A 144,179-nucleotide genomic window follows, 5' to 3' on the forward strand; every position below is an offset into this window, starting at 1 on the left:
TGCTTCATTTGAAAAGACAGTGATTTCTGTTAGTCCTTATAGGCACTGCTGAAATGCACGTAATAATTAAAAGGCAGGATGGATTGCTTGTGTGAGCCTCACTTTACCTTTCTTCCACAAGCTCAGAGAAAAGCAGTCCAAAATCACTGCAGTATTGTCACTCCTTAGTCCCAGAGAGCTCGTTTCTTATCATACCCCTTCTTGCACATTAGTTTCAGGGATGCAGCCCACATAATTCCCTTCTATTGCACACACTGTTGTCCTAATTTAACAAAGTCTTCTCATCACATGAGGCAATTATGTTTCTCTTCATTCAGAGACTTTGTCTCTTTTCAATATCCCATAAGCTTAGAGAATATGTGACTCTACTTGTAATTAGATATTTTTGTGCTCAGGATGTCTGCTCCACCACAATCTACAATGAGAAAGGAAGATGTAGACAGCTTATGAGACCTGGGTGGTGTTTTTAATCTTAGGGACCAATTCATGCCAATGAGCAGCCTCAACAGCAGGGCGAGTGTTTAGTGAAGAACGTTTTTATGATTGCAAATGGTTATTAGAGTCTGGTCCTGCAATCTGATTTGCTTAGATGCAGGCTGAGACCACAAGAACAGAAAGTTACAGGATTTGTATCATGGTACAAAGAATCTAAAGCTTATTTCCAGGAAAAGATAGTCTGAAAGGGTAGCCAGATTTACTGTTACAACTGTGAGGTCTTCTAGAGAGATACTCTGTCTTCTAAATGTGTACACACTCTTGGCAGGGAAAAAGGAAATGTGGAGAAATTGTGCATTTTCGTTACTTCTTCACTTACAGAGATCCCTGGGGATACTTTTCTGTGCTTGCAGTTGGGTCAAGTCTGATTCTTAGTTTCCCTTAAGAAAGGCAAAACTGTTCCCACATAAAGTATTTCCAGAGAGTTAAATATTAATTCAATTTTTCTATTATGGAAAAATGACTGTAATCATAGAGCATAGAAATAATTGTTTAATTATGAGATAATATGGGACTCTTATTAGGCTGGGCAGTTGGAGAAAGGAGGCAGTCCCTCTTGGAAGAGTTTGCAGTCTAAATGGACAGGGCAAACACAGCAGAACAAAGTTACACAATATCAGTGCCTGTCCACTAATTGAGGGAAGAAACTACTTGGTATGAAACTGTAAACAGCAACAGTTAGAATCATGTTATTTTTACTATAAAAGAGGGTGTAAGGTCTTTGTGTGCAGTAACCTGGACGCTAGTTGGCCACAGGTAGTTTAAACTAGAAATGCACATATGCCTCACTACGCCTACAACAGAACCCAAATAGGTTTTCTGTGTTTCAGCTATTATTTGCTAAGACATAACGCTTTAAGAGTCTTGGTGACAGAGCAGGTTCCCTCCCTGCCAAATGCTTCTCAAAAGTCTAACAAAAACATTCTCTGTAGCAATGGACTTCCATTTGGATGATAGCATGCAAATTAAATGTAACCTCATGCATTATTTCTGTAGTAGCTTGTGATGAGTCCATAAATGAAAAAGTATTTTGAATCCAGCCATACTTTCTGAGTGAGAAATACTGCTTTGAGTCTCCAGAGAAAGAGAATCCACCCACCCAACTGAAAACATCACATGCTTTTGGAGCACACGGTTTGCTAGCAGACAGTAATGTGGGCAATAAAGCGCCTGTCTTGCCACAGTTGTGCTTGTGTCAAACTTAAGTCACTTGGCCAGTTAAATCCAGCCCTGCATTGTGTTCTGTAAGTACATTTTTTTAACCCTCTCAGTTGCTTCAGTTTTGTTTTAAGAAACCATTGTTCTGACAAAATGCAGGTTATGTACATTACCTAAATTGTATAGTAACATTTACATGTGGGTGTCATGTTTTGACACCTGTATACCAGAACTCTCTCTGTCAAAAGGCCACTGCCCTCATTAAAAGAAACCCCTTCTCCTTATACAAATTAGCAAATAGTTCTGAAGTGGTCTGTTTTATTTTTCCATCCTTCATTCTCCCTTCCCATAAATAACCATAGGACTAACTCCATAAGGAACAATTTGCTATTGAAAAAGCCCAAAGATATGCTTCTGAGTGTTCAAAAAGTGTGTGTGAAAGTGATTTTTGCCACAGAAGCCTTGCAATGTGTGTTTCAACGATACATTTCTGATCAATGATGTTAGTGTAGCAAAACCATGTTAAACAGCTGTTGTTTTTCTTCTAGAAACTACTAGCTGAAAATGACACAGCAAATGCATAACTTAAGTCTCCTCCAGACTAAGAAGAACAGTGTGCCATCCTCTCCAAATGCTGCAAAGCGGTTATATCGGAACCTGTCAGAGAAGCTTAAGGGGAGTCATACATCCTTTGATGAAGCATATTTCAGAGCTCGATCTGACCGGCTCAGTCTCCGTAAGACCTCAATGGTAATTACTTGATACTTATCAAATTGCTAATTTACTGTCCTATTAATGTCCTTAATTGGTTTGGTTTTATTCTGTACAACTCTCATCATCTCACTTTGTCTGTTCCCTGACCAATGCTGTACATTCTTCCCAGACTTAGCATTTATGATCCTGTGTCAAAATAAAGTCTGACCTTCTTGAAGGCTAAAGAAAAGCTACCTTACTCAAGTGATGATGCTTTATTTTAGGAGTAAGGTCTTAACTTGCCATTAATGTAACAAAATATGGATTAAATCTATACACAGAAGAGTTTCTCTTACAAGAAATGAAGAAAAAGCATTTTGAGAAAACTGAAAATTACTTTAACAGAAGTTCTCATTCTTTTCTGAACAACAGAGCAAGTGGAACTTGCATACTGTGACAGATAAATGCAAGGTTGTTCAGACTGTGGTGTTGGTCACTAGATAAGGCCATGGAAAAAGGCAATCACACCCTACCCTAGTCGCAGAACACAGCTGAGCGCTTTGGTGCCAGCACAAGAAAGTATATAAGCACTTGCTCGACTTAACACTCACAAATGCTCCTATTTATGCCAGTCCTGGTGAAGTTACACAACCTCCAGCACATACATTTTGAAGAATGGACTGTGTCCCTGAAATAATAGCACAGTGTTAAGGTCAGTGCACAACAGAATCTTTTATATTTGCTGGAGGAAGATGAACCTGCTGTTGATACTGCCAAAACAAAATAAATTCCACTTTTCCTTAAGTAGGAAGAACAGACGCATCCTTCAACTTCTCCTCTGAATTATTTTGAGGAAAAGAGTTCCTTGCCGCTTCTGAAGAGCAATGACTTATGACAGCGTCTGTGAATGCGCCAGCAGGCACCTCTCGGAACCATTAATCTGCTGCACTAAAGTGGATGCTTAGCACAGTGCAGGACTAAACTCTGAATATGGTTGGGCCAGATAATAAACATATTATGTTTTGTCAGGAGAAAAGGCACGCTCTAGACTCCTTTAACACTCACAAATCTTTGGTACGTATGAGACAAATTATATGAATCAATGCATGAATTGAAAATAATTTTAAAGTTAATTCAATGATTCTATCCCCTAGGACCACTTCTTTCTTGAAGTCAGAGGACCCATGAATGCCCCATGGAAGGGCTAAGCTGAAATGCAGCTCTAGTGCACTAGAAAGTCAGAAGACCATTGTCTCTCTCCTGTGAAGAAATACTATGACCTGAAGGAAGCAGCGGAGCGTGGCTCTTTCCTCTGAGCTCTGCCAGAGCCAACAGATTTTGTTTTACAGAAGGAGAAGCCTGAAACTTAAACAGGGCCTGATAGCTGGAGAACAGCCTTTGCATGGTAGCCAGCAGCTGTGCTTTGGAGGCAGCAGGTCTCCAGATGCTTTCAGTTTCCAGGGATCACTTGAATTTGGGCCTCTAAGTAGGAACTGTGGGAAAAGATTCTTTAATTCTTTAGCCACTATCTTTTCTTGCCTTTTTCTTTTCATTTGCAAGCTAGTGTGTGACTGAGTGAAAGAGGAGGATAAACTAGTGCTGGGGACCATGCCAGAGCAGACTGACACGTAGACTGAATGAATGCCAGTCTGTTAGCATATCTTCCGACCAGTGTTTCTCTAAATATACACTTCAAGTTACATATTCCTTCAAATATGGTGTCTTTGGTTTTATTTAACTAATGAGAAGAGAAATGGCAAATGAGCATAGCCCAAAGACTGAGGAGCAGCGTACTGCTTCTGAGGCTCAAGCCCTCTGCTATCCACAGAGATTACAACCTCACCTCTCCCTTTTCAGTCCAGATCTGTTAGGCAGTGGGAATGCCTATTCAATCAGTAATTAGGAGACTTGATTTTACGTTGTGATGTGGTTGGTGATTTAATGGGATATAGACTTACTTGTGCTAACTTGGTTTCCCCCAAGTCACTCCACTGTCATGGGAGTGACACAGCTTTTGTCACCACTGACCTACAATGAGTATAGGTTCCTCTAGGTATTTCCAGTGTGGGGTCTGAGCTGGTGTCCCCAGCAGTCAGTGAATAGACTCCCACTGAACTCATAAGGCTTTGGATCCCATTCTATCCATTCTGCCTGTTGTTTTCACAGTTTTCTTTAGAAATAAATCAAGGAAGCCATCAGTGAAGGGGTGGAAATATTCCAGGACAAGTTGCTAGCTGGTGTATTTGCTAATCATTGAGTTTCTGTGCTACAGTCAATGACTAAAATCATGTCTCCAGACAAGTGAACAACGTTTGTTAGAATTTGTTTTCTTTCAGCTTTGGCTAGTGAAGAGTTTTCTTTCCATTCTCTCTTGCTGTGCAACACTTTCCATTCAGTAAATTGTTGTCTTGCTGCAGACATAGCAATGTCCCAGAATAGCTTTATTCTTGAACTCATGTTTATCAAAACAAGTCTTTGCAGAAACTACTTTAACATTTTTTCCAACTCCAGTAGCACATAGTGGACTTTTTCAGTCAAACCTAGAGCAAATATCTTGAAAGGGGCACTTCATTTTAATTAAGCTACATAAGATTGCATTTCTAAACACTCCAGCACTGAATCACTTACTGGAACATGGTTATTACTTACTGCAAAGCAATACTGTAGTCCTTTTCAGTATATACATTTGTGCATCAGAGTAACACCTAAATAAATTAATCACATAGCACAGCTGTCTAGCTAATGATTAGAGGCTGCAGGACTGAGTCAAGGAAAAAGCAATGTTAAAACTACCCCTAAACTTTGCCTGATCACTTGTAAATGTGATTCAGTTTCTCTTTGAATTCAATGGTTCTGTCTTTTCAGAGCAGAAGAAAGTTATCTAGTAAATGTAAATGAAGGTAGAAATCAGAAGGCTTATGTTAGTATTTGTGACAATACCAGCTGGGCTAAAATTCAGGACACGGGTCTAAAGCTACTACATCTTACCCTTATGTGAACTGCTTACCGTTGGGCTACAGATGTCTGAATCACGCTGCAATACTAGAGAGCCTTTTACATAGAGAATGATCAGCTTTTTGCAGAAAACTGTATAATCTTCAAATATATTTGTTTTCTGTGTGAAAGAAAATAGTTTGAGAAAAGTTGTTCAGGTGTGTAGAATGTTTTTCTGGACTTGGAGAACTGGACTCGATGCAGACTTCCCAATGGGGCGATTCACTGGCAGGGCTGAAAATGTGGTAGATATTTTCTGTCTGAAATAGATATAGCGTTGTTAGATGCCCACTTGTATGTGGATGAGGGATGCATACATGCCCAGTTAGAAAGGCCGTATCATAGTTCCCATGTTTTCACACTCTTTGAAGTTATGAGACTTGCCAACATATTTCAGCCTATTGCTTGTGTCTGAATTGTTCGTTTGGAAAACCTGATATTTGCAGTTTGGTCTCATAAATGTTTGGATTGGATGAAGTAGCTTATAAAAGTCATGCTCTGTTTCTTGTTTAAATCAATGCAGCTTTTTCAATCAGATTTCTAATAAAATGAAGAAATAGAAATTTGCTTTTATTTTTTCCCATTTGGTGAAGCACTCTTGCCAACTGATTATCTGGCAAGAGCGTTTATGAGGAATTAACTTAAGCATGTGCTTAGATTCTGTTCTGCAACTTCAGGTATTTAATTTGGCAAGCAAAAATCTAAAGATGTGTTTTCAAAGGCATCTAGGCAGGTCTAAATCTCAATAACTAAATCAAAAAATAACAATTCAAACCAAAGTTTTAAAAATAATTCTACAATAATCATTCAGGTAGGTAAAATCTGTTTTTAAAGTGTGCGTATATATATCTGAAAAGGGCCAAATGCTTCTGTCAGCCATATAATTGGGTTAATTTCAGCTGTAATAATGAAGATAGCCATCTCTTTTTTTGTTATGTAACAGAGATTTTTTGGTTTTCTGTAACACAAGAAACTCCTGAGATGTAGAACATGATTTATTGAGTTGCACACAAAATTTGAATTAAAGCCAAACAACAGTATTGAACACTTAGGGTAGCGCTCTACAAACGCTAGCTCATTTAACTTTTATGCAGATACATAAAGTCAATTAAAAGAGAATTACTATTCTGATCTTATAAAAGAGGAAAGCTGAGCAGGTACCCAGTGCCACAGAGGTGGAAATATGAACCAAGAAACACCTGGTTTCCTGTCCTAAGTGGGCCTCACAAGCCTCTCATTGAGTAAAACCATCAGCTGTACCTTTTTCTTCTGCTCTCAGACTGTTCGCTGGTGTTTCCTAAAATGAACTTAACTAAAAGAAATGGAAACTAATGCAGTCATTCCATTTACTTCAACCAATTCCCTTTGTAGTAAGCTCTTTATGAATTTGCTGGTAAAGAAACGGATTTTCCCAGCTGTGATCAGTTAAGAGAGTAATACAATTTTGTTTGTTTTCTGATTGGATCAAAACGCAGATGCTTCTGAAGCATAAATACACTTTATGTACATAAGCAACAGGATAGAGGAAGTTCCAAAATCAGTAGAAAAAGAATTTGAAATGGGTGTAAACTGTGATGAAATTAATGCTTTTTAGAGTGTTGATACATATTTTTGGAGAATTGGTGAATATATTTTGCATTTCTAATAATTTATATGAAAAAAACAGTCTATCAGTTCACAGTTCTGCATTCATAATAATGAAGTTTCAAAGAGTGAAGGAGCACAGCATTTTTTTTATCCTCTTTAGGTAGAACATCAATTATCTATTTATGTTAACTTTGAGTATATAGTACAGTGCTATATATATCTGCTAAATGCATATCGTTGGCTTCAGTGGGACTTGATGACACATAGAACATATCAGATTCATACCATTAACTAAAATATTTTGTAATTATAATTAAGAGTAATTAAAATTATTCTGATTTCCAGCCAGAACACTTCATCCCTTCAGGGTAGGGGAAAAATACCAGAATAAGGGTAAGATCTCTGATTTCAGGATGATAAGGTGTTATATAAGCAAGCAGCAGATGTGTGTAGCTACTGGAATGAAAAGAAGTATTGCTGCATTGCAGTAAAAATTTCTGTCATTTTTAAGTTTTACCTTAAAATAGAAATATGTGCTGGCCTTTTTTCTAAAATTTTCTGGAGATGTGTCCTCTTTAATGTCCTTAAAGACGATTTTTTGCCTCGAACAGAGGGGTGGATAAAGAATGATAAATCTAGCTGCTTACAATTCAACTGTTCCTTTTTCTGAGATTTTTCTCTTACACCTAACACTGAAGTATGATCAAAGTATTTGATAATGAAATTAGATCTGAATCTTACAATCTAAAGAAGACTCTGAGAACAAGAATTTGACAGAGACCCATTTTGATGAAGCACTTGTTTAAATAGTATCTTTTATTGTGCATGGAAATCTACAGAAAAAGTATATCTGCAGCATGAGGTATCTTTTGTACTTCGGTGTCTAAAAGGCAGATTCCCAAGTCAGCACTACTCTTCTGGATTTGCTTTATTGCTGCATAGTTCATCTCATCCTTAGATAGTCATCTAACATCAGTATCTCATTTCTCTGTGTTGACAATTTTGGGTAAAGATCATCTTATGTACATCTGTCGTCTTGTTCTGCTGATCCCTAATATTCAGCATAAGTGGGGTCCATATTAAAACTTTAAGATAACATCATCTTTGTAATCTCTTAGTGTGGTACCAATACTTCACATGCAAAACAGTACACCTGTAAAAAACAAAACCAAAACATTGACGAACTAATCAAACTCCAAGGCGTAGCTGTAGACTCTAATTTTCAGAACTGCTTGCAAACCATTAGTGTATGCGTTTTAGGAGAAGACACAAGATCCAGTGCTCTTTCAGAAAGTGCTGTTTCACTGAGAGCAAAACTTGGACAGGGATATGCCAAATAAAACTACACCAATTTCAAAAAGCTAATGTTTTGATGTGCCTGAAATGTTAATTTCTAATCACAGTAGAAGAAATTTTCTATTCGATTTATTTCATATCATAAAGAATACATTATTATATGAGAATTTTCTCTGTGTTTCCTCCATGTGGGTTTCAGGACACAGGAAGCTAGTTTACATCATGTGTCTGGATTGCTTGCTTTCTATGGTTGCATTTCCTGAGGATGCCCATTGGCACAATATATCTACATAGACCTCAGCTCCTTTATGAGACCACATGCTGAGCCCTCCTTGCTTAGCTGGGCTTCTTGCTTCTACTAATTCATTCCTGAGAGGAAAAAAAACTATTGGGTAATTATGGCAATGGGACACTGGGAGAGAACTTGAGGAAACTTGGCAAATAACATGTCATTACTGTAGGCTCCAGAAGGATGTTCTCATAACAGAAACCTGCAGGCCATGCTACTCTCCTGCACCTGCTTCTTCCCAGCTCAATTAAAAAATGATAGGTTTCTTCGTATTATATGTTCTTTTATCTCCTTGACATTGGTAAGGAAAAGGTTCAATGGTTGTCCCTGCTTGAGAGTCGGTGCCATGTATGTTCTTGAGTTTGGCTGCTTGCGTTCTTGGCTGTGCAGACACATCACTTTCTGGACACGCACACTGGAAAGCCAATGCTTTTCAGTCTCATTTCTACTCTTTATTTGAGGACTATACATTTCAAAGCTGCTTCTAGTTACAAGATAAATGCAAAAATATGAGCACTTAGAAATGACTGAAGTGTTTGAATGAACAGTACCTATTGCTAGCCCACACTGGAGCTGTGAGGGTTTTTCTCCAGAACAGCTTGTTTGATTTGCATTTTGATCACCTGGGTTTGTAGATTTTTACTTTAAACTTTGAGTTCAAAAAGCTCAGTAGTCCAAAACTCTGCTAAAATCATAGTCTCTCGTTCAGTTTCCCACTGAAAACATAAAATACTGCTCATATAGTTTGATTACAGGACAGGTTTCTAAGTAAGTACAGGTTTGTTTTGTATGGGGTTTGAATCTCACTTGAATCTTCCCACAGACCTGAAACAAGTTCAGGCACACAAGTCCAGAGGCACAACAAGCTCAGTTTTGCTGCAAACAATTTCCATGCTTCTAGCCAAACCTAAGCTGGGACTGGAGGATCAATATTTCATAGTAATTTCACAAAACACCAATTTTCTCAATTTATTTTTTAAAACACTGACATTTGAAAAGTTTTACTGAATTTCTGTTTTTATTGATACACAGAACTTCCAGTGCAATGAAGCTATGTTTGAGGCTGTAGAACAACAAGATCTGGATGCTGTTCAGATTCTTCTTTATCAATACACACTGGAGGAACTGGACCTGAACACACCAAACAGTGAGGGACTAACTCCTTTGGATATTGCCATTTTGACAAACAACGTCCCTATTGCCCGGACCCTGCTACACGTTGGGGCAAAGGAAAGCCCACACTGTAAGTAAAGAACACAGATTGAATCAGCTAAGGTCTAATTGCCTGTAGGATATTAGGTTTGTTGCTCTTTTGGGAAATTAATTACATTACACAGAAAAATTGACTGGTTTTATCATAAAGACGACCAGGTCATACCAGCAATAGTACCCCAGTGCTGGAGGACACTTTCAGCAATGTCTGCTTGCTGAATGTGTGCATCTTTTTTGTTCTCTATGTCAGGTACACCAACTGATGAATCAGGCTGAGCTTCTAATGTGATTAACACTGGGGCAGCAGCTGAGTTTATATCAATACTGAGAAAAAAATTCTTTAAAAATATGGAAACAGGAATTGAGTGAGTGATTCAAATATCATGGTCTGAAATATGGAGGTTTTCATCAAAAATGAAAGGACGATGGGTTGTCTAGACTTGGGTTTATTTTGATTATCCTTTGATTTTTGGCTATGCTGCCTTCAGGAGACAGGTTGTGTTGAAATCTATCATTTCCATTACCCACAGACTCCTCACTCTTAGTCTTCATATGGCCTAAAATCCCACCTAAATGAGAATTTCAAAATTCTTCAGAACCAGAGAAAATCTAAACACAAAACAGACCGTCTCACTTTACTGGAATACCAATACCGCTTATAACTACATATTGTAGTTTTAAAACTCCATTGTATTCCTTCATGGGCATTTTTATGCACAATTTGTGAGTTGGAGGGTGACTTACCAACCCAATTAATCAACCATATACCATGACACAAACTCTGACGCCTTACTTGTGTCTAAAAATACACCAATGTATGCGAATTTGTTTTAAACTGTCAATGCCTATATTTAGGACATTCCCAGCAAGGCTATAATGAGACTGTGTTTGAGGGGTTCGGCCACTGCAGACTCTGCCATTAATTTGAAGTTAGTTAAATTAACAACATTTAGTGCTGGCATGTCAATCTCAGTGCTCCAGGAAATTGCACCTTGAGGCTACTAACATTGCCAGTTTTTTCACTGGAGAGTGTATGTGCATGTGCGTGTGTGTGTTGAGTTTTTTTGCCAGACCCTCAGTGTTGGTACACCTTTATTGCTTTTCTATGTCCACAGCACTTATATTATCATTTATTCTGGCCTCCTTTAACCTTCCCTGGAGATTTTTGCATAGTGTAGCTGCTCAGTGAAAAGAGTTTTTTAGTTTTATATTTATTTGTTTATTTTTCTGTCATGGTTCATGACTGAGGCTTTAAAAAAAAGTGTGACAGCATTTAGAGTACATGATTGACTGCTGAAGCAACATTCATTAACCATGACAAATCTAGAGGAAAACACAGTCTTGAGTGTTCTAAACAGCAGTAAAAAAGACTAAACTAATTTTTCATTGACCTCATCTGTAAATAAATGCAGTCTGATGGCGAGCAGGGGCAATCATAAATTAGTATTCATTTCCTGTAATTAATGCAAACATGCCTATGAACACAGAGAATATGAATATATAACCACCTCATTTCCATTTCAAAATATACCCACCAAATTTCCACTTCACTTATCTTGATTTTTAGGTTTTCTGATTGAAATAATGGATGAAGCATTCTCAATAAAAAGTGAACGACTGTTTATTTGGGGGTGGTTTTTTGCCTTATGGCTTTACACTTGCTACTTGAGAGCAAAATACAAAAAGTTATTTTCAGCACTCAAAACAAAGGCTCACAGCATCTTTGTATGTGGCTTCATTCTTGTGGCACTGATAGCAGTCACTTCCTATTTTCTCTAGTCTTTCTGCTTTGCTTTCTGTACTTAACTGACCCTGTTAGGATTAAATCCATTTTGGTTTTATGATCTCAGGGCTGCAAGAACAAGATCCAGCACCCTGTGGAAGCATTTTCATTTCTCTATGGTGGGTAGTTGAGCAAGACTTCCCCAGGCTGAGCGGGAGGGGAGGGGATTTCAAGGTAAAATTCTGACTCATCCCAATTTTGGGACAGGACACAAGCATCTCTTAATCTGTTTGGAAATGTATAGGGCAGATGCACAGATCTGTGTGGCTGCAAGGTTGAGGAATTCCCCTTTCCAAATGCACACAGAAAGCTTCCTACACAGAGAAAACTCTCGCTTTTCCACTACATTAGCTGTAGTGATCAAGCTGAAATCTCCTTATAGCCCCTAACCTAATGCTGTACAAAAGAGGATCTGGAGGACAGATAGCTTCCATGTGTATCACCTGGATTTCTGCCTGGAATAGGAACAATAGCAGATAAAGCAATAGAAAGTGAAACTATGATCTTCATTTCCACATGGAGCTCAGACTGTATAAATCTTAACAGGAACCCAACATCTCTTAACCACAAAGTAAGTAAGATCAGAAAGGACAGCATTTAAAATATTAATTTAGTTGGGGAGAAGGCAAAGTCCACTGTGTTATCTTTTCAGTTACTCTTATTCATCATATTGTCATGGTTTGGCTTGTCTTGTTCTTGTGAACCCAAATAAAAATAAGACTAAATTTTTCAGTGGCTGATTGGGCACATTTCCAAGGCCTGATAATTGTGGGTCAGAATCTTGATTAAACAGATAGAGCCAGATCCTTAGTGAGAACTTGAACCAATGCCAGTTCTCAATCACCTGAAGTTCTGGTACATAAAATCTCCTTCCTCGGTCCTGTTGTGCTATCAGATGTGTTGCGTGCTTGTTGTAGGCATGGATCCAGCAAACTGTATCACCTTTGGCCTCCCAGCAAACAGGCAGTTCTGAAGATACCAGCAGATTCCAGCAAGCCTGGCCATATGTCTCTGATGTCCATATGAAGAATGATCAAACTTCAAGGATGGCTTCAAGCCAGCTTTTGAAAGCAAAGTTTTAGAGACAAACATTCTTCAAAAACAACCTTTTGGATGTCAGAGGCGTTGAGTAATTCTTTGCTCTCCTGTGGCTTTGAAGATCCCAGGGCACTTTTCACATTAGTAGGTAGGGTTATTCTTAGACTCTGCTAAACTTTGATTGTGATATTGTTATGAGAGACAGAGGGCAAAAGTTAAAACAAGAGGTTCAGACTGGATAAAGCGAACTCCTTTTTCACCATAAGGACAGCAAAGCAGCGGAACTGGTTGCCTAGAGTTGTTGTAAAGCCTCCATCCTGGGAAGATTTCAAGACCAGGCTGTGTAATGCCCTCAGTAACTTGGTCTGACCTTATAGCTGACCTTGTTTTGAACAAGAAGGTTGGACTAGAGAAGGTCCTTTCCAATTTGATTTGTCCCATAATCCTATGATTCCAGTTTAGGAATAACACATTCCTATGTGCAGACATCTTCGCTCGTGGTGTTTTGATGTCAAAAATCTGTCAGAGTCTTGGTCCTTTATATGGTACAGTTTGATGTTTTCAGAGATGCCTACCAAGGCCTGGCTGTCCTGCACAGCAACTCCCCATCATTGCTAAGAGCAGCTGCTTGTGCCAGGGCAGTGTTTTTGGTAAACAAGGGCTTTTAAAATTAAGACTATTCTGCAAAAATACGAGACACCAGAGAAAAGTTATTTTCTGTGATTTCAGAATTCCTTCTCTTGCACACTATTTCCTGCATATTGAACATCAGATCAGTGGTTGCATTTTTTTTCAGATTAAACACCTTTACAAGTCCTATTTTCTAAACTGCAAATAGTTTGAACAATTTCAGGCTAAGAACATTTCTGAACATAGGGCTTGATTCACTGCATTTCACTGTAAAATCAAGAGGCTGGTTTAGGGTGGTCTTATGGACTTGGGCTAAAATCAAACCTATTTTAGTTTGTAACCTATGCAATCTTCATTTTCACCTTTATTAGCACGCAGTAGTTCCTACAGGCAATCTGAACCACTAAACGTCAAATTAAAATTATTCTGAGCACTGGAGAAAAACAAAACCTTCATGTGTCGAGCTGCTCGCTCTCTGTCCAGTCCGTCAGAGGACTAAGTGGATATTACAGGGGCAAAATTGTGGCATAAAGAAAACCTGGAAAGAGACCCATTCTATACCAGCCATGGACCTTAGGCACAAAACTTTCATTCTTAAGTTTGCCAATTAGCTCTCTCTTTGCTTGTAGAGATTTATATATTGCGTGTGTTTATAACCAGTACAACCTTGGTTTTTTCTATGAAAGTTTATGATATTATGGCAAAGTAGGGGTTGGATAGAAACCAAATGCTTTCTTATTTTAGTTCATTTTTAATGTTCTACCTACTTAAAACATACATGCAATTTCAGTCTAATTAAGACATTTTTAAGCATATAAGAAACATCGGAAGAGAATATTTGCTCCATTTATTCATGTTGTTAACTCCATTTAAGTGGCCAGATCCTTAAGTGGTATAAATTGGCATGCTCTAATCCATTTGATGACAAGATAACTACTGCAAGGCCGAGTGTCTGAGGATTTGATCTTACAGGTGTTATACCAGAATGCGTAAGGCCAGAATTTTGTCGCGTAAGTCCACCAAGCAATTACTTACCTCTCCCTTTTCTTGGTAGTTGTTAACATGGAAAGCAGGTCAGCGCATCTCAGTACACTGGTCCAGGAAGCACAGCAGCGAGTTACTGAATTGTCTGCACAAGTGACGAATGAAGGCCTTGGTACAGACAACCCAGAAAAAGAGAAGCAACTAAAAGCGTGGGAATGTAGATACAGGCTATTCAAGCGCATGAAGGCAGGCTACGAGCATGCTAGTAAGTAGAAGAAAGTACCTGCAAAATTCAAGATGATCTCTAGAAGTGAGGACACTCTGAGCAAAAATGCTCTCGCTCACTGATCCCCACAGCACTGCCGTGAAGCAGACGAATGTTAGGGTGGGAAACCTGAGGCATGTGACTAAAGGGCCTTCACAAGAACGAGAGGAAAATCGATGTTAGAACAATAGAGAACCAAATATCTGAGAGCAACCAGCAAACAGCTCCTTTAGGAGAGGGCCGCATAAAATTCATAATATGAGACCTCCAAACTCTTGGTTCAGGATCTAATCATTCTGTCCTGCTTATTTCTCTTCACATTTACTCCTGGATCTCATTTAATGTGCTCAGGGTTTAAAACAGGATGATTAGAAAAGAATATATGAATAGGGAGGAAGAAGGATGGGGACGTTGGCCTTTTTTAAGTTTTAATTTGATATTTTTAAAAAAGTGTTCTGTTTTAGAAGAATAGATTTGTTCTGAACATTTCAGTAAAAACGGACTTTCAGTTTACGTATAAAAATTGTGAAATTTTAATCTTAATTTTGGCATCCACGTATAACAGAGATAGTCACAGATTGGGTCACTTTAAACAGTCGTACACGTGAGTCTGTACCCAAAGTAAATGTGAATTTGGGCTGTGGGAAGGAGTAAACAGGGCTGAATTGTTTCACGCGTAGATCTTTTAGCTGTATCCTATTCAATGAAGTACAATCATTGCCATTAACATTTTTACAACCATCTTTATATAAATCTACTTACAAATAACTTTCTCAAATTTATTGTATTTCTAAGATTACTTCTTCAAGACAGATGTAGTGCTTCATGTATTAGATAATAAACAGAGGAAATACAGCAGAAGTGTAAGTTAATAAAATGATTTTTTAAATCAATCCCAGCAGTAAGTCATGACATTTTGTGTTTGATTTCTGAATTGAGTCTGATTGATATTCTGTGAATTAAGTGGGTTTTTAAAAAAAAATAAAAGGAAAAAAAATATGCCAGGCCTCAACTGACAACTGTATTTTAAAACTAGTACACTGAAACATTTGTGGAATTTGCAATTTCTGAATCAAAATAATGTAAAAATGTTTTCTGTTATTTGATAAATTTGAGTTTGTTAGTGAAACCATAAAGGTTTAATTAGCTCTTTGTGGTTTTGTCCCTTCCCTCTCCTCCTACCCACCCCAAGAGATTTATAGGGGCTTTTCATTGACATAATTAGCATGAATCTGTTTTATTGGGTTACATATATGCAGGAAGATATTTTTAACCAAAAGGAGCCAAAAACCATGATAGAAACAAATGGTGTCTGCAGGATATTGTTAGCAGGGGCACTAATTAAAATGCTCAAAAGGCAGAGAACACAAACACCTACAACCCAAAGCTCACAATTGCAGGGTGATTTTCAGTGGGTTCTTTGAAGACTCAGAAACATTGTTTGAATAGGATTTGTTGTGCTGAAGAGCTGATGTTTTCTCTTCTCTCCCAGGAGCCCCTGAGGCGCCAACCAATGTCTGTCTCATGGTAACAAGCAGTACATCACTCACTGTCACCTTCCAAGAACCTCTGAGTGTCAACTCAGCTGTGGTGACCAAGTATAAAGGTACTGGATTTAGACATCTTTCATTCACCCTAACAACGTACAAAAATTTGAGGGCTAAGTGACAAAGGTATTTATCTACAGAAGATTATATTACAATGCTAGTAATGTTTGAATTTAATTATTTTCCCAGTTAATAGCTGTAGAAATGGAATTTTCTTAAAATATTCCCCAAAGACAAAATTTTTATTAAAAAAGAAATATAAATTAACCATAAGCTTTCTCCATCAGTGCTTTGAAGAAGTTTGCTTGACTCACTGTGGTTAAGACATCAGCTCAATGACTGGGTTGAGATGAGCAGTTATGAAACACAAGCTAACTTTTGGTGCCTGTGGGCTCCTGAAACCATGTGTATCCTTGTAAATGCCAAACCCACACCACCATTCCTTAAAGGAATGCCTCTGGAAGCTGAAACTTTTGGCAGAGGCCTCATACAGCCCAACTAATTAGCTATTCCAGGGCTGCCACATCATTCTTGGAAGAGCAATACACTTGGGGTGGCACCAGTTAGTTGCAAAGTGGAATGAATAGGAAAACGCTTCCATCTGAATAGTGCTGTTGAATAGAAATGGTTTTGAAACAGAATTTCTGTTCCACAGGAAATTCCAACATTTAAAAAATAAAAAGTTTTGTTGAAGATTAGAACAAAAATGAGAAATTTTAAAATTTCCTGTTTAAGGGAACTTCCAGGTTTTCTAAAATGTTTGAACAGTAAAATCTTCAGTGTTAAGTGCAGCAATCCGCAGCCTCCATCTTCCAGTGGGAGCCTGAGCCCTTCCACAGCTCAAGGCACTGAAAAGCACCGTTCTGAAGGTCTGAGGCTGCCTTTGACCAGCCCAGGGGAGTCAAGGAGAGGGGAGCCTGAAAGTCCTCTTAGTTATTTCCCACTGTGTCTCTCTTAATGTTTCCTGTTGCGTTTGTTTCTTTCTATTAATAATTAAAAACTCATTGGAGAGGTACCTGAACCTTGGATTTCCATAGCAAAAACCATAATGGCTGTGCTGTGGGGCAGTCTATTTCGTGTTTCCGCATGTGGGTGTCCAGGGATTGCTTCAAGAGGAGAGATTCAGAGAGCCCCAGTCCGTCAAGGGCTCGTGGAACTCTTCTGAAGGTGGGACATGCCAGAGCACAGACTCCACTGGCATCAAGGACTGCATGAGTTTATTTTGGAAAAGGCAGATTCTCTCTTTCTTTCCTCCCCCTGCTCCTGGTCAGACATTCCACTCATCACTGGCTACGCGCAGTAAAAATTTTTTTTTTACGGTGTAAGAAAAACCCAACCTCCCAGACATCGCTAAAGCCATCAGAGTGATTCCATTCCCGATAGCCTCGGTAGAAGGGCGAACTACTGTATTACACCTAGTCAGCTGCGCAGTGCTGCAGGAAGTGTGAGTTTCAAAAACATCAAAGCCCTTTAGAAGCCTAAATCTAATTTTCAGCCATGGGTTGGGTTGCCAGGAAACTAAATTTCATTTAAGGGCTTCCTACTGCCTGATTTACTTGTGAAAATGATACGTGGGCTCCTAAAACATTTAAGTTCTCTTGAAAATATTAGCCTGCTCTTTGTAATACACATATTTGAAACAACCCTGAAATATTGTCCACAGTCTAATTATAATGAACGCTGATGTTTTCACAGTAAAGCAAATTCCCAAATAGAACCGATTTTTAAAACAATTTCCTAAAGGTTGCAGTATTTTTCTCTTGTGTATTCATTTGGGTTGCATCTGGTTTGCACCATGTCAATTCTGTCCTCTTTTTGGTAAGCACAACATTCAGAGAAACTTAATCCAACCTGACCTGACTTTCTAATCAGACTAGGTAGCACTGCTGTCGTATTTTGAATTACCCTCACTGGTGATCATTTTATGCTTTATCAAGTTGACAGTTAGTTTTGCCAGAATGTTCTTTTTAAATCCTTTATCCCAGGAGACTTGCATATTTATGGTTAGATAAAAAGAAAGATCATTAATGGCTCCTTTTGGTGACTTTCGGGAATTAATTAAGCACTGGTTGTAGAATTGTTTATTACATTATGGAGTGAGATTCTTTGTGCTAGTTTGAGGGGTCATAAAATGAACCTTTCAAATGATCACTTGCAAGAATGATTAGAACCAGCTAGCAATTACTAGCCCTGAAAGGAGAGCATGATAACACTGTGTGAGGATCTTTTTAGTCAGATATATAAACCTCCTATCGAGAAAACCGTCCAAGCATTTTGCTAATTCAGGGGCAAAAATAAGCTGTTAGGGTTCCCACCCTCCACCCCCCACCCCCCACCCCCCAGTACTTTACCATTTCTTTTTCTAAGCAAATTAAAATTCAGGAGCATTTGCAGCAGTGTTTAGGGAATACCTGCTCATTAACAGAAGCTAATAATATTCTCTTCTCCAGACCTGAATTATAGGGGATAAAAACTGACATCACTTCTGTTCAGTTTAGTTCCCTAAAAACAGTGAGAAACTGCCAATTCTTTTTTTTTTGTGTGTCATCTTTTTTTTTTAACATATTTTTCCAAAGCTTTATTTGCCCAAATGTCATTTAGAAACCAAGCTTGGAACATTATCTAACTGTCTGCTATTTTCCTGTGTGTGATCTTTTCCCTTGTTAGCTGTATAACTTACAAATAATAATACAGGAGAATAATACTTTGCACTCACTCTCTAACCACTAAAACCATCTCACTTCATTAGGAGATTTAATTTTAACCACACACAGTGAATGGGTATTGACTTTGGTGTCCCAGCTGGATGGCAGTTCAGTGACTGCATTCTGTTGAGCCATTGCTTTAAGGAGCCAGAGTATTCCTTACTTCCTCTCCTGGATTGTTGTTTAATGTTGCAGGCACCATCCTAATGGCTCCCTTCAGTTTCCCTCCAGAGAAGGCTACAGCGTGGTGGTGGCTGACGTGAAATGATTCCTATGTATATTGTAACTTAGTAAAGTGTTTTGAGGCTGGAAGCAGACAGGCATGACATAAATCAATAATAATAGTAATAACCTGCTCCATGCTACAGAAAGATTCAAAGCCAGAGACACCTCACCCCAGCCAGTTTTAGGAAGGATGTGAAGCATCACTGTAATATTGAGAAGAAAAACCCCTGCCTTTGGTTAATCATGCCCTAAAGCCAAACTTCACATCCCACAGTGGAAGTACTTAAGACCTGCTTTAGTTTTACATCTTTGAAAACACAATCAAAATGTTCCACGCTAATACACAAAATAACTTGCCACAGTTTGAAGCTAGGGCGAACCTTCTGTTTACACTGTCACATTTTACTGCATGATGTATTTTTATCCTGGAGCTACACTCCTGTGACAATCTTGATGCAAAGAATCCCAGCAGCAACAAAATCCAGATAGGCACCACTTGACTCCTAGGAACAGTCCCACTAGAGCCCAGTGGTAAGTGCTTGAGGGGCTTTTAAGAACGGTTGTCTTTCATTAATTAGCCTTTCTAGGGCTCACATGTTCCACGCAACACATACACATAATGGAAGCAGTTTTATTTAAAGAACAAAATTATAAGTAATGGTAAGTAGTTTTGTTGCACGCACTTATTTTCTGCGCATTTTAAACCCAGTAATTATTTTGCTTTTATGATGAATACGTACAGGTAAACCTCCTCATACTGCATAATTTTTTTCATCCACTTCCCAGCCGCAGTAGCCATAATAATGCTGCGATCCCCAAGTATGGGATAAGGAAGAAAAATGGACATAGTGCTGATTATTACCTACTGGAAAGGATCACTATGCAATGGAAAATCTCTGTTTATATTTTATTTACAATTTTTAAACAAGCATCTATATTCCCTTTTAGAGAAAAAATTAAACAGCCTGTATAACCAAAGTTGAACTAATTTATTTAAGGCCCTGGAACTATTTATGTTTGAAGAAAGAAAAAAATCTGAGCCATGTTTGATGTAGCAAACAGAGCTGATCTCTCTGTTTGGATGTAGCTGTGGACTGGGATGCCAAGTTATTTTCCAGATAGTGATGCTAAGCTGTCTGGGCCACTTTAGCCCTTGTTACCTTTTTGTTTAGCTTTTTATTTTAGCAGAATATGTCACGTTTGTCAGGACTGCCCAGCTGCCTTCTAGGATTTCTGTTGGAGGGAAAGAAGAATTTTTTAATTTTCTGTGTCAATGTAGCTCTTAAAAAAAAAAAAAAAAAGAAAAAAACCAACACATCAGCTTCAGGAAAGAAGGAGTTGTTTTGCTTAAATTTTGACAAAATGTCGTTCCCTGCCTCCCATCATCCAAGGCAATTCATGGTTCATTTCAGAATTTTTTTGCATGAGAATAATTTAAATTGTCTTTAAATCACTGGCTCAGTCCTAGCTAGATATGAGGTCACCACAGTGTGTTGCTATCGCGCAGCTGCATGAAATGGGTTTGAAATACGCACGTACCTTTGTCTAGGAGAGGCTGGTGCAATTTGGTGTTATCATTGGAAGCCTCAACTCAAGGATGAACAGAGCTGCTTTTTCAGGGAGATCAGGGGATGATGAAGCCTGCCAGGTTGGGCCTGTACGATACATGTTCTGTAGCTCAAAAAAAATCTGTATTTGAGATTCTCAGTTGACATCTCACTGTGTCAATTGAAATTTTTATATTTCAGTGTGAAAAACCTCAAAGATTTTACAAAAACTATCTACAAATTTTGCGTGATTCTGCATGTTTTACTCTCGGGGTAATCCTTTCACAACCAAATAATCTTACCATATTGCGTGGGCTTCTGCTTGTCCCTGTGAGCATGTACAAACAGCATATACCATACCTTTTGTAATTTTGTATTTGATCAACAGTTGGCTTGCCGTGGTTGCTCGCATTTGGATTTGTTCCATAACAGTCTTCTTGCAGTGATCCTTCTAGTTCTGTACAGTGGGTTTGACTCCAGACAGATTTGCCTAGTCTAATAGGTAGAGCTTACTCAAAGATCTAAACACATATATATACTCTTCGAGCTTTTTTCCCCACTTTGATGGCACCTGACTGTCCACATAGCCGTGTCAGCGTAGAAAACAGCAAGCCTGTGCTTTCTTTGATTTCTAGAATAACCCTGGTTATTGAAATGAATGCTTGTAGATGTGAATCTTAGGTATGAAAAAGTGGTGCTTTAATATTAATACCTCTGCAACTTTCTGAAGTAGATGCTGTGTCACTGCTTGATCCTGGTCCAGTCTATAGCGGAATTAAGTACCATTCTGCATTCAACTTGATCTTGAAACGCTTTTCACTTATTATCCAAAGTTTCATTGTATATTTTGAAACTCATTCTTTCTTTCCCCAAAACAGTTCTTACTCCATAAAAAGGAAAGAGAATACATTTCTTTGTAAGACATTTGAATTTATCCTGCTGAATAGGTGTGGTCTGATATTTTTTACAGTAGTTCATTTATGGTGTTTTATTAGGTCTCCTGGGCACTTTATTTGCACATTACATTTTGGTAGCTAACAGAGCTGTGCAATTTGACTTCTATTTTTATGCCTAGCAAGTACAGAAATGTATAAATGTTAAAACAAACCTTTCTATTTCTAGCTCCTGTCAATGTCTGTAGTATGTGTTGGACTTAACATAAAATTTAAGAACTTCTATTTTTTAGGTTTGCTGTGTATTTAAAGCCACCTTTGATCACGGATCACATATTAAGTGATGGTGTCATTAACTAATGTAGTTTATCAGACACCAGTTACTCAATTCAATCATTCTTTCCTCCTGTTTTGTGTTTTATAAGGATTTTGAACAGCAGCTCAAGATGAATGGCTATGAGAAAACCCAGACATACAGGCTCTGGTTTTGTCTGCCTTTGGTGTCTAAGAAAAAAGGCTCCTATAATGATGTTGCTGAATTTTAGACATTGCTTTACGTTTTACATTTGCTTTGACTTACCAAAATTAATCAGTATTTTAAAAAATTATTTTCATGTGGCTAAGCGTGATAGCTTCCAGTTCATACGTATTGCATAGAAGAGGTGAATTTCTTGTAGTCAGTGGTAGGACTGGAACTCGAGACCTTCAGGTGCTGTCTTGAAGGAGGTTCCTGATTTAGCAGATCATTTGATTCATGGGTTTGGGAATGCTTCTTCACCGGAGGCTTAGGCAAAACCAGAATCTCTTCAAAGTGATTGTGGTAAAGTTTCCCTGCTCACCGCTTTGTCTGAAGTCTTCTCTGGTCCATCATGGACTTTTCTGGACCACTTACAAGCATAAAGGGTCTAAAACATAGTTAGTTTGCCTCTCCAACCAAAACTTGATTCTGTTCTAGTAATTAGGTCTGACCCACACAACTGATAAATGAATGTAAATTTGGAATCAGGCCTTTCGATCTGCTTCAACCTCATGTGCTGAGCATCAGTTTCAGGGTTTACTGTTTTCATGCATGAGTGCCCAGTTAGTTCACGCATGAACACCCAATCAATTTATGCATGAGCGCCCAATGAGTTCATGCATGAGCACCCATTTAATTTACCAATGAACGTCCAGCTAGTTCACCTATGAGCGCCCTGTTATCTCACGTCTGAGCACCCAATGAGTTCATGCATGAGCACCCACTTAGCTCATGCCTGAGTACTATGTGGGGCATGTATGGCAGATTTCAGTAGCCAGGGGCCACAGGTGTGGGAGGAGGTCAGGAGATGCCAGGCGCTGGTCAGAACTGGCCCACCTAGCTCTAAATGCGATGGAAAACCCCATCGCTGAATGTAACCCCATGGTGGAAACGAGGGAAGTTGAGAGTAGGAAAAGGGGAGGATAGGTGTTTGGCATAAGTTGAGCCGGGGAAAGGCAGTGGAAGGGCGTTCACTTAAACGTTTGTTTAATTGTTTATGTTTTCTTTCTTCTTGCTCTGAATGAGTGATTAGAAGTTTGTGTTAATTGGCAATAAATTCAATTAAGTAAAAATTCCCCAAATCAAGACTGTTTTGTCTGCAACACCTGGCTGCAGTGCTAGGGAAAGGTAAAAGCTCTTTAAGTTACTGTAGGGATTATTTTATAAAGAAATAATAGCTTTCAATATAATTAATTAACATCTATGCAGCTAAGACCCTCTTTAAAAATACATTACGGGAGAACCAGAGGAAAAGCAGTGGAATCCCATTAAACAGATTACTTGAATTAACGTTTGTGTATTTACTTTCTTTGTTAACAGTGCCGTGCAGTGTTCTGGTTTGCCTCGTACATTGTGATAGATTACTTTTTTGTTTGCATTTTCCCAACTGTTCGTTATTAATTAGATTTTAATGTATTATGTTCTGGGAAGAAGCTGAGCCTAACTCATGTGTGCTTCACAGAAACGAGTAGTCCTTATGTTCATAAGCTTCCCCACCAGCTTTGGTTATACAGATTACATGAGTAAAACGTACCCACTGGGAGTGGAAATTCACAGAATCGGAGCCAAGCCCGTTATACCTTTCTAGGATGTGAAGCCCTTGCACAAGAACCCCATTTATTCTCCAATCCCTTTTTACAGTTCTAACACATATTTTGTCCCACTTTCCACAGCCAGAGAGGGATATGTTTGTCATTGCAGGGCTGAGACACAAATCTTGGCTGTTATTATAATCCATTGTAGCTTTTTAACCTCTGGCCCTCACTGGAAGGCAATATGTACCCACATGGCACATTTTGTTAGTATTTATAAAATGTTAGCAAGAAATGTCATTTTCACAAACAGAAAGGAAAAAAGTTCCTTCTTGTACTGGAATAACTGACTCTATTACTAATGGATAAGGAATTGTTAGTATTTAATTTAATTAAATACTTGAGAAAAAACAGTCAATAATTTTTTTTTTATTTTCTCTTGGTGGGAATTTTATTACAATGTAATAAAAATAGTATCATAAATCATTTATATAATGTAGATTTGCTATAAGATGAACTAGCGAGACCATGATCAAGCAAAGATGTGTCTTTGGCACCCAGCCTGCTGTCATAATGCCTCCCATAAACATCAAGACATAGAGTATTCTGGCCTGGGTCAAAGGAACATCCACAAACATGGCCACAAGAGAGGTTATTTAACATCATCCGTCATTACTGGCAGGCCTAAAAGGTAAAGGAGCCCACAGCTGTACTACAAATAAAGTATTTGATTATTTTAAAAATTCTCTGAAACAAGTATAATGAAGATTTACAGCCACAGAAGTTTCAAATGAAGACGTGCTCTCTAGGAATAGTCTAGGAATGCTGCTCTTGGTACTCTTCTCAGTACTGTTCTGATGAGAGGCCCTAAACCCACCCGTGGCTCTTTCACACTAAAACACAGCAGTGTTTTATTTACTTCAGGTGGACACAGTGCTGTTTGTTTGCATCTTTTTCATCCTTCTTCAGCCTTATTGATGTTTCAACGGACCCAGTACAAAAAGCCTTGATTAAGTTCACAGAAATAACTGAAATAATAGATAAGATCCAAAATAATGAACACGGGTATTTAGAGCAGTTAGGAGCTCAGGTTTTAAGTTAAGTAGTACCTAGAAATCCTTGTCCCTGGCAATGTCTACACTGTTCTAACTTCTGTGTTTGCACAGCAATATGACCAAATCCCTTAGGCTTTTTCATAAATCCCAGTTAGAGTCCCTAAACAAGCAAACAAATCAAAAGTTGACCTGTCCCTTTTGTAAATGCTGTGGCTCGTATCAGATTGTCCCTGCCTACCTTCTTATTGAGCAGAATGCAACCAATTCCCGACGTTCTAAGTTAGTGTGTGTTTATGGATGGATTACACCCTTCACAGAAAAACCAAATCCATGGGAACAAATGCAAACTCCTCAGTGCCAAACATTTGTTTTTTCCTAATGGAAGCACTGTCTGGGATCTCTGTAAGTACTCCCTACAGCTGGTATGGCTTGTCTTTCTCCTATCATTCTTTGGAGAATTTCCAAACATGAGAGAGGTATAAACAGAGCCTGAAACCCAAATCTGCAAAAATTGAGTTCCTTTCTAAATTCAGGCTGGAAAAAACTATTCGAGGCAGTTGGGAGGAACGGACCAAATACTGCAGTGTCCTCCATCTGAGCTGGTGATGCTGTCTACACCAATAAACTGATTCCTGCTTTTCACTAGTCTTCAATTCTCTTCACTTGTGTTATAATTCTAAATATTTATTTAGGTACTTTCGTCCTGATTTTGTTCACATGAATGGCAGTGTTCAGCATCCTTACATCAAGGTGCTAAAACATTATGAGTGTAAATTATTAAAATTATTTTGTAAAGATCAGCAGGCAGAAAAGATGATGCGGAGTGGTTTCTGGTGTTAGCCCTCTCAGTTTTATATTTCAAAGGAAGCTGTTGAACAATGCAATTATTTGTTTGGAGGCCCTTGGAAACACAAGCTAACATACAGTGTCCTTCAGCCTCGGCCCTGGACATGGGGAGGAAGGGAAGGAGAGAGAATCTTTGCTGCTTAAGCCTGGCTTAAAAGCCATAGTGGCATTATGCTTTGCCCAGGGTCATACAGCCAGTCAGTAGCAAATGCAAGAATAAAACCCAGAATCTCAGCTCAGTACACTATTCTGTAGACCCCATCAGCTTAGCAACACAACTCATGTCCCTCGGTCTAATTAATCTACTCAGCAATTCAGTGAGTAATTTAAGTGCAAGCAAAAACAAATGCCAAGAGAAGTGACAAATTCTACTGTGGCTCGGGCTATTTACTTGACTCAAGAGAAGGTGCTTTCCCGAATGAATCTACAATAGGGTCAGGAGGTGTTTTGTGCCTTCATTTTGTCTCTTGTCTGTCTGTCAATCTCTCTGATAAGCTGATTAAGGCGTGCTCAGTATAACAGAAAGACAGCGAGTGGAAAAGAAACAGGTGAAAATAAACTTCTCCCTTTAAAGTACATGAATTGAGTATTAAAAAAAAAAAAAAAACTTGGCCACAAGTAAGTTACATAACTTAAGCCAGTCTAAAATTATGTGCCAGCAATTTACATGAGTTTTATGTAACTGTTTATACTGCTGTTTATTTAAAAATTACTACTTATCTTGGCGACCGCAGCAACACATCGTGCATTTGCTAGCTCTGGAATACAGGGCACCTTCATTAAAACACATAGTCACCAATATATTAAGCACACAAAAAAAACCCTGCTCTGACATAACGTGAAGTGTCAGATGGAAAGCCGCAACAGCAAAGACATTCAGCGTTCATGACAAAGCAGCCCTTTGGGGTGTTCAGAACGGGACTGGAACATGCTCCATCCTTAATTCACCCAACAGCTTTCAGGTCCTTTACAGCACAGTTGGTACAGTCTACAAGACCCGCTCTTGTTCCTGGGCTCTTATAAAGGACCCTCTTCATCTTCAGGTTTTTATACTTGAGCATTTTTATATTCAACTTTTAAAGTGCTGAGGTTAGCTAGCCTTTTGTTCTTTCTTAAAGTCCCAAGTACTTTAGAGTTACACAGATGGTTGGTATTTTTTGTTTACTACCAGAGCAGTCTCTCCCAGCATTCTCTTTCAGAAAGTGGCAAAGATTTAGCAAAATCTTCATGCTGGGTTGCTCATGCACAAAGTTACATAATTTTTAGATCCAGGTTAATCACAAAGGTAAGACCAGAGATGTGTAGCTTTGTACTGGTACCGGAATAGCCAGAAGCCAGAAGCGTGAGCAACACTGGCCTAATAAATGCAGCACAGGCCATAGGAGCTTGTCCCTTGTTGTTTGGGGCCTGCTGACTGAACAAGATGCTCTACCTCTCCTTGCCTTCATTTTCCCATCTATAAAATTGGGATTCTGGTATTCACATCCTTCTAAAAGGTTTAAAACCCAATGAATGAGAATAGTAGAATAGTATGTATCATTTTTAGACAATCATTATGGTAGAAAGCTGAAATCTGGTGAAGTACAACAGGAGATATAAACTTAAGTGATAAATGACTTAAGCTGATTTGCATGTCTTTAAAACTATATCATGTCATCCTCTTCTCACTTGAATCAGTAAAATAATGGGGAAAAAATTGCTCAAATCAAAAGTAAGCAAAAAATACCAAAATTTGTTACGAATTTCTTTATGACAGATATAATGAGTCAGAGAATGACATTCTGTCAAAAATAGCAATGCTTCATTGTATCCTGTTGATATGTTTTCAGTAGTACTTTGAAACAAGGGGAAAAAGAAGGCACTATTCCAACACAGCTGTTCAAAAAATATTTATTTTTCAGTTATGGAAATTTTTATTGAAACTGAGAGGCAGGTTTTTTTCCAAATGTGAGGTTTTTAAATAGATGTATTTGAAAATTGAATTCCGAGTAACTTTGTACACACCATCTTGTTAGGTAAATATCCTTTAAAAGGTCGGGCGTCAATCATAATGATAACCATAACCTGATCCACAAGCTAATATAATATTCCTAAGGTTTCAGTTTCACGGGTCTCAGCCACCACAGGGTCAGATAAAAGGATAAGTGCAAAACGCTGGCATTTCTCGGCTGTATAATGAGAAGCACAGCTGAGCCTCAGCCTAGCACCCAGTGAAGACTGGGCTGGCTGAGGGGATCAGAGGGGTACACAGCTCTCCTCAGTACCTCGGGAAAGGACTAGCAGACTCCGTCGCTCTCCCTAGCGAGTGGTTGTCATTCAAGGGCCTGGGAGGCCACGGTGTCACCCAGCAATAAGGGTGTTTGCCCTGCACATGGGGCTTCACTAACAGCATGAGCTGGGGCAACAGTTCACTCTAGAACACCAGAGCAAAGCTGTGAGTTAGTATTTCAAATCCCACTTCCTCAGCAGTTCCTGAGATGGCTTTAAAGGCAATGTCAGCCTTTTCTCCCCTTGGTAACTCAGCTTCTTTCTCTGAACTCATTGGTCCTTGTTTATTTCTGAGAAGTGCCATGATGTTGCTAATCATATTACTAGTATCATGATGTTCCTGCTGTACACACACTGGCAAATGTGTAGGATTGCAATCCTGTTTAGATTAAGGCAGTTAATTCCTCTTCAGGCAGTGGGTTAGGATCTCTAAATATTAGGAGCACTTTTCTAAATGCTGGAATACAAATGGAAGGGTTGAGAAGGAGACCCACATCAAGAATAGGGCTGCAGTGTTTATTTGTGTAAGCCACCCAAATTTAAATATGCCTCTTGAACTACCAGTTTATGTTTGGGCAGCCTCCAGTCCATAGAACGGCTGAAAATTTGGGAAGCTCACAAGCAGCTTAAAGCTGCTTATTTCACCCTTGGCTTTTGTGTTCCCTAAAGTGCAGCCTTACCACTGCCCCTCATGCTGAGAGGCACATTCAGTCGTGCCTGGGGATTTCAATGAAGACAGGATCTGTTGGAGAGTCTGTCCTGAGTGACACTACCTTGCTTTACATGAGTCTTTGAGAAGAAAAATGGTATGTGAAGTAACAGGAAGCCTGTTGAAGATGTTAATCTTCAGCAGTTTGAACAGGGTTTCTCCAATTTATCCTTCTGGAAAACAGTCAACAGGTCTAAGTTTGCAGCGTGTATACAATGTCCTCAATCATTTAATACAGCAGAGTTATAAACCCTGAAAATCATGGGTTACAATGGAAACTCTGACAGGCCATCAAGTTCAATGGTACTAACAAGTATTCCTAAAATTAAGTTGTCAACAAAAACTTACAGTACGGTACCATAACATCTCTACATTTTTATACTAATGTACAGAGATTGCTTCCACTAAAGGTGGCAGCAATTAGATATTTAAAACCCATGGAAAACTACAAAAAATATACACTGAAAAAGTTCAAAGACAATAGACAAAACCAATACCCTTTTCAGCGCAGCACATAGAAGAATGTTGCAGAACATGCTCTGCACTCACAAACTGCAATCACAGAAACAGAGAAATCTGGGGAGAAAGGAAAAATGAGTTGGGCTATTGATACTTGGCTGTTTTAGAAAAATGTGTTGGCAGTTAAACGTTGTATATGCTGAGCAAAAACTTCTGTGAAGCCTTTTTCTTTTTACATGAAAATACCAGTACGAGACAGCCAGAAGATGAAAATTCCACATGCTGAAATTAAAATACTTATGTGCTCTGATCTATTCTAAATTATTGACTCCAATATTAATAAGTATGCAAATAAAATGTCTATAAACTATTTTGTGAATCTTAAAGGGAAAGCTTTGGGTTGAATGCTCTACTTTGGTGTAAATCCAGAATATTGATGAGATTTTCCCATGTCTACAGTAGAATAATTTAAGATATTAATATCACTATGTTTTTGATAGGTTTTCCTGGAAGCTTGGGTCTGAAGTACAAGTTACTAGACCCCGGAGGTGTGACTCTAGGGTGAACCTTAACTCTGATCATGGTATCTGTCATTAATAAAGTATAATTTAAGAAAAAGAGGCTGTTTTCCCACCTGCAGTCATCAGTTTCCCACGTGCATATATTATTTTTTTAAAATCTAGTAGTTTTTCATGGTCTTTTTGATACTATTTCACATGCACATTCATTTTTGCAAGTACTGAGGAAGAGTACTGGCAGCAGGACTACTAATTTCATAACCCCTTATGCAGGAACATGAGCCATGTGTTGATGGGAGCACTTTGATGAAGGTACCCATTGTAATTTAGGCTGCAGGATGGGTTGGGAGGGATGTGTCAGCCCAGCACCACTTAATTCACTTCAAAAATGGATACAACTTAATAGGTCGTTGTGGATATCTGTAATTTCAGTGACCACAGCAGCATCAGGCTTGGACAAGAGAGCCAGAACCCACTGAAACCAATGAAGAGACTCTAGTGAGTGTCGGATCTAGTCCAAGGAGTATATTTCTACACAAATTAGCCAAGGCTAGGTGACGAGAGTTTTGTGGACCTGTGGAGCCAAAAGGACTCTCTGCCTGTGCCTACCTATGCAGATCCAATTGCAAAACAGTAATTTTTGTTGGTTTGGATGCATAAACTGCCAAATGGCATTAGCAGGTCCAAACCCTCTACCTACTCTTTTCCACTACTTCTCTTTCTTTAAAAGGAAATTGTTTAAATGAAGGGAAATGTTGACTGCATGTAATTTGTATTGCAGAATATTTTTAAGCATGCTTTCCTGAAAAGCTTTTGAGCAATATTTTGCTTTTCTGTCTCATACACAGAGATATACTTTAACTATTGTGTGAAGTTTTGCTAAACAGTATTGTTAAACATGAGTTTTAGTATCCACATGGAATGGGAAACTGCTAGGAGAAAAGTTAATCTGTGAGCGATCCAAGTACTTTGATTTCTTTGCTTGGACTGGTATCTGATTTGATTTTCTCCTGCTATTTGTTTCCTAGTGGAATGGAGCTCTTCAGAAGACTTTTCTCCTTTGGTTGGTGAAATAATTATGGATAATCTTCAGTCTTTGAGGTGCACCATCACGGGTCTCAGAACGGTAAGTGCCAAATGGTTCATTTTGATCTTGATCTCCCCAGCCGCCCCAGTGATACAAAGACACTGATAATTTGCATCCATGCCTGTTGGCAATAACTGAGGAGTGCCGTTCTTCTAGCAACAAGTTCCAGTCATTAAGCATAGTATGTCTGGTATCCATAATCCAAAAGTCACAAAGGAACAGGCAGACAGCATGAACTGGTTTATACGTTGTTATGCTTAGGGGAGATCCGAAAAGACTGGAGGGAAAGCTGCTGTTGTCTGCATCACAGGATAACCTTAGTGCAGATCAAAGGCTCCTGAAAGATCTAGTCCTGACTCTGGTGACCAATAGCTAAAGTAACAGTTCTTTCTCTGCTACATCTTCCAGGAACACACACATTGATGACAATAATTTTCATTTTTGTTATTTATTTTCATATAAATGTTTTACACTGATAAGAACTGGGTCAGCCATTGAGAAAACTGATGAATACAGATTCGTAAGCAAAATAATTTTGACCATGTGTCTGAAAATCTTTTTCCTACAGGCTGTTTGGGACCATTTGCACAAGCAAATTTTGATTCACAAAATAGTTGATGAAAATAAACCTTGCTCAAAATACAACTATTTCTACTGCCAACATCATCAGAGGGGCCCAGTCCAGCATCCACTGAGCTGGAGCCTTTCCACTGAATTCACTGCACACTGAATCAGGCCTACAGTCGTGGTAGGGGGAGGTATGCATGTGACCCTTGGCCAGTGCCCCAAAACATGGGCTTTCAAAATGAGAGAATTAACTTTAAAGAGTAAGCAATGGGCACAAAATAAACCCCTCCACATATAATAGAAAAAAATACTGGGGTTTTTTTCTAGCCTTTTATCTGAAAAAATCTTTGATTTGAAGCACACTGTTTTCCAGGGAGCTGAGCCACAATATGCATTTTCTCTGTTTCTCGTTTTCTAACAACAAAAAAGAGTAACTGTTCTTAAGTTAAAAACAAGCGAGCTTGCCCAGTCACTTCCATAGGCATGTGTTAAGAACAGTGCATACTGTGTGTTTGCCTATACTCTCCAAGGTATATAACATATTTAAATTAAACGTTAGGCTTTCAGAAGTGCTCTCCATCAGCCTAGATTTATGCATCAACATCAGTGATAAAGGTGTGACTGGTTTCAGTGGCAGCGAAACAAAGCTTCTTCCATTGGTGGGCTGGTAGAGAGACCCTTTTCAACACAACAGGAAAAAGGGGAGTCCCTATTCCTGAAGTCTGATCATAAGAGTTCCCAGGGTTCAGCTTTGGTAGAAGAGATTGTGGTTTGTCAGTTGGAATCGGCGTGTTCTGTTACCCCTCAGCAGATCACCTGTCCTGAAGTCTTTGTCCAGTGTTTCAATCTGTCATGGTGCACCAGTTGATGCCACTGAAAACTGTTGAAGTTTTTCAAAGAATATCTTTGGGAGGGACTGCTTTCCAGTGACTATGGCCAAGATTTTGAGTGAAGTGATAGTTTTGACTCCAGTTGTTTCCATTTGCAGGGCCAGAGGTATTTTGTCCATGTTGCTGCATACAACATGAGAGGATGGGGACCTCCATGCAAATCTACTCCTGAATATGCTTCTCCTTCAAGTAGGTTGAGTTCGTCTACCCTCCTAGTTTGATTAGTGATGTTGCTTTGTAAGAATTTCTCCCTCTTCAAAGAACAGAAAGAGACAAATACTCTGGAGTTAGGGGTTTAATCGCCATGTCATCTAGGAGTGAAATAAATAAAACTCAACTCCTTCCACCCCAAAAAATAAGCAAAATAATCATATATGTATATTTATTTGTCTTTTATTCTTCTCCAGTCCTTTGACAGAACGTTGTCATCTAGTCACTTACACTTACGAAAAATGAGAAATATTTTGACCTTCGTTTCTCGTAATGGAGTTATGCTATATGGAACCTCATTTGTCAGTACACAAATGGATCAAAACCTGAATCTGAACTATTGGAACCAAAACACTTACATGTACCATATGTAATGTTGCATTCTGCCATGTAGCGTTACAGATCCCCTTCACTGGAGCATTCTTACAGCACCCTGTATGTAAAATACTCTAGTGTGGACACGCATGTTGATAGGATCTAGCATGTAAGCACTAAAATGTTCCAGACATGCCCAAAAGACTTTCTTCCCTTTAAAACCTATGACAGGTTTTCTCAGACTCCCTTAGGACTATGATTTTTCATTTGTAATTTTTAATCTGTTATAATCACATTGTATTGTCAGTTGCTTTTCCAGACTTAGTGTTCACTGCCAAAAAGGCTCAACATATTACAGCTTGCCTTGTATCGATTAATGCAGTAAAGTGAGACTTCTCATTTTGTTGCATTAGCACTTGTTTTTATTAGGCTAATGTAACAATTTAATAACCTTGCATGCTAATGTGAGAAAATAAAGCAAGCTGTACCTACTCTCAGTAGTTATAAAGGAGAGGATTGGATAAATGAGGCTCTTGCAGTACCATTGTCCCATTTTGCTTAAATTTTGCTCTTGTTTACCCTAGAATAAAACCAGAACTAGACTAAAGGAATATTCAGTTTGAGAACAAAAATGTGCTACAATCGTGGACAAAATTCTACTCTTGGCTATGTGGATAGCTCACGACTATGGAGTTGTTTTAAATAACTTAGTGACATGCAATTGCCTGGACCATAGCTAGGTATAACTACACAGGATTTGGCCCCACAGACCAAAAATTTACATCAGCTGAGAAACAGACTCCTTTACGGTAGCTGCTAAATATCCCCAAAGAACAGGGCACTCCTAGCAAGGCAGGTGGTATTTAAGACTCTAACTTTGTATGATACAAACTCTTGCTTCAAGCCTATTGCATTGTCTTGCCTGCCTATTTCTTGCCCACTGTTATTAACCTTCTGAAATCTGACAATATGTGCCAGTTCCAAAGCTTTGGGATGTAAGGGAAGTTTTCTTGCAGATTTCAGTGGATCAACACAAAAACTATGCAGAGAATTAAGTTCATTTCCCTTGTTTAGTGTTTCAGGGATTCTGGGCTTTAGAGTAGCAGAAAGTCCTAGACTTGCTGGCGTTAGGGACATGTTGTCGTGTGCAGCTGCTCAGAAGTCAGCGAAGTCCCTGTTTCCACCAGGGAGAGCAGTACCATCCATGGGAGTACTGCCAAAGCGCCTGGGACAAGTGTTGCAGGGGTGTTTCTCTGAAGGCAGCCAAGGTAACAAAAGGGATCTTTGGGATTTCCCTGTAGGAGAGCAGGAGCATCACTTGATATATATGGGATTCTTTGTGAGTTTATGGCAAAGAGAAATGTTTCTTCATGGCTATATATGTATGTTTTCTTTGTTGATGAACACAGAAGTGTTAGGCAGGCTCAGCTCACTGTATATAGATAGCTGGCAAGAATGTGGTATTTTCATTAAGTATCCTTAGTGACGCACGCTTAAGCTTTACAGCAAATGAGACCATCAGAGCCTAAATGTAAATTCTTTCATTAAGTACATTATTTCGTCGTTTCATTAAGTAACATAAGAATTTTAGCTTGAGAGACAAGATGCTATTTAACACAGCAGTTACTGGGGGAAGAACTGCTTTATCCACGTGACTGTCTTCACCACTGGTTTTGAAAACTAGCAGATTTGTGCTTGGCAAGAAGGCAGCAACCTGAAATTACACCACTGTTGCATAACAGAATATGCCTCTAAGCTAAAAATTAAATGTGGATACATTAATACCCTACAAAGTTGTCTGTAACAGCAGCCAGAAGAATATGCAAGGGAAATGAAAGCTTCAGGGCTTAATCCTGATCCATTCCAATCCCAGAGCATCAAAGATTAGTAACAGCCTTGGAGACGCAGCTGTGTAGCACGACAGCGAATGCTTGCCACTGTCCTCCTCTTTCCCCCACATACACAGAGGCAGCCTGGAAAGCGGTGGCCAGTGTCGTGCAGCTGGTCTGTGAAATCATAGTAGCTAGTAACACTTCTAGGCTTATTCATTAGCATGTGAGTGATGGACAATGTGGGAAGCTGGTCTGATTTCCGTGTCATTTTTAAGGTAGTCAGCAATCTGGAGGCTCAAAAAGTTCGGGATAGAGAACCATGGGGCTGTTCAAAACTCTACCAGTTTGATGACACCAAAGCACTTTGAGATCGGTGAGTTCAAGCTGGTTCCTCTTGGCTGCTCGCATCCCAGTTCTTACTGGGCTCCCCACACAGAGCTATAAATGCAGCTGGCCCTTGATCTCTGCAATAGCATACAGCACACAGGATAGCCACTCTGCAGCTGTTACAACTGCCCACAGGCTATCAGGATAGCAAATGTCTTCTCTTTCGACCCTTTCAAGGGGCTTACTCTAGCTGCTATACTAAATGGCAGCAAATACATATTTATATCCCTGGCATAGTGAGCCCATTGGAAGGAATGCTTGACTCCAAACTTGCACTAGAGACTAGATCTGTATATTTAGTGAGTGACCAAACTGTTGGTAGCTGTGAATGCGCACATGGCCTCTATGCCAGCAAGATGGAAGCTTGTCTCTCTTGCAGACAGATCTCTTAATACCTTGATCCACCACTACTTTGAGTCAGGAAACTGGTGCAATACTGTTTTCTCATTACAATGAAAGTACAAAAATAGTCAAAGCTGGAATTAAAAACCTCCTCTCAGATACACACAGTTTCATCCTCCTATTTGTGATGGGATTGTCTGTTTTTTAAAATCAAGATTGAGATGGCAGCTAGCAGCAACTGAGTGAAAACAAAGTCTTTTATAGGTGGAAGGTATGTGGGACAGAAACCGCAGCTTCTTGCCTCACGAGTGCAGTGCTGAGCAGACCGTAGACTCTAGGGCAGGAATTGCCAGCGTTTGTTCAGACTTCTGCTGGGAGCAAATTTTCAGAAGTGATTTTACTCAGAGCATGTTTCTCTGGCTCCAGAGCTAGCTCTGGATGTAGGAGGATGTTAATTTTCTGCTTGCAATCGGTTTCCTATATAACTGTAGCCTCCTGGTGTCTCAACAAAACACAGAAGGAGCAGTAGTGTGGTCTTAGCGAGGTACTGTGAGTGTCAGTACGGTACAGGCTGAGAGCAGCTCTGACACTAAAGCAACAGAGGCCATTTATGTACTGAAGAGAAATAGCCATTGTCTCGTCAGTCACTGCAGAGCTTCTAGGAGCTGATTGTGAGCTCTTTGTTAATAATCATTATGATTAATTACGTAGCTGGCACAAGGCAAAGGAAACTTCTTGTACAAGTAACAACAGCAGACTTAAAAACAACTGCCATTTTTTCCTGCGTGCCCAGATGTAAAACTCCTCTAGAGCCAAGAAGTATCAGAGGCAAGAAAATATTTTAAAACCTTCTCCTGCTGCTTTGTGTTTCATTTCTGTTTATTTCCTTTGTTCAATAGACTGGAAAGACTGCAGTGGAAGAGAACCTCGGCACAGGGGACACACTGAGGCCCTGGAACGTCTCCTTCAGCAGGTTCGAGCAGCTCATCAGCATTATAATTGCAGAGGTAAGGATAAATATCTATGTGGTAGGGCACCAGCTGAAGCCTCTGTGGCGCCTGTAATTTTAGCAGTTTTCTAACTAGGTCATACCTTCTCATTCATCAGGAAAGGAAAGATATTAATATTGGCCCATCTGGAATCACTTTAGCGTGCTATCTTGCTCTTAACCCTTGAAATTAGTTGGATGAAAGCATCTGAAAGCTAGAATGCACACAAGCACAGACACACCCTTTCTCCCTCTGTACCCTACACACCTATTGATTCGTTTTTTCCTACAAATTAGTTTCACACAGGATTCCACTAAAAGGTTTCAAGCATCTTTCTTTTATTTTTTCATATAAAGAAATACTTTAGAGAGTTAACAACTATTTTGGATCAAAACGGGGGACTTGGCTGCCTCCAAATGGAAGACACTAAGTACTCTAGTGGATGCGATGCCAATCTATAATGAAAAATACTCGCACAATGCAGTGGGAAGGTAAGACTGCTACGTTTTCAAATAGAATGGATCAAACTAGGAGAAAGTTCAAATCTCAGCCAGCTCTTTGCTCGTCATTCATGAGAAACAGACTGTGCCTTTAATGCTCAAGAGCCAAGGCAACAGCTTGGCATTCTTTTTAAAGCATATATAAAAACTCCTGTTCTATACGGGTTGTTGAAAAGTACTATTTATTTTCTTAAAATAAACTTCTAACTGGAATAATGCTTCATTGCAAAGGAACTTATTTGAAACTGAAAAGTAGAACTACCATGAAGTTTTCATTTTTCTTCACCTAGTATGACTGTTATGTCATGCTGCATCAACTGATTTAAAACCATAGAAATACTTAGGGCTAAAATAATCTGGCTGAAATGGAAGGATGCGGCCTTTGTTCTTTACGTGCAAATATGTCACCATCACGATGATCCACAGTCTGCCACAACCCATTGTAACCATAGCAACTTAACTATTCAGCTATGTTGTTTGGAAAGGGAAAGGAGATACTGCAAGAAATGTTGTTTCTCTAATTAAAATCCATACAAGCATTATCACTTGCAGTTGGTCTTGCTACTGAAAATACAGACGATGTATTCTATCTCTTACATAGCTTTTTCATGCTATGGAAGATGTCTTTCTTCCATGGTACAGTTTTTCCCTTCTGCAGTTAGTGCGTATCTCAGGTCTTTCAGGCCACCTTCCTAGTCAACAGGGAATAAGTGCTGGAATATCTGAGAATATTCTCAGTATAAATTGTTTTACTGACATACCAGCCCAGAACAGAAGCAGTTATAAGCAACATGCAGAAAATCCCTCCTTTTGAGAATCTGACACCAGTGCCTGGTTCTCATAGAATTCCACTGCTCCAGAAATTAACCCCAGTCTCAAAGCAAAGCACAGACAACTCCGTTGTTGATTTCCCAACTCCTTTTTCTTAAATAATAAATAACAACAGTACAGAAGATCTGTTTAGCTCAGAGTATTTTCTTGCATGTGTGAAAGAGGATGTGGGAGCTTACATGTGGCGGTACTACACTGTGGAGTCAGCCTGAGCAACACCCTTGCCTCCAACCAAATAAAAATCTCATAATTGCTTGTAATGCTAGTATTACACAGTAGTACATTTTGGATAAATCAAGACTGTAACATAATAGGAGAGCCTTTGGAACCTGTCTTAAATATATGACTGATGTCAATCCCTGTATTTCAGTAATCTGGTAAAGAATCAAGAAAAAGAATTTGCAGGAAAAGTAAGAATTATGACATCACTTTGACTCTGAAATTTGATTCTGGTATTTACCAACGCCAGTGAAATCTGAGGATTTTGATCAAGGATCTGAGATAAGCTACTGTATATGACTGGAAAGCCTAACTAATGGCTTTCACTTCATTTAATACAGAGATCTGAGCTAAATTCTTAATTAATGTAAATGAGCATGATTCTACTGACATGGATAGAAGGCAGCATGGATATGCTCTTACACATAAGCTGAGGACCTGCCCAGGCATTTATCCATTCTTTACCATGCTTCTCCTTAACACAGTCGTCTTTGATTGCACATTAATATTGTAACCATTGTCTTCCTCATTTGCTTTAAAGATGTCAGTAAATAGCTGGACGCTGTTTGCAGAGTATCCTTGAATCTTCTTACAACCACAGATTTGCTGTGGTTTGTAAATGAGAGAAGAATCAAGCTCTGCATGAATTAAAGCTAAGTGAAGACAGAGACGGGACTCAAAGCTGGGGTCTTTGCATCTTGGCTTTTCACTGACTCCTCTGCGGGATATCACACTCATGATGCTCAGGCTGGCTGAAGGAGGGTGGAGGGGGAGTGCAAGGGAGATAGAAGAAGATGAGAGGGTGGTCAATCTAAAAGGTCTGCCATTACTTGGATAAGGTAGGCAAAAGCTTCAGAACACAGAGGAGCTAGAAGAGCAAGCCTGTGTGCTATTGCTCCAGCGTGATCTGGGAGGGTTAAATTGCCCAGATTCCAGGCAGATCTCTTGCCCAAGTCTGTTCATTCAGGCTTTGCACTGCAGCCTGCCTTTTGCCCCATGCTTTGCATTTCAGGGGCTGAAGGAAACAAGCTTACCAAAATACGAGGAAGAATACATTGGAATGTACAGTGAGTTTAAGAGCTTTTGGAATTAGATCAGCTGTTGCTTTTGAACCTGCTCTGTGATATGATGAAATCTCCTAGGGAATTACTTGGGAAGCTTTGCTTTCATCTGTTTAATCTTCTGGAAAACCCTGATGATTACAAACAACAGTCATCCATTTGTCTTCATAATACCATGCTACAGACTATCATAACTGAGTTACTACAATTGTATGTCCTGGCAACACTTCAAATGTATTTTTTAAGTATTTTTTTCTTGAAGATCATTCTTTCTAAACAATTCTGAGTAGGTTAAGTAATTGTGTGGTGCTTCATTACCAAAGGAACCCAAATCTTCAGTAAAATGCTTACCAGATATTTTCTTTCTGAAATTTGGTTGAAACATATTTTACTAGGGAAGTCAGAGGTGAAATAAAAATTTCTATTTGTAATTTGAGTCACAAGCAGAGCATGTAACTTTATTGTATTTAACAAAGAGAAGGCTCTCTGATTCCACAGGGTGTTTAAAATGTTTAGATTATAATTATTTGTGAGAATATACAAAAGCAGGCTTGAGAGCCAAGCCATAGACTGAGAAGTTCAGGTAGGGAATTTAAGAAGCTACTATTTCAGCTGCTGAGCCTGACTTCGTAATCCAAAATATACGCCCAGTAATATGACTGTCACGCCGATAGCTTCTTCATGAGATACAGAATTTTCTTTTGAAAGACATCCCACCTTGAGGTGAGGTAATACAGAATCTATCATGGCCTCAAGCTATTGAGGTGCCTGACCACTACTTATGCCTTTAACTTCTGTGTGGAATTATGTCTCCATGTACATTATCCCAGTGTCAGTTGTCTGCACTGCTAAAAATGCGCAGCGTTAAATTGAGTTTGAATTTGTCTGGAAGTTTCCAGCTGTTTGATGTATTCTCATAAGATTACACAGTTTGTGAAAACTCTAAACCCCATTCATGCCCTCCACCAGGGTTTCAGTGGGATCTAGCTCATCTTGTGCTAACCGGCTTCCTCATGCAGGGTCACCCTAAATGATATTTAGCTGTTCCACAGGCTGCCTGATTCGTGGGGCTAGCATCTCAGATAATTTTGCACTGAGGTAATTCTATTTACTTCACATCTTCCCCACTTGAGGAGAGGCACCCACTTGTCTAGTGATAGGACGAAGAATTCCAGATGATCTTCCTCCTCAGAGAAATGGCACAGCATAACAGACATTCCTCTAGAGCACAGACCCCAGATGCATACTAGCAGCCTGGGCATGCAACTTTGTTCTTATTCTTCCACTTCCAGCTCATGTTGCTTTCAAGTATCTGTTGTATTTAAATGAACTGCAAAGAAACATTTATATGTCCTACCTGAAGAGAGAAAAACTGTTAATGTTGTGAATATACACTTGTAGCTAATTGCCTACTTCAATCCAGGTTTGAATGCTTCTGATCTAAACCTAATCACTGCAAATTCTCTAATCTCCGACACTATTTGTTCGCTCCTGAGCCTCTATTAAAAGAGCCCACAACTCTGTTGCTGTATCATTAACTAATATAAGCTGCTTTTGTTGTTACTTGTGCTTTTCTATAAAGGTTACTCTCCGTTATTTATTAGTTAATTAAATAACAGACAAAGTTCCATTTCCTGTAGATCCAAATTATCCTCTGATCTCAGCTCCATGGTTTTTGACTTCTAGACTCACTACGCTGTAAAACAAAAGCAAACAGCAATGTAGGAGAGTTTACAGTCTCCATCTAGTTTTACATTATTTCTTTTGCTGTTGGCTTGTGCAAAGCTGTGGACTAAACCCAAGCCACTGAATAGCCCAATAATATATATTTCACTTGTAATGTGCCCTCTTATTTTAATGCTGCAGTCTCTGGGTGTTTTACTCAGAATTATGTTGCTTTGCCTTCAGCAATTTCCTCCTCCATTCCCTCCATCCTTAATATAGAAGAAAATAAAAATTGCATAATTAGAATGGAATTTATATTCCTAAATTGGTCTTAACCTTGGAAGAAGGAAACTGTAAGACAGGAGTTTTCATGTAGCATTTGGTTTACATTAATGTGATATAATGAAAAAAGTTCACAGTAAAATAAAAATTATCTGAGGACATAAGGATAGAAAAGCAAATGAATTTTTTTAAAAGGAAAAGAAAACCAAGATCAGTTGCATTAAAGGAGCAGTCATGGATTTGGATGAGTCTGTTCAAACTAAACTGAACAGTGCATTGGAGAATACGCCATGGAGAACAAGTTTGCACTGGAAAGACAATAGATTTGATGATCTAATAAGTCTCATACATCTGAATTGTATGATTTCACCCCAATAGAAACTTGTTCTCTTTGTACTTGCTGTTCAGCAGAGTGGTAATTATTGCTAACAATGTGTCTTCTTTCTTTGGTTTTCAATGTGCAAATTATGGTGCAAATTTATTCTTCATTTAAAAATATGTTGAGCACTTCCACAGATGGGGTTTTGACAGGAGCAAATTTAGATGTTCATTAAATGTTCAAACTTAGAACTCACTAGGGAGACACAGATAGACACCTCCTATTTTGCATCGGAGGTAAGTGGGAAATATGTTACTCTGAAAGCACCTAAGCAGACTGATTAGCAGCTTTCAGCAAATAATTCTTCATGAGTCATATTCTTCCCCACTGGAGAAGGGTGTCCCTCAACATGTTTCGCGCTTCAGTCTGGATGGGTAGCCATGCTTCATCCACATAAAGTCAGATCCTGGAAAACTGAGATGTAGTTTCACAGTTAGATTTTTTCTTTTTGTCTTTCATTTCAGATCACAGTGAATATCTAAAGAATTAACTCTTTTTTTTTAAATTAAACGTTTCTGCTGTTTCTCTTACAACAGCATTAACAGGAGGGACGTCGCAAAAGACAATGCAAAAAAAATCCTGAACAGTTTTAAGCGCCCGTTCCTTTTAAAAGCCATATGTGCACGACAACAACTGACAGTGCATTATACATGCAGCAATCCAGCGCGTTCCTGACTGCCATCTATTGGCATACCCTCTAAAGTCCGCTTCAGGTATACAGGTGGGCACAGCTGTTTCACAGAGCTTGTGAGTTTCAGTTCCCACTGGAATATTTTTCTTTGGCTTACAAGGAAAATCAGACCATGCACGAGGGAAGGAAAGACATTAAGTCAAATTCACAGAAGTGAAAAATAATACAATGTATAAAAATTTAACCACATTTTTTAGAATATTGGGGAAATATCTGAATTTATACAGTTCTTCTATTGAGAGCTGGTCCAGAGATCCTTGCGGGCACACAGCAGGTCCGAGCTTTGACATGAAGTGACCAAATGAGTTAAACACCTCTTCCTTGGATTCCAGATTACTAGGGAGCAAATGTAACTGTGAAAGCTCTGAAGCAATACAGGTGAGTGGAAATTGTTGTGACAGGGAGAAAAAGATCCAAACAAAAGCACGTGCATTTAATGTGATACAGAGAAAGTTGAGGGTCAATCCACTTGTTTCATCAAAGCTTTTACTTAGATTAGACTGGTGATACCGTGATGTTAGTGATTGCCAGGGCACCAGTTATTCACTTCTTAGAAGCTTATCGTGTATATGGACAGAAACTGAGGAATTACAACACCCTAAAATGTTGACTGATGGTTCAATTCTCTTCTTGGGTATTTGAGACCACTTGCAAAACTCATACCCATTCAGAACATTAAGGATACATGGTACTGGTTCAAGCTATACTTTGCTAAGGAGCAAAGCATTTTTACCAAGCCTGAGTTTGCTGCAAGTGAGGAAGTTATTTGTTGACATGTATCACTAAGATAATGAAAATATAAGCAAAAGGTTGTATTGGAGCATGTTTCTAAATGTTGTTTTTTGAAAGCAATATAGTGGGCACTGACTGAAATACAGTATTGTGGTTCAAGAGGCAAAGGTTCTTTATGAGATACTAACTGAAACTTAACTGCCGGGTTTGGTTTGCTTTTTATTTTCCATTTTAGAAAGTTCTAAATTACAGAATGCTGGTCGCAAGCAATCCGTTTCCAGAAGCCTGAAGCACCTTTTCCATTCATCGAACAAGTTTGTGAAGACCCTGAAACGGTTTGTCATTCATTTAATCTCCCAAACAGTCTGAGTTTTAGCAAGCAGTTGTTGCTTTATGTAATAGTGAAAAGCACCTTAGAAATATAAGTGAAGATGCCACTAGCAAAGAAAGAGCAATCAATCAGAATGAACCTGATTAAATCACTTACATGTAAGACTGGTGCAGCTGACAGGAAAATAATGCCCCAGTTCCTACTGGAATCAATAGAACCTTCTCAGTGTTACTGTTGGAAATGGATTCGAATTGTAACAGTGTGAAATATTCTGTGCAAACACAAAGGGCAGTTCCTGAGATATCTTGAAAGTACTGCCCCGGTTGCTACTCAGTAATGAAACTATTGTATTTATTTCATTAATAATATAAAATGCAGGACTCAGATAACATGTTTTAATAGACTACTGGCAACAAGCAACACATCTAGAATTCTGTAGCCTCTTTAGCTAGGTTTGCAACCCGGTGTGGCCCAAACAACCCTCCGCCTTGAAAATTTGTTTTAGCACATGGAAGTTGCGTATGGTGGATTATTTCTTCTTTCATTGCCAGGAGTGTTCCATTTGCCTTTTTGCCTTTGTATTTTGATAAGAGTTTGATTCTTTCAGAAGAGGTCTCCAGAGCCTTTAAATTCCCTAAGGCAACTACTTAACATATATAACTAATTGCAAGGGTAAATATTGAGAGGAATGATCTCTATAAACAGTTTTGCAGATATGCTGGCCAAATTACACTCAATTACACTAATGTAAATCCATAATAACCTGCCAGATTTCAGCTGAGTTACTTCACATTTACTCTGAAGCAAACGAGGGCAGAACTAAGCCCATTAATAATAAAAATTTTGGTAAAATTTCTGATTTCAGTGGAGGCATAAAGCCTCCATTGTGTACTGTTTACTCTGGCAAAATTGTTACTAAAACCGATGACAGAGGCTTGCATAGATTCATAATTTCTTTGATTCCTGTAGTCTCACATCATCTAAAGTGATAAGCTTCCCAAATATTTTTCAGAATTCACTGGCTGAAGATGTATGATAACACAGAAGTTAAGACCAGATGATTCAGTTTGTCTCCTCAGAACTTAACATCTATGATGCTTTGACTGAAAGCATCATGCTTTGGCATGATGCAAACAGACATGAAAGGTGCTTGACAGTGTTTCCTTCTTTCTTTAGGGGACTCTACTTATCTGTTGTATTTTTTTACAAAGACAATTTGTTAGTAACCAATGAAGATCAAATCCCAATTGTGGAAATCGATGACTCTCACAGTAGTTCAGTTACGCAGGATTTCCTGTGGTTCACAAAGGTAATGGGAGCCTCGTGTCATATATTGCTTCTACAAATTTGTCGCTAGCAGTGCATAGGCCTTAGCTCATCACTCTGAATATATGAAATAATGTCATTAAAAAGCTAAATGATGAAGTGCTTTACCTTTCACTCACGTTAAAGTGCAATTTTCACAAACCATTTATGTGGGTTAAATTCTGACTGGGTCACTGACAGTGGCACGATTAGCTTTTTTAAATGTGTGATCCTACATAAATGATTGCTACTTGGGTAAGTAAAGGTTTCATGAACACTTAGAGGAAAAGCCTAAAGAAGTAACTGGAAGTTTTAAAGTTGGTATTATTGTTATGCCATCATTCAAGGTATCCTCACACTATTTTTTTCTACCAGAAAACAGTAGAACAGTAAATCAGTTTTACACAGTAGTCTAAAAGGAATTGAAATAGGTGCATGATGTTTACAGAAAAACTTCTGTGTCTGATTCAATACCTGTTTTGTGTTTATCTAGACAACTCATTGCCATCCACAGACACTCAAAATGAGCAATGTCTACTGATCCTTCCAAGTCCATAATGCATTTAGTTTCATTTCTGCTTTTGTAAATGCTGAGAACAAAAACTGATGGAACTGGCTATATTTTTGCAGTTGTCTTGCATGTGGGATGATATCAGATGGCTAAGGCAGAATATGTCTATATCTGTGTCCTCATCAACAGCACTTCAAGCCAGGCAAAAGATGCTTTCAGCAGCAGCACAGCTACAGGTTGGTTGCATCGCATATTTCTATTAACTTAGTGACTTTCTGATCTCGAAGGGACAGTGCTGCCAGCTGTCCTATGTTTCACCACTCCCCACTGGTCTCTTCTTTGGAGCAGCAGTAACATCTACAATGAAATGCGCTACTGAGCCTCTCTTGCCAGCTGGAAGGAAGGAGTTACGTTAAAAGTAAAGAGTAGGAAAGGAAAGGAAAGAAACAATAATGGCAGATGAAGAAACAAACAGATATGAACCAGTAAATAATGACCACAGATAAGCCTGGGGTTTGCCGATTGGGAATTCAAGAGTTATATTCCTAATATTTGCTGCTCAAAAGCCTCTTAGAAGGCCTATTCTTTATTAATTTTTAATATAATTATGAAGCATTTAACCTCTGGGTAGGATTTAGCACGAGGGAGTGCTATACGGGAACCTGCGGCAGTAGGTAGCTTCTGTCCATGTGACAGCAAGGACAAGTCGACAGCCGAAGTTGCCAGAATAGTACTCTTGGTTCACTCATGGCTTGCAGACTGCTCAAGGACAGCTTCTAGGGCAGAACTACACTGTTTGACACACAGGAAGGCTATGCCGTTGTGGATTGTCAGCAGGGAAATAAAAACTAATCTTTCATTAAGTTCTTAATTGAGCTGCCAAAATTTTAAAGGTGAAATGTACCTTTGTGCAGAGAACCAGTCAGAGACCTACTTGGACCCTTAGAAACAGAGACTAAGAGAGATGAAGTGGTGCATAGATCTTGTGCTGACCGCTCAGCACAGCGGTAGGGACAGCAGCACTACGGGCACTGTTCGTATCTTGCTGTCAAGGCGTAGCAGTGACTGTCAGGATGGTTCCGTTCCAGCCTGTGCTACAGGTACTACCTGAGTGGTACTGAACAGGCCACTTAACCCTTCTGTGTCTGGTCCACTATTTGCTATGCAAATAGTAATCAGTTTCTCCAGCAGAACATTTTTACATTTATTGTAAAGGTTTTGAAGAATGGGTTTCATGATAGCAGCAAATCTCTAGCTGGAAGGCAGGCATTTTTATAAAATTTTTACTTTTGTGGGAAAATATGTTTTAAAAAAGATGTGCGCATGATTCTTACAGAAAAATTATCCAGGCCTCAGTTTCTCCTACCTTTTGTTTGAATGTCACCAAAGCTTCCCAGAAAAATCTCTGGTACAGTCATGGAATTAATGAAGATCTTCATATTGTTTGGCTCATGTATTAGCCACAGAGCCACCCCTCTTGTTATTGCCAGTCACTGCAATAAGCTAGGTTTTATAGCAGCTGTGAGAGCCAGATACTTCGTGGCCATTATTAAGAATATCCATGTGGGCTTTGTTTTACATCTTTTGGCAAAGCTGTACAGGAGAGTAGTCTTCCTGGGCAACCACCTGCCTGGACTGATTTCCCCAAAGTATCCCGAAATATATGGAATGCCAGTCTGCTGTACCTTTATTGGAGGACCACCTGTATTAAGCAGCAGCTGCTTGTCAGTCTTTTGAGCTGTCACTAGAGCAACTTTTAATTGTATCTGCTGAATGTTCCCTCTGGTGTGGTTAGCCCAGCTTCGGTAGAACATACTCCTTTGGTTAGCTCAGTTTCATTCCCTCCATGCAGATCGCCTTTAACAGACCGTTGCTAGTATGCATGGACTGCCCTGTAAGATAACCAAGATTCCTACAACATTGTGTTGTTATTTGCTACCAGAGATGTTAAGAGCAGAGTTGAAGCATGGAGATATAGCAAATGTGTCCATCTGGTACATTGCTCTGTTGAATTTCTGGCAAATTTATTGTCCTTAACATTTGTTCTTTAGCTTGGTCCCCTGATGAACACAGGGATTGTCACCGACCTGCCAACCTCTAATGGTGTGTGGCCTAATGGGATCCACCAATGGAAGGATCCCAATAAAGTTTATATGGTTGAATATGTTTTATTGAGGCAGTTAATAGACTGACTCCACAGGAATTTAGGGCAGAATGCAAAAGATCAGAGACAACACAGCTGCTAAAGGACTAGATCAGTAGATTCAGAGACAACAGGGACTGTAACTTTGCCTGTTGTTACCAGCAGACAACTAAAGCAAACAAAACACAAGTGAAGCTAAACAGACACAAAACTCTTTTAGTATAAGAATTAATCACATATTCATATTAGTAGGTACCCCCATTCTCTGTGCTGGAACCCCATTCAGCATATACAGTCAGTGACAGTAAAGGACTCTCTGTTTTCATCTAGGCACATGCATATATTGCAGGGATTATTATGACAACTAGATGGCTAACATCTACCTGCAGTGATTTGTCCCACCTGTGGACACATGGATTAATACAAAATGTGTACTCAAAACACCCTGCGTCAATCAGTTATGGAGGCTAACCTCAAAAGGCAGAACAGTTAGAAAAAGAAGAGGGGAGGTGCTAATAGACATCAACAGTATGCCCTGGAGAGGGACACATAAAGCTAAAATAGCTAAGTTATGCCACATAAAGGGCAGTCACTGTGCTGACTACCTAGAGTTTATAAACAATTTAATAATACAGTTTATAAGTAAATATTGCCTGCTAAGTACAGATAAATAAACTCAGGATAATCTATCCGTTTACAATGTCATTAAGTTAATGCACAGCACTTCCCAAAACATACAATGTGCTACATTGTGAATTCAAGTTTTCATTTTAAACTACCCCCATCCCTATCCAGCTCACTGTAGATCTCTTGAAAAGTCGCAAAGTAATGAGCATATTTTAAATGTTAGGCATTTTTCTTTAAGACATCTGGGAATCTCTTCAGTGGCTGGTCACTGGATTGAGTGTGTTTGCACCTATAAGCAGATGCCTGACTGTGTGAGGAAAGGATTTTGACCAAAATATGTATTTTATGTGGAGGCTTTTAAAATTACTTTTCTTTAATCCTCACATATTTTCCTGGAGAGCTTTGCCCTGGTAGTTTGTTAGTTTCTGCTGGTTTTGTCTAGCACATTCTTGGTATCTGAAGTAAAAGGAAAAGGGTCCACATCTCTTCAAATTCCTCTGTGTTCCTTCACAAACATACCCACAGTTTAGCTCCAGAATTATTTACATTCAACACAGATATGAGGGCCTTTTGCTTTTTTTGCTGAAAATAATCTGAATGATTTTAAAACAGAGAACAGAAAATGGAGATTATAGTTAATGGCCTTAAGGAAAGCATTTGAAGTGTCCAATACGAATTATCTGGGGGTAGCAGAAGAATTTTGTATCATGTCTGACACTTTGTTATGGGGAGGTTAAGATAAGCACCTAGCTCTTCAGTAAGTTCAAATCAGAAGGGCTTCACTGATACCAAAGGAATCACCACTAGACTGACATTGAGTGCTTCTGAAAATTGCATCCTTTATCTTTATGTGACTAGGCAAAAACAGGGAGTTCTGTGCAAATAAGTTAATTGCTTTGCAGTGTTTCCTTTTACAAAGGCATTGGGTCGTAACAGTCTTTCTGATGTTCTCCATTAAATGTTGGGCTAAACACCGCTGGGCCAAATACATTGGAGGATCCACAATTCAACCCACAAGCACAGCCTAGGGAAAAACTTTTCCTTTTGTACTGAGTGATACGACTGGAGGGCAAGGGAGTGAGAAACACTGTGTGTCTGGTTTTTATTGAAGTCAGTAGGACTGATGTCCGTGAGCACAAAGTTAAGTTTCAGAAAATACCACTCTCCTGATATGAGATAAATAACTTTGATTTTATAACTTGCTTGTTTTCTAGAACTTGCTGGGAACTCACAACTTAGGCAGAGTTTTTTATGAGCCAATCAAGGATCGACATGGCAATATACTGATAGTTACTATAAGAGAAGTGGAGAGTCTTTATTCATTTTTTAATGGCAAATGGATGCAGGTATCCAAACTACAAAGCCAGAGGAAATCCCTTTCAACTCCAGAGGAGCCAACAGCATTAGACATCTTGCTTATAACAATCCAGGTAGTGCTTTGCTTCTCTTACTGTATGTTATTTGCTTTTGTAAAGCCTGTGCCAGAGCCCTGATTTTTGGAAGAGTCTTGTAGAATTTTAGGCCTTAATCCAGTGCCCAGTAAAATTAATGGCAAGGCTCCCATTGAAAGCAAAGACTTATATTACTTCCAGTGGGTCTGGGATCAGATCCTTAATATGTAAAATATCCATGAGATTCTAAAGAAATTAATTCAAAGCCCTAGAAGAGAATAGTACGGTTTCTATCAGTTTCGGGAAACCATGCTATAGAATTCTGTAGCAAGGGATATAAAAACCTCTTAAATTCTCTGGGATGTTCTTAAGCACCTATACAGACACTTACAATTTCTACACTCCATAAGATTTTTCCATCCAACCTTGAACACTAAATCTAGGTTTAAAACTTTACTGTTCTACTTAATAAACTTGTTCTGTGAGGTTCAGAGTTCCTTGGAGCCTGGTATAGTTGCTAAAGAATTCTTTACTGACCATAACCCTCCTTTAACCTCTATATAACATGCCCCTAGACTTCACCATTAGAAAAATACCAAGGTAAGGACTGATCTCAGAAGTTGCTTTGTATAGTCAGTTCAGTTAACATCATTGAGAGCTGTGGGTTTGCAGCCCTTCAAGAATCAGAGTATCTATGAACTCATGTCAAACGTAGATCACTCACATACAGATTAATGCATGTTTTCTGTAGGTAACGGCAACCTATTCTCACAAAATGCCAGTAGCCAATCTCTCTAAAACTCAGTTGCACAGTTACCCAAAACACTACAAGACAAATCGTTGTCTTAGTCCCTTCTTTAGTAACTTCAACTAGACGATGACTGCTGTGGTTTATTTTTGAATTAGAGGCACTTTCTTGGGCAGAAACTGTGCTTTTCGTACCGGAAACTGCCAAGCAATCAAAATATACATTACCAGGTTTTAGAAACATTAAAAAATTTCCAAAAGACAATAAAACTTACCTGATCTATGTTAGATTTAATGTATTAAAATGTGTTAAAGGTGTAGAAAAATGTCGATCTGGGCAAAAGTTTTATATTAGGAAACCCAAAATACAGGCCTGATCAGATTTCCATAGAGATCCTAGTGGAAAAAATGTTCCCCTAATGGTTTACACATTCCTATCTAATGCCCACCCTTTCTTGTATTACTTGTTTAATCATCGAATGGGTATTTTGTTCGTGAAGTGCTTGTGAAAATGAGGGTCTAATTGCATTGGTCAGAGCCAAGCATAGCACTGGCAGATAATTTGATGGTTCCAAGAGTAAAGGCATAAAGCCAGGCGTCTTAATCCTCGCCCACTGCAGAAGCACACATTTCTCAGGATGGCAGCAGACATAATTTTTAGGGTAGTTTTGGGGACTGCTATACATAGGCTTAAAAATGTCTCCTGGCTTCAGCAAATGTGCCTTCATTAGTAATTCCTTCTAAGCTCTACTTGTTTATCAACAAAGATTTTTGTTCAGAAAATGCAGCCATTAATTAAACTTTGCAACCCACCAACCCCCATGCTCATTGAGATCCTCCTGTTGACAGCAGGTGATAAAGAACAGGTTTTCAAGAGCTGTAGGCAGAACACGCATTTCTTTGGTGACAGTACTGGCTTATGCAGCCCAGGTGACAGCTCTTTCCCAATGCTGCTCTGCTCCACGTCTGTAGCTATATACCAAACGCATAACAGGGAACTGCCCTGGCTGAAAAACCACTGCTCCTTTTCCTGAGTTGTTTTCAGCTGAATCAGTTCCCTGACCCAGCTCACTGCTGAAATGACCAGACAGGAGTGCAGAGGTGGGTGTTATTTAAGCTAGTTTAAATACTATAGTTGTAGAAGTTTGAAACCTCAGTTTTTTAGAGCCAATTCCTGCATGACATGAAGAGGTTAGAGAACCTGGGTATGGCTTTAAGTAGAAAGTTGTCCAAGTGCATCCAAACTGCCAGAGATTATTTATATGTTTGAGCATGTGCTTAAATGTTTTGTGAATTGGGAACACTGCTGAAACAAATAGACGGCTGTAAAAATATTTGTTGCTTTTTGATCCCAAACTCTTCCGCTTATGTGGGAAAAAAAATGAGATTTTTATGTAGGACTGTTTCTCTTTAAACAGGACATACTTTCCTATCACAAACGAAGTCAGCAACGCCTCCCTCCCGGCTTGTATCTGGGTTACCTTAAACTCTGCAGTTCTGTAGATCAAATCAAAGTGCTTGTGTTGCAGAAGTTGCCTAATGTCCTGTGTCACGTTAAAATCCGAGACAACAGCAATGTCTCCAAGTAAGTGAATATATACCTATTTACAGACATATATGTAGAGAGAGGACACTTGTTTTAAGTTTGAAACAACTGATCAAATTTAACCACTAGGGCAATTTTGCCATTGCAAAATTGTAACTGCCAGCAAGGTTTGGCTCGGGTGAGTACCATCAGAGATCAGCGCTGAACTAAACAGGTGCATCTGTGTGTTTCCAGCAGTCTGAATGCTGATCCAGAATACATACATATAAGCCCATTGGTTTCTAAGGATAGCAGTCTGTGGTCGCTCAAATTCTGCACAGTGGTAATGATCTGCCATATATCTGCTAGGAAGATCATAGCCTGCAGCCCTGATTCAGTCTCCAGTGAATTCAATGTCACCCTTCCTATTGATTTTCACTGACCGTGGGCTGTTGGTGTTGGTGATTTTTCTCTCTGTTCTCTTGTGTAGTATCTGGTTTCCCGCTCTAATCCACAGCAAACATACAGCAACTGAAAACACGTAACGAGACAAACGCTATCAGCTGTTGAACTGCTGTGCTCTGGGAAAGCCATTTTCCCCTTTGTCCATTGCTTCCCTTATCTATTGGGCAAGTGCACTTATTTGCACTTCCTAGCCCTTGCCTAGTGGGCAACACGCTTTATTGGCTTTTTTCTGGAGCTTTTTAATCCCATATCATTTCAGCAACCAGCTGATAATTTTGCATGAGGAAAGAGGAACTGGATATCTACATGGCTAACACGGATATCCAGGACGTGATGGTTAATACTAAGAAAAATTTTGGAAGGAACATGAAGCATAATGCCTCAGGGTTTATAAAAATCTCTGACTCTTGAAGTTTAAGATCAGATCTTTATTTAGGAGAAAACTGTACCACATCTATTACTCATCTTGTAGTGGGGTTTCCTTTTTTTTTCCTGAATGCTTGGTGCTGGCTGCTTTTCAAGACTGAATACTGGGCAGGGTGAATTAAGGATTTGATCCAGAAAGATGATTCCCATGTTTATCAGGTCTAGAATGGACATATGTTGAGCAAACCAGGAAGTTCTTTGACTCCAGTGGTACAAAAGAGTCTGTCACAGAAATTAAACTTCCTGCTAATTGTCACTGTTGTTATTTTCAATGTATGCTTTTTAAAACATTGTGGTAGATAGGGAATGAAGTATGTGAAAACGAAAACCTGGAGCGAGAAGCCTTAGTGAAATATTTCAAAGGCAGTTGGACTTTCAGAGGTTTGCAAGGAATGTTCAGTCTGATGTACATATGCTAGAAAAATTAAACTTTTCAAAGTTAGATTTTTAACCACAAACAATCAGGATTGCACAAGTTTAGAATGTTTTGCTATATGAGGATTAAACTATCAACAGATCCCAAATGCACATAGACTGAATTCCTGCTTGTGCACTGAACTTTTGTTATATTTCTAATTTTAACTTGACTCAACATACAGAGATGAGTGGGAATGGATCCAAACACTTTCTGGCTCAGAATCTGTGGAAAGTATGGATCATACTTCAGACTGCCCTACTCAATTGTTCTTGTATGAGCTCCAGATGGCAGTGAAAGCTCTCCTTAAACAGATCAATCTACCTCTGCATCAGGTATTTTCCTTTGTGGTATTTATCACCTTCTTAAAAACTGATTCTTAAGAAGAGAACTAAAAGCTACAAACTGTAACTTGCAAGTAGGGATTAAATGTTAACGGTTGCAAGAAAAGAAAAGCAGAGAATTTTTGTATTCAGCTGTTGTAAGCGTGTGTGTGGGGAACATCTTCAATAAAAGAGTTATTTTCCTGGATATTTGAACATATAAGGATTAAGAGACAAATTTTCAATTAGCTCCTGTTTTTGCATCTGTTAGCATATTTGTGCAACTTCAGGCAGGTGCAAATAAGCACTTTTGTATGAAATGAGTAGTCGCGAGCACCTTTACCCAGCTGGCAAAGAAAGACAGGTATTTTTCCAGGCAAGCAGGGCAATTGACTGTTCTTTTGGAAGTAACAGTGAGGGTGTATGAAAGGTCTGCTGAAGACACAGCATTTTGCTATTCTTTTACACACAGATAAACGTAGCACTTCTAAAACACATAGTTCCAGGATTCCAGATTGCTGTGGGTGAGGAGAGGTATCTGGCTTCTGGCTTTAGGTTTAGGTACAAGAAATGCATATGTGAATAAATAAAGAAGTCAGGGAGGATAATCTATGATGTGAAAGACCCATGAAAAAATAAGCTAAGGAGTTTGTTTCTTGTTTACATGAATTCCATTTTATTTTGGTCTACAAGGGTAAAGAGGGCTTAAAGTAGAAGTAAATCATCTTTATATTCACTTCAAGGTCTGTTTGTGCAGCTAGAAAGATGTGGCTTTAAAATAAATTAATCTGCTTCTACATTTCTTGATTTTGAAAGGTTTAGGCTTTGCTTTTAAAAAGAAATCCATCAGTGCTGCACCTTCTACTCTGGGAAGAGCCAAGTAAGACTCAAGTAAATCCAAAATTAAGACAGATGGTGTGCTGCCTTGTGGTCAGTCACTCTAATTCAATAGGGCTCTGTACAGGTCTCTATGCTAGTGTATTTTCTTGGAGGTTATAGCTTTTGTGCATCTTTTTTTCTTCTTTCTGAGCTAGGGACTAAAATATTTCAGTCACTGTGCAATATGTGCCTTAGGCTGCAGTTCAGCCAAGCATTTAAGCTCATCTATTGTGCATGAGAGACATAAACGTGACCTTGCAGTTAAACACAGTTGAAAAGCTTTGATGACTCAGGACCAAACTTCTCTGTTAATGAATTGAATTTTTAATTCAACGAATTTATTTATGTATTTTTATTATTTTTGTGGTAAACAGAGTCATGGACAGTGACACTGGTGCACACCCAGGGTAAATGCAGCGCTGCACACAGCAGCTCTACAGCAGCCTCAGGCCAACTCCTGTGTGTGCCATTTTCTCTTGCTGCAGCACTTGTTAAACCTTTTCAATGCTGTGTTGAGGGAGAGCTGCATATTTCTCTTAACCAACCCTAAATTGAATCTTAAAGGTTTTTAATTGAATCCATTTTCATGTTTTCACATAATTATGCAATCATAATCTTGAAAAGCACATGGCATGTGATCATTTTCTGCCTAATAAGAAACATAAATGTTGTTTTCAGGGGGGTTGTGCCTGCGTGTGTTGTTTTAATGTGGAACATTGCAGCTTTAAATCTTTATTTTATGTAGTGACATGAACCCACATTTAGCCCCCCCCCAAATATTTATGTTTTATAAAAATTCCGAGCTTGATGTTGTGCAAATTTTCTTTAATGTTTTATATCATTTGGGGTGTTGTTTATATAAGTGCCATGTTGTAATTCTCTCCTATTTCTTCCCCCGCGCGTGTCCCTCTACAGGCTAAGCACTTCCGTCTGTATACACAGGAGGTGTTGGAACTGGGTCACAATGTCTCCTTTCTTCTCCTGCTCCCCGCCTCAGACGACGTCTGCACTGCCCCAGGACAGAATAATCCTTACACCCCACACTCAGGATTTCTTAACCTCCCTCTTCAGATGTTTGAACTCGGTATAGTAGCTTGCTTCACCTAGAAATATTAACCCAGTCTCCTTATAATAAAATCACAAAGTTCTATCTGTTTTCCCCCTTGTCCCAGTGGAGAGTCAATAAATCACATGATGGCTTTGGCAACAACACTACCTATAACTGTGTACAAGTTATAGAGGGAGCAGAGCGGTTAAAGCGTATACTGTAGCAATCATTATTGAAATGCAAAGCATAGAGCAAAGCCCACAGTTATCCCTATGTGTCTATAAGCTTATTTGGAAGATGATGTTCTTAAAAAAACAGAACCAAAAAATTACATGCAACATAGCATGAAAGAAGATGCAAAAAACCATCCCTCTAAACTGTCACAAGAATAATCGTGAGTTTCGTAGAGGAGAATTTCTGCAGTTCCTGATTGCAGATATTCCTGCTCAAGGTCTGATGCCCTCACGACTTTGTGAAAGGTCTGAGTGGAGCTTCCCGCATGAGGGTCATCTTTTTCCTTCTGATTCCTGGAAAAGTGCAGGAGACTCAGTCCTATTGCTGTGGTGCAGGAAAAGCCTGTTACTGTGAAAAATGCTGAAGCACTGGGCTTGAATCTGTCTCTTTAGGGAGCACAACCTGTGCTGTAGCAGATTCAGCCCTCGTTCCACTGCATTGCTGACTGGGTAAGAATTCCCCAAAACAGAGTTTTCCAGGTGTCTCACAGAAGGCATAAGATGCTTTAACTTCAAGGTCCTCTATGACTAGTTTCTTTGTCTTTGGTCCACAGAGAAAAGAAAGGTTCCACATAAAAGCAGCTCATAAAGACTTAATAGTGCTTTTTAGAAAGAATACTATAAGTATGGGGATGGCTGAGCGTTACACATGTCTCCTGTTTCCTTCTGGCATGTAAAACTGGATATCTTTCTTTCCTCTGCCTTGGAGAAGAAAGATATGAGCCAAACTGATGGAGTCAGTACCCAAGAAGCCACTGCAGAATAGGTCTCTAGTGGCAACTGTGTCCTCAGTGTTATCTCTCTCAGGTGTTTACGTGACACCACTACCATCACCATCCTATTCCCTATGTATCATTGCTAAGTGCCGTTGGAGTCACTAATGTACACGAATGATGATTAGATGTTAATGGCGGGTCTTACCAAGACTACATTTCTGCAGTCATGACAGATTGGTGACCTACCAACATCCAGCAACGCAAATGTCATTCGGATCAGGCAGGAATATATGACCGTGTTTATGCCACATCAGCCAGAGCACGCAAAGTGGTGGCTGTGACAACTTTAGGTGTTTATGCGGGTTGTGGGAGGGCAGATGACAGCTGAGCTGCCATAAAATTATGAGTGGTACAGAGAGACAATACATGAGCTGGTGTAGTCTGCCAAGGAAAAGTTCAGAAGAAAACTAACGTAATTGAACTAGAAAAGTTAGTTCCTTGCTTTGGGTCATATGGCCATGGCTGTAGTGCCCTAAAGCCAGACCTACTGTCTTCTTGACACACAACCCTGAAGACTACAGTTAGACTCTGAGCATATCATTCCCACGTGTGAGAGGTGACCACTGCGTTCACTGTGCAAATTAATGCAGGAAGCATATTCACCTCTGGTGAAATGAATCTCTGCACTAGAGGTTCTGCGGGCTATTTAATTCTTACTATGTGGTACACAGACCAGGGACAGAGTCATTCTCACTTCTGGGGCATAATTTGCATCGGGCTGGCAAAGCAATAGACACTCAGTGGGATGGTGTGGTGCAGATAAACATACAACGGAGTAATCTCTGAAAAGGCATTTTGGGTGCCCGATCTCTGTTTAGCAATGTTGCTGCAGAGGAAAAGCAGTTCATGGTGGAGAAAACAGTATGGAAAGCTGAATTTTACTTTTGAGTATTTTTTTTTAAGTAGGCAATCATCCGGCCAAAGGCAGATGACATTTCTATATGACATATATATATGTATCCCTGATGTTCTATAAAGCGACTGTGATTCACATCTCAAATATTAGAAGCTTCCATTCCCCATTAGCTGGTGGCTACCAACTATATAATTGCATAACCACAAAAGACTATGTTGAAGTAACATTTGTTAAAGTAACATTAAAGGGTCTGACTTAAAACCACAAAGGCTAGAAACTTCAGCACTGAAGTTGAAACCGCAGCTGTAATTCACTCAAGAGTCCACCACATATGGCATATATACTGCAAGACCACACACTATTCAGACTAGATCCCTGCAATATCTAGGCATCATTGGGAAACGAAAAGGTAGAATTCTTTCTTCCACTCTTTTTTTGTGGGATTTCTATGTTCAGATTAGGCCTTTATTGTTATGCTAATGATGCTTCTGTGGTTGGATTTCTTAGTTTGAGTAATTCTACTCAGTTATTCTTACCATGCTGTTTGCAAGGGATAAGTAGATATGTGGCACTGGTTTTATTTCTGTTTTAATATTTATGATATATGATATCATATAAATGTCACATCTAAATATATGACATTTAGAATATATGCAGTTTACACTTGAAACACCCTGAAAAATATCATGCCACAATCCAGAAAAGCAGCAGCAGTAAGCCAACTGGCATTCACTGCTCTAACAAGATCACGCTGTGTGCTTGCATTTACTGAAGCACCAATGAATGGGGAAGTATTTCTGAAAACTTGTTCTCCCTCAGCAAGTTTCGGTATGTCTGTACGGCGGTTTGCAGAGATAACTCACAAGTTTTGCCTGAGCAATTGCAGGTTCTGGAAGAATGTAGCTTTAAGAGGCCAGGTAAATTACCATTTGCAGAGCTCTGCGGCACTGTAGCGTTTCTGTCTCTGCTACCCAGTTACCTCTTTTAGAGGTAGCTCAGATAGCTCTGTGCTACTCCAAAGTCAAATTGCACAAAGCAAGAAGTTATTTCTGAACTTTCTGTGTTACCCGTCTGCTTGGGAGTTCAGAGGATGATGTGCGGTAACACCTAAGAGTTTTAATTGTTTCACCCAAACTGTGATTCCACTGAAATGCTTTTACTGCTGAGTAATTTATATTTAAGTTACTGATTTAAGCTAGCCTAGCCCAAGAGAAAGTTACCATTCTTCGAAATGATACTTTCTTTCTGAAACACTCAATTGAAAAAACTAAAAGACGAGTTCCATTTTCCAGTCGTGTCACTACTTAAGACATTATGAGCTATAAAAGCTTCAGAACCAGCCTTTCTGATTAAGGTTATCAAGGGCAAAATAGCCTCTGGAATTGCATAGTAAGGACCTGATTACTCCTTCACTTAGATATAAATTAGAAATTACTCTTTTGACATGGGTGAAGTTACAGAGTAAATCCGGTGTAAATGAGAGGAGAATTAGAGCCTGCATTATTTATTTCAGGCTTAACATAACCCATCCAGAGAGTTAGTAATTATTTTTCATAAAATTTGTGTTCTGAAAGCTAAGGATTTCATATTTCATAACCAGAATATAACAGTGTTGCCTTTGCACTTGGTCTTTTCACAGTCCATTTTTGCTGTTACAAGGAAAAATTTATAAGCCTGTATTGCCGCCTTTCTGCTGTCATAGAGCTGGACTCTCTGAAAACCCAGCAATCCCTAAGGGAGGCAATTTCAGACAGTGAAGTCGCTGCAGCCAAACAAAGACACCAGCAAGTTACAGACTACATACAGGTAACAGTCTGTTTCTGACTATTCCAAGGAGATTTTAAGGTGGCTTTCTTAAAAATTGCATAGTGCTGTAATTTGAAATCTAAATGGAGAATTATTCACAGACATCATAAAAAAAGCAGTTGTATCAAATGTGCAATTCTGTTTTTATGAAATTCAAACCCAGAACATTATTTCCTTAGTTGTTGCTTTTATACAAGGATTTTTATGGGTAAAATCAAATGACAGTTATATTAGACTGTTACAAAGAAATGTGTCAGCCTGCTCGTAAAACTCGCTCCCATCTAACGTGAGGTAAGCTCGTACCACGCTTGGGCATTCGTTTGTGAAATCGTTCTTCTCTTTGTGAATTGAGGACATTTTTCACCATGATAAATTGCCAATTAAAAAAATTAAAACGAAAATTCAGACTAGGTTGTGGAGCCAATCTTCATCAACAGTACCACAGTGAAGAAAGCAGTTCTGCGTTTAAGATGGTAACCAGCGCCAAAAGCGTCCATAAGTCTGTCCAGCACCATGCAGTGCTACTGCTTCGGTCCCCCAATGCAAAAGGATCACAGATGTTATCATACTTGCCTATCTTGCTTATTCTCTGTCTCTCGCACTGATTTTCCTGTACTGTTCCCAGATCAGGACTCTACTTGCTCAACTCAGGGACCTTCAAACTCCACCCCACTGTGCAGCGTAGCAAGGCCTGTCCTTCTGCAAACCATTCTGGCAATTGGTTATTTATAGATAAAACTCATGACCTTTGCAGAGTGCATCTATGGACATGGTTGATCTGCCTTTCTACCAGTGAGGTGCAGATAAGTTTACAGCTCTATATTCTCAATATTCAACCAATCTTCTGTTGGAATAGGGGCCAAGACAACCATTTATCCCATTGATAATATGTTTGGCCTTCTGTAATTATGAACAAGATGGTAATATTTCTGTTCCTCTTTGCGCTGAATTCATATCCCCTTTGCCGTTTCCACCGTGGAGCTTTTGGCAACCTGCAGCGGGGCAGAGAGGAATGTTCCATTGTATTTTCACTGCTCAGTCATCTCCTTCCTTCTCATCTTCCCATTCTCACACTCTGAAAATCCAGCTTTTTCCCAGCATGTGGGAGAATTTGGAAAATTTTTATCCTTCACAACAAAAATAAGTATATGAATATTAATACGCATGCACTGTATAGACAGTTCTGTGTTCCTCTTCTCCAAAGTGCTTGAGTCACATATATATGCTGGGAAAATATGGGAGAACATTTTAAACTTCAGTGTTTTGTGCCGAATTATTATGACAGTGTATTACCTTGTTAGGTTTCCTCTCAAATGAAAACCAGCTGTATTCCACCTATTGGCAAAAATATCTCAGCCCACCACATACCGCAATCTTCAGTGGTGACCACAAAACCGCAAGAGCATTTGTGTGATCCTAGATCTAAGACAGTGTTGAAGTCACTACACAAACCAAACATTGTAAAGAGCAAGAGAGTCTATATAAATGTAGTTCTGAAAAGGAGTCAGAGGGCAACTGAAAAGTAAAAATTAAAAAAAAAAAACCAAACCAAAACAGCAGATAAGGCACGCGGAGTCTTTACCAGAATGTTACACAGCAAGAAAAGAAATCTACAGACGCTGAAACTAAAACTGAAGTTAAGCTGTCATTTATATAGTGTAATGCTTCAAACATTCCTAAATTGTAAAAGAACCACCGCTCATTAAAAAGACTCCGTTATCCCAGGAGACACTGCAGAATGGCATCAGGGAGAAAACCCACAGGATTTGCTTTTTATTAAACTGCATGCAGTATGATTTTTGTTTGGGGTTGAGGGAGGATCACAGAAAGAAAGTATAAAACCTCCAAAATCAAACAGGTGAGATGTTTGCTAACTGGCATTCTCTTCATGGAGATACACTGAAGTCTTGAAATGATGTAGGATTATGAATTAATCTCTGAGCCATTTGCTATTCTTATCAGTGTATATTCTTAGCTCAAATTAACTCAGTGGCAAGGCTTGCACTGACATCATTGGAGTCGGGATTTCACCTTTACATAAAAATGGCCATACTAGGTCAGAACAAAGATCCATCTATCCAGCTTTCCTGTCTCCTTCACGGCTCCTCAAGAACTACCCTAGCTAATCCGGCACCTACAGTATCATTTGGCAATAAATTTCACACTTAGAATGCACATTTTGTGAAGAAGTACTTCCAGCTAAGAGTGTGAGCTGGAGAACTCATCTTAAATGCATCAGCCTGCAGTCTCCTTTTCACTGACCCCGCTGTTACTTCCCTATTTGATAATACTCACTGCACAAAGGACCGCTCGCTTTGGCCTACCCTTTGAGTGACCCAGGGCTCTCATTCTGCGTTCTTGCAGAATGTGGCTTGTGTAACTGCAAAGCAGTTTCCCTTAAACACTGCAATATTAATGTGAAGGCTCACTTCTTTAAATGCAGAATCTTCTGCAGGAAGAGAAGTACAAGGGAAGTTCTAAAAAGACACTGCTGCAGAAGGATAGTATGCTCACAGATACTGCCATTTGCTGCTTGCAGCAGCGTTTGCTCACTCAGCTTGAAGATGTTAAAAGTGTTCTATTGACAAAAGGCTCTCAAGACCCACATTAAACAGCATCTTTCCACTCTGCATATATACTTAAAGCTATATCCTGCTATTGATTTAGGCACTTGTCTCTTATTGCCATCAACAGGCATGTGTTAGAACTGACTCAGTGTAGATTAATACTACTAAAATGCATGCCAACCAAAATTATGATAAGGAAGAACATGTGCAGTTTGGCTCATAGCTGTGCCTCAGCCCCCCATGTATGTACACTCTTCCACATGCATTTATATTCTTCTTCTGTTAAAAACAAGGTTTGACCTGAGCACTCTGCTTGTGGACATAATCCTGGGTTTGCAAGGATGCTCCAGAGTCTTGCTTTCATTCCAGTACAGAATTAAACCAACTTTCAAGTGTGCTACAAAACTGAACAAGTTTTTTACTCCATCAAAAGACAATTCTCATTTTCTTTCCATGTCAGAGTTTAGGCCTGGATTCACCCCTCCTAATTACAGGTTCTTAATTGAGGTACCTAATTTGAGAGTCTGATGGCCCCAAGCAGCCGCTGCAGTGGTGGAGGAGAACAAGCACCCAACCAAAGGCAGTTCACACCACCTAAATCTGAAGTGTCCTGTCAGGGGCTGCTTCCCTCTGTTGGCAGTGACTACACACCTACTTGGGCACTTGAAGAAAGTACACACTTAGGTAAAATTAATGCACAAGCTTAACTATACTTTGTCACCATTTTTTTCTCTACAGCAAATTGACGAGATCTGGAGGGAAATGAGATGGATCACAGAAGCACTGCAGTATGCAAGGTACAAGCAGCCAGCAGCTGGCCTACCCATAAAGAAGCTTGTGGATCTTTCAGAACAACACTCTCAAAAGAAAATCAGTTCAACCTCTTCACATCTAGATTGTCTTCCTTCACCTCCCCCTTCACCTGAGGCTAGAATCCAGAGGAGAAAAGCTGTGAGTGGTAAGATAATTTTTCTTTGTTCATCAAGCGAAATCTTTGAACACACTTATTATTATAACAGTTCTTATACATCTTTTTATAAAAGGAGTAAATTTTTCTGGTACCTGCCAAGTTATTTTAACAATCATTTGCCACGCAGTATGCTGAGATCCTGCTACAATCTTTACAATCGTTTTTTGTTTTCAACTGCTCAGAAAAATCGCCCATCAGCCAACTTTGTCACCTCACTGTTCCAGATCATTTAATGAACAGGTTGGAAGGGACAAGTGCTATCACTGACTTCTCCATGATGTCCAGAATTAGTAAAATCCATCCATAGTGAAAGCTGACTACTTCATGTGTCATCTACACCAACAATCCGCTATTAATAGATGGAGGGAGCTTTCTCTTTACCTCCATAACAGCTTCATTGCTTCAGAACCTGTGGTAAAGAACCTTGTCAAAAGCGCTTCAGAAATCCAAGGATGTCTCTGTATTAATTGTGCACATGTTCAGAGTTCTATTAGACTGGTGAGACATGAGTTACCAAGCAAAAGCTGTTGACCCTTTCTCATCGCTCATGTACCTATCCATTCTTCAGCATAGTTCCTAATAATTTGTCCAGAATCTAAGTCAGACTTTTCCATAGTCTCCATTTGTCACCTTCTCTTTCTCTGATATTACAGCCATTTTCTTTCCATGCTTTGACTGTTCCTCTGCTTTGGAGCAATTCTTCCTTATGCTCTTCTTGCTTTGTTTTGATAGAGCAAATTTTAGTGCCAATAGCCCAGTTTGATTTAAGTCATTTCACATACCTCAGTGTTCTCAGTGTTTTAGACAAGCACTGTAAAGCACAGAATTACACAAATAAGTACCCCCCTCATTGACCATTATTGCTTCTCTGAAAGCTGGAAAATTAAACTGATGAAAGAAATGGATCACAGCAAATAAAGATGAAGCAAATTAAACAGTAACACCTAATTAATTTGCTAACAGAATAAGGACTTTGGAGAAGAATGTAAAGCAACATTCTGCTGAGCTGTCTTTAAGCAACGAGTAAGTGAAAGAGTAGAAACAAAAGCAACAGATGCTGCATTAAACAACTGCCATGACCATTTTGGTAATAACTTTTTTTTTTTCAAATTGGCAGTTTTATACCGTTAAGAAAAATTGATAAATCTACTCTGATTAGATTAGGTTAAAAGAAACCCAAAGACGATGGTGCTTTGATTTGCTCCATTACACGGTGCTGTTCTCTCTCAGCATCTCTCCCTGAGTTAATTTTTCCCCTGTATTACAGACCATGAATGCAGAATAATCCTTAGCTCTGGCAACATGTAGCCCAGAGCATTATCTTGTCCCGCACGGGCTTGATTCATTATTGCTGTGCTATATGGTAATTTACACTAGGTCAAAGTGAATAGTCAGAACCGCATAAATTCTACATTTTTTTCCTTGGATCTAATATAAACTATCTAGGGCAGTGGAGCATCAATCCATCCTATCACATACGCCACTATTTATTATGTTATTGATCCTTCTGTAGCCAAAAGACAGCAGTGATTTCAGTGCCAGTATGAGTTTTGGAAAACAAATTCGCATTTTAATTAAATGTGTCTGCTTTGGTTTTGAACATACATAATGCACCTGACAGATGAAAGGGTAGCTTTTGTGCATCTACCTCCATGTCTTGCCTCAAGCCTCTTACGCACACATACAGCTGCACCCTATTCACAGAGGTATAAACCTGGAGTAACTCAACTGACATCTTTAATAAAAACAGAATATGGTTTAGAGTTTCTCTCTCTCCCAAATCTTCCACTCTATGAAATTTGGTGAAAACAAGACAAAAGAAAACAGATCTTTTCACAACTTAGTCCCAATTAAAATTCAAATTGTCCCCTGTACTCAATATAATATATGAATCCTTTTTGGCTTTCCTAATTCTACCATCACCTCTCTAACACATCTTTAAATCCTCCCTGACTACACTCTTTGCTGTCACCTAGGCCCATGGACAATTCCATAGAGGAAACATACACACATTTTCAGAATTGTAAATTTGATTCTAAATTAAGAAAAAATAAATATAAATGACAGTAAAGCAATTTCTCTCCTGTGCTTGTCTTCTTAGTGTTAATCAGTTCTCCTTGCAGATTCCCAGCCCTGCTCAGATGAAGAAGGCTGCTCTGAAGTATTCCTTCCAACGGACAGTGACTATGACTCCAGTGATGCATTAAGCCCCAGAGAATTAGACCTGATTTACTCCTCCTCACATGACATATCCCAGCAGGCAGGCAGCGGCCTGGGTGGCAGCGCACCTGATGTTCTCCAAGTCCACGACATGAAGCCTTGCCTAACATTGAAAGAAGGCCTGACAGAGTGTAGTGCCTTTGATACTAATGCTGAATGTTGCACAGAGTATATGAGCAATCTAACAATGTCAGGGCTTTCATCAAAAAGCATGGACAAGTCCTCTAGCTCCAAGCAACCGTTGAGCTTTTTAGGGAAAAAAAAGCTAGGGAAACATCAACATTACAACTACTTCAGCCGGCATCACCGCTGGCTGCGTGTGCACAGCGAGACACATTCTGGCTCTCTGTCTGAAGGCGTGTATACTCAGCACCTCCTGAGAACTTCAGATTTGTCTCAAGAACCTACCTCCAGTGAGCAGTTAAAGATTCCCAGCGATGGGTCTCGGAGCACTTTCTTACCTCATACATCCAGCCTTCCAGAAGATGGGAAAGGCAAGTATGAGGAATCAAAGCAGAATGTCCATAGAATACATGTGGAGCCTTATAAAACAACATTTCTGGGTGCAGAGGGAAAGTCGTGGGCAATGAGCACACAGTCTGCAGAACACAGGGAAGTGCACAACGCTATGCAACAGGTAACAGGTCCAGACGACCAGTCGGGTTCTGCTGTCTCAGAAGTCTTCAGCAGCACACTTTAACTGCAGGCTTCTGCATTGCTTCCCATTGCTCCACAATGAGATAGTGAGCATTATGCATATAGAACCACACTTTCAAAACCACTTGTAAAAATCCAGCTCCTGAAATGGCAACTCATGCCACTCTGACTTCATCACCAGACTTCTGGTCTTACAGGGGTACCTGTCATGGTGTAAGCATTATTATTGGCATCTGCAGTTTTGCAGGTAGAGTCATAACAGTCATCACATTAACAGAACAATCTGTGGCTGCAAATCTAGTAACCAGGTTTTGCAGCTCTCTTGATTTCCATGTATCTCTGAGCAGGCAAAACTTTAAGCATGAGTGGTTCTGCCTGCAAGTTAGCAGAAACTGTAACATCCTTGGTGTTGTCATGTTAGGACTGTGTCCTAAACTTCTGTTAACCTGTTTTCCACCATTTCCTATAAATTTTTCTACTTCTCAGCCTTCTTGAATGGATTTAGGTTGCATATAACTGAAGTGCTAACTGGTCTAGTAACACAGTTAACCCAGAGTTTCCAGCCACTTACAGAGAAATGAAAATTCTTTCAATATCCAGAAAATGCAGTCAACAAGATCCCTGAATGCTGTCAGAGCCTGACATAATTATCACAATGGGGTTTCTTTCAGGAGCTTAGATTTCAAATTATATAAGTAGTAGCAAGTTATTTTAAACGCTTAGGAGGTGAACCTTTGAGGTCAAGAGCAGGCAGAATGAGGCCAAGTTCTGAAGGAATAATACGCAGGGTGTAAGCGAGACCTAAGCAAAGCTTGGTCTTTTCTCCTGCCCACCACACAGGAGCGCATTTCTTTGTCGGCAGCACACTCATATACCCATTGGAAAGCAATGCCCCCACTTTTTTTCCTGAAGATTCACTGTAAACTTCAGGAGTATTTGATCACCATGTCTGAAATTAGGATATTCTAGCAATTCAGATTAGGGAAATTTGGGGTGCAGTTTGAATTTCAGATTTTTTTATTTGGGCCACCAATAAATACTAGTATCATAAGGGGGGTGGGAGGTGGTGGTTTAGCATGCTGTATTTGTCTAAAGGCAGATCACAGTGAGCCATGATTTTGTCCTTTGCAAGCAGAATAAGACTTATAGTACTTTGGAAGATGATCTCAAAAATGAACTCTATATTAATGAGAACTGAAACTTTTGAGTCACTAAGAAATGCACTAATGTGGAGAGAAACCCCAGCTGTTGCACAAGCTTTAATTTTTCTTAAACGGTTCTTGAAGTTTAATTTTATGGGCCACATTCCTGCTGGTTAAATTCCCTCACTCCATGTTTGCGCAGCCTTCTACCTTTCAATTTTTCAGCCTCCAGGTGGATACATTCTAAGGCCTCCAATAAAGAGATTTGAGTTAAATAGTTGAGTTTACAAGTCCTTGAGGTAAAGGTAAGGATTTGGGCCCATGATCTGTGGTCCTTATTAAAATAGCACTTCCATAACCCCAGTGCTATTAAAATCCCTGTGAACTCAATCCATAAATTCAAAAATAAATGTTATTCACTATTTTATGCTCGGTCAGTCTGTGGAAGCCAAGAAGAGTCTTTGCAGTGATACAAGGGCAAAAACTTTCTATAAGGGATTTACATTTGTAACTTCTCTTTTTGGGAGAAGGAAGTTAACTTTTCGCACCAAATATATTCATTCATTACCTGATCCAAAGCTCAGAGAGCATGGAAAGACTTCCATTCACCTCCACAGGCTTTGAACGAGACCCACACCGAAAATTCCTGTGGGTGAGAAGATGCGGGGGGAGCAGAAGAGTCAGTGCCAATTTGCAGCTAGAAGGACACACATTGTATGTTTTATGCCACATGGAACTGCATGGGGAAAACCTGACTCACACACCATGGAACCAAATAGTGATGTTTTACTGTCACTGAAGGCAGTAACAGCTTGTTACATTAGATTAGGTTCATTAGCAGAAGGCTTTTCACCAGGGAGAGACAGAACAATAGAAAGCTCATATTCAGAAGTCAAAATCATTTCCATTGTTCTCTAGTATACAGCACCTAGCCCAGGCTCCCCTAACCTGTTTATCCTCTAAGTAAAACTGCCGTAAAACTGTCTATTAAAGAATAAAAATAACAATAAGCTGAGGCCATGTGCTTTTGCAGGAAGTGATGAGATAAAACAAGATGTTCCTGAATGAAACCCACCTTGCTTTGCTTTGCCTCTTCAGGAAAAGTGAGGGCAAGAAGTAGCAAAATCTACAGCAGAACAGGTACACACTGCTGGTTAGATAAGGCTGTAAAAATCTGTTACCTACTCCTGCTGCTGGACTTTTCCAGTAGTCACATATCTAACAAAGAGCTGGATTCTTTACTGGTAGAAAAGGCTTGACTTCATCATAGTCTCCTGTGCTAAGATGGAATTTGACTCTGGGAGTGAAATGCCAGCCACAATCTACCCCATCTTGATTTTAACCTTGCTGTATGGGAGTAGTGTTTACGTGACGTCCAGTGGGGCATACATACTCCCTTGATCCTGTTACCTCTAGATTGAGGTTCTTCCACGTACTTTAATAGTCAAAGTAGTAACTGATAGTTCTGACTTCAAATAGTTCTGGTTATAAAGCACTGAATTATCTTTTGGTAGAAATACGTGTTCTTTGTTCAAAATTGCTATCCCTGCCTGTTCAGTGGGTGACTGAGTAAAGTAGCTCCTTAAAAGAACAGTAATGAACACCCAGAGATAAATAAATAATAGAAAGCGGTACCTTTCAAGTACTGTCATAATGCTAATCATAATTCTTCCTTGGTTCTCTTAGGAAGATCACTCACGCATTTCACAAGCAACTATAACAATTCAGAAGAATCCTGCAAAATACAGCACTGTTACCCCCGCTCCATAAAGACACGAGTGACTCTTCCGAGTAGAGTTTAGGCTTACAGTCAGGAATCAAATTAAAGTTAGGAGCTCAGACCTTTGCTTTAATTACTAAGAACCCTTTCTCCAAGTTGAGCTAGAGTGCCCATCCAACGGTTCTTGCACAGAAGTGGGCTCAGAGCCCACAGCATACTGGAATTTCATTAGCCAGCAGACAGCTCATTCAAACAAGTCTGTACCCACTTATATCAGCTGAAGCTCTGCTCTAAAATGGGTATTTAGACTTTGCAAACTTCTGGATCTCTCTCTCTTGCTCATATATCTTGCCACAGAACTGCTGTCCTGCATTTTCCAGGGAGTATATTTTCACCAGGGCTGAACGCAGTCCCTCCTATTTCTAGGCATGACTTGGACTGGCTAGAAAAGGATATAGAATATAGACTATTATGACTCTACAAAAACAGCCCAGTGTGGACCATACCTCCTATGGTCTAAAAATTTCATGTTTCTGCAGGTAGGAAGCGAGATACAGGTAGACTTTAGGTTTACACTCCAAATTCCCTGCATCCGCAAGAAGACAGTCTGCCCATCGACAGTTTGCCCCAAGAAACCTGTGTTTCAAGCAGTTTTTTCCCATGCTTCTATTATTTTGGTTTTTTGCCTTTAGATATTAATTAAGAATAGGATTTTCTATACAATAAGAGCACACAGAGAAGTCTATAAATTAATATTTTTAAATACAGACATTAAAGGGGGAGGGAGAAGGTGGAATATTTTATCCTGAACATTTATGTTTAGAGTGTTTTGGAAAGAGATGGTGCATCTTTAAATTCCCTATGGTATAAAGAAATGCATTAAGTTGCTGGTCAACTCCTTTAAGGTGTTTAAATGCACGGCTCATGACTGTTATGTAAAACCTAAATACCGCCTTACAAACAACAAGGGTATAGTGTATTTGAAAATACGGTATACAGCTTGGAAACTTACTCTGAATTTCTCTGAGGTGTTGAACTTTGCCATCAGCAAAAAGTATTTTCAGTAAAGAGGCCTTGAATTTTCAGACAACGGAGATTTCATCAGGTTGGGTCTCTGATTTTTCCACCACAGAAAAACATTCAACAGCTAGAATGCTTTATTTGTAAGTATAATCTATCTTTTGATTCCATGAAGCAGAATTCATAAGGCTAAATCATGCCCAGAAGTGAGAAGCAGAGCTGTTGGCCCAGCATAGTCTTTGCAAAGGCAAGGTGCAACGCCGCCCGAGACGGGCTGCGAGTTGTACTCGGGCAGCGTGCTTTGGCCAGTAGTTCACCCCTCTTTTGTCAGGCACCAACTACAGCCCTCTCTTCTGCTGAGACAGCATTTGCAAACTCATTAGGCGCCGTTCTGTTGACTTGGCTGGGCTTTGGAGCAGGCCCTATATATGGCTGAAAGCTGTACAGATCCCATCAGCCCAGAGATCACCTCTCCTCAGTACTGATGTTCATGAGCTCTCGCCCAGCTAGCTGTCCCTCCCAATGGGCTTCCAGGGTGAAAGTAGAGCCACACTGGAGTACCTTCCTCAGCCTTTTCGTACCACAGCATCTTGGGCAAGATTTAGCCTTTAAACCAGTCATCCTGTAGTAGAGTAATGTGTCACTAAACTTGTCTGTCATGAGGCTACAGAAAACCTCCTGTTTTGCTGGTCAAATAATAAGAATAGATTTTTAATGTTTATTGTTATTTTCATTTTCTTTCTTGGAAAAGCTACGTGAAATTCATCTAACATCAGAGAAAGTGATTGGAGCACCACTAATCTACCTTATTACTGTGAAGTGTAGTAATTTATTAAGCAGATTTTAAACTAAATGCACAGACTTTTTGTGTTTTACTTTATATAAAAGTCAGTCTGGGCCCAATCCTCCTGTGCTTGGACCTCATTCTGGGTTCTTTTGCCCCAGTGTAAATCAAGAGCAGTTCCACTGAAGCTGAGTCAGGCATTACCTTGTATAAATCAGCATACCTCTGCTCGCTCATAAGGCTGGCTCGATACCAGCCGAGGATCTGGATCAGCAGTCTCATCCTGAAAACAACACATTTATGCTCATGTAAAAAATGATATGTGTGAGGAAGCAAAAGGGTTTTTATCTCATGGAATATTCCCCTGGAGGTCGCAGGGACCGTTGTCAGGCAGGGCTCAGAGCGAGCCCACCACTGCTGTGTGACCAGTTGCACTGGGGGGGGAAATACATACTGCATAATGTATTGCTACGTTTTATAATGGGGACCAAATTTCTCTCCCATGTTATGCAAATGAATCCCCTGCTGAATGCACTGGCAGTTCCAGTTACTTTGCTGATAAAAATGAAGACTGTTTAGGGTTATTGGGGACTTGGGGGAGGGGAAAAGGGGTTGTTTGTTTTTTTCCCCTCAGAGAAAAAGTAATTTAAGTGAAATGTGCAAGGCAGTGTTTAATTGCTTCCTGCCTTGTTTGTACATAGCAATTTGGCTGTTTATTGGTTGTCTTTGTTCAGATTTTTATTGTCACTTGTTGCTATATATGCAACCAAGCGTATGTTAAAGTTTAAACTTTGGTACATAATAATGCACAATTTTATGTGCTTTAAAACTTTGTAAATATATAGATGAACAATGTATGCTGTGCTAACTGTGATCTTGGGACTTGACACAACAATATTTTCATGCGTATGTACCTGCAAATGGTTTGAAAATAGCAAAATATATATTGAGGATGGACATGAGCCAAGAGTAAATGAGTGCCGTATGACTCATGCTTCTTTAATAATTCCTGAAAGAGGCATGTATAGTACATAAAATAGACAATAAAAATAATTTTCAAGACTACAAATATTTTTTATAACTTCAGATATTAAATACTATTTTAGAAAAAAGATTGGTTGGTAAAAGAAATCTTAGGTTTATTCAAGCGAATCATTGTCATAAAAATGTTCTTAACATAGATTTTTTTGTTTGATCTAATATCATAGAAACCTAGCTCTTTTAAGATTTAGACTTGAAGCGTTCTTGCAATTCCTACAACTCCTGTGATCTTCTAAAATTATGTGCTTCAAGTCTTCTCCCTCATTAATGAAAAATGCTAGTGTATACATTCACATAATCCTAAACACCATGTGTACTTGTGTATAACCTTTAAACTGTATTTTCTGAAGTAAGTTCTATCTGACCATCATCAGGTACCCATGTATGTGAGCTTTACAGCCCACGGAAATCGGAATGTAGTTTGTGTTTTTCTCTGAATACTTGTATTTTTATTGGAAAGTTACTTTTTTTAAGGCCAAGCTTTCAAATATGGTCTCCAAATTTTGCTTTTGGTCTACATATTCAGAGACCTAGATTAAACAGGCATGGCTTCCAGAGTTTGTGGGTAAAAATAACCTCCCATCAAAGTCAACAGAAATTGAAATTCAATTTATATAAATGTAAATGCCTTAATACACAAGTGATATCTGGGTAGTCAGATTTGAAGTGGCATTTCCAATCCGTGCGCCACAACTGCAGAAGTTGCTGGCATATGAGCATCTTTGCATCAAAGTGGTGAACGGCATAAAAATCTCGCCGGCTGACAGCCCAAGCCCTTTCTCCAGCCTGGCGACTGTCGTACAGGCTCTGCGGCTTTCACATGTGTATTTACAATGACAGCCAGACAGAATCCGCTGTGCATTTCTGGTGTGAATCCGTGCTTTCAAGCCACGTTGTAAATATACTGTATTGTGGGTATGTGTAATCTGCTTGTAGGCGAGAAACACCCCAGATACTACCCACAGAGGGAATTAGCTTATAAAAGCGAAGCACACTCTTCCATTGCGATTCCTCTGTTTTTCACATATTCTTGTAGACCGAAAAGAAAAGCACGGCAACACTTCTAATGTAGTGTAAAATTGGGTTACCGTATTTACGCAAGAGAAGTAAGAACAACTCCATTTCAAATGCTGAAATGAAACCGGAAGGATTCTGCTCTGGGTCACCGTTTGCCTTGTTCCGAAGACAGACAGGTCGCTAAATGTGCTTTAACTGCCATGCTGCCTGAGCCTCCCAACGTTTCGCGTGCTCTTCTCCCTGTTGTACAGATAAGGCCATAGCTGGAATAAGGGACATGCCCAAGGTCAGACAGAGAGCTCGCGGCAGACCAGGGACACAGTTTTCTGGCTAGCATCCTTACAGCATCGTCAATTACCCAGAGCTTGTGCACAAGTATATATGGTAATGTAAATGTTGACAAATGTCTGTATTTCAGCCATGACATGCCAACTCACTGCAAGCTTCAGAATAACAGCATCTTACTGGAGTGTCTGTGGATATTTTCACACATGGAAAATATTTTAACCAAAATGCAGCCAAAGCGGAGTTAAGCAGCAGAGCAAAACAAGTCTTAAAATGTAAGATAAGACATGACTGTCAGTCATTTCTGCTTCCTTGATTTTTAATTTCAAAACATTGTTACCACATTTACTAAGTTAGTAAAAGAAAAAAACCAAATGCAAGTAATTAGTCATGTACAGTACCCTAAGAAATTAACTCAAGAAAACACCGCAAGACAGACGGATTTTTGTGTGCATGTACTTAGTTACTTCGGTGCATTTTTGCATGTCCCATGCATTTTTTTAGGGGCTGGTTGTTCGTATGTTTTGCTTGCCCCGAGCTGAGATTTCTTCTTTATATAAGAAGATGAGCAGGCAAACAGTGCAATTCTTACACACCTTTATTACAAGTTTGCCATGGTTTCTTGAACGACAGTGCTTTTTATAATTGCCTCTGTGTTCTATGCTGTTTTACTGAAATGCTTTTAAACCAACTGGAAAGAGGTTAACAAACTCTTACGGGCATGTTTTTGACTTGTTCTGTCAGCAAAAGATAACCATTTCACTGTTCCATTCAAATGTATTAGATTATATAAACTGTCATCTCTCTGAGCAAACTGTTAACTTATTTTTTAAGTCTGTCTTTAAATAAAAGCTTTGGGTTTGATTTGGGGTTTTTGTTTGTTTTGCAAACACACAACAAATCTTTATTAATAAGCTTTGCCCTTCTTTTCCCCAGACTGCTGTTCGCAAACTCTTTTCAAACTAACATCTGTTTATTTAGAAAGGGGTTATTTAAAATGTTTCTATTTTGTTAGTGGTTTTAATTAATTAATATTAATTAATTAGTCCTCATTAATCAGTAGGACTTCTGCTCCTTACCTGTGTGAATAACAGATCTAATTATTCTGATTTTCCAGTTCATCTTTATAATAGCAAACATGCAGGAAAAAAATTCAGGTAGAATCCTCCCCTCTGCTACTCACATACTCATTTACAGTGAAAAAATGGTAAACTGAGCAGCAGTTCTTGAGCTTTAATATTAAAGTCAATTTAAAGACAAAACAGCCTTTTATACCAGTAAATGTAAATGCTTTGTTCTGGAAATATCAAAATAAAATCACTGAATTTGCTGATATGGACTTTTTTTTTAACTGAATCAGTGTGATATTTTGAAAGTATATTATTTTAAAATTTCAACCAAATTTTATTTTTCTGGGGGAAAAAGGCAATGTTTCATCCAGCACTGTTTGTAATCACTTTCTGAAAATCCTGAAGCAAAACATCTCCAGTGTAGATGCCTTCCTTAAGTGGTGATAAATAAATCCGTAATAGTTGACTGGGCTGAAACACCCTTCTGTAAGAAATGCCGACATCTGCCACTGATGTTGATTTCAGTGGTACTTGGGAGTGCTCCTCACTTCTGAAAATCAGGCATTTTGTTTAATCGCTTGCTATTAGTCACACACGTGTGAGAATGTGGCTCTGGTTCTCCTCACCTGTGATCATTTCTGGACCACAAAAGATTTTGCCACCTACATGGAGGCTCTTCACAAGAACATGCATGGCCTTTGCCTTTTCCCATATTGCTTTTTAAAAACTTTTGAGAAAGGAAAATGTTGACTTTTTTTTTTTTTTTGCTTATCTTCTTTTTTCCTGCAATGGTTGCAGAAAGGAGCTAAGTCAGAACTTGGGCTCAAATAGTTTAACACCCGATTCTCAGGGCTACAGATACTTTGAACCCGGCCCCAGCAGAACAAGGATTTTTTCAAGCCTTCTTCTGGGGCACACTTGCTCCTTCCCCCTTCTGTGCCTTGTGGTTTCGTTCTGATCCCCTGCTCTCTCGTGGCTCCATCCTGATCCCTCTCTTCCTCAAGTCTGAGTCACAAGAGCAATAACCCTGCCTGCTTCGACCTACTCAGTGCCTCAGCTGTTAGGGGTAAAGCCCACGCTCCCGAGGGACTCACGTTTGAGTACAACCCCAGAATTGTCAGGGCTCTGGCTGGCAGTGCTGCCGAGGGGACAGTCTAAGGCTCTATTTTAATCTTCTGGAGTCTGGCCAAACACTGGAACGGAGCTGCCAGCACGAGGGGGGCCCTCCTGCTCACTGCGCCTGACCTCCCATCAGGAGAGGTGCTGGTGTGTTCCTTCTCAAACTACTAGGGCTCTTTCATTGCGCCTGACCTCCCATCATGAGTGCTACCAGGGATCCAGCTTCAACTACTGGGGGCTTAACCCTGGCACAGATCCAGCACACGAGCTACACGCTGCTTGTCTCCAGATGTAAGATGCACCAAGTGTAAACTCGCACGCTGCAGGCTCAGCTGGAGGGGGCTGTTTCAGGTACTTTGTAAAAGCAGCCACGGAGCGCTGCTGACTCCTCGCCCCGTCTTACAGAGGTGGACGTACCCCTGCACGGATCTCAGCTGCTCCTTATCTTTTTATTTGGGTAGATGTGTGTAACCAGCATTTTGCACGTCTTAATGGTCCTATCCTGACTCCGTACTCCTGCAGCCGACTCTGCAGCTTGACTACAGATACACGCTCCTCTTTTGAGTGGTATCAGCTCCGCAACCTGTCCCCACAGTGATCAGGTAAATAAGATCTGGCTGTGCTGTGGGCCTTGGAGAGGAAGCCCTTAAACAACCACGAAGCAGAGTACACCTCAGATACCCAGAGATGTGAATTTTACAAAAGACTCTTACAGGGTTAGCAATTCAGCTAACTCATGCTGGGTTTTGCTGTTCAGCTTTGCAGATTTGTCCTTCAATGCAGGCAGCAGATAAAGCAGCGGTCTCCTCCCGCCCTGCACTCCTGGTTTGCTAAAGCACCAGGACATCAGCCGAAGCCCATCCTGCACACCAAGAGCTTTTCCCTGATGCCAGCAACTCCAAGCTGGGATCTTAGTTACTAGCAGCCTCCTACCCTATTTTTTTTACATTTGCTGCATATCATAAATAATGACATCACATTCCATACCAATCTAGCACACATTGCAACACTATATTCTTAATTGAAAAAAATGTATTTTTACCAGCCAAAGTATGTCCTTAACTTCATTACTTTGCTATTAAATACGCCCATTGGCTCAGCTCTACAGAGTTACGCAGGTTTGCACCTCAGCAGCCCGAAGAAGCCTCCGATGCGGCTGTGGTGACAGAGCACGCAGTGGCGGGAAAAAGCTTTGTCCTGCGGCCGGTGAGGTGGGGCTCTGGGTACCAGCCACAGACTAACGCTGCCCGGAGCCCCTCGCCCTGCTGCCCGCCGTCTGTGCCCGGCTTGGGGACCTGGCCCGGGCAGGGCAAGGCAAGGCCGGGCAGGGCAGAGCAGGACGTGGCAGGGGCCCTCGGCGCGCTCCCCGCACACCGCCGGGCCGGGCCGGGCCCCGCTTCCCGCCGCGCCTCCCCTCACCTCACCTCACGCCCGCCCAAAATGGCGTCTCCCGGGCGCCGCGCGGCGCCCTCTCCTGGGCAGCCTGAGGTAATGGCGGCTGCCAGGCTTGGCTTGGGGTCCCCCGCGCCAGATGTAATGCCCTAATCGGCTCCACGGGTTGTGCGGGGCGCGGGAGGGGGGAGTTATCCAAGGACCCATAAACGACTAGGATTAAAAAACGTTTCCGATGTTTTCCACAGCCCCTGGGCCCTTAGCTGTGATGTTACAGCAGGTCTGTGCTCTGGACATGGCGCCCACGTTGCTAAAGCTCAGCCTGTGTGGGTGGTTTCCTCTATGCCAACCATCGATGGCCGCCGCCGCCACCTCTCAGGTATTTATCGTTTCAGGGCTCTAAGGTGATCACTGTGGGCAATGGGGGCTGTGACACAAGTGGTGTGGGGCGGGCGTGCCTTTGGCTCACCCACACAGAGGCATGGCCAGTCGGAAACTCCCAAGCTGCAACCTGCAGCCATCACCACCAGCCTTATACTCACTAGACAGGGACCTGCACTGTGCCTTAGAAGAGAGGTCGAAAAGCAGTGCTCGAAGTCACTGGGAAACACCTGATATGTGAAAACATTCAGGCATGGGTCCACATGGATGAGGCATTTCAACAACCAAGAGCAGCTTCTGTGTCATCCACGCTGATGAGACCATTTGCACATGCATTCTTGGCAAAGTTAACCTTATAAAGTTTACTCTGTTTGAGTGACTGCATCACCACAGGTTTCTGAGTGACTCCAAACTCAAGATGCATATTTTAAATCTCCCCTGCTGTTGCTGGTAATTTGTTCCATATTTACCATATTACTTAGTACTTGCAAATGGGGGTTTTTTTAGAATGTAAATGTTAATTAAATTAGATACCCGTAGCCACAGCAGGCCAAGCTCATCTCTGACCCTTCATGCTGTTGCAATCCATGGTTTTAACATTCAGGATGAATTTAGCAACATTGACTTTCCCCCTACATTAATCCATTGTACTTTAATAGAAATGGAACTTTCTCTTCTGTGTAAGCTCAGGTGGTAACTATTTCTGTGTTGAGCTTTGTGCTGGCATTGGGTCCTAAAGGTTTGCAAAGGACAAGGCTACTGAAACTGTATTGCTTGTTAAAATATAAATAGTTGACAAACATATGCAATTCTGGACTTATTCAAAGACCACCATTCTTACATCTGCATCTGTCAAGTTAGGATTTGGGTAAGAATGTAGGCAAAATAAAAGGCTTAATATAACAAGCTTTTAAAACCACATTTACTCAGCTGGAGTTTTTATGTTAATATTTTTCCTTAAAGTAAACCAGCGAACTCCCACAATGTCAGAAAAATGGGCAACTCAGAAGAAAATTATCTTACACACAGGTCTCCTACATTCTGTAGGGATTGCATCCAGTGTCCGGTATTGCATTTTTAAAATCCATTGAATAAAATTATATTTAAGGCAACGTAGTTACCATTTATGAATAGAATATCCTTTACGTGCTTGATGATAGCTTTCACTTTGGAGCAAGTAGGAAGTAAGTGAGATCCATGCGGTTGGGCCAACTAATGCGCAAGCTGATGAGAGGTCCATTGTTTTTGTGACAGGTAGCTTTATTATTTCACTTTCAACATGTTCTACATTATTTGCTAAATCAGTTTACTGAAAATCAGTTCAACCAATGCTGAGAAAAATATAGTGTAGTTTTGGCAATTAATTTTAAAAACAAACTGAAGATTCATTTCAGCATCCACTGAAGCGATGAAAGCTGGAGAGAATGCAGCTGTACCTGCATTCCATCAGCTACCTGATTACATTCCAAGTAGACAATAATCTAGTTTTCAGCCTTCATGTTTAAAATCTCATGCAAAATGACAAAGTAATGTCTTTCACTGGTATTTTTCTTGCTAAATGTCTCCTCTGTTTGTGGTTTAACCAATTATTTTAACTTTAATTCTTTGCCAAATGACCAGATTTACCACATACAGATCTATATTAATGCATAGTAATCCAAGTAGCAAAGTATTTCATCCTGTTCGGGTAGTCAGACTTCAGAAAGGTTCAGAAGGATCAGCAGAGATTTGTAAGAATGATTCAGGGACTGGAAAACACACCTTAGAGCAAGATACCTAGGCAACCCTTTCTAGTCCATTTAACCAAGAGGTGACTCAGAGCTATTAGCTCCTGTTCGGTATGTAAGTTCATGAGAAGGATCCTTCAGATTGTAAAGGTGTCCTAACACTGAAAAGAAACTACATTGTGAGACCCAGTATCTGGGTACTGGAGTAGAAATAGGGAGTACAATTAACATTTGGATAAACTTGCTGAAGATTGACTTGCCCTTTGCACTGAACTGCCTCTCTAAATTGACATTTCTTATTGGATGTGAAAAAAAAAAAGAAATTATTTGCCTCCCAATAGCTTTTGTTAAGCAAAAAAAAGCAAAAAGCATGACTTCTGATGAACTCTAAAAGTATATTTAATACATATGCTATAAGATACATATACCACAGCATGTGTTCCCATGAAAAATTTTAGGAGGAGCTGCATTTTCAAAATAGTTTGTATTTGGCCTTATGCATGCATTATTCACATGCACACATAACTTCTGTGAAAGTTGAGAGAAATTAATAGAGATGAAGTAATTAAAAGAAACATCGATTCAGGCGATTGCACTTCAGCCCAGTTTGTGTGCCCAATGTCTGTTTTCGGGGTTTTTTTAAGGCTATGTGCAAAGTTACAAGAAAAACTGAAGAATGGATTGAACCTTGCCTCTGGAAAATGTCTCTGATAATGGGGCATTCTTTAAATTGAAAAGTATCAGGTTTTGCATATTGGATTGTACAAGATAGCAATTCTGCTCTTTGATGTGAAATCTGTGGGAAAAGAACCAGTTGTCCCCATTCCCCTGTGACTTCACCAGGTACGTTTGGTGTACATATCTTCAGCATAACTTAGCTAGTCCTGCTGGTGTAACAGTTAATGACTCCCACACTTTAGTTCATACAGGAATTGTTTTGGCCTACACTGTTAACTAGTCTAAATAGCCTGCATGTTAGCAGCCACTGAAATGAAGCATAGTTTTAGACTCCACAATGCTTAGCAGTTTATTATTAGCTTCATATTTTGTGGACTTTCATAACACACAGTCACTCCCCTTTTGTCATAAAAATCAACAGCTGTGGAAAAAAATGGTGCAGTTGGGCTGTACCTATTCCTCTATGGCCTTTCTGTCCCTGTCCTAATCCGCTGAGCCCTGCTGGAGAATGCAGGGAGCCCTGAGGAGTAGCGCACTAATACCTCGGCACTGCTTAACCAGTTTGGGGAAGGAGTAGGTGGTATGATCGGTCAGGTTGTCATCACTCAGGAGTGAGTGTTGCACAGACAGTGACCTTGCCATCTGTGCAGTGCCCGCCGGGTGTGGGAGCATCAACTTCAGCTCCTGGTGCTGGCTCTGTCCCAATCTATGGCCAGAGAATTTCTCGTTCCACTGAGACCTCCAGAAAGGACGTTGGAAGACTATTGGCCATGTGAGTGATCTTGACTTAAATCTTCCAGCCTGAGCAAATAGATGGCTCTGGCTCTACCCTATACCCTCTAGGCTGGCAAGAAGGCACAGATTGAAAGTGCAAATTAGCGTACTTTGAAGGTTGTTTTGGTGTGAATTGATGGAGGACGGGCAAAAACACTTGTAGGAGCACTGAGGCTACAGAAGAAATACATTGGGACTTTATGTATCCAATTCTACTGGAAATGAAGTTGAGACAGAATTTAATTTTTTGAAAGGAGTGAGGGATACTGGAAGTTGAATGGCCCCAAGAAGAGTGTTGGTTCTGGGAGAGGAACACCGGTAAGACCTACCTGTTTGGATACAGTTTGGAAAGAGTGAAAGTTGGCAGAGCTAGGCCGACAGCGAGTGCTTTAAAAATCCCATCCTTGCCCTTTTAGTTCTCTGGGTAATAAGTTCCCTCGGGCTGTGTGACTGTACACAGCAACACACCTTTAAGTACTTCCGTGCTGGTTCTGAGTATTGGCTCATGCTCTTCTTTAGCTGCCTGTGGGCAGGTTTATAAAGTATCTGCTGAGGCTTATTTTGCTTATGTGATTTCTTGAAACATGCTTAAACTTAAACGATATTTAGTCAGTATCTTTGTCTCTTTAAAGACATTCTGCTGGAATACGTTGTTCTCACTATTAGCTTTTGGGTTTCACAGAAACTCATAGAAGCCTCTTGACCAGCAGAGCTGCAGTAAAGGTCTGCTTGCCATGAAGACCGCCTGCCTGCTTACTAACCGTGTGCTGTTTGTCAGGGTGCCTCTTCTCCCCTATTTCATGTTCGTCAACTGAACTCTGTTGGCAACAGTAAACAGTTAAGTAGCTAAATGTCTATTCAATTATTGGCCTGCCAAGTTACCAATGCAAGCATATTTTTGTAAAGAAATATGCGACTCAACTTGTGGTGGCCATTGAGAAGCTGAGCTGCAAAAACATCAACACCACAAGGACACAATATTTTTCTCCTGATTACAACATGCTCATTTATTTTGGAATTCTTATGCCAGCTGAGGACTACAGGGCAGTGACAGTAGAAGAGTTGTCCAGATGCCAAGGAAAAGAGAGAACTGTACAGGTACTCTGTCCTGAAATGGTAGAGGGTAGGGAGAAAGGCTGGTAATGATTTGAAAGAATACATTTCCATAAACGTTTTCAAGGGAGTCCACTCCCACAACAGTACCTGCAGTCCTTTGAAAGTATGTATAAAATCCAGCTGATCGCTAAATTCTCAGGTCTGCTCTTTCCCTTGAAAAGAATGCAGAGAGCTGCAGATTCAGAACAACTCTTCTTTTAAAATTAAGATAAATTATTACCTTTCAAATTAGCTGGGAAAGCCATCACATAATAAGGTACTTGTGTGGGAGCAATCCCTATAGTATGTATTCCTCGGGCCTGAGAGATAGTGGGCTCTAACATCTGACTGAGTTGGTCAGGTAGCAATAAAAAAAACCAAATTATTAGAATAAAGACTTTGTTTTGGTTTATGTGGAAAACTCAAATCACCCTGTCTTTCTATAGTATATGTAGACAGGTTTTTTACCTCTTAATATGTGATCATTTCTGTGTGATGGCAACCTCTCCAGCACTCAGCATTATTTAAAACTTTTGGATTCACTGGCAGTTCACAGCACGACTTTTTGAAAGAGACTGTGTTCATCAAAATGTATGCGGCTCCGGCTATATGGCCTAGTGTGTAGGCTGTACAGAATATTTTTTCTGGGTCTTGCCACAGTATCTGAAGTTTTTTAAGCCTTCTCTTAAAAGACTTTTTTTCTGTTTTATCTGAAAAAAAAGAATTGAGCATAGGTGCTGGAGCACAGGTGTGCTGAAGCAAACCAGCAGACGGTACTGTTTCATTGTCTTTCTTTTATTGTATCATCTGATACCTCAAAGGTTTAATTTATGCTAGAAACTTCTGTGGGAGCAGGGATGCCTTTTCCTTATGCATTTGTACGCTACCAAACATGGCCGGTCCATGTCCGAGCTTTCAGGTACTATGATAATATAAATACTAAATCTTTGAAAGGACGTACTTTTTTATCTTCCTAGTATCATCATGGGTGTGTTGTCATTTTATGGCTGGGCAACTAAGACATAGATGGTCTACAGTCAAAATTATCAAGTATCCCCTAATTGTGGGTATGCTTATTCAAGCCACCTAAGAGCTGATATTTCATATCAGGACTTTACATGTTCAAAGCACAGTTCCAGTTGGCTTGAACTGCAGCTGTTGTAAATGCACGCCCTGCTATGAATGGAGTCCCAACTGAGGCTGCATAGCTTAAGCATTGTCGAAAATGAGACATATACATTAAGTGGCCACCTGTGAAAAGTTTTCAGTTGCTTACACGCTACTGCATGGGGATTCTTTGGCAGAACACAGGGAGAGGATTCATTTTTCTGTGATGATGTTCAGTTCCTGCAAGCGTTGCCTTTATCTTCTGCTTCGTTCACTACTTAGCATCTAATTACTGTAACAAATCAGAGAGTCCTATTTCTGCAACAGTCTCCTTTCATTGCATTTCCATTGTCAGGTGCACGATCAGTGAGGTCCAAAGATGGAAAAGAAAGTCCGCGCACTGACTATAGAAAGAAATACATAGGGAACAAATGGCATTTGCTCAGCAGCAAAAAGCTGTAGCATGAAGTGTGAGAACAATTCAGGGCTGTTTCTCAGACACCAATGGCATGTGATAGAGCATGGTGCATTATCAAAAATATGTTTGCTCCACACGAAGGCCCTCCAGCTTCATTCCTTTATATATCACACTTTTGACTGAAGGTGGTTGAAGGTCCTCTATCCCCAGGACTGGTATTTGAGAAACAGTGACTGTTCAGATAACATAGCAAGAAGCCCTATAAAAGCAACAATTATGTTAAATTTAGAAGGCTGCTTCTAAACTAAATTATGTCTATGTAGTATTTCCCTCCTGCGAGGATTACTTTGAGAAGTTGTGTAGATAGCAACCGGCATTTCACACACTGCACAACTGTCCCCTGTAGCTACAGTCTTATTCTTTCATGTGGAGTTTTGTCATTGCCTTTCATGCAGCTGTGATTTGGATCTCCCTTTCTAAATGGATGACTAACTTCCACTCTAATGAAATCAGAAGATGCTGTGACATCTGTGAGGCCCTGTGGCCTATCCCTGCTAACATGCTGCTCTTATAAAAGATAGGAACCGGCCCTAAGCAGGGAAGGTGGAGTCTCCTTCCCAGTTCTGCTGTTTTGTGACATTGGGCAAGCCAGTGCTGTACTTTGTGGGCTTTTATCTCCTCACCTTTAATCTGCGTAATCTATCGAGATGATCCAGAATTCAGACCCTGAACTGCCATTCACCATATGCACGATGCCTACCGCAAAGGGATCCTGATTGCACTGCGCTAACATTTGCCTGATACATTTAGCTGAAAAGCAAGTGAATAACTAACAGGAAAAGCTGAACCTGACAGAATAATCGCTGAGCAAGCACTGAGTACACATAGCATGGTACAGAGTACATGTACCGCTTTGTGTGAAGTCTGTTGGATACTCTTCCAAAAGTCTCTGATAAATCTCTTTACAAAACCAGACCTGTCCTTGTGTACTGCTTTATATGTGTTCTTGATGTTTCGAAAATTTTCAAAGCTGCCTTTCAACACAAGAAGCCATTATGTTCCTACGTTCTCAGTCCATGACACAATAGTCTCATCTCCTTTTACAAAATGGCTTCTTTGCCCAGTGAATGGTGTAGTTCGAGCCAATCAAATCAAAGTCAAGTTTCATTTTAAGGAGCACCTGGTGTGGCACAGCAGGGTAGCAGGGTTTTAACACACTATCTGGGATTTCAGAGCTCCGAGTTCAGTTTTCAGTTCTGCCAGAGATTCATGCAACCGTCTGCTCAGAGCCAGGTGACTGGCTGCACCTGCACCCAGACAAGGTGAGCCATGCAGCCCAGCTGGAGAACAGTCAGGGTGGCTGAGGCCTTGGGCGACAGAGCAAGACCGAGTCCTCTAGTTAACCAAACCCTGATGTCCCCTTCCATCACAGCTCCGCATCTGGCTCTTCCCCTTTCACACGCTGTAGTTTTGCCGCTCATTTTAGCATACATTCACACTTGGGTCCGGTTCCTACTGGCTGAACAAACATAACTGATGCCAGGACAGTGATTCAGTGACAGGTATCTGGATGGAGGCTCTTCTCTGAGGGGTGTGTTCCTCTGGGAGATCGGCATTTGTTGTCACCTAGTGGCAGCGTCCCTTCTCGGGATACCTGTGTGTGCAAGCCCACAAGCCCATGCCTGCTGCCTTTAGCTGCTTTTTCAGCAGCTAAACAAACAGGGATCTAAGGGTATCAAGAAGCTCGATTCTCTTTGATGCTGTCTTTTGGAAGGCTCTGTTGCCCATTAAAATCCGTACAAGCTTTTTCTCTCACTTCACAGGCTTCTTGAATGAAGCACTTTCCCATGTCAGGATCTAAGATGCAGGATCAGGCTCTTACCTTGAAAATCTGTGCATTAAGCACCTCGCATCTTATCTATATAGCTGTTGAACTAATCAATAGACATTCCGCTAGTTACATTTATCCTCCCAAGCCGAGGGATCACGCACCACTGGCATTGAAAAGGCTGAATGATTTGCCCCGGTTCATGCTTTTGAATAAAATTGACAGCTATGAGATGGAAATGTTCAGCTCTTTTTTTAATTTGCTGCAAGAAAGATTTATCAGCCAGAGGTGAAGTCTTTGACCCAGATTTGTCCAGCTGGGGTCTCTCTGAACGCCTTTACATGCTACAGCGGGAAAGGAGGAGTCCCAAGCACTGATATTTTCAGGTGTCTCTTACTCTCCCGGTTACAGCCGTGATACCACAGCAAGCCGGTGGGGTTTTAGGGTGCCTCACTGGCTCCGCGTTGCAGCCTTTTGCAGGTCTGGTCAGAGACTGCGCAGGCCAGGACTGGGGGCACACTCCCACCCAGCCGGGCACCTCGAGGTGCCGCATCCACTCGCAAGGAGCAGTCGGGGAGGAGAGGAGCCCTCAGGATGCTGCTGCCAGCTGTAGCCTGAATGGCCCCGCCAGCTCCAGGGGCAGCTCACCGGGACCCTGGCTGGGGGGAAGCGCAGGGTGGGCCGGGGGGCTGGCAGAGCCCGGGGGGCTGGCGGGGCCAGCAGGCCCAGCCGGGAGGGCTGAGTTCGGCCCAGCCGAGAGCTGCGCTCCACGCAGGGTGCCGGCGGTCCGCGGGCCTGGGGGCAGGGCGGCTGTCTATTTTTAGTGAGGGTTTTATAGAGTGGATCCCTGCGGTCTGGCTCCACACTGAAATATTGTCCTAGTCTCAATGACATAAACACAGGGCCAGCCTGTGATCCTGGCGCCAGCTTCAGCTTAGGGAATGTGAATGAAAGTACCAGTGGGGTCCAGGCAAGAAGGAGAAGAAAAAAATCCCGACTGTAATTACAAATAAATCCCAAACCCTTTCGCTCTCATGGCTCACTTAGTACGGCAAATAGCCTCTGATTCTCTACAAATAAGTCCCAGCTTAGTTACTGACAGATCTACCAAGAGGCAGTTAATGGAATAATGACTAAGGGAAGCTTAGGGTAATTTACAAACGGTTCCCAGTGTTGGAGGGCGATTGCTCCCACCTCACCCCCCACCCCGCTCCCTTCAGGTCCTGCAGCAGTAAGCCACTGGGCAAGACCTAAGCCTAGGCACACAAGGGCCCTCAGGCTGGTGGGAGAAGGCTGCTTACTTATTTATCTCTTGAAGAGATCTAACACAGAATGATGACAGGCAGACTCTGATACCTGGAGCTGAACTGTCCCCCTGGAGAGAGTGATTTAGGCTAGGGTCTGCAGAGCAAGGTTATTCCTGCTTTCTTTTTTGATAGGAGAAGTGGGGAGATCTTAAGTGAAAGTGGTATAAAAAGCCATCTCTACCATGAGACACTTTAAATGCAGCAGTGTTCCTTTTGCTTCTTTTGCTGTTACAAAGGCATGTCTCTTCTTTGAATCCCTTGTCCAAGTCTGTTTTAATACCTAATATTTGAGTTGAAGTGCTCTGTTTGCTTACAAAAGCTAACCTACATGTTAGAAGTACAGAGAACTCTTGTGGAACTTCCACAGTGGTCAGGGCAATTCTCTTTTTTGTTTGTTTTTGATCCTTTTGTAAATAAAAACAGAATAGTGTTCCAAAGACACATTATCCTATCAAAAATGGGAGTAATGGAAAAGCTGTTCCTGCATGGGAACAATTGCACATGCATGCATACACATAGACTTGCACAGGCACAGAGAGAGAGAGAGAACAAATCCAAATAATGGTTAAAATATATGCCATTGTGTCTGACATCTTATTGAACTGATGTGTTTATTATGAAAACAAGTGCTTTAAAAGGTGATATGGCTTCAGGAGACATGCTAAACAGCAAGGCTATTCAGCTGAAGTGTCATTATTTCAATCTTGCTTGAAAGAAAATGATTCGAAGACCAAGGTGTATGTAGGAAATTCTAGCTGATTGTCAATCCTGTCCTGGGTTTTTTCTTCATAGTGTGCCATCTTAGCCTTTCCAAGTATCTGTATTAAAAGGAGGAGGGTAATATTCTCATGTTAGTATTTTTTAATGAAAAAAACCCCAAAGTTCTTACTCAGGCTTATCGAAGGAAGTTGACTACATGTAAGCGATGCTTTGCTGTGAGCCAAGTAGTAATCTGTGACCACTTCTTCCTTTGCTGTAGGGCTGTTAGTCTCGTATTCCTACTATACCCTGTGTCAACTCTTTTTGAGAGATGGTGGTGTTGTGGGATGTTGCCCTCTACCCAAGAATGGCTCTAAAACCTTTTAACTCTATCCTGTAATTGATGTGTTGTGTAAACTGCAATAAAGGAAGGATATTAAAAAAAAAAGGGGGGGGGAGGGGGGAGGAACAACATATTTAATGAGGATGAGTAAACACACCCAAGATGTAACTGTAGATATAAGAAAAATAAAAGCAGCTGGGGGGCTTCTGGGACATTGTTTGTCTTGAAAGTGATGAGAAGAGGCACCATCAAAAGACTTGTTTTACTACAGTCATGCTTCATTATGGGGAAGGAGAGTGTGGGGAAGGGGAGGGGTGGGGGTTCCCTACGTGACCAGGTTGCCAGAAGAGAGAACCTAACTCGTTTGCATGGCCTAATTAATCCCTGAACCCAGTCAAAGCCTGAGTCAGAGGGAGAGAGCAAATGTCAGATCTGTGTCTGGGAAGCCTAGATTCATTATTTTACTCGCCTGGGTCCCTTTGCCGTCACAGGCAAAGACTTGAAACTCCCAAGCCAAAGAAACACAACCCAGAGATTCATATGGAACATGAGCAGGTTTGGAATCAGTCTCCTTTGTGTCTGTTTCTATATCTGAATTAATCCCATGCCCCCATGTGTGTGTCTGTTTCATCATTTGTGAGAGAAAGTGGAAATCATTCCATTTGCCACTAAAGGTACAAGTTTCTTTGAAAAGTATCCTGTTGAACATACGGGTTTTCACAGCCAAGCCAGTCACTGTGAGTTCGTATTTCATGACATTTTGTAGCGGCTGCAAAGATAATGTTATGCACACAACTCTGGCTGATCTTTGTGGCCTACTTCTTTTTGAAGAGATCAGTTTCCCTTCAGGGATGAAGCGTAAGAAGCAGGAAAGAAGTGATAAATACAAAATGCTGGGGAAAGACACACAGTTTAATCTTTTTCTACTTATTAAAACTCCTTCATCCTTGCAGATTTTTTAGCCAGAGCAAATTTAAAGACCGTCTAATAAAGCAGCAGTTCCCAATTTGTGGGACCTTCCTCTGCTGCATTTATTCTTGAGGCAAAACTATAGTCAGGAGTTGTTTTATATATTGGGCTGAATTCTGCTCTTTCATTACCCTTTAGCCAAAATACCTCTTGTTAGCACGAAGCACAGCCGTTCTAGATTTCGTTTGGGGCTTCTGAGTTAGATATATTTGTGATCCTGCTCCCCCTCACTCTCTAGTCAGGGCTAGACCCTGCCTTTGGGATTTTGTGCTTCCACGAAACCCATGAGTCTCTTGGAACATTTTGCCCCAGCATCTGAGGCAACAATTACTGAGTGCAGGGGACCTGGGGGCTCAGGACTTAGTTGACAGAAGTGCTTTTAAAATAAGTTTCATTTTCCTTCATTCATAACCAACAAACTCAATATGATGTAATCGGATTTATTTTTTCCTCTTCACCCCCACTGGAGCCAGGAAAATGAAGTAGTTGAGAGAAAAGGGGTTGTCATTTTCAGTTGAGCAGCCATTCATCGCGTAGCATTAGACAATTAGCAATAAAACATTCGAAGGGCTCCATTGGTGCTAAAAGGGCGAGGAGGTCTTTTAAATATCAGAGGTGGGAGATGTTATGTATTGGGGTTATTCAGTAGCTGGCATCAATGAATCACTCACATGCACGCAGGGCTTGACTGGAGGGTTGCTGTATTTTTCACTTCATTGAATCTCTGTCACTCAGTTGTTTTCAGTGTTTTATAAAAAAGGAATAATAAAAACTTGGTCTATCTCAATAAGCAGGCTGGCAAAAAAAGGATAAATACATTCCTACTTGTCATGTGTGTATATATGTAATATATGCTGCTACAGGGAGTTTGTTTGGATAAACAACGTTGCCTGTGTGGAAATTCAAATCCTCATCAGGAGCCATTGCTTGTAAATATAAGTGTCATTTTTTAACATAAAAAATGCCTTGGTTCCTGTTTCATCTTTGCCAATTCTCCCACTGGCCTCTCCCTCCATAATGAATTGGTCTGCAAACTGGGAGACATTCAGCCAGCTCTGGTCTCTTCTCTTGACTGCCGAGGGGTTCGTATTGGCAGAAAAAGTAGGATGGTTAGGTGGGATAGAGGAGGAGGGAATTTAGAAGAACTTTTCCTCTGTTGCAAACTTTGTGCGAATAAATAAATAAATAAACAAATAAATAGAACTTTAATTCCTCCAAGTGGGGTTGCAGCCAAGAAAACTCTGTTCTGAAAGATTCAGATTTACGGCAGAAGACACTGCTGAGAGAAAAAGCGAGAAACCGAGACAGTGGAGTTCCACCTCCCATGATATATAGAGCCAAGGGGAGGTATAAATACCTGTCACTTCCCGGACCCTCTTTTAAAAAAAAAGACAAACACCCAGGATCCTGTCTCTGGCTGGCTTGCAGCAAGGCGCCCTCATAAAAACTAAGATAAACAGTTTATCAGCAGATGAATGCACAAGCTCTGTTCCAAAGACAAAAGTCTATACCTTAGGAAACATGCAGGAGCAAGAGGAGAGTGGCCTGAGAATTAAGGAGGCACAGTGCTTTAGGGGCAGGAACGACACAAACTGAGAAAAATAGAGCAATTCTTCAACGACCTTGCAAGATTTTATTCTCTTCTTTTACAGCCTTTTTTTTTTAAGGCAATGGATACAACTCTCTACATATAGCTGTACCTGAACACTAAGAAGTAACTTATTTTATCTGAGGGGGTCTCCTCTTTTTTTTTTTTTTTTTTTTTTGCTTTTTTTTTTTCATTGCTTTAATGCATAAGTCGTCTTAGGATTTACTCCATTATAAAACATTCATCCCAGAGACTAGTTTCAAAATATATTATTTATACATCATTTATCACTGCAGATACAGGTTCTTGGCCAAATGTATCCTTCCCTGTCTCCATTCTGTTGGGATTTCAAGGTAGAACTTCACTCTCTCAAAAAATGTTTACCTTCCAAAGTATGTGATTCATAACTGTTTTCTTTCAGAGCAGCTGATCACTTGCTAACATTGTGTAGTCCATTAACACAATCCTCATTCTGTGGCCCTTTCTGTGAATCAGGGCAGGGAAATGAGGCACCTTGAGATGCAGAACCACATTTCAAAGGTCCAGCAAGATCTCCCTGAACCTTCCCAGACTAAAGAACAGAGCTTGAACGCAGTAGAACATGGTGCATGGATTCCTTGTTGAGGTCATACATGACCTTTTGTAGTTGATAATGTAGATCGGGTAGATCGTCATACGGCATATTTGAGCTATGTAAAATGTCTGAAAGCTGTACATCTCCTTTAGAAATTCTTTAGGGATTTACAGTTTTAAAAAGGATAGAAAATTAATCTGTAAGGAGTTTCTTACAAAATTTATATGGGTGTGACCAAGGAAGAGGGAGCTGGTCTGGCAGCTCACTAGGACAAAAGAGTAAAATGTAAGAGATTTTGAGTTGTCTGCTCTGTCGATCGCAGGTTTCCTCCATAATTTTAGTAAAACACTGGACTCTTCCCTCTGCATTGATATAGATGCACTGGAGGCATCTAATCAAACTCCCCAACACCTCCGTGAAAAAGGCAAGGACTAGCATTCCTGCTCCACGAATAAGGAAGGCACAAAGCTACGGAAGTTATTGCCCAAAGCCATATGAGAAATTTACATGAGAGCTGGGCAGAGGACTCACGTGGTTATGTTGTTGGTTTTCCTTTCTGTAACAATCATTGTTTCACGCCAATGGATTTTTTAAAAATAAAAAGTGAAAGGCAATAGGATCACAGATGAGATCATGGCTTAAATAATCTTTCAGTGCAAGGGAAACAAGAATAGTTGTAAGGAAGCCTCCACTCCTAAGGAAGGCACACCTGGCATAGTTCTTCCTCATCCCAGTTTTGTATCAGTTTGTTACTTTCTGTGAGATTCCCTCCATGTTTGAGAGTGGTGCATGCATTGAGCTTGAGACCATTGCTTATAGACCAGGCTGATTCAATACTGTGGGCTGAACTCAGTGGGATGTCCCTGAGCACTGGGTTGGGTGAAGTAGGTCAGGCTATTTCCTGTTAGTAGATTTAATGGGAAACAAATCTATTCTGAATTCTTTCTGTGCATCCTTGCTGTTGTGGACTGAAATCAGATCCTTACATAATGCGTTTTCGCATTCACATATTCGGAGCTGTGCCTCTGAAGTCATAAGCAGAGCAGTGCAGGCTGCATATCTCTTCTCTCCTCATCAGAGATGTGACCATGCAGAAGCAGCATCTTACTCTTGCCCACGTTGGCTTTCTGTGTGCCTTGAAGGTTGTATTTGCTTTGTCTACTTAAAAAACCACATTTTTGCTACTGACAGCACTCCAGAACCAGTAAAGCTGAGGCAAAAGGAGTTGTTTTCTCCTCTGCTTCACGCACCATTGCCAGTAGAGTGACCAGCTAAGACCTCTATGAGCTGCTGGCCTCTCTCCCTGTCCCAGGAAGGGCTGGCATCCTACACAGAGTCTGGATCAGGCCCTTTACCTCCAGGTTTTGTTTGCTGCTGCTTTCAGCAAACCCTGAAATAAACCAGTCTGATAGGAATCCAAACCTGTTTTTCCCTCTGACCCAGAGGCTTCTGGCAGCTGCTACTGGCAGCTCTTCCCCAGTCCTGCGATCAGCCATTTCACCAAGAAATTCTTGGGCCACAAGTGACTTCGGTCACTTCCGCAACCCTCGAGCTTTCACAGCCGTGCCAGGAGCCCAGTACACCCCAGGCGGGCACCTGCGCTTGAGGAATTACCACGCCCCCGCCAGCTCCGCTCAGAACAACTCTCAGTACCTTAAAAAATCAGTCCATTTGACCAGCCTCATTCCAGAAAGCATTTCCTCTGACAGGTAACTCAGTTCAGGAGAGAAAGGTCTTCGAGTGCTTCCTTAGGATCACACTTTTGAAGGCAGAGTTTTAAACACACACCTGGCATGATATAGACAGGACATGGGCCTTACAGGCTTTATTTCAAGACTTAGAGACTGGTAGTTAAGGAATTGTTTTCAAATACCAGCTGAGTAAAACTGAATTTATTATTAAAGAAGAAACAAGATATTAGGTATAACTTCTGAATTTTTGCTTTCTCTTCAAAACACTATTATTTTAACCTACTGTTGTTACTTGTGCCTTTGTGTTTAAACAAGGTGGTTTAAAAGCAAATTCAAAAATATATGCAGTGACTTGCAGGTGACTTATCAGCTGGAGGTAGAAAGACAGTGAGGAAAGAGAAAGAGATAGGCAGACACCCCAAAGAAAAACCTTAACACCTTGCTAGGGTTCATCTGCCATCCTCACAACTGCTCTCCCCTGAAACCAGTCACATCAATCCTCCCCAGAGGCAGTGGATCCGCTGATGAGCTTCAAGGTCGGGCTTATGCTCCTGTGTCAAGAAACGCTTAGTCCTTCAGGGTGGGCAAAAAACAGCATGTGTGGGAGTAAAGGAGGGATGAGTGACCCTCCCCAGCTCAGCGCAGCAGCCAAACAGCAGCTTCTACGGGCGAAATCCCAGGAGGCAGGTGTGGAACCGTGGCATGAACAGGCCCAAGACCTGGGTGAGAACCTGAGCCAGGAGCAGCTTGTGTTTGAGCTCACTCGCTGGCCCTGCGCAGGGCTTACCACCTCCATGTCCTACTCATGCTCCGTTCAGCACTGAAGCCGTATCCAGTTAAGTCCTAAATTCAGCAGAATGTCCTATCTTCAGTTCCTTACGTTTCTACCCCTTGAATTTTGGGGAATTTCATTTTGAAAGATAAGTGGTGTGGTTTCTCACTTCTTTCCAGGGACAATGTATGACAAGGTTCAGCAATGAAAGTTTATCAGGTCCTAGATGAAGGCAGAGCCCTAAACTTCCAGGTGAAAAAATACCTAATAAAACAGCAGCAGATCCTTGACTCACATCAGAGCAGCAAGTGTCACTGTGGGGCTCCTTTTACTGTGTAGAGCAAGGCCATTCTCCATCTTTTTCATGTCATTGGTTTTAGTTATGTATTATTTATAAAATGCCCTACACGCTCAGGAATGAAGCCAAACAAGAGTTGTTTTCAATTTAACTCAGGGAGTGAAAATAGTTGAAAACATACTGTTAATTTTTAGAAAAAATTGCTCAACCTGGGTAATAGGATCTATAGATTACTTTCCTAACAAACCTAAATTTGAAGGTGAACATTTAAACAAACACATAAATAATTTGGGTGAAATAGCAAAGCTTCAGTCCCATTAAACTTAGGCTCCTAAGTGCCTAAATAGCCTGCAGGAATGGGATTCAAGCACTTCAGGAAATTTTACTCAAACCTCAGTAGGCTGCCGGCCCCCCCTTACAGCACGCCGCCCGCCGTGCCTTGCGAGCGCTCTTTGTGGACAGTAATTCTGCACGGGAAGCATCATTTCGTATCAATTTTTAAAATTGTTTTATGTATCTGCTGCCGAGGCAGGCTTTCGGTCTGCTCCGCGCGGGTTGGCGGCGTAGCGGGAAATGGTGCTTCTGATGGAGAAGCCTTGCAGGAGTCCCTGGAAAACTGCGAAGTAAGTGGCCAGAGGTCCGCGGTGGAGCCCCGCAGCCCGCCGGGCCGCGGGCACCGGGCTCCTCTCGGGCTCCGCACGGAGCGTCCCGCCCGGCGCCGGCCCCCGACCGCTGGGCACCGGCCGCGGCAGCCTCCCCCTCCCGCCCTGCAGAGGCTTCGCACGCCGTCGTTCCTCTCCCGCGTCCGCCGCCGCGGCGCGGCAGCTTTATTCCCGGGGCTTCTCCGATCCCCTAAGAAAAAAGGCGCCGCGGACGCGCTGGCTCCCCCGGCGGTCCCGCTCCCCCCGCGCCCGCCGCCCGCCCGGCCCGGCCCGGCCCGCCGCGCCGCCAGCAGAGGGCTCGCTCCGCCCGGGAAGGCGGCCGCGGCGGGGCGCGGGCGGAGGAGGCGTCTGCGGCGGCCCCGCGGGCGGGCTGTGCATCCCGGGGCCATGTGCGGGGCCGGGCGGGCGGCCCCCGGCGGCGGGGCAGCCCCGCGGGGCGCGGGGCGGCGAGCGGCAGGAGAGGCGGCGGGGAGCGCTGCGCCCCGCGGGGAGCGCTGCCGCCCTCCGCGGGCAGAGAGGCCGCGCTCCGCCGCCGCCGCCCGCGCTGCGGCCATGGGGTGAGCGGCGCTGCGGGGCGCGGCGGCCAGGCCGAGGAGAGCAGCGTTCGCCGGGCGGGCGGAGCGGGGCCGGCCGGCGGCCGCCCCGGCGGGAGCAGCATCTCCCGGGGCGCGGCGGGCTCGGCTGAGCGGCGGAGGGCGGGGGGAGGCAGCGGCGGCTCCCGCCTCAGCCTTCCCCACCAGAGGGTGTCTGCTGGGTGGGAAGGGGGAAGCCGCGCTCTCCTGGACTTTTGTGGGAGTGGGGGTTGCGTTGTGTGTGTGGGTTTGTGTTTTTTTTTTTTTTTTTTTTTTTTTTTAAGGGGGGTGGGGTGGGTTAGAAGAGAGTCTGTGGTTTCCATGGAGATGAAGCTGAAAGTGCAGGAAATTTAAAGGCTTTGGGTCCTTGCAAAGCAGACAAACTGGTGCCAACGTGCGTGGCTGCTGTTGCTGCTGAGGAGGCTGCTTTGCAAACGGCGGAGAGGAGCGGGAAGAAGAATCGGCAGCAACTTCTTCCATACGCACGGGCAGACAACGAGGAGCAGCAGCAGCAAGCAGAATTTGCAACAAAAAGAGGCATCTCCCTTTCCCGGGGAGGGTGAAGAGAAGCAGCAGCAGCAGCAGCAGAATTTTGGAGCGGCTCCACCAGGAGAAATTTTATTGAGAAGCCTGCAAGAGAGAGCGTTTGCAGGGGGCTTGTTCTCCGGGCTTATTAGGGGGCTGTCTTTGCTGGTGGCGCGGGGAGCGGAGGTGATCCCCCTTAAAGAGAAGCTATTTTGGATATCCCTGTACAAGTTTTCTGATGCATTTGCTTGCACCTTCTTCCCCTGCTGTTTGGTGAACCCAGCCCCCCTCTCCCCCCCCCCACCGGTCTCCCAAGGATGGATCATTCCCAGTGCCTTGTGACTATATACGCCTTGGTGGTTCTGCTGGGTCTCCGGCTAGAGCAAGGCGCCTGCCAGCACTATCTGCACATCCGACCGGCTCCCAGCGACAACTTGCCTTTGGTGGATCTAATCGAGCACCCGGACCCTATCTTTGACCCCAAGGAGAAGGATCTTAACGAGACCTTGCTAAGGAACCTCATGGGCGGACACTTCGACCCTAACTTTATGGCTATTTCCTTGCCCGAGGACCGGCTCGGAGTGGACGATCTAGCCGAGCTGGACTTGCTGCTCAGGCAGAGACCCTCGGGAGCGATGCCCAGCGAAATCAAAGGGCTGGAGTTTTACGACGGGCTGCAGCCGGGCAAGAAGCACAGGCTAAGCAAGAAGCTGCGCAGGAAGCTGCAGATGTGGCTCTGGTCCCAGACCTTCTGCCCGGTCCTATACACGTGGAACGATCTCGGCAGCCGCTTTTGGCCCCGGTACGTCAAAGTGGGCAGCTGCTACAGTAAAAGGTCTTGTTCAGTCCCAGAAGGCATGGTTTGCAAACCTGCCAAGTCCGTGCATTTAACGATCCTGAGGTGGAGGTGCCAGCGCCGGGGAGGGCAGAGGTGCACATGGATACCCATCCAGTACCCCATCATTTCGGAGTGCAAGTGCTCTTGCTAGGGCTCGCCCTTCCCTCTTCTCGCCCCTTCTCCGGCGGACTCACGTGGACCTTTGCTGCAACAAAAATAAAAGACATTTGCTTTCTGGTTAACGTTGTAATGCACTGTAACGTGTAGGAGAATGTATATTGTGTGTATATATGGCACCGTTTTAATATACTATTAAAAGGTCAGTATTATACGTGAAATAATCAGCGTCTACTGTATTTTTAAGACTATTACCCTGATCGTTGCTAATGTATCTTTTTTTTTTTTGGTATTTATATTCCAGAGAGAAGTTGCTTCGCTTTGGCGAGGTCGGTTTTTTGTTGTTTTTTTTTTTTAATAAAAGGATTAAAAAACACAAACCAAACTTTTTGATAAGAAAACGTTTTAAAGCTATTTTCCATTATTCGGAAAGCGTGTGTGTGGGGTTTTTTTTTCTTTTTCCTTATGGACTTCAGATTTAAAATAAAAAAGAATAAACGCCTAGAGCACAATGTTATTGTAAATAGAGAGAACAGTTTGAATGACTTAATCCTATGTAAATGAAGAGTATCTGCTATTTATTCTTTATATCCTTGTAGTAAAAGCGCAGTGCAGAATTAAAGTCAACCACTAAAACACGAGCCGTTTGGATTCTGTTTGCTTTTTGGTCTGGCCACCTCCGGGGGGGGGGGGGGGGTGTCCTCTCCCTCCCCCCGCTCGCTCGGCTCAGCAGGACGGTTCCCGGCGGCGGGGGGAGGTGGGAACCTGCTCTCGCCGCTCCCGGGAGGGGATCCGTGGCACCCCGGGGCGGGCGGGCGGCGGGGCCGGAGCGGCGGCGCGGGGGTCCCGGAGCCGCCCCCCCGCCCGGAGCCCCCCGGAGCCGCCCCCCGCCCGGAGCCGCCCGCCGCGGCCGCGCAGCCTGGGCGCCCTCGCCGGCAGCTGGGCTGCGAGGTTGTTGTTTTTTTTTAACCGCTTGACATTTCATTTACAAGGGGACACGTGTCTTTCACACCTACCATTGTGGTGGGACACTGCTGAAACTTGACCCTTGGGCTTTGGGGGTTTCGGCGCAGACACGTTATTAGCTTGATCCTGTGACAGCCTCGCACACCCTCCCTGCCCGGCCACAGCCGCCCCTCGCCGCCCCGTTAACTCTTTGGGCTCCCGCCAGCCGCGGGTGATCTCTCCGCTGGCGGGCAGCCCCCTCCAGACGCCCTTCCCCCGGGCAGAGCAGGGCAGGGCAGGGAGCTCCGGGCTGCTCCGGGTTCCCCCGCTCCCGTACGCCGCGCTCCGGCCCGCCGTGCCCGCGGAGGTGCCCCACGTCCCGCAGCCGCCTTCTCCCCGGCCCGCCGCTCCGCGCCGCCCGCTCCCCCCGGCCCCCAGGCTGCCCACCCCTCCGCCGCCCGCCCCCGGGGCTCCGCTCCCCTCCGCCGCCCGCCCCGGCCCCGCGCAGCCCCCGGGGCTCCGTCCCAGCCCCCGGGGCTCGGCTCTCCGCTCCGCGGGGCTCCGCTGTGACTGTCCCGCGGCTCTGGGACGACCCGTCGCAATTATGAAGTGTTTGACTTGTACGTGCCAAAGGACCCGACGGTTGGTATCTCGTAGATACCAACTGCAAAAACAAACTCTCCACGTGTTCTTCAAAGCGCCCTGACAGTGCAGAAAGCCTTTTCCTTATTTATCTTGGAATCAAAAAACTTCTCCCCCCCCCCCGCCCCAAACTTGAGGGAATCACTGCTAATTATTCTAAACCCGTGGGTCTTTCATTGACACAACCCAGACTGACGCAGCCCCTGCTTTCTCTAGCGTTTAGTTCGCGTATCTCCGAATGCATATTCATTCCCTCTCTCGCTCGGTGCGTTTTACCACCCGTCTCTTTGCTTCTAATTTCAATAGTTTGGGGGAAAAAAAATCAGATCTCGGGACGTTTAGGGTATTCATTAACCTAGTGAAGAGGAACAGAGGCATTATTACTCACATAGAAGGCACCCTGCCCCCATGTCTATCTAAGGGTTCATTGTAAAAGGATTAAAAGTTAAAGACCTTCATCTTATGATTCTTTCATTTAATCTTCGTGGCGCCTGAAAGACATGCTGGATGGATGATCACATTTAAAATATTCCTAATGTCGGCTACCTTAGGACTCCAGGCAGTGCAAACAAACGTAATTTATTTCTAGAAGAAAGGGGATATTGAGATGTTTAAGTTTATGAACCACCATTACCATGTATATTTGTTAGGTTCTGACAAATACCCAAATAACATTAAAATCAGCCATTCATCACATATGAATTTATGCAAAACCTTCTATGCCTGGGGCCAATATTTTTTTAGACAGAGTTTCACTTGCAAAAAAAAAAAAAAAGTTTATTTAAAAAAAAAAAAGCCAAAAGCAAGAGTTTTTCATGACTGGTAAACACGAGAATTATGTGAACAGAAACTATTTCATGCTGGGATGGCAGCCAGGGACTCGGGAATGTCAACAAAAGTTCTCCGAAGGTTGAAAATGTCACTGGATTACAATACAAGGTCCTTTGCCCCATTAGAAAACTTCACTAAAGTAATATTCCCACTACTTAGGGAGGGGACTCCCCCAGTGAGTTATCTGTCTGTGATCCGAGCAATGGGGCAAACAGAGACTTCATCTGGAAACCACCGCTGTTTGCTTAAAGATTTAAAATTTTTATGTGTGCAGAGGGGCGTGTGTGTGTGTTTGTGGGCGTTATGTGAGTGTAAAATAAGTGTGGTGTTAGTATAGTCTAAACATTTGTCACCCTACCTGTTTTATTTTTAATCTGGTAGTCATTGTAATCAGTAAGACATATGTACATACATGCTTTCTCAACTAATAACACCCTGTTACTAATACATTTACAAGAATATTTTGGGTTAAAAAAAGTAAAGTTTCACCATCCACAAGGCCCGTGATTTTTTTTTTAAATAAATAACTAAATTTTGTCAGCTGGTAGAGCAAAAATAAACTAGTAGTTTGCACTGTTGTTTCTGGTCAGGTTCACTTTCTGGTCCTCCTGCCCTAGTGTTGAAATGTTTGGCTTGTAGTGGAAGTGTTTCAAGCCAAACAAATAAAATATCTTTCTGATGAATGTTTCTATGCAAATCTTTTTAATATTAGATTTTGTAATATGTTTTTAAAGCAAAATTGAATTATGGCTCTTTTAAATTGAAATCAATTCATAACACGGCCAATTTTTCTTTGCTGATCTTTGTAGTGGCATCATACGACCTTACAGAGACCACTGTGGGGAAGAAATAAGAAGGGAAAGGTTGAAAGTTTGCTTTCAGTTACTCTCAGTTTCTTCTTTTGCAATTTTAGTGTCTTAAAGTGTAATATTGGAAATTTAAATTCATTTCTACCTCTACCATAGGCTGCATAACCTTGGTTGAGTCCCTCAACCTGTGGGCTGCAGGTCCTTATGAGGTGTACAAGATTTCGTCTGCTTTATCAGCATAGGTAGTCTTTATCCAGAATAATTTGTTCTTTGACACCAAGTGTTTATTCAAAATCAGTAAAGTTAAGGCCCGGTGTTCAAGGGGGGCTCCCTGATGGTATTGGATTTAGCGTCCAAGCTATTATTTTTGCCAGTGCAGAACAGCATCTTACGCAGCATTCTCAAATGCTTTACACTTCTGTTTATCAGGAAAAGCATAGTATTTTTAACAAAAGTTGTGATGCTGTAGGCTTGTTTGAAAGTGCTAGGAGTAACGCAGTTGATGAAAGGATAAAAAAAGTAGACCGGAGTAAGCTGTCCGAACGTATGTAATAAGCTCACTCAAAATTAGTCCAGAAGAAAAAGAACCAACTAGGAAAACATTGTTTCACATGCCGTTGAAGTGTTGTGTCCTCACAAGCATAATTAACTGAAAAAATATATTTACTTCATTTTATCCTTTTCAAAATACCACCACAAAGATAAATTCTTGAGATTGTATGAGTGCATGATGGAGTCATCACAAAAATAACCACAGCTAGAAATTAGAGCAGTAGTGTTTGTATAAATACCGGACAAGTTTTTCCTCTTCCATAGTTTTAATAGAGAAATAATCTTAATTTAGTAATGTCAACAGCCGTTAAAAAAAAATTCCTAGCAGTTCACCTTACTTGGTTTGTGTTATATAAATGTAATCTGCTGGATCTTGGATCCATTAAAAAGAAGATATTCCAGTTCGGAGATTTGCCAGGAATCTTCATTGAAAGTTGAAATAAATATAATGATGTCATCATATAATATAACATCATAGCTTTCAAGGTAAGCCAAACCAAAGGTATGTTGGCAGGGGAATGCTGCCACCTGGTAGATCCACGCTAGGAATAGATACGATACTCTCATCCAGCGGGGAGGAGAATAGCCACACTCTTCCTGGAGTCCCCACAAGGATCCTGCAGTCTTTCTGTGCGTGCAAGTCCGCTGGGAGTCCTACTACACGCGAGAGCTGCAGAGTCTGTGTCAATGCGCTCTTTTAAGAGAGCAGCTACAGCAAATTTGAAGAGACCCTTTCATTCCCTCTTCCTTGCTCCCAGACCAAGCAAGAAGCTCCAATGGTTAAAAAGAAGGGAATGAATACATTCACTTGAAACAACTGTTGGAATGGTTCAGGGGGGAACAGAAATATTCAGCAATCAACATTAAAGACTCTAAATCCTTAGAGGTGTTATTGCAGGATCAGCAGCTTACAGCCCTCTTTCGTGAAGGCTGGGTACCAATGTATTACTGTTAAGTCTCCTGCAGCTAGTTCTCTGTGAGGAAAAACAGCTGCTCTATGCGATGTGCCTTCTGAAGAGTCTGAGAAAAGATACTGGAAGAGAAAATCTGCACGGGTGTAACAGCCCAGTGAGTCACTTTCCTCTGCCGAACTGGAGGACAGGAGCTGCAGAGATGGCACAATTTAGCCTCTAACTCTTTAGGTCAATAGTTTAGATGGAAACCAGCTGAGAACAGATGCTCTGGGGGCTCACTGGTAGTTCCTTCTGCCTCTCCAGGGGTATAGTTATGCTGCCATTAAGCATGGTTCTGAGCCAAGGCGCAAGACCAGACCAACCTGTGTGTGCCCTTAGGCCCAGTCAGCCTGCAGGTATCCCGGAAAGCTTAGCAGCGTCCCTGTGAGGGCCTCTGGCAGCGTGCGGGTGCTCCTGCACAAGAGCTACCACCAAGCTAAAGGCAGCAGGACTGACTGAAGGCGCACAGATCTTAGCACCGACTAGTCTGGAGCCTACTCTTCACCTAAGACAGACATTCCCCAGCACTCAAGTCTCTCCCTTAGAGAATCCAAGAGTACTAGCTGCATCAGATAATCATAACAGAGTTTGAAAATAGGTTTCATACTCCCTCTGCATTTTTTTCCCCCCCTCATGAGAGGGGGAGTGGCAAGACTCCCATCACAAAGAATGTTACTCAGAACCAGAACAGATCTTAAGGCACAACACTAAAAACCTGTATGCAATGGAGAAGGACTGGGTGGCTCGGGGGATTGGTAATGGTATAAAGAGCTTTTCACCGCTAGGCTTCTGGCTTCAATCCAGAGGTAGTAACTGAAAGCCACAGTCATCTGATGCCTGCATAGTGGGCTGTGCAGAATGACTTGTTGGTCTCTGCATAGATCCTACCAAGCAGGATCCAGATCACAAAGCCACCACTAGAACTGACATGCTTGCAAGGATTCTCAATCCAAAGAGCAAAATGAAACAGGAATGAGGACGTTTGAGCTGTGTTTGTGATTTAGTAGCAACAAGGGTATATTGTTGTTGGCGGTTTTGTTTGGTTTGTGGGGAAGAGGTTAGTATAGGAGAACATAGCCACTATAGTCCCCTGTACAGATATACCACCAATAGTATTTTCCTTCTGGTGTAGTAAAACCTTTATATTTGACCTACATCTGGAAACTTATTACCTGGCTTGGATGCAAAACCGTGGTCCAGAGAAAGATGCAGCAAATGCAAGGGCCACACTCTGCTGTGTGGATCGGAAGTACGTGCAGCGCTGTGTGCTGCGGTGCAAATTACTTTACAGTAAATCCGTCTTACACTTACCAGTACAAATAGATGCTGCTTGCTGGGTTGGTCTGCTTTAGTTAAGGCAGTGCAACTTTCCAGGGCTCAGGTTAGAGGTTACCCTTTCATAAGACCCCAATCATGCAGCTCTGAACATGCGTTTCTCTGAACAAAGGATGGAACAGGCTGTGATTTAGAATACGCTTGCCAAGCTGCTGTGTTGTACCTGTGCAATAAAAAAAATCCAGCACCTTTTCTCAGCAATAAATAAGTTGATTTTAACTTCAAATATTAGGAAAAAGAGGTATATAAAACTAATACATATTTATATAAGGGGCAGTGAAAATATCACTCCTCTGTTTCAAAATGAACCTTCTGGTATTCCAGGCACTTAATAATATTGTCTGTGAGTGAAAATGGACAGCAAATAATTTTCCTTCACTCCCCCTCCTAGTTTGCTTTGGACATTTAGAGAAACTGCTATCTAGTCAGTTTTATTTTGCCCTTTGCATATATTTGTTCCTCCAAGGGCACACTGTTTCTTTCATACAGCAACAGAATACAGAAAAATATTGCATAAATACTACTCTAAACATGCACAAATGAGTAGAGGGACTTTAGAGCCCAGTGAGACAAGCTGAAATACTATCTTTTAAAATTGAGTGGACTTCCAAGTTTGTCACATCCTTTTGGAATAAATGGATAAAATTTTGTTTTGTAGGTAATACTTGTACAATAAATTAGATCATTGACTTGAACCTTGAAGGTCTGGTAAATAAGTCACACTGTCTTAGTTATAATCGAGCCCTGAATTAAGTCTCAGTGCTACACTAGAAATCTTTCTTGTGGCCTTAGAAATACTTTGGTATCTCTCCTCTGCCTCGTATCTGCTTGTAGGCTATTGGCTTCAGAAGGGTGTGAAGAGCCACTTTTCACTGAGTGGTTTACTGGATCCGGATCTTACGTTGCATGTGTACCCAGCGGGGTATTCTAGTTAGCTGGAAAGTCTAATAAAGTTCACTAAGAACTACATGAAGAAGGCATTAAGGGTGGACCACCAGGTCAGGGATGGTTATGCTGTACTTAAGCTGTCTTCAAAAGCACAGAGCATTCCAGTCTGAGCCAACAAAATCTTAAGCACATGCTCAGCCTAGGCTTCATGGGCACCTCCACAGAAGGACTGCTCACCTGATTAAAGTAAAGCACGTACGCAGGTTCTCCCTTGGGTCAGGCCAAAATGCTCAGCACCCTGTATCAGCGTCCCGAGGGAACTGAGAGCAGCTTGGGTGTTCAGGGGAGGGCTGTTTTACCTAACCAGGAACAGCTGAGTGTTGTGGTTTGTATAAACTGTTTGCCATGTATGTGTGGCATGTGGCAGTAAATGAAACACTTACTTTAAAACTTATTGAAGTTCTTTCAGCAAAAAAATTAATGTGGGGTTGGCTTTTATGCGTTGTTTCAAATGAAGCAGAGATTTATACACCTTATTATCCTAATTTTTTTCCAGACACTGCCCTGAATATCTCTCATATCTTATGGGAAATTAAATATCAGAGTTTTTAAAGAGATCATTTTTAATTTCCCATCTATGGTATGAACAAAAAACTGAATAAGTCTAATGAAGTGGCATGTAGTCAAATGTTCAGACTGCAATCATCTACAAAATATTTAAAGCAATCTGAATGAAACTTTTCAGACTGCCAGACTAGGTTCCTCTTACTCCTAAGCTTCTGAGAGATGCCAACAGACTTTAAGGTTAACATTTTCAGGCCTGGGTGCCTAAGATTAGGCATCTTGTTCAACAATTGGAAGCCTCTTGGGGGAAAAAATCTATGGTTTGAGATTTGGATGCAGAAATTCACAGCTCGCAGTAGGAGACAATGATAATATGCCACACATTGAAAAGCAGCTGTGAATTTTATAATTGGTTATAGTAAGATTTATTTTTTTCCCCTCAAAATGAGCTAATAGGTGCACACTAAAAAAAAAAAAAGTGGGATTTAGGTACATAACTTTACTAGGAGCTGCAGAAAATCCCATTTCCAAATCTGCTCAGTCTGTAGTCATGAGAAGAAGAAGAGGGCTTACAGTTTCTCACAGGCAAGAGAAATCCTAAAGCAAAATAATTAGATTCTAAGCCGTATCTTCTGCCAGGGTGGATTTGTAGGGAAAAAGGGAGGATGGGGGGGTGGGTAGAGGTAAGACATTGTTGCCCATCATAACCCTCTCCACTTTTTTCCCTCCTCCTGGCTCCCGCCAGCGTGGTTGATGCTGTCACATGCCAAAGGAGTGGTTGAGTCCCCTCCCTCCTTCATTTCAGCTCTCCATCAGCCCCTGCAGATGACTGACTTCAATACAGTTATTTTATGCCAATTGAAGATCTTAATCTGCTTATAAAATAAATGAAGACTTTTCAGAAGTCTCTTTTTCTATTTCTCATTGCCTAAAATCTTTCTGCCTTTGGCACAGTAATTAGCTGTCGCTGAAGCTTCTCTTTGTCTGTTAGTGTATTTTCCTTGAAGGTGGTCATAATATTGTGATTAAAATATTTTTTGACCAAATAGTAGATGTTTTATGAAATAGCACGTTTTCTTTAGCAAATATAGCTTTGTGGAATTTCTTTAGCTTTCTATAAAAACAAAGCAAAACACGGGCTTTTTTATCAACCCTTTTTTCTTCAGTAAAATAAATGGATTCTAAAGCTATACTTCCCGCTCTTGAGGAGCTCACGAGAAACTCGCAGTAAAGCCTTTGCAATTTTGTTATAGTTAAGATGAAACTCTGCAATTAAAAGGACTCCTTTGGTCACTTCATAGTGTAAAGCAGTAGCGTTGAGGCGCAGAGCGTGAAAGTTATTTCACTGTTAGGTAGAATATCTGGTATAATAATCCCTGTCAGTATCCCGCAGGATCCTTAGTGTCTGTGCAGAGACTGCTACCACTTGACCTGAAGAAAGCTATTAGCTGGCAGCAGTAGGAGGCTTCTGTTTTCTGTGCAGACTTACCTTCTAAAGAGAATACAATATATGTCTTTTACAAGCGTGCTAGGTATCTTCCTATGTTCAAGTTTGGGACAGCTACTACAGCAACCTCTAGTGACCTGCTGTGCTGCTCATTGGAAACAATAATTTGAACACTGAGGGGAAATTGCAATATTTATAATATATTAAGCCATGGAACATGTGAAACCTGGTTTCCTGTGGATTTATGTCTTGAAAGTGAATTTCTGGAGCTCATTTGCCAAATGTATCATGAGCCAAACCTGGACAGCACTAACCTGACCCTCCCATTTCTGGGGAGCGTTGTCTTGCTTGAGCACTGCAAGCCCAGTGACATCAACTTTGAATAAGCCGAGCAGCACTCTGAGACATGACCTGAATCCTGGTCTGTCCGTCTGTCCCATTGGGCGAGGCCTCGTGTTGGTTCCTTTATTTTTAATGACAGCAGAGCTTATTCTTCAGCTTACCTTAGTAGTGGGAGCTACTAGATATCTCCTCCCAACTTAGCTTTTGAGTTTTGTTATTGTCAGGAATTTAATATTCATAACTGAGAGAGAGTATAGCCACATACACAGCACAGTCCAGTAAGCCTAATTTCCTTTGAAAACAAAACAAAATTTTTTTTAAATCGCTGTGGCACTGAATAATAGCTCAGAATCCCCTCAATCCGTGAGGAGCTCTACCGCAAGTATTAAATAGCCCTACTGCAAATAATCCCCAGATCTTCTCCTGCCTCAGATGCACTTAAGCATCATTTCTGCTATGGTACTTGCAATGTGTGAGTCAAATATGTTACTTATTTCAAAGGATCTTGCTGCCTTCTAGCCTTACTGAGCAATTCTGTAGTTTATTCTGTAACCCTTGTCCCTTTTCTTAGTATTTTGGATACATTTAATAGTGCTGCAAATGAAACTAGATTGAAGGTCCCTTTGAGACAATACCTGTTTTTATATTTCTGCTGTAAGTTGCTCAGAATAGTTTAGGTTCTGATAACAGTAAATGCTCCCGGCCCTGCTTGTGCCAATTGTCTTACTGAGGTCAATAAATGCATCTGCTCGTACCACTGAGAAAAATATTTTAGCAGTTTTTCTGGGGCAAAAATGGTGACTCAGTGGCAGTGTAACATTTTACAGATTCACATCAGCTGAAAAATGTGGCCACTTTCCAGCTTTGAAAACATTAAACAAGTTTTTAAAAATAAAATATTTTGTTCTCATATTTTCAGAGTAATAACTATTGATTTTTTTTTCATTTTGAAAGTCCTCATTCAATTCTGTTAGAAAAAATCCATTCCTTTTTAACCTATAAAAGCTCAAATCCCATCTCAGTCAAAAGTAAACTCTTTAAGATTGAACAGAGCATTTTGTGTGATTTTGAGCCAGTATTTCTTACTTTTCAGCTCACCAAAAATTTTGAAAATGTATTATTTTTGGTTAGCTCCAAGCATATATTTAAATTATTCACCAGAGCTGTGAGGAACGGAAAAATTAGATTGTCTCACAGCTCAAATCAGATGCCAGATCCATAGCTGCAGTAAATCAGCAAAGCTTTGCTGGTGTTGCGTGAGGTATTCAGTTTTATGCAAGCAAGGAATCCAGCTCCATGTAAGTGTTTGGTTCAGTAGGACTGTGTAGATGGCCTCCTCAGGTGAATATGGCTTGTAGCTGAGATCCTTGAGAGGCAAGACTTGTAAGGCGAAAGTATTATCTGACCTATCGGTAGCATTAACATGTGATGCCTGTGTTTTCAGTACCAATTATTAGTATAAATCCTGTGTGCATGGCCATGTATTACATGAATTTACTTCTATTCTCCTTCACGAGGAATATTAAAAGTTGCATGACTTCCAAGTCCTTCTATGTGCTGTTGATTAGCATTCCACCAGGATCACTAACCTATTAGAGTGTCTGTCACTATTGGTGGAAAAGAGTCTTTTATTTCCTTCTCAAATGATTTTGCTTTTCTTCAATGGTGTCCATAGCAACACATACTGGTAGTGATGAGTCCCTGATTCTGTTGCAGGCTTTCCACAGCAGTGTCTTGCCAGTAACAACAGTTGACCCGACATTGTAAGGCTGCTCAGAGGCACGTAGCCACGCTGGTTCTCCTGATGAATGGGAGGTATCTTTCCTTACGTGGCAGGTCAGTTCTGGCAAATGACCTGGCTCTTTTCTAATCAGACCAGTGTCTTCTGTTATTCTGAACACAGTTATGGGAATCTAACTTTGGAAGGTCTTTTGACTGAAAGTTATTTTCTGAATGTGTATGTGCATACATGTGTTCCTGTGAACGTGTGTAACTATTTCTAAGGATATGAGTTTGCTGCTGTAGGCTGGAAGTTAGCTCTAACAGCAGTCTGTGGAAGGGATCGCCCAGAATGTAGCCAGGGGACAAGGAAAACCATTTGTCCCTTAATCTTCTCCATCTTCCCTCCCTGTTTTTAACCTTTTTGTCTAGGTAAAGAACATTTCAAGGAAATGAGTAATCTGCAATGTGGACTATCTGTGCTGCAGACTTTAAATTAGAACCAACAATCTAGCATCAAACTCAAATAAGAATGACTTCATTACCTAGACTGAAGCTGGCAAGGAAGACAAAATGCTCTGCTGTGTGGTCTCCTGTGCCTTAACCTAATACTCAGAACTAATAGGAACAAGTCTTGGACTTAGTAAGAGTTGGCTTTATATCACAATGTGCATATAGCAGGGACCAGATCCAGTAACCTTTCTTCATGCAAGTAATTCTTGCTCACATATGTAATCAATGGGATGATTTGCTTAGGTAAAGATTCTCGGCATGTGTAAAAGTGGAAAGGACCTGGACAAAATTCTGCAGTTTTTCTTTCTCTGACTCATACTTGTCTCTGGATTTGCTTTGTGTGTGTATTGGCACTGTGGTTGCCTCCAAGTCCCAAGTACATATCTGCAGTTCTTTACGTTGTATTCTTAATGCCAAATAGACATCCTGAGTTTCTCGGGCACCCATCGAAGAATCTGCGTTTTGGAAGCATGAAGTCTTGACCAAATGCGTATTGCATTAAATGAAAATGATTCATGCTGACTTGCAATACCCCTGCCATCTTCATTTGTGCAAGTAGTGTGTCATTGCTGCTTCTTAATGTCATTTCTTCCAGGGGCAGCTTCGCCCTGATGTCTGGGGGTGAGGGTCCCATCTGAGCTGGGGCCAAGCACAATGAATGCAATGTTAACAGATGGACATGACTGCAGTCAATAGACCATGCTTAAGTGTGAGTGTTGAGAGCAGAACTCACAGGTGGGAATGGCCAAATGTCTGTCTGTACTGTGGTTAGGGGGACATACCATTGCTAATTCTGCTGTGGGCTGACTTAACTGAAAAAAGAAATTCTTCCTTCACCACATAAGGAGAGGTTTTGGCCTGTTGGAATTGCCTGGGTGGTGCAAAGGAAGGTGGGGTGTAGAGAGACATTCTAATTAAGTCTCTATCCCCTTTTGTTCATATCTTTTTAGGAAAGCCCCCATGGAATAGACCAAAATAAGCTCCTACCCCTAGCTGAATAGGTTGTCAGGGTGCAGAACTATATTCTGCAGACTTATGCATGTGTAAGGGGTGTGTAACATTTTTGTCTGAATGGAGCCCTATGTTCTCATAATTTATAGTAAGTAATCTTATTTGCAAAGCATGCCCTTACAGTTTTAAAAAACAAGTTAATTGACTTGCATAAAAATCAAACATGTCAAAGTTTTCCATCTCAACACAAACACCACATTGAGCAGCACATTGCTACAATAGCCATGATGCAGTCTGGGCTACCTATTGAGATATTTCATAAACCAAAATGGAATCTTAAAAAGTTTGTCAGTTTTGCATACCTCTGAGTTGCTGAATTTAGGAGTCCATTACTCGACTAATTATACAATGTTTTATTTTTTTCCTTGTGTAAATAAACAAACTTGTGTCTGAATTTTGGCAAGGGGCACTAGAAGCCAATTAGAAGGTGTTCCCAATGTATTACAGTATTACAAACAAGATGCCTTTTCTTAGAAGGGTGAACACACCATGTTTCTTTTAATGAGTGTGAAAATATACCAGTTGCTTAATCACTAGCAACTTATAGTTATAAGCATAAGTGAGTCCTTTCTCAGGAATGAAAAACATAGTTTAGTTTCTTTACTAACAGATGACATTTTAATTTAGAGCTCCAGTTTTTGTCTGGAAGGGCTAAACCATCTGAATTATTTGAAAGAGAAATAAGGGGCAGAGGGGAAGTATGAGAGAGCAGGCGGGATTTTCTTATCTGACTAGACTTCACCCCCCACTCGTTTGAGTGGTGAGGATAGCGTGTCCCCCTCGGTTCATGTCTGCAATGCCATCTAAGCTGCTGTGTCATTTCTAGTGCACTTCATTCACTGAGTCCTGCCGTGCTTCAGCACTAATCCAGATCCAAGGCTAAAGCACTGTTAAGTCACGGATGTACAGTTACTTAAGGGTAGATTATGCTTTCTGCATGTTGTAGGTATGGGCTGGAGCACAACAGCATCCCTGGCACAGCGAGCCCCAGGAAGCATGGTGACTCAGCTGTAGCTTATTCCCATGATCCTCTTCTGGGTAAAAAACAGGGATGCAGCCTTAACCGCTTTTGAAAGGGTAAAACTTCCTCCTATGCAGTCTGGACAAATCACAATATGCAGGCTCGTTGTGAAGCAATAAAAATATTAATCTGGATAAGAGACGGGGTAGAACAAATAACTCCATATAGAGACCCTTTATCCTTGTTTTTCTTGAAATGTTTGTCTAGAAACATAAAGATCGCCTGATTTATGACTTGTTCAGCAAGCTCCAAATCAGATGGTGTTGCATTCAGAGCAGTGAATCTGTCAGCCTGGTATTACTCCACTGCAGCCAGTGGAGTGGTGCAAATTCCGCGCAATGACACATCCCTAGCTGCTAGTCCCTGGGATTATGGCAGGAGTATGTTACTTGTCAGCAGATAGAAGCATGGAAGAATCTGGCCTATCATGATTTTTAATCCTTCTCGTAAAAATAAAATAAGCCTTGGGAAAGCTCTCCAATGTTATTTAAAAATAGAAGAATGAGTGTTAGTGGTTTTATATGGATTACATAAATTACTAGTTTATTAGAAAAAGGGATCATTTTAAAAAGAGGGAATTTCCCTCGAAGGGAATGTTTAACTTCTTTGGGTTACTTTATGGATATTTTATTTTACATTTAAAAATAATTTAATCTTTTAAAGGAGAAATTTTCATTTTTTGTAAAATAATGCTTTTCCTGCTTCAGAGCTACACGGCCACTTGTGAGCCAGCCTCCACGCTACTCAGCACTAAGGCATGTGCTTGTGAAGCCATGGCTCAGTAAGTTATTGTGCGGAGCTTTGGTCATAGTCTGTGCATGTACTCTTAATTCAAGGCAAAGGTAATGTTGACAAACTTGAAAACTGATCACGGGAGATTTAATCCAAAGCCAGCTATACTGCCCAGCTTTAGTTCTGTCAGGTACGCAAGTGAGATTCCTAAGTGCAGTGTCTCTAGTTCCAGTGGAGCGTTCGGAGAGGCAGAGCACAGTTAACAGCCTATTTACCGCCTAACTTATTTGCTCTAAATCATGGTCAAAATTTTCACCCAGGCTTTATAACAACATAGCAAAAGCATCTCAGGAGTCCATGAAAGTTAAATGAGTGCAAATTGCCCATGTAAGCACACAGTCCGACCCTTGTGGGATGCAGGAGTAAGGGCCAGCGATCCCACCTGGAGCAGACTCCCTGTCTGGACATGTGTGCACCGTCCCTTTGGAGACGAGGTGATGGGAAGGTGCTGAGGATGAGAAAGCCATGGCTGGCGGGCCCCTTGTGTGCCAGGCAGTTTAGTGCAGATGGAGATCAAAAGCAATTTCTGCTCCCTGCTGAATATGAGGAGGGGACTGGGAAGGGGCTGTGACTAGTGCTGAGTCTATGTGACTGCCTCCAGAAGTAGTCCTAGAGTGGTGCTGCTGGGACACAGCCCCTTGCTTCCTCACCACACCCCACAATTTTGATGAAGAAGAGGAGGAAAACATAGAAAATTGCCCCCTTTGCTGTGATTTTTAATGGAAAGTTGGTCTGGTCAAAAAAATTGCTTTTTTTCTTTTAGTAATGCATCTGAAAATGTTCAGGTTCAGATTCTGAAAATATTGTGAGGCTCTAACTGGGTGGCAAACTTTCTGTTAAAACCAGGAAAAAATCAGGTTTGCTTGTAAAAATTCTTCGGTTTTCAGTACTCAAAGGCAGAAGGGAAGAACTTCCTTCAAAACTAAAACATTTCAGCTTTCTGTCGATGAAAACCAAAAAGTTGTCATTGAATTTTTTGTGGTGAAAGTAATAGTTTCTAATCTAGTCCTGAGATTTTCCAGGACATTTAGGGAATAGTAGTCTGTGCTCTGGATGGGGACACAGGAGGCCAGAGCTCAGTTCTCAGCTTTGTCAGAGGTTTTTGACAAGCTACATAATCTAATTGGGTATGTCTCCATGCCCTGATAGAGGTGGCACAGGGCTCTGCTGGAGTCAGTTCTGTCTGGTTTGGAAACAGACACAGAAAATAAAAGCCAGTTGATGAAATGGCAGTTTAATGCCACTTCGAGCAAGCTCAGCTCCCCATCATTGCTGTCCCCTCCTCAGAGAAACCATGCCACCTGCCTGTGTTCAGCTCAGTGGGGCATTTCTCCTTTCCACGCTCCCTTCCCTTTCCCCTTCCCATTCACACCTGAGTCCCCACATCTGCTGTTACACCCACGCTCCCAAGGCTGAGGGCGGGCGGTCAGGCAGCACACCCCTGCCAAGGCTGACCCTGACCAGGCTTGCCCTCGGCGCAGGAGGCTCATCATCAAGGGCAGCCTCTAGGCAGCTGAAGCCCGTCTTCTCGGTCATGCAAGACCCCAGGTGTCTAAAATGCCCAGTGGATTATCACGCTTCAGAAGGCAGGGTCGCACCAGTTGCTCACAGATGGTCGCCAGGCTGCCCACCAGGCAGCCATGTGGTCAGAAGACAGCCAGATCCTGAGACCACTCTCATGGTCACATACCGACTGCTTTTCTGTATCAGTTTTTTCTTCTGTAAAATGGGAATAATATCCTTGACCTGTTTTCTCTCTTTAGTTTGTTAGGGCTCTCTGACAGGGTCTGTGTCTGTATACGCTGCCTTGGCAAATCAGGTCCCTTTCGTACCTGCCTGTTAAAGGCTCCCTGGTACTACTACTAAGTACAGTAGAATATACATACGACTAAATACTCACTTTCGTTCAGGTTTTTATAAGCATTTTGCTTTACCATGAAAGATCCTGAACTGTTGTAAATTTGGCAGGCATCCACCACAGTGAGAGCAGCTCTACCAGCCTACCCCAAGTGAGGAGCTTGGCCCCAAAGTATGCTTGAAAAAAAAATACACTTGGTGTAGGAATCCTTTTGTTAATAAAATTAGCATATTTTGTGTTTACAGCATTTTTTTAAAGTTCTGTTAAAAATAAATTCCTAAAGTCCTGGATAAATAAATAGTTGTACAGAAGAGTCCTCTGTAGCCACAGTTGCCAAAAATTATCAGTAATCCTCAGTCAGATGGAATGTACAGTTGGCAAGGGGATGGCAGGAAAAAGTCCTCACCAGTTCTGCCTCGTATTCCCATACAATGAGAGATGCCAAGTTTTTCCATTAGTGTCTGTGATGCAGTTGAAGATGGGAGTGTTTGTCATTAAGGAGACCTTGTTTTAGTTAAATAACCAGTGAAGGGCTCAGTTCAGTTGCATATTTTTCCATCACTAGATGTTGATTTCACACGAGCTGCTTTATTTTGTTAATGAAATTTGACCCTCCTTTCTTCTCCCTCTGCATTTAACTCAATTTAGGTCAAAACACAGAATATGCAAATGAAGAACCACAAGTCCAGCCCACTACTGATGTGGTTTTAAAGTCCTGAATAAAAATAAAAATTATTTACAGACTAGTCTGGGGCAATGCATGCTTTGAAAACTGACATCCAGGATCCTGGCAGCTGACGTATGTATTTATTCAGGCTTTGACACTGCCAGGATTTATAATTTTGGGGGGTTTGGTTTTTTTGGAAAGTGACTAGTGATTTTAAGGGCCTTTATTCTGAGTGACAAAATTCGGACAAGTGCAACTGGCATGTGCTCCCTGCTGTCTGAAACACTGCTTTAGTTAAGCCCTATGTAGCAAAGCTTCAAGCTCTTGAGGAACCCCCAATCACTTGTCAATTCTGTGTATCTTGGCCCTGGGCACAGTGCATGTAAGTGGATAATGGGCCAAGAGCTGTTTTTATTTACACCCGTGGAATTCCCGCTTGGTTCAACAGGAATTACACCTGTTCAGCCAAGGGTAAACTTTGGCCCAGGAATTGAAACCTAGAGATACTGCTGCATCAGAGCACAGTCACACCTACGATCACAGCCGTGCCGCAGAGTTTTGTTTAAGAAGAGTTACCCCCACACCAGGCACACCACGAAGACGAAACACTGTAGTAAAAAATGGGAATCTGCTCAATCTGAGGGTCTCTAGTCTGTTTGACTGGATCCTGCTCTAATAAATATACCTATGGTCTACCGTTAGATTTATGTGATTGCATTGTTCTACACCAACAGAGAAGTTATAAACACTTTGCTGCTTAGAAAAAACATCTGCTGAAAAGTTTAGTAGCTTAATTGCAAACTTCAAGTGTGTAGAAATGTTTAATAGTCAGAAGAGTAGAGCTGTAGTTACAGAAGTGACTGTGTCTGCATAACACTTGCATCTTTTCAATTAGCCCTGAAGGTAGACATCTGAGAACAGAAAAATTAAGAGAGACTGAAAAGATTTGCCATCATTGCCATGATTAAGCTCCATTCATACTCAATTTTTCAGTATTTTGCTGACTATCAAAACATAAAGGCAAAGTCTGAACTATTTACGGACTAATACAGCTGCAGATTAAATTAATACTACATTACAGCAGCTACTTACTGTGACTGTCAAAAGTTAGTTTTACCCCAGAGAGAAGGTACAAAGAAAACAATGGAGGGTCTTCTGTGTGAAACCCTGAAATCAGATACCAACAGTCAGGCAGAGCTGTGCAGATGTAATACAATCTAACCTTTTCATTTTCATTATACTTTAGCGTTTTCATTTAACATTATACTCAATGGAACAGCTTTAAACCAGCCACAAAGAAGTGACCTGGCATGTTTTGACTATAATAAGCATTGATTCCATGCCTATAAATTTTATCGTTGAATCAATTATATTTGTTCTTTATAGGATTAAAGAAAATGTTCCATTTCAGATGGAATTTTTATTCTCATGACAGAGAAGAATTGAAGGGGGAAAAAAGAAAAATGAGTGAGCGATGCTAAAATTATGAAGAAAATGCCTAGAGTATTTTCTCCTAGAATAAAAGCTGTCTAGATAGAATATCTCAGCCTGAGGAAAGATCCACAGACACTGAACATATTTCTTATTTGCCATGAAGTGAGAAAAGGACCGGCTGTGGTCTTTCACTTCTCAGAACAGTTAGGAGACCACACTTGGATCTCACTGAAGATGGGTCTGTGCCATCCAACTCAGCATTGAACAGGAAGGCACGCGCTTTTCTGTCAGGAACAGTAGACTGGGCTTTGGGAGACCTCAGTTAAAGTTTCGTCTCTGCCACAAGCTTCCTTGGGCAACTCACCTTGCATCTGACAGTATGAAATGTTCAGGCCTGCTACTGTGTTTTTATAGAGTGCCCGGTCAAATGGGGCTTCCAGTCTTTGGTGGGACTGCTTGTACACAAATCCTAATTACCTCTAGCTGATGCAATTAAATGATGCCTGTGAAATGCAGTGTTCTCAATGCTTTGTGCCTGTTGAGTGGTAGAGTTGCAACATTGAGTAGCAGGGAAACGATACTGCTCTGAAAATCTTTGGGTTTGTGGTTTCTGTATTTGGCCACTGAAGTTATATGGGGATTTTGAAGTACTTTTCAAATCACTTATCATGCTACCATTATAAAGCAGACATATTTCTAGATTTTTGCAGAACATTCACTAAGATCTCAAAGGCTGCTGTTAGTCAGAGTTCATCTGTCACAAAGCATTCAGCCACATCTCATTCTGGTGTGAAAATATCCACTTCACTACACCGAAGTGAGATTATGAAGTAGCTTGTGCCGGATATCAACAATGCGAGCCAGAACTCTTGACAGTCTCCAAAACTCAGAGGAATGTACTACAATAGTCTATTTACAAGTGCTCTGGGTAAGGTGCCAGTCCAGAAGTGCTGAAGCTTATATCATATGTAAGGATTAAAATCATATCCTTGGTGTATTCAAAAGGAACTGGGACACAATTTATATCCTGAAGTTTGGGGTATATGTTACAATACATGTTCCTATGTACCCTCACAAAATTTTGCTTCAAGTCAGTAAAATGTAATGTGTGACCCAAACAAAACCAGCACGGTGAGCAACAAGTCTTCAGCCCCTGGCAGTAAAACACTGGTATGGGTGCAAACCTCTGAAAACTCTACTGAGAGCTTAGAAACCCTTGGCTTTTGCCTGTAGGATACAGTGTGGTGTGCTAACAACCATTTTTGCAGTGAAAATAACCTTGGGCCATGAAGTGTGCACTCACAGGCTAGTGACAGAGCAACATCTACCAGCATGGAGGTGGGAACCGTCACGGTTCCTTCTGCACCACCCATGTATGTGCCCATCACGGCACACACATCTCTGCAGTTGGCAAAAGCCCTGTTTTCTGTCCCTGTATTGCAAAGCAGTATCCGCTCAGAGGACAGCAAAACATCCTTGTCCAGACCAGCTCACCCCACCCTGCGAGGGATCCTCTAAATCAATGAAAGATCATCCAGGGAGAAGAGAGAAGATGAGCCATTGGCTGCTCCTTTGCAGTTCCTGAAGGCCAAGGCTTGGCGCAAATGTAATCATTTTGAGTACTGTAGTGCAGTAGTTGATCAAGATGGATGAATTTATGATGCTTGATTTTATAGTTCTACATTAATTAAACTTTTTACCCCTCCCAATTACTCTAAGTACCTGGCAAAACAGTGCCCAAGCAAATTTCCATAAAATGAGGAATGTGTGAGCAGCTTCTTTTGAAGGATACACCAGAAGTTTTACATCAGAAACAGTAAAAGGTCCTTGAAGCTTCTACAAGCTGCTGCAATGAAATTTTAGCTATTTGGAATGTGTTTTAAAGTAGATGAGATTTTAAAAACCATTCTGGCCTAAAAATCTGTGAAGAGATGCTGATCTCTCTTTGCTTCCTTTGTTGAAAACAGTTCAGTGCAGACAGCATTGTAAGCACAGTCAAAATAGCAGATATCAGGAGAGCTGGGAATCCATGAGTAGCCAGGAATGCTGAATTTCTGTACAGTCAAAATGGTGTATGTCATTATGTCCAGTATCTGTGTGAGCGTGGATATCCAGTTCACAAAAACACTTATGCATGTATTAAAATCCCATTTAATCACTGAAAGTTTGTAAATGCACAACCTTTAAGACCTGTTGATGCAACAAGCATCTATTTAAAGATGGCCTTCAAAGATTTCCTTGACTCAGGCTGTAAACTGCAGTAGTTCTGTAGTAGTTCTGTAAGGTAGTTCTGACCAGGTGAGGATGGATTCTTTTTGTAAGGAGTTTTATTTCACCCACAAATAGCATGCCCTGGTTTGCCATCACTAATAGCCTAATATGGTGAGTGATAATGTAACATTTCCCTGATTGTTTGGTTTTTATTTTTAGAATAGTAGCATTTATATAACAGTCTTGGTAGAGATTTAGTGTACAAAAAGCCCCTAACCAAGGCTACAGCTATTAACCTCATGTGTTGTGTTTATAAAAAGCTACTTTAATACGGTGCTGTATAAAGTATGTATAAAAAGAAAAATCCATTACCACCAAGGGGATTTTCAATGAAGTATTAGCCTGGTAAGAGGGTTAACAAGGTTGGTGCTTTTTTTTCCTTTCCTTTCTTTTTTTAAATCAAGGCACAACTTAGTATAAGCAGTTAATGTGCAATTTTGGTGCCACAGATTAAATTGTGCAGGCAAAAGTACTGCAGGGTTTTTGTAAAGACATATATTCAGTTCATTGATACATATAAATAAGATTATACCCTTTCCCCTGTATTTGCATTAGCCAAGACAAGTATTAGACATCATAATACAGAATGGTTATTCAGAGCTCACTAATTATGGCTTCGTATCTTTAGATGAGATTATAATATGGCCAGCTCTGGATCCTGGTACAGCCTGACTGAGTTATGCTGTGACACTTGGAGGCAGCAGAAAAATAGCCTGGAAAAAAAAGTTCACAACATATTTCCATATCAAGTTGGTAAGAGCGTGTGTGCGCAGGGCAGGAGAGAAAATGGATCTTAACCTCCTGGTTATAAACAGTTGCTGCAGAGCTGGGCTTGCTGATGCTGTCAGCTGGCACTGCAGGTGCTGAAGGTAAATAATACCAGACTGCATTAAACCTGCAAGTGAGGCATCGAGGGAGTCTGCCTCCCAAACACTCCCACGCCTGCTCCAGTAACAGTGGAGTTTGCCCCTGCTGGAATGGTTTCAAGGACTATCCCAAAGATTTCAGATTCAGCTGAAGAGGTGGTCATGCAGATGTTACATTGGCTCTGGACTTCAGTAGGCCCTTCCCTGTTCTGTGCTGGCCAGGGCGGCCTTCAGATATTTGGGCAGATAAAGCTCTGTGAAAAAGAGAATGTGGCTGGGTGAATTTATATTTTGTATTTGGATTTTATGGGGATGATATCCACATATAGTCCATTTTTCTTAAGAGCCTGTTGACACTCAGCTGCTGTTCCCCTCTTCTGCCCTTTACAGTTTGCGAGCACAGTCGCATCTCTGGCTTGCTGGGTGGCAAAGGGAGCAGGGCATTGCAGTGGGGGTGGCCGAGTCTTCCTTCCATTCCCTATTGAGCTACAGCCCACATGCTTAACATCCTGTGCAAATCACAGATAACATCACAGAATTCAGTGTAACTGTAGTAAGATATGGAAGAAGAGAATAGGCACTCTGAACTCCCTGCTGTAAACTGCTCCATGGTATTGCTCTGAGCTGCTGCTACTCACCATGCTTCACCCCAGAGCTGGCTGCATTTCAGTGATGAATGAAGCCACCCTGTGTCCAACATGTCTGTTTTGTTTTAATTCTGCAGAGCTCTTTGGAATCTTCTAGGATGAAAGGCGCTATATAAGTGCAAGATTGTTGTTTTTATTTGGATTTGGAAATAGCCTTTCTGAAAATAGTAACTAGTAGATTAAATGCCAGACCGAGATGAGGCAATACGCTTTGTACACAGAGAGGATTATTAGAAATATTTCTTTAGAATGATACCCAGAATGTGAATTACTCAACTTGCCAGGTTACTTATGAAACAGAAAAAGTTACAGAAGCGCTTATGTAACATTGTTTTTCCAGAAAAATAGGTGGTGATTTTTCTCAGCAGTTCCATCTGCTAAATGGACTAACATCTTGCAAAACCCCCTCACTGCTTTTCCTCCCAGAACTTCTGTAAGCGGACACATACAAAAGCATATCCATGCATAACAAAGAGCAATCTCAGATGTTTTAAGTAGGCAATCGGATACAAGAACAAGCTTGGACTATTGGATGGGTGAGAAAGGTCAGTTTGTTTTTAACTTCTCTGCATATAAATCAACTATAAAAAAAAGTTTATTTTGCAAATGTCTTGAGCAGTACAAACAAGCAATACAAAGTTCAGTGATTCTTTCTGGGGGGCCGGGGGTCGGGCAAGTGGGCCAAAAAGGTCTCTTGACTACGTTCATGGCTTCATCCTCGTTACACCAGAGCTCTGTTACACCAGTCCAACAGCAAGCCCAAATTAGCCCCTTTCTGCATAGGAGTGATGTGAAAACATTCGGTGTCAATGCGGAGTGACTCTTGCAATGTTCAGCTCTCCTGGTTACAGCAGTATTTATAGATTAGCAACTGCTCCCTCTGCTTTTGGAAAGACTGGCTGGAATGCTTACTATTTGGGGCTGAATTCTTATAGAAATGTAATTATTATTTAACACAGAAGGAAAAAGGGTAGTCACCTCAGAATATTTGTAAATATATGGGAGGTCTCTACTGATACAAGGTTATGTTGTGCCTACTATTTAGTCTGCCTAACAGCATGTTCAATTTTGGGTACTGAGCTCACAGAGATCTCTTTCAGAGGGTGTATAATTTACCCCTTCAGAACAATGCTTCTTGATGCTTACTTTTTATAGTACTTTAAAACTTACTACAGAACAACAACAACAAAGAAACCCTCCTCCTTTGGCTCCCCAGTAAAGCTCCGAGTGGGTGTTTATGTCACTCCTTTAATGGGCATTTGTATTTTATGTCTTATTTTAAAAATGCATTTACAGATTTCTTTCTAATTAAATTTTATGGGTGAATTTACTGCTCATGAAAGTGAGTGATTAATAATGCTGGTTCAAGTCAGATGTAGTGGGGTAGGCATTATGCAAACTTCCCTGCATGGCTCTGCCCGGGCATCTCAGTCTTGACCTATTTTACCCTGCAGAGCAGGCTGGCCAGTCGTGTGATAGTCATGGCACATGGCATGACTTTGTCATCACGTGCCACCAAGCAAGCCACCAAGGAAGAATTTTCCTCTGGAGTGTCAGTGGCTGGCATGGTTCTGTTATTTCTGCTGCTGACATACATGGTGCTGCACTGGCACTAGTAACAACAGGAGAACCTGCGCTTGTCTCCCATGAAAACAAAGAATAGCCTAACCTTCCTGTCACTTGGAGAGGGTCTGAAGCTTCAGTACCTGAATAATTTCAGGGACGTAAATAATCTTATTGCCTTTAAGAGGAGAGTCATCTTCTTAAAGTCAAGCATGTGCTGAAGTCATTTGTTGCCTATGAAAGTCAAAAACCAGCAGAAGCAGTAAGACAGGGGAGGGAAGCATGCCAAAGACTTGAAATCAAGTCATTAGAAACTAGAAATCAGTATATCACTAATCTATCTGTATTAAAGCATACCTTAGAAATGCAACTAAGATGACTCCCTTGTTAATCTTAGTCCTTACCTGCTATTCCTTGAGATTCCAAATTTTTTCGTGTGTTCAGAATGACTCATGGCAAATACTAGGCCACTTATGAAAATGCAACCTGAAGAAATTATAGGAATAGCTCAATTTCCAAAAGCTTGTAATGCCCAGTGTATTTCCCAGTGACTACTTCCCATCCCTGAAATACACCTCAGTTTTCACGGCTGCAATGCCATTCGGAGTCGATGCTGTGGCATCTTCAGAAATCTGGCCAATACTAAAAACATGAAGAAGTTACACCAGCTCTGAAAGTTTCGGATCTGAGCTTTACTCAGCATGATTTTTGAAACCATGATCTTTAGTATCACTTGTTCTTTGGCATTCTCTGTCTCACAAAATGCCCCTCTCTTTTATTCATCTGGAAAGGAATTGTATCTTTGCGATGAGTGTCACAATGGAGCATTTCTAGAAAGCAGAATTCCCTGTGACAGCTGGTCCAGTCTTTCTCTTCCTATTTTTAGACAGTGGACACATCCCTCAGCTGATACAATCCCAAGTAGCACTATTACTTAAACTTAAATTTTCAATAGCCAGAGTTTAGCCCCAACCCTTTAAACATTTCTTTCAAATACAGTTTTAACTATGACAGTCTTTAGCATACTTCATTTATATGCCTGCCACATTTTTGTAAAATAGGCCCTCTCTTCACCACATACTTTCTACTAGCAGTGTTGCCAGCCCTCTTAATACTTAGTGTTTATACATAAAGGCTTGACTTTGGGATTTGCCTAAAAACATTAGAATAGTAATTTTCAGTGCTTATATTTAAAAATATGTCTCTCACTACTGTGGTTATAAAGTTTGGACAACTTTCTTAGGACAAGAAGGCAGAGGTCAATAAATATTTACAAACTGTTGTAAGAGTTTATTTTTTTCTAAAAAGACAGAATTCTAAGTCTGCTACATCATTTCTTCAAACACTTCATAATGCTGTAATAGATATAAATTACCATCAGGAGGCAAAAAGGGCTCTGGACAGAATGAAATGATGCTACAGTTATATGAAAAAAATTAACTACAGTATATAAATAATGCCTGTGCTGCTTGACCAGAATTAGCCACGCCTCACACAACTCATCCCATAATGCTATTTGTTGCTTTGGTTTTTTTTCTCCCAGAGAGATTGCTGGCAGGCCAACAAAGTCTGATGAAAAGACAAATGAGAGTCAATGGAGATTTAAAGTAACGCTGATTAATATTGTAGGGTTAGACCAATACAGGATGGTTGCTGAGACATTTTTGGAAAACAGAAGTTGATCCCGTAACATTGGTGTAATTGGTAGGTGTTCCCAAGACACCTGAATCGATGCTGGTACAGCAGCAGGTTGCACATGGAATAGGCCTCTGCAGGGTCATAGTCTATAATGGGACTATAGTCTGTAAGTGTGGACTACACTTGCACTCTTAAAACTGCATTGGGGTACTGAATAGAGACTCTTGTATTGCAAGGCTTCGTATGGACCAATGGTACCCTCTGGGATGCACTTACTGCATTATTTTCAGCACAGATTTTAGGCCACTTCATACGGAAGTGGCTATTTACATGTGGAAAATGCAGCAATGTCTTTGTAACCACGAACAGGATTTCCAGTGAATAGTTAATGTTAGGCAAAGTAGGCATCTACAGTAAATAGCAATGTGGTTACTGCAAGTGTATATTTTATAAAAATATATATATATTGCATCCACATTTTCTTTCCCCTTTTAGAAATTTAGCCTTCCATCACTCATCCTCCTAGCTTTCACTGGTGTAAATCCAATCTAACACCTGGTAAACAAAGAAGAATCTTCATGGAAGAATTTAACATTTGCTTCTTGGGAAAGTGTAAAGAGTGACCATCAGATAGGACTTTGCAGAGAAAATATTTACCTGCAATAGCACTGGTGTCTCAGTAACTGTGAAGAGCATTCTCCAATGAATAGCCAATGTTTGGCTTAAATGCAAGCGGCCCAACAGCTAATTCAAGTTGGCAGGTTTTGTTGACCCACAGACCTAATTATTTACACTCTCCAGGTATTGTGACTTTTAAGGAGCACATTTCAGATGGAAGTAAATTGATCTATGCCAATTTACACCAGCTGTGGGACCAGTCCTTAGCTTTACTCCCTGTTCTTAAACATTCTGAGTCAAAAATTAAGTACAAGGACTCACGGAATTTCAGTAATTTCTGGATGTGCTTCTGGATCTATATCCAAGGTAGCTTGGCCCCTTTCATTCCCTAGCTTTCTCTTCCATCATGCTTGTGAAATCAGGAGGAATATTACTCACCTGGCTGCAAAAAATGGAGAATCTTTGCTAGAGGCCTCACCTAGGAAGGAAGGAGGAGAGAGTAAGGAATATAGCAGCACAGAGCAAGTAAACTACAAAGCCAGAAAAAGCACTTATGTTTTCATTCTCTTAGTACTCTGTCCACTGGACTACACAGGTTGAATTAGGAGGCTGAATTAAACTGTAAACTAAATCCATGGGAACTCAGCGTAGAAGAGCTAGCCAGAATATCAGGAACAAAACTTTGTTGTTAGAATATGAAGGGCTGTTTTGCCAAGTTCACAGAGCCCTTCTGGAGTCCTTTGCGTGTAGAGCACTTAACTGTGAGGCTGGCTCCAACCTCTAGATACTAACAGACATTTCATTTTTATCCTGTGAGCAATAGTACATCTACAGTGAAAAACACTGCAGGAATATATGAGTATTAGTGCAAAGAACTGCAGCTGTCCAACACACATCAACTGCAAGTATTAGAGAGTACTGCGCTGGTGAACTTGTTGCAAGTCATCAAATTCTGGTCATGAGAATTTGATCCATTTTCTTACAAGTAATCACAGTAGGGCAGAGGAGAGCATTACAAATCTACTTATTTTAAAAATGGAACCAAATTTCTCGAGTCCCACTCTTAATTTTGCCCATGCATTGCTATGATGATAAGGATATCTAGATACACCTAAGGACATCAGTTTGAACTGTGTGGTTTTAGTCCATAGAACAGGGCACACCACCGAGTGATCTACAGTCAGTGGAAAGATTTCAGGGGTTCCTGACTCAGTGTGTGACATGGGTGCCTTGAGAAAAGCCATGGCATTAACTGTAACTGTCATATTATTTTTTCCATAGAAAAATACCAGTTTATCAAAACAGATTTTGAATTTTAATTCAACATTTAGGAAGGAATTTTGGATCAAAATCAGAGAAAGATAAAGAGTGAAAGGCACTGTTCCTTCCACCCGTTTCAAAATAGTCGGTAAAGTGGTAGTTGGGACAGTTACTTGGAACGTGAGATAACTGGCTTCTAATCCCTCTGATTCAGAGATTTAAAGCTTATCCAGCAGCTTTACACTAATTGTTACTCCAGAATTGTTAGCTATTTGTTTTCTTCTCTGATTTTTGCTAATGAAAATTCAGAGGAACTTATTTTTGTTCTGCAAGAAATGCTTAAGAGTAGGTGCTAGTATTTAACAACTCCTACAAAATACTGTTCTTATTTTCTAGCCTGGATTTCTCTCTGAAGCTCTCCACATAGCTGTCAAGAATAGTTCTGCACTGTTCCATCCCAAGTTCAGCTTTGGGTATGCATAGGGCCGGGGAGCCCAAAGTGTATGCACTGAGATTTCTTAGCAAACACAAAAGTAACTTAGTTACACTATACAGGAAAGACTAAAAAATATAAAAACATTCTTATTATTTCAAAGTCATATTTTTATCTGTTGGCTTTAAACTTACAACCACGTGTATGAGGAATTGGGTGTGCCAGTCCCATTAACAATAATGGGAGCAGATACTATGCTGAAAATGTGTCCCCCTAAGAATACTGCATGTGTAATTGATTTGGGCTATTTGTTTGAACTTGCCAAATGGATTTCTTGAATATTTGTAGCTAGTTCTGAAAGCACTCCCATCCTCTACCAGACACACACGTTATTAAAGGATTTGATTTGACATTTAACAATTTTGTATATTAATATTCCCCTCTTTTTCCTAAATTGACATAATCCTCCTAAATCCTAGCATCAACAGTCATTACACCAAAAGAACAAGATGTTACTGGTGTCGCTGTGTTCCTGTATTGAATTTTGTATGAGCTTGGTTGATTTGGACAGATTTATATTGTGCTATTTCCTGAACTGTGAGCAGGACCTTGCAGGTCCAGCTCTTTGAAAACATTCACACAAACAATCTCACTTCATTACTTTGAAGGAAATAGATTCAGTGGCATCTGCTGGAGTGGTGATATTCTGTGACACAGAAAGATATGTTTTTGCTCTCAGTCCTGGCTAAATAAGACTCAACCCTGGATACCAAGAGACTGGTACGTGATGGAGATCTGATCTCAGATATAGTAAGGATTCAGGTAGTTTTGAGCTACTCTGGATTTCAGCTGTTTCAGGCAAGAATGACAGCAAGAGGCTCAGTTTCAGTTGATGCAATGATTGATAGTTCTTCCCATAGCCGATATGAGTTGCAGTCCAAAGAGTTCAGTGTTTTCTCCCCAGCTTTTCCTAGGACTTTTTAAATATGTCTTCATTCTCTCTCTCAACACTGAAGTGCTTTTTGTGTCATCTCATTCTATGACCACAAGCTATAAAGTATGTTTTGCCATCCTGCCTGAGATTGAGCATTGCATCACTCAGCAGATAATTCTATTGCAATGAATTGGGCTCCTCAGAAAATTTACCCTACAGCTTCAGATCTGGGTGCGATGGAGTCAACAGGATTCACTCATCAAGTGACTTCCTTATTCCAGTAGGTAGAGTGAAGAGTGAATGTGGGCTCTAATTTTAGAGTCACTAGCCAAAACAGCAAGGTCAGCATAGCAGGAGGATGTTGTAATCTGCTGCTGGTTTAACCAGCAGTAAATTTCTACCCCAAAGGACGAAGAGGAAGTAATGAAAGAATAGTGACTCAGAGGTGTGTCTCTGAGTCACGAATGCCCTGGGGATTATCTTCAAAACAGTGCGATTAGCACTCAACCCCTTGTTCGAGGCTGTGCCTAAAGGTACAATACACCCTGTGTGATGAAGATTGATCTACCCATTCTGAGTCATAACTGCTGTTGTATTGAGTAAAGTGAATGCTAATCCCGAAGTCCAAATGTTGAATGGAGTAGTACAACTCAGCCTTTAGCAGAGGAATTTTTTGAGACATGAGAATACCTGAAACTTTCTGTGGAAGATACTTGACTCTTGTCAGACACAGTTCAAACCCAGGTTGAGGAGCTTGGAATAAATTAATTTAGGTACTGTTGAATGTTACTTATAGCAGAATCTCCCAAGGAGTGAATGAAGAACTATGTTTAGCACCATCCGTATATCTGAAGTGTTTTTTTCCAGTGTATCAGGCCTTATGTTGACACTGTAGTGTGTTCCAGGCCTGATTGCATCTCTCCAGGCTGTATCTGTGACAAACAGGAGAGAAAAGCTGATGTTCCGGAGAAAGGCCTGTCTTTCCATTACCTCCCTTGGTCGTACTGCTCCTAACCAAATACACCGCACTGAGCGCCTTGGGGAGCTCTTTCTGACCCCTTTTGCCTTTAGGTGTTAGTTCAGACTTGAGACATCTGGGACCTTCTAAAGCTTGTTTGTCGTATGAACCAGCACTAACTACCAGCACGCATGTACCGCTTCTTTTTTCTTTTTTTTTTTAAATACGCCATACTACTCATCACATTTCTGTTATGATTCATGGACAGACCTTGGGTCTATGATTCATGTATTTTAAAAATCACCAGTGTTATGACCTTTATTTCCTAATGTTCTGACAGAAGTTGTGGTCTTGGTTGTGTTTTGTAGTTTCCTCCTATTAAAATGTCTTTAGAGAAGTTGTGGTTGAGGTTGTTATGTAGAAGAGGACTCTCACAGTTAAGATGACTAAGAGGGTAGTTTATTTACTGGACTCAGCAGGACTGAGAAGGGCTGGATTAGCAGCCCAGGCATTAGTTTTTGTAAAGAGGACGAGCAATCCAAACCTCAGTAGCATCTTCTTAAACTTTTCTGCTTCCAAAGCAAATGAGTTAAGTATCAGAGAGAAGTGGGATGAGAGCTTAAAGTCTTCTCTAACCAATCCAGAACATGTTGTACTTTTAATAAGAGAGAGATTTTTTTTTTAGTCAAAATATTGTGTTCTTGCTGATAGTGTTGGGAGCTAGCTGTTAGTGTTGGAGCCTCACAGATCCCTAAAAGAATGGAAGTGGCTATCGGGCCATTGGTACTTTGCTACCAGCCTGTGGTAGCATGGCTGACTTGCCCGCAGTGTAGGGGGTGGCGTGGTGCGGCTGGCAGTGCTTGCCTCCATCCTTCTCCACCTTCAAGGCACAGTTAACTGATCCATTTTCTGCCCTCAGCAGCTACAGCTCAGCACAAAAGTTACATTAGCAATTCAGGAGTAAGCCGGCTAACAGCTCCAGGCTTGTGCTTACGTAGGCCCCTGTGTTTACTTTCATCAGCTGCCACTGGCTCAGTCACTGCTAGGGTGAAAAAGCATTTCCCCTGAAAGCTAGTTCTCCTGAGGCCAAAACATTTCTGTGACACTGCTGGTACATGAAAGAGTGATACACAGCAAATAGTATTTGTCCATTACTGAAGAGACCGTTTCGAGGTTCCTGTTCTATAACTGTTGAAGAGACAGTACTTCTTGGGAGGTGACAGTGATATTGTCATATTCCATTCCACCCTCTCCAGGTTAAGATGCAGTATTGCACTCCTGAAGGAAATTATTTTCCTTCTACAGTCTTAAACTTTTCATCTGGGCTTGCATGTTTGACTTACAAAAAAACCTGAATTAGGCAGGAAAAGAGAGAACTCGGAACGAAGGGAGCCTGTCTGGGAAAAGAATATCTCTCTCGTATTTATTTGAGCTGAGCTTAATTATTCTGTTAACAGTCTGTCTTTGGCAGCACCACTATAGACCTGTCCCAGCTCCTGGAGGGGGCGGGAACTCACGTCTGGACCTGGGTCCTGGAGCAGGAACAGCACACAGGCAGCGGGGTCCAGCGGCACACATCTGCCTCCTCTCTCCCTGCAGGGCTCCTGCTGCCCCGCACCCGTGTGACGCACAGCCTCGCCCAAGGGGGACGGACACCTTACGCAGACAGCGGTGAGGGAGGCCGCCAGGGTCAGGCTCGCTGTGTGAAAAGGGACTGAGTATAGCACGAATGTCAATGTTTGTGGGTTTGATCAATGCGCTTATTTTAAGATTTTCATGTCCCTAAAAACAGTACATAGCCCTTTATTGTATGTCAACATTCTGCAGCTTAGCTCTGTTAGCTCCACTGAGTTCTGTGCAGGTTCCATAAATATGAATCATGTAGTGCACTTATAAAAAAAAAAAGGAGGGCTGATTTATGCTTATTTATTCTGTACAACTACAAACATCTGTGTAGAAAATAAATATGGACACCGAAGAAAAAAAAACACTTCACCCTTTTTCCTTCCCCCCCCCATTATTTTTAAACCTTACAAAGGCAGGCCATGTGGTCAACATCTGGAATGTATGTGGGAATTATTCAAATGAGCCTTAGTGGTAGTTGCCTTGTGCCAGGCTCCTGAAGTGCCAAGGGGGAGTGACAGCCCACCACGGCTGTGGCTGTGCTACGCTCTTGCGCACCACATCCGCATTCCAGTCGTCTTCTCGTTGCTGGGATTGCCACTGGTGTCCTACAGGCCTGGCGGAACCTAACGCCACCTATTTCATATCAAATATATTTTGCATGTCTAGGGTCACTTGGCCCCCTAAGGAGACAGAAGTCCAGCTCATGCCCGCAGCTCCACAGGCAGTGCCTGGAGGCCATGGCACCGAAGGTGGAATGCCATCAGATAAAGCCCGTGGCCCTTACACTTGGGCTGGTGGCTTCTCCTCAGGCTCTGCTTGCCAGAAGCGCACATCGCAGGCTCCACTTTGCCTTTCATCCATGCAGCCAAGTTCACAACACCCTGCTGCGCTCTCATTGGCTTCGCTGAACTTGAATAAATGCAACAGGAAAAACCTTTCTTGGGTAAAACATATTTATTTGCTGCTTTCTAGACTTTCAGCTGGAAGTCCTTCATCAAGAAGCTTCATCCTGTGCGGGTACAGGCTACATTTAGTATCACAGTTTTGGGTTTTTTTCCCCATTACTATCAGCTAAGAGTCAGCGTCCGTACTTTTGGAAGACTTTGACGAAATCTTTCTCTCCGTCTTCTTTGCTACTATGAGAAGAATCGTGGAAAACACACTGAAACTAAACAGACTTTCTCTCCTGACCTGACAAACCTTCTTCCTTTTCTTCCCAACTAGCCAGGCATCTTATAATCAGAAGCTGGATCGTGAATGCCTTACTCACATCAGCGGCTCATTACATCAGTCATCCCCCTTCGGTTCGTGCTAGGCCCATACGCTGCCTGTGACCTTCAATGGGAGTAGGCGTGTGCAAGTAACCCACCGTTCGGAGCTAAAGCTTGGCGAGCCGGCCCTAAACGTGGGGCAGTTTGTTCTGCGACATAAACAGTGCCCGAAGCGACTGTGGTTCCATCAGCTGAGCTTACTAGATTGGAAAGAGATGCGTTAAGCCTGTCCTGGCCATGCCTGCTGCTTCCAGCCTCCCAGGCAGCGGGAGCAGGGCTCGGAGAGGCGGCCCGGGCACCGCTCGGAGGAGAGGGCGAGAGGAAAGCACCCGTCCCTCGCAGGACGGGGCTTCTCAGCAGCTGTGTTGGCTCCTCTCCTCGGAGCTGTTTGAAACCTCTTGACAGCTCAGCAGCTCCGCGGCGCGATTTTCACACAGCCCGAGCAGGAGGCGGGGGAGCGGGGCGGCAGCGGGCCGGGCTGAGCCGGGCCGGGCTGGGCCGGAGCTGGGCTGAGCCGGGCCTGGCCAGGACACCGCCGCTCCGGCAGCCCCTCCAGCCGCCCGGCCCTCCCGCCGCCGGGCCGAGCGGGGCCGCCCGCTTCGCGCCGCCGGGCCGGGCCTGGCCTGGCCGAGCCGGGCCTGGCTGGGCCGGGCCTGGCTGGGCCGCCGGTGCCCTCTAGCGGCGGCGGGGCCGGGGCTCGGCCTCCCGCACAACGAGGAGCCAAAGCTTTCCGTGGTGCAAAGCGGCGTTACGCCGTTGGCTTTACTGCTAATTGACTCCAGCTGAGGATCTGGCCCGGCTTGTTCAAACAAATTAAAAACGATGCAAATCAGCCACAAGTACTTGATGATTTCACTGTGCTAAGGGGAATACAACTATTTGGCACTGGGTGTGCTGTCAATGGGAGGATTGCTAAGTATTTTGCAAGCGAAGCACTTTCTAAGTGCGAAGTGGCTCGCTTATGGTAGGGCTGATCAAAAATATTTTGTCAAAACTGTTTTTCGGTGGAAAATTGAATTTCCAAAAAAAGCCCCATCATTTTCACCATGGAGATCTGCTTTTGCAGAAGAAATATATTTCCCTCAAGAACAATTCAGCCAAAATTTTAAACTTCTGTTTACAAGCCCTTACTTTCTGTTGAAATTATTCATATTTTGTTTTTTAAAATAAGAAGTTTTAGTTTCTGCAGCGAAGGAGGAGTCATTTTCCATACAGGTCTATGAATTAACTCTCATAAAACCCCAGCCAGCAACACAAGCATAGTTTTCTTTTTATGGATGAGAAGCTGAGAAGCAAAGAGGTTAAGTGATTTGGCTCCAATCCCTACAGGCACCATTAAAAGCTCCTGGCTCCCAGTTCTGTGCTCAGAATGTTAGATCGCATGACATATCTTTGTGAGGCAGTTAAATGCTTTCAGACTCCCTTGGATTTCAACGGGAGAATCAGTCAGTCTACCGAGAACAAAAAGAATGATAGAGTAGTCTTGCCTCAACCCACACAGTGAGTCCTCAGCAGAATTAGAGCGAGGACTTCTGACTCTCAGTTCTTTGCGTTACACATGACACAACATGGCTCGCCATGCAGAAAGGTTGCGCTTTCTTCTGGCCCATCTGGGCAAATCTTGTGTCTTAAGAGGGAACGGCGGTGGCTGTCCCACGGACAGTGGTATTTGCCCTGGGTCTGAAATCTAGTTGATACCCATACTTGAAAACTGGAACCGTTGAGTCTTACTACATGATTAATAGTACAATATTACATTGTCAGCACCAATGGTCAGCCACAGGGGAGAAATAAGAAGACTAAGCAGGCTGACAAAGTGGATGAGGGTGTCAGTCATCTCTTGGTTAGAGCCCATGAGCTGAAGCACCTAAGCTGTGTTTCCAGTTTTGGTACTTTCATAATGTCCAAAAATGGTTAAATCATAGCATTTCCTTATATCTCAGTTTTCATATATGCTTATAAAGTGTTTCCAAACCTTGTGAGAGAGCAAGGTCTTACTAAAAGGAATGGTATTTAGCTGGGCAGAAACTTAGGTCGACCGCGCTGGGGTTTTTGTGTATTCTCCAAAATTACAAGAGGCGAGATTACCTCTGACCTGTGTTCTGGACTTGCACACGTAACTCCAGGGGCTGACGTCTAAAGACAGGTTCCTGCTGTAGTTAGGCATCATAATCTGAAGTGACCTGGTTTTTAGTGATTTCCATTAACATATATCTCTTCTCAGATGTTTTGAAGACTGAATCACTTTGTGTATTGACTGAGTATCTCGCTGTGAGCAGCCAAGATGGAAAATGTTACTTTGATTCTTTTGTACACTGGAAAACACAACATTTGTTCCTGGATGGCACAGATCTTTTCACTCAAGCAGCTGTGTGTGTTAATATTTTTACATTGAGGCTTTATTATCTTCATCCAAATTTCTTTACTTTAGGACTCGTTATCCCTTTCCTCGACATTTTTCTTTTATTCTGGACCAGTATCTTCATGAACCAGGCTGAGGAACTAGACTATATTGTATTGTATTACACTTGCCTTACTAGGTTGTAATACTACTACAACTTCTCACTTTGCCAGTTGAGTCATTTGTGAACAGTCTAGAGCACGGTGATTTTTCTACAAATAGCTGGTGTAGTGATCTCGCTAACAGATTCAACTTGCGTGATTATCACGTTCAGGAGAATTCACGGTTTGGCAGGAGCTGCACAAGAAGCCCTGCACCCACTTCGGAGGCCACTGACCAGAGAATACTTTTTATCACAGGAGCCAGTATAAAGAAACTTTTTCTCCTTTTGCACTTCAACAAAAGATTGCTTTAAAAATACAGTTCCAAAAATGTTAGTGATTTATTTTTAACTCAGAATAAAAGGTTTAAGGAGTCCTTACATCCTAAATACCAGTACTTTTTTTATAAGCAACCTGAGATTTTTTTTTGCTGTTCCTTAGCCAGTTGTGGAGTTGATAAATATCACTGAATATTCTAAATTTTAGGGAAAAAAAGGAAAAAACACTTTTTTCCCCACATAAAATGTCTACTCCTATTCTTCTTTGAGCTCTAATTTCCATTTTTCCCCCAGCAAAAAATGACAAATGCTCTTTGTGTCAGGGCCCTACGGGCACCAACAGGCCTTAATTGCCCCATCTGGTCTCACCTGGGGCCTCCTGACACTCCCCTGCCCATGGGTCCAGGAGCTCTATTTAAGTTCGGCCCCGGGGTCTGGTTCCTGTTTGGTCTGTGCTGTTGAGGTGTCTGCAGCTCCATCGTGGCTCTGTTTGGCTGTGGCTCCCAGTGATCTGGCCCTTGCCCTGCAGGGTGTTTTTCCTGCTTGGTCTTGGACTTGCCTGGCAGTCACAGGATGATGTCTGACCCTGGTTTCCCTCACCAGTGCTGATCCTGACCTGACTTTGCAGCTTGACCTCATCACCAGGGTCTCCCCTGATGTGGACGCGTGGCTGAAGCTGGCTGCCACCCCGGGCCTGCCCTGCTCACCTCGCTCAGGTACTGTGGGACAGGGCTGGAGCTGGCAAGGTCGCAGCCCCGCCAGCCTTGTTATCGCTTCCAGCCCTGCATCCCTCAGGGAGCAGCCAGCCCAGTTATTTTAAACACTTGGAAGCTAGACAAGTGTTCATCTGGCTGTTTTACTGTACACTTCCTTTTCCTTGATAGTGGGGAGATAGAAAGAGTAGGCTACTGATGCTAGTCTTGTTATTTTTCCCTGCTGTCTGAAATATAGATGTTTTAAATGTTCAAAATTGAATCTATATCAGCAGAAGATTTAAAGAGACAGAAAGAAATTACTTATGCAGTAGCCTGATAGGAAAGCTGGAAATGAAACTAATTTCTTGAACCAGTGATCCTCTACCCACTGAGCCAAGTTTAACACTTTAAATGCGTGCTCCCTCACTTGGAAAAGGGAACTCTTAGTATTTCAAACAGTTTTTGTGCCACTCCTACTCTATTATTGGGTAGCAAGATAAATTGGCTCCTTCTACTTCCTGGCACTCTGCTGTTTTGAATCACAGACTTCATGTTGGTACCACCTACTTTGCCCCTCACGTGAGAGACTTGTGTGACTTATTGCACTGAAATTACTTTTGTTATCAAGTCAATTCACATTGGTAACTTGCAGTTAGAATTGATCTACTCTCCAACTCAGACAGCAAGCAAGTGAATGTCTTAGTCTGCACACACCCATAGATGGACCTGGCACTGATAACTAACCATCTACTTAGTGAAGTTTATGCAGTGTAATATGTATTGTATACATTGTGTAACAATTCCTGGAAAAGTCTGTGTCGTTACTTTCATTAAGTCTTAAAAATTAACATCATCAGCCAAGAAACATAATTTCTCTGTCTCGAACTGAGGAAATACAGGCACTTTGAGTTACAGCAGTATGAAGTGATGAGTTGGTAGCTGCTAGGGGAAAGTAATGTGTCACATAGTGGTGTCCATCACTGAGGCACTCTGCAAACATCAGCATCATAATCCCTCTTTCAAAGACATATGGAGGCAGAATTAGCTTAAAATAGACTATGTTGTGACTTGTTTAAGAGCTTGTATTAAGCCACTGGCAGATGCAATATGAGCCCAGGCTTTATCAGCCTATTCCTGTGTGCCCAGTTCCCCCTCTCTGGTACAGCAGCTTTGTCCTGTGCTTCTTGTCCTGGCCAGGTACTGCCAGCTTGAGCTGGAAACCTCCATACTGGGATGATCTGGGAAAAAGGCCTGGTATTGGAGAGATCAAAATTGTGAACTGGTGACCTAGGTTGTTTCCATTCTTTGACATAGGATTTCTTCAGTCTCTAAAAAAAAATGGGCCTTGCTATCTCACACCAACACAAATGGAAGGAAAACAATATTCAGTGTATTTGAGGAGAAGGACAAGGAGGAGCACTGCCCCAAAAATCTTGTTTCAAAAGTTTTGATGGGGATGGAGCTCTAGACTCAGGAAAAGGCAGTTTACCTAGGTTTTCAATTTCCTTTTTTTAGCATGCTTTAACATAATTTTTTATTGCTGAGGTCTAAAAAGTTGTTGTGTAAATGGCCAGAACACTTTCTGGTGAAAACTGCTAAAAGTCTGTGTAACTTGAGTAGTGCTGCGTTGATTGGCATGGCCTGGGCATGGTATCTCTAGAATTCGGTGGAGCTCCACTTGCATCAAAAGCAGTTTTGGTCCAAGATGCACTCTGATTTGTGTTTAAGGAGCCTGGCAACATGGTAATGAGCAGCTTTATAAATAGCTCCGCATTATCTGTATGTCTTAGTAGTAGTATTGTTATTTTTATGGTACTGTAATGTTTATGATGGCTATTTTATGGTGTAATTTGATTAGCGTGTTACCCTAATGTCACATAGAAAAGGGGAGGGCATTTCTGTCATACTTCTGAACACTACACCTTCTGTTTTCATCTGAGGAACCCAAAGCCCTTTGGTGATCATTAATTGTCCCACACCATATAAGTAAACTCAAGCACAGAGAACTTAAATGATTCCCCCAAGCCCACACAACAAGTCAGTGGCAAAGCTGAGAGTTAGACCTCAAGAGTCCCGACTCCCTGATGTCTGTGTTAACCACTAGAAACATTCCCATCGCGGTAACAGCAGGTATAATAGAAATGAAGATTGCCACTTTGGAGATTTTTAGGTCAGAGCACTCAATGTTTTATAAACCCTTTAGGTTTCCTGTTTAGGTCTTGATCGAACCATAAACTGCTCGTTTAAATAAGCTCCAAAAACAAAATGTACTAGAAAGCTGAGGAGTAAGGAGACAACATCCAACAGCAAACTTATGTTTATTGCTCATTTGCTTTCCTTGCTGAGATGATGCCGTGTAGTTAGATTAAATATGCAGAGCCAAATTTATCCCTAGGGTGTAATTTTTTTGGACTCTGAATGACACCAGGGTGAATTTGGCACATTTACACTCAAAATTTAATATGGGTTTTACGAATATTTGGAACGGTGTCAAAATGTTGTGGGTTAGATTCTGTTCTCAGCTCCACCAGTGCTAACCCAGGTTAACGCCGTTCTGATCTAGCACTGGATTTACAGCCATGTAATTCCACTGGCCCAGTGTTCAGCTGGTGTGAATTAGTTTATCTGCACTGGAATGCAGGCAGCTCAGCTGCTTTACACCAGCTAAGAATCTGACCCATATTTAAATAGAATTACTCCTAAAACACACAATGGTAAATGCAATGTGAATTAGGTCCACTGTGCCCCTAATTTGCACTGGGGAAACACAGCTGAAGCTGGTTCTGCAGCTAGGCTGTGCAACAACACAAACTAGTGTTGCAAACCTGAACCTGACCCCATTCGGTCTTCTGATGCTTTATAAGTTTTAAAATAACACTGCAGTAAGTGTTACACATGCTGCGTGTGTGTAAATCATCCCAAACGGCTGCAAATCATCGTCTGTTCTCTGGTTTCAAAGCAGAGATTGGGAAGTGCTTGGTGATATTTGGGCTCAGTTCAGATATTCCAAAGCTTGGATGGATGGATTGTTTTGATTCTTTCTTTGAACTCCTTTCCCACCCCTGCTAAAAGAAACAGACAGATCCACTCAGTTAAGCGACAGACAAGTTGGAGACAATGCGCCACTGCCCTCCCCAGTACCACCCCCCACACACCAAATTTGCAGACATCTGCTAGCTGGAGCACAACTCTGCGGTAATAAAGAAGTGCTGGTATTCATGTGATGTACTGCCTTTAGCATTCACAAATGACTGAAATTAACCTCTGTTCTATGGGCCTTAACTTGGTTTACGACTGGGGGTCTTTTGTTTTATACCACCATACAGAGGTGCCTTTGCCATGCTAAAGATTTAACTAAATTATAATGAATGATCCTCACCAGCACTGTGCCCCTAATTAGAACAAGTCGCACAGACATATTGTCTCCTTGATTTCCTCTGTTACATTTCTCTCACTCTCTTTCTCTGTCTGAGACACATGGGTCCCATTAAACATTTTAGCATTTAATGTGGTTCCCTTAAATGACTTCTCAAGTTTTCAAGTTCCATTTAGAATTGTATGTAACTCTCCTGACTGTGGTTTTGATTTTGTTATGTTTCATGCGTTTAGCCAAAGCAATTGCTCTTCTCCCCCCTCTAGTGGGGAGTAGCTTGGGTCTGTGGAAGCGTGTGCCTAAGTGTAGTGTGGTGGCTATCTGTATGTTTTGTAGACATTCACACAAATCTCTACATTTGTATATAAAATAAGGAGATGGGAAAACAGCTCCTAATGATTGGTGTATACAAGCATGGTGGTTGTGTGATGTTTTTCAGTGCACTACAGTTGATTTGTAGGGAAAACAAAGCATCTGTTTATTATGATTATATTTCTATCAAGATCTCTTTGTGTTTCTGTTATACACAGAGCTTGTCTTTAGATATTTCCAACCTAAATAGAAATGGTTCGACAAAAAGCTTTTATAGCATGTGGTCATATGTACGATGTAAATTATCCCCTTTACGTATCTCTGTTGTACAGATGGAGTGCTGAAGGACAGAGATTTTGTCAATCGCATTGTCTGTAATGCACTGCCTCAGTAACTGCTACAATGAGAATACCAAATTGTCCTTTCCAAGAGTATCAAGTCAAGTTCAAGGTCTGGACCTTAATCCTCAAGGTATTTTGTGGCCTGGGCCCAAGGTGTCTCATAAAGCTTGTCTGTGCTTGTTTAAAGCTTGTCTATACCACTGTAGTTATCCCATTTCAGATCTATGCCTGGATAATTATTTTGGAATAAGAATGCCTTATTTCCCCCACTCTTTCCCCATTTAGCTTATGCTCCTCTGAAAATGGTATATACCTATTTAAAGGAAAAAGACATTCTTATTCCAAAATAAGGATCTCTTTCCAGATAGTGCCATAACAGTAAAGTATATTATAATAGCATAAATTAGCAATCTAATTATAAAAGGTAAGTTTTATTTAAGAGAAAGGGCCTTTCCGTAGTTATAAAGGAAATCTGTTATGAAAATGAGCATTAGACCTGGATTTCTGGGTCCTGCTTACATAGGTGGCATCATATTGAGGATCTGTGTCTTTAAAGCTGCTAACTTTGAGTGCCAGACTGGCTCTGGTTCCTTTTAGGATGCTGTTAGGTTTGTGAATCCAGGAACTTATTCCTTCCTGTTAAAGGCATTCTTATCCTGGTTCTGATGCCATTGTCGCAGTATTTTAATGGTGGATTTTGACATGCTGTAACAAAAACAGAAGACATAATTTGAATGACAATGTCTTGCTGCCTAGATCCCTCAGATGTGAAATCAGCTCAGATTTAATTATGGCGACTTACCAACATTACTTGTTCTTTAGATAATTCTTAGAAGTTTGTGATGTATTGGCTTCCAGGTTTAAGCCACAAGAAGCTTGAAATTTATCTCTGGAGCTGAGATTTAGGTTTCATTAACAGTTAAGCTTTCGTCTGGAGTGCTGATGTGTTCTGCAATGGGTAACTCGGCTTGTTAGTAACGTTAGCAGATTTGTGAGGCCTCAGACACATCCATGGGCAATTGTGTTTCAACCTTGTGTTCTTTATTATAATACGCTGTCTGATAATGGGTGACAGGGTAGATAAGGAAATGTGCCAGTAAGATTTTGTTCAGTCTTGTACATTCTACCCGCAGCTGCTGTTTCCTCTGAGGTGATGGCTGACTTGGCATCTCTTCCTTTAGAACAGAGAAAGCCACAATTGATGACAGGCTGTTTAATGCATTTCTTACCGGCCACTCATGGAGACTTTAAGATTGCTGTAAAGAGATATCACAGGTCTAGGAGCTGCTTTCTGGAATCATTCTTGCAGTACTGCAAGTGGACAGCTTTTGTTTCTATCACAGCAATGATCACTGTTTAAATTAAATGGGGCTCTTTGAAATTTTTTTGACAGAGCAGTTTTCTGTTGATAAATGCAGTTTCACTAAAACTGAAATGTTTCTCCAGGGAAGGCATCAATTTTGGCAAAATTTTCCGTGGGAAAGTTAAAAAGAAGCATCTTGGCTTTGTTGAGAGGAATTTTATGAAGTTGAAGTACTTTGTTTTGACTTCAAAATTTTAATTGTTTAGATTTGCATTTTTACGCTAATGTGGCATAGATAGGTATTTATTAACATACAATTGCATTAGTATATTTCATTGTTTCTACATGATCATAATAAAAAATGTTTAGCTAATTCTACATTTTTGAGACCCTTAGAAATCTTGATTTGTGGGGAAAATCTGATATTTCAATTTAGAATGAAAACAAATTCTAAATATTGAAACTTCCCATTAGAAAGAAATTCTGGTTTCAGACTAGTTCCTGTATTGATGCAGACATTATCCATTTCTCTAGTTGATCTTTTAGTTCTTTATAGCTCTGCAGCCTTCTAAAAAAAACTTCTATTACATGAGAGCTGTTCCCTAGAGAAGATTATTGTGACAAATATTTGCCTTTCTAGCCTATAGAGTAGCATTTCCTCATCTTTCACAGAAAAGTAGCCCTGTTTCCTATTGAACTTTTCTCTCAATACTGATCACTTCACTTCTATTAATACCGTGTTATGAGTGCTTCTACTGCCTTTGCAATATATTATAATCACAACACTGCTGTTGAGGTAGAGATTAATTTTATTTTAATGAATTTAAAAAAAGGTGGCAGAGAAACTAAGATCCAGACTCTCAAAGGCTCTTATACTGCTTTGGCTCCAAGTGATTTTGTTGTCATAGTCCTCCTGTATGATCTTGGGTGAGGAACTAAGTCTTAATTTCCCAGACCTCTTTGTGGCAAACTCCTAGCAGCAGCTACATGCCTTTCACGGACAACAGCCCATGCTGAAAAATCCTGGCTCATGTAATTTAAGGGGTTAAAAATCAAGGAGGCAAACCACCAACAACAAATGCCATGCCTTTGATTTAATAAAGAGATAATCCTCTTTCTATTAGCTACGATAATAATGACTCACCAGTAGTAAATGAAGGAATATACACAGAATGACATCATGTGAACAGCACAGTGTCTGTGGGACTTAAAACGAAGAGGATTATTCCAATATATCAGTTCTGAGCCTAAAACTGGCAAGGATGGATCTGGAGTAAAATTTAACATGAGAAATGTTTATTGAAGCACTAACATGAGAAAGGAATTATATAACTGAAGTTATTAAAAACAATAAGCTCCTATTTCAAAAGCTTTAATTTCGGTAGAATAATATACACCCAGATTGACATAAGGCTGTAATTCTATTGAATCATTCCAATGACATCATGAACCACAGGAGGGGATGTGCCATGGTTTATCGATGTCTGCAAACCACACCCCATCCCCTGGATGGAATTATAGCCTCTGTCTTATACTGGAGACTGGAGTCTCACCAGGTTCTTAATGAGGAGGGAACTGACCTGAAATCAGCAGGGTTAGTCTGGACTGACACCAGTGTCGGGAGGAGGAGTTGAGTGCTGATGGCTCACAATTCTGTATTTCCAGGCCTTCTGCTTCTAGATAACTCATCGATGTGCTTTATCACAAGGATTTCCAACTCCTTTATATGCATCAGATTAAAATTATAAACTGTAGCAAAATAACATTTTGGTTACAAGGTCTTAATCTGATTTTTACAGACAAGGGGCTTCCTTTAAATTGATCTTTATGGGTCTGATTGTCCCTGATCACCGCAAAGATTGCCTTGTTCCCATGAAGCGAGAGCTGGGGAATGGCTGAAGTAGCCACTTTGTCTAGCTTTAGGACTGACTAAAATGGTAGTTTTACTGTACTGCGAGCAGAGAGAGGTTCCTATAGAGAATGACTCGGAGCAAAAGTTGAGTAAAGTGCAGCTGAGTAGTTCAGGCTAAAGAGTTGCATACTGGGAGTAGGGGATACAGCCAGCCCTTCAGTGCCCCTGGTGCAGGCCTGGGAAGGTTTTGCTGTACCTCTGGTGGCCCCACCTGGAGGTACAGCTCTGTAAGATGCACACCTGAATCTAGTCCCACAAAGTACTTTTGAAAAAACTTGCAACCCACCTATTTCTTTGTCAGAAAGTGCAGATGGTATCACTTGTGTTATGTAGATAATTGGGCTGGATACTCGTGAAATTTTATTCATACTAGGCTTGGATTTAACGTTTTACTATAACAAGTAAGGAAATGCAATTTAGATCTTACAGGGCCAAAGCCTGCTTCTATTTACTATTCTTATACTTAGATACTAAATCCTTAATATCTATTTCTGGTAAATTGGATTCCAGCGTCAAACAAAAGAATAACTCGGAGGTCAATGAGATTCACAGTGGTGCCACTAAGGATGGATCCAGTGAGTCTTGCTTGTGCTGGTGTCAACAGCAGTACTGGCAAGAGGAATCTGCCCTGCTCCATTACTCAGAGGGTGCTGACAGAGTATCTTTTATGAGGAGATTGAAATATTCTGGAATCCGCTTCCTACCCTGGTCCAAAGAAGCCCAGATTTGGTGACTTTCCAGGCAGGTTGCAAAAGACATCCATTTGTCAGATGTCTGGAGAAAGTGAGAATATGCTTCAGTTCATCTGCCCTACGAAGGGGATTGATGAAATGCCGGGGAACTGATGCCTGATTATTTTGTCTGTGCTGGGGCACCTGGGCAGACAACTTCATTATCTGAAAACTAAATAGAAAATATATGCAGACTTATTAGGGAAACTAGGCAATAGGGAATTCTACCAATGGTTCAGGGGTTGGAACAACTTCTTACACTTTGGAAAGAAGGAATTGTTTAAAAAAGCACTGTCATAGTTTCTGACAGTCCTTAGCAGGTCTGTGTTTTCCCTGTGTTACTCTTGTCTTCCCCACCTACCTCTGCTCATTCAATGAGCTGATTTCTTGTTTTGGATGTTGGTCTTCAACACAAATTTCTAAATGCCTGATTAAATTTACTCCACTCTACTGCTGCAGATTGCGTTAGAAAGGCAATTACTAGATGAAGCCACATCAGTAAAAAGGTGGATAAATAAATGAACTGGGAAGAAGACATTTTGGAGCAGAGCTCTAAAACTTCTAAGTAGGGTCATTTTTCTAATTATAGGATGGTGAGGCTGAAGACTCCAAGTGCCCAGGCAAAGGATGAAAAAAAAGTATCCAACTGAATAAATAAATCTCTTAAAGATAGTTGTCTGCCAAGAAACTCAATATGAAATGTTGAGAGTGCAGTTCTGAAAAAGATTTAATTGGAGATATAGTCCTAAGAATATGTAAATAGTCTTTCAGTTTCTTACCTAAAAGGAGAAACAGATGCCAGCTCTAAGATCTGAGATCAAGTATGAAAAGTACTGAGGCCTCGAAATGTCACTTTAAACGTATATAATTAGATTCTTATCTTGCTAAGAGGTTGGCCAGTGTTTTTCCAGTGGAAGGTATAAACTCTTTAGATATGTTTTACAGAGAATGGTTCAATTGTCTAGTTTAAATGCACTAAAATTCAAACATCTAGATATTAAAATGTAATTTAAAATTTTAGGTGGCCTTCAGACAAAACAGTGATATGTCAGTTTTGACTAGCCAGTGTTTTGGCACTCATTAGTCTGCACCTACTGATTAAGGATCCTGTACCTATTTAGTGTTTGGTTACCCCAACAGTGAAAAATTCAGTGATGGCATGTGGACTTGACTATGATGTCAGTTATAGATCAATTAATTTCAGTAAAATAACTAAATCCATTTTTATTCATTTAAGACCCCACTAGTCAACAGAATCTTAGTCTTTACACATGAAGGACAACAGTTCCGTGGGGTTGGAGGTCAGTCATTAAATGGCACATATTTTTGCCCTCCCTGACTTTGGTAGAGACCATGAAGGAAAACACTGAATCATAGAACAGAAATTAATGTTGACAGAAGGGATGGCTCAGTCACTGCCTGACATTGTAATTTTTCATTTACATGAGGACATTAGATAATTAAACAAAAATTAATATACCTAATGCCTTCATCATCAGCTAGCTAAGACCCAGGAGTTTCTTTTGTTTGTCTGGGGCAACAGCTCTGACTCCAGTTCTACCGAAAGCCAAGACATAATATGATTGTGACATTACTGATCCAGTAAGAATTTGTAAGTACCAGAAAATTTAAGCAACTTGCAGTCTACAGTCACAGGTTCAGGTAGGAGGCTTGGTCCTGGGCTGATTTTGTTCAGCTTTGATTACTGCAGTAAATCTGAAATTAAACTGAGCTCTCCAACATTGAGTTTCCAGTGATGCCAGGCTAGATTTATGGTTCTGGGAACAAACCATACAGTTTTGCAGAGGTTGTGGTGTTGCCATAGAATCATAGACCTGAAGAGTCTAGCCCAGTCCCTCTGTCTTTTCTGAAACAGAATGAACTCTACCTAAAGCCTTTCTGTCAGATGCTTGTCCAGCGCATTTCAGAGACCAGTAATGGTGATTCTCCTTAGGTGTTCATAGAAAAACACTTAGACAATGAAAATAACATAGGCCAGCTCTTCTGATGCATCCAGATGTACTTCAGTGGCCGTCAGTGTTATGTGGCTGTGGCCCATGCATGATGAAACCAGATCTTATATGCATTAAATGTTTCCATTTCACTGTTCAAAAACATTTCAGTGAAACAGTTTGTACAAAATGATGGGGGGAAATGGTTGAAATGAGTCCATTTCCCTTATCTTGGGAAAAAATCTTGGTTTAAAGCTTAGAAAAATCAGTACTTTCTAGTTTTTCCAAAGAAATGTCCTACTGTTATGAAATTGTGACAAAATGTAAAATTCCCCAAAGCTGAAGTTTTCCAAACATTCCCAGTGGAAGATCAGCACAGTGCTAGAAACAGAATTTTATACTGTTTCCCTCCCCACCCCTGTTCTGTTTGACATGCCTCTTGCCCACGCTTCAAAGCTGCTTTAGATAGACAAGGAAAGAAATGGCAAGTGAATGTCATTGTCCGTGAAGCCAACAGGAAACCTTTCCATTGCGTTCTGTACACTCTGGAGAAGACCTGAACAGAAAATCAGAGAAGGATGTGTGCCTGGTTCTACTGGGTTCTTCTGTGTGGCCTTCTGTTACCCCCAAAGACAAACTGCAGCCTTGCCAGAAAGCACTCCTGCCTCTACTCACAGTCCTCTGTACTAAACTTCTGTAAATCCACACTATAATCCCAGTGTGCTGCTCCACAGATGTACTGTCCTTTTTGGAATCAACAACAAATGTTTACCCAGCCAGGAGAATATCTGGGAGGGATTTTTATTTTTGTGGGGACAGTAGCACTGGCGGGGCCAGCACAGACGGACTGGCATCTCTGCAAAAGCAGAAAGCATCACCTTTGCCTTTGCTGTCTGCCTCAGCACTCGATCTCCCACACGGTCCTGGAATGTGCCTCTTGTCTGCTACCCGGCTGGCTGGGGAAGTTTTGAAAAGGTTTAATTTAGCTCTCATTTGAGTACCTTTGCGCTGCCAAAAAATCTGAACTTTGGTTCCAAGCAGAGCTTAGGAATCCTGGTTCCCAGGAGAAGAGGAGGGGAGGACAGGGGAGAAAAGTTGGGCATTTTAAAGGACAGAGAAAGAGATGATACCAGAATTTTTTTTTCTTTTTTAAAGGGACAGTTGTTTTGTGTTCTTATCTGCTTCATGCTGTAGCGCAGAAGATGAGTGACAAGCTCCAAAATTTGGGGGAACAGCGACACTCCGTGGCCAGCTGTAGCCACCCACATAGGGCTTTCCTGGGGCCCTGGTGGCTTTTGTAGTAAGTGAGAGTTCTCTGGCTTATCCCTGTTGGATATGTATAGATGCACAGGGCCAGCCTGTGCTCTGAGGAGCACCGAGCATGGTCCTGTGTGGTGCTCACAACAGACGCTGCTTCATGTCATCCCCAAGGCAAGAGAGCTCCTGCGGTGCCTGGAGTTGATGGTGGAGGATTCCCAAGTTATTGCAAAGTGCCGGAGTACCTCTGTTGTGCCTTGTGTGTGTGTCTTGCACCTGGGAGCAAGGGGAAGGGGATGGCAGGTTTGCTGGTCTGGCTGCCTGTGGTGTGGGGGATCACAGAGCTGGCACAGGTGAGATGCCCAAGGCTCAGGTAGGCAGCTGGGGCCTGAGGAGAAGGCCAGGAGAGCGAGTCTCCTGCACTGTGCCGCAGCATCCCTGGACATGTTTATACATGTGCAGCTGTGAGCAGTGTCTGGCCTACAGAACTGCATAGGTGCAGAGCAGAATCAAGTTTATTGCTTCCTGGACAAACACAGGACCACTGTCTTGCCTGGTGTAAATCACCATCACTCAGCTGAAATCAATACAGTGTTGGTAAATCTTGTCATATTATTGGAAGTCTAGCAATATTTGGTGTGTCGCTTAGAGCCCCGAGTCCTGTCTCATGTGGATGCACAAAAATCTCAGCTTTCATTTTGAAAAGTCCTCATACTTGTGGGGAAAAGCTTGATAATGTGACCCGAGCACTCCAAAAGGACTTAAATATCTGGAGGTGAATGGGGAAAAAAAAAGAGGGAAAAAAAATCTGAGTTCTCTGCTATGCTTTCAAACTTTCAAAACAGCCTCATTATTCTGGAAATCCTGGTGGCTGCTCTGCTAATTGGACAGAAATGAAATTAAACAATTTGCAGTAGCCTAGCATTTGATCTAAATATCCTAATACAATAGCATAGATATGGAAATAACACATGTCCTTCTCTTAAAAGAAAGAAGAATTTAATACCTGCATATGCCATTTTCTACTAATCTTCCCTCTTTAGTCTGTGTTCCCCCTTTTCAGTGACATTAGTATACCCAACTACCGATGTAAAACACAGCAGCTTTGATCTTCTCAGTAGCTCAGAGAGTCCACGCTTGTGAATTTATAGCTATTAATAGGTTTTGGTGTCCCAATAATTGGACAAACAAGGCATTTCATGTGTGCACGTAAAAGAGCAGTTGCACTAAGTCACAGGGACCCCGGCTGCAGGAAGATGCTACTTTCCTATCTGGTTATGGCATTTGTGGTAGGCAGTTTAACAACCAGCTGTCAGGGAGAAAACTGAGACTGCTCAGAAGATCAGCAATGGGACATTTGCAATGATCTTGTTGACCTCAGATGTCAAACGTAATCGGGTTAACACACCAAGCAGTGAGCTGTGTAGAGCTGTCAGCTTATTCCAAAACTAACACCCAAAGGGTGCCATTCTCAGCTTGCTCACCAGTCAGTGGGACTACTGGTACAGGAGAGGCCTGCAGGAGTGGCCCCTGGGAAGTATAAACAGGAGGATTTTTCAAAAGAACAGTTTTGTATTAAAATATTACTGGTCGTTAATTTACAAATAGCTGCAGGCTACATTATGATAGAAGGAGCAAGAATACAGGTATTTGTGTCTAGAGAGAGGTTCCACTGTGAAAGATATTAATGTGCTGTGGGAAGGGGCACCAATGGCCAAAGACTGTCAAGTTTTCAAGCTGACTGCAGCGTAGGATGTGAAGCTGGCACTAGAGTTTATGCTGGAGATGTCAAAAGATCTTGGAGTTGGGGATCTCAATGCCAGGCACTTCTGAATGGTGCTTAAGAAAATACAAAAATCCAAAGTTACCCTGTAGAGGTGCAGAACATCATGAAGTCCTCTGCCACCATGAAATGTAGATTGCAAGGATCCAGTTCACAGATCAGATTATTAGAACTATACTTCAAACTTTCATGCTATAAATGATACCATACATAATTAAGTTTATACTTCAGGTTGGAATAGTATCCGCTGCTACTGACCATTTCCAGATGTTGAAAAATGTTACCCATTTTTGAAAGTGGTATAAGCTCAGGCTAGGTAAAAGCCTGACATACCCTGTGGGAAGGTGAGCTGCCATGATAATCTGCTGCTGGATAAGAGAGCAGAGCAAGAATCTGGGAAAGAAGGGGAATAGGATGGGTGTGTGGAATAACCAACTGGGGAAAACACACTAGCCATTTTAGCTTAAAATTGAGCTACCCTCATAACTGAAAGATCTTTAGTCAATTCTGAAAGCAGGAAACCTCATCCTAGATCTGTTATTACAACAACATAAATAATTACTTTGAAGACTTGTAGTGAAATAAGGCTGAGGTAATTAAGCGAAGAATTAGGCCCGCTTGATGGTTAATGGAGCCCCAAAGTTTCAGAGAAGCAGGCAACAATATGTTCCCTTGTCACTCTTCATTTGAAGTTCTTGAATGCTTCACAAATAGTAATTAAGGTTCAGAATAACTATTTTACAGATTACCAGAATAAGGTGTAAGGAGCTACGACAGGGTGAGTGAAAGCAGGAGGAAAAGCATGGAGATGCCCTGCGTTCCTGTGCAATGCACTAACCAAAGTGCTGCCCAACGCTGACAATCCATTATTTGTAGAAGCAGCATCCCATATGATTGGGAGACCAGTGCTATTTATTTCTCTGTATAACCTATGTTGAAAGCTAGTTACAAATTTCATCTTCTAGGCCTATATTAAGATTGGCAAATAGTCTGTAAGAGGCTTGAAATAGTTGCATTGGTAAACTAAGCTATTGCACATCACCAGCAGCTCCCAACAGTGTACAGTACCCCATATATATGACCTTAAATAATGTTTTATAAAGAGGAGACTAGGAAGAGAGTTATCACAGTTATAGTTGTCTATAGCCCAGATGCTGCATAAACACCATTCATGTTTCATGCTCCATTAACTTCTGTAGATTAATCCATGTTTGCACAGAATGTTTTAAACCTATTCATGCTGATCCCATGTATTCGCCACAGGCCTTGCAGCTGCGGGCTGGTTGATCCCACTCTAGTTGCAGTTCTGCGAGCCATCGGATATGAGCTGGCCA

At 41.3% G+C, this 144,179-nt stretch overlaps 2 protein-coding genes across 2 annotated transcripts; both read left to right on the plus strand.

Moving 5' to 3' along the window:
• Positions 1-2,217: 2,217 nt before the first annotated feature.
• Positions 2,218-72,289, plus strand: ANKFN1 (ankyrin repeat and fibronectin type III domain containing 1). Its single transcript, XM_064467102.1, has 17 exons — positions 2,218-2,403; positions 9,545-9,755; positions 14,230-14,424; positions 15,917-16,030; positions 30,274-30,371; positions 31,888-31,978; positions 35,775-35,882; positions 42,460-42,559; positions 43,732-43,864; positions 44,491-44,607; positions 48,356-48,571; positions 50,698-50,864; positions 52,295-52,445; positions 54,228-54,396; positions 57,865-58,031; positions 61,337-61,556; positions 63,692-72,289. The coding sequence occupies exons 1-17, from the start codon at positions 2,218-2,220 to the stop codon at positions 64,486-64,488; spliced, it is 3,240 nt and encodes a 1,079-aa protein (XP_064323172.1). The 3' UTR covers positions 64,489-72,289.
• A 19,878-nt stretch (positions 72,290-92,167) lies between these two features.
• Positions 92,168-94,639, plus strand: NOG (noggin). Its single transcript, XM_009501585.2, has one exon. It carries the CDS (start codon positions 93,361-93,363, stop codon positions 94,030-94,032), a length of 672 nt encoding a protein of 223 aa, XP_009499880.2. The 5' UTR covers positions 92,168-93,360; the 3' UTR covers positions 94,033-94,639.
• The last annotated feature ends 49,540 nt before the right edge of the window (positions 94,640-144,179 follow it).

Source organism: Phalacrocorax carbo, chromosome 16 (assembly GCF_963921805.1).
Source record: "Phalacrocorax carbo chromosome 16, bPhaCar2.1, whole genome shotgun sequence".
Lineage (NCBI taxonomy): Eukaryota > Metazoa > Chordata > Aves > Suliformes > Phalacrocoracidae > Phalacrocorax > Phalacrocorax carbo.

Bases quoted from the DNA above. Each gene is read 5' to 3' on its own strand.
- ANKFN1 (XM_064467102.1), top strand. From the start codon at position 2,218: ATGACACAGCAAATGCATAACTTAAGTCTCCTCCAGACTAAGAAGAAC. The intron at 2,404-9,544 runs GTAATTACTTGA...ATTGATACACAG, and splicing joins GTCTCCGTAAGACCTCAATG to AACTTCCAGTGCAATGAAGC. The intron at 16,031-30,273 runs GTACTGGATTTA...TTTGTTTCCTAG, and splicing joins TGTGGTGACCAAGTATAAAG to TGGAATGGAGCTCTTCAGAA.
- NOG (XM_009501585.2), top strand. From the start codon at position 93,361: ATGGATCATTCCCAGTGCCTTGTGACTATATACGCCTTGGTGGTTCTG.